General features: G+C 58.2%; 3 protein-coding genes across 6 annotated transcripts in view; 1 reads left to right on the forward strand and 2 right to left on the reverse strand.

Moving 5' to 3' along the window:
- Positions 1–2,120: 2,120 nt before the first annotated feature.
- Positions 2,121–2,613, reverse strand: KCNE1 (potassium voltage-gated channel subfamily E regulatory subunit 1). The gene has a single exon (XM_059685944.1). It carries the CDS (start codon positions 2,571–2,573, stop codon positions 2,184–2,186), a length of 390 nt encoding a protein of 129 aa, XP_059541927.1. The 5' UTR covers positions 2,574–2,613; the 3' UTR covers positions 2,121–2,183.
- Positions 2,614–28,675: 26,062 nt separating this feature from the next.
- RCAN1 (regulator of calcineurin 1) lies at positions 28,676–83,640 on the reverse strand. 4 transcript variants are annotated; one of them, XM_059686391.1, is made up of 5 exons: positions 37,112–37,386; positions 34,677–34,803; positions 34,412–34,585; positions 33,094–33,253; positions 28,676–30,101 (listed from the first exon to the last, which is right to left on the reverse strand). In XM_059686391.1, the coding sequence occupies exons 3-5, from the start codon at positions 34,430–34,432 to the stop codon at positions 29,932–29,934; spliced, it is 351 nt and encodes a 116-aa protein (XP_059542374.1). In that variant the 5' UTR covers positions 34,433–34,585; positions 34,677–34,803; positions 37,112–37,386; the 3' UTR covers positions 28,676–29,931. The 4 variants fall into 4 exon arrangements, with proteins under 4 accessions (XP_059542374.1, XP_059542371.1, XP_059542373.1 ...); XM_059686388.1 differs by lacking the exons at positions 34,677–34,803; positions 37,112–37,386 and adding an exon at positions 83,256–83,637; XM_059686390.1 differs by lacking the exon at positions 34,677–34,803 and having other exon boundaries at positions 37,112–37,389.
- Positions 83,641–103,855: 20,215 nt separating this feature from the next.
- Positions 103,856–133,356, forward strand: part of CLIC6 (chloride intracellular channel 6) — a 34,490-nt gene continuing 4,989 nt past the window's right edge. The window contains exons 1-4 of the mRNA XM_059685887.1: positions 103,856–105,142; positions 129,744–129,853; positions 130,923–131,048; positions 131,864–132,119. Of these exons, the coding sequence (XP_059541870.1) occupies positions 104,108–105,142; positions 129,744–129,853; positions 130,923–131,048; positions 131,864–132,119 (1,527 nt within the window). The 5' untranslated portion in view covers positions 103,856–104,107. The remainder of the gene's footprint in view (positions 105,143–129,743; positions 129,854–130,922; positions 131,049–131,863; positions 132,120–133,356) is intronic.

Below are 133,356 nucleotides of genomic sequence, written 5' to 3' on the forward strand. Positions count from 1 at the left end.
CCACGCCAGGACCCTGCCAGCGTCCCCGAGGCCTGGCTGTCTGTCCCAGGAAGCAGGACGCAGCCGGGGACGGAGCTGTCCGTTTGAGGACGGCCCACAATGCTGTGTGTTACTTTTACAGTCTGTGCGGGTCGTGAACAATTGTTTTATTAAGTACTAGTGGCCGGGTGATGAAATTCGTGCACATTAAAAGGGAATTAATTAGAGAAAATATTTTAATATTGCTATTGCTTTATCTATAATAGAAGTGTCAGAGATGAAAGAAAATTAGTAAAATGTATATGAGAATCTCCCTCCTGTCAGAGTCTGGGGTGCGCTGCGGGACCCAGAGTCAAGTTCCCGCCCACCCGCGTGAGCCTTGAAATCACTCGAGACCCGGACTCCGCCCCTCCCCCCACCCAATCAAGCCCCACAGGGCGGGGGGGGCGCAGCCTCAGGTCCCCCGGCCTCGGTGTGAGGGCGGGAGGGCATGAGGGCGCAATGACCATTTGCGTATTAGCTCTTTATTATATGGGATTTAGGAATGCCCAAGCAGGTGAGCATGCAAGGGGTCCCAGAGTGCTAGTGCTGCCCGTGGCCATCACTGCCTGTGACCAAGGCTGCCTGTGGCTAATGCTGCCCGTGGCCATGGCTGTCCATCTATATGCTGCCCGTGGCCAAGGCTGCCCGTAGCTAAAGCTGCCCGTGGCCATGGCTGCCCGTGGCCACAGCTGTCCATGTACACGCTGCCGTGCCACTGGAACAGGAGGCTGAAACCCACGGCACATGGCTCTGGACTCTTAGCTCGGGCTAAGGAGGCTTCCTTCTACTGCGGAAGAGAAGGGGGTATGTTCCCTGCACCCACTCAGCCCCTTCCCACCTCATCGGCAAGGGGAAGGAGGCGGGAGGAAAGCAGCTGTCGGGGAGGGAGTGGGGGAGAGGGGCGCTCTGTGATTCCTGCGTTTCCCGTGGCTGCTGTAACAGAGAAGCCACACCGTGCGGCCTGAAACCACAGAAACCCGTGGCCTCCCAGTTCTGGGGGCCAGAGGTCAGAGTCAAGGGGTCCTGGGCCACACTTCCTCGTGACCTGCAGCGGCCTCCTCCTCGCCTCCTCCAGCTTCGGTGGTGGCGTCACCCAGGCGACCGTGGCTGTGGCTGTGGCTGTGGCTGCGTCACTCCAGTCTCTGCTCCGTGGGCACACGGGGCTCTCCTGTGTGTCCGGGTCTAGACCTCCCTCTTCTTCAAGGATATCAGTCACCCAATGGCCTCATCTTCCTTGATGCCATCGGCAAAGACCTGTTTCCCAATAACCACCCCTGCAGGGACCGGGGGCGTGAACGAATGTCTTGGGAGGACACGAGTCAGCCACCGTGGGCGCACACCTCGCAAGGCCCTGCCACGTCGGCCCCAGGTGGTGCCACTGGCTCACACCCTCTCTGCCCCTGGCCCCGTGGGGGGGGAGGGCACCCTCCCTCCTGCCATGATCACCCAGCGCCTTCCTCCTGGTATGCGTTCTGAAGTGGGGTTCGTTTTCTTCTGCATCTTAGTCCATGTTACTTAGAATATTGGTTCTGCTGCTTTAACGTAAACCAAAAGCATCTTAGGGAAGATGGGAGCTGGTTTCCTTTTCCTGTGAAGTCTGAGCGGGCGGGCGTCCAGAAAGGATGGGAGAACCTCCCGTGGCACTGCCCAGAGACTCTGCATCTGTGAACACGCCCTCCGGTCCCGGAGCCGAGCTGCCTCCCCTCTCCCCAGGCCCCGCCCCTGGGAGGCAGGGAAGGGGAGCGGAGGGAGGACATGTCCTTCTCTTTTCAAGCGTCGCTCAGAAATTGCCCTCCTCAGTCCCACTTCTACCGGCCAGAACTTCATCACAGGATCTTGCTAGCTGCAAGGGAGTCTGGGAAATGCAGCTCTTCCCCCCAGAGGCCAGGTCCTGGGGGACAGCTGACAGTCTCCGAGAGAAGGAACGTGATTTTAGAGAAATAGTGCTACTCACCCACCCCTCGCCCTCATAACAGCAAAAAAAAAAAAAAAAAAAGTGTCCATACCATACAGAGTACGAGAGAGAAATGGGACTGTCCGGGGCTAGAGGAATCGGACTGTCCGGGGCTAGAGGAATCGGACTGTCCGGGGCTAGAGGAATCGGACTGTCCGGGGCTAGAGGAATCGGACTGTCCGGGGGGCCTGTCCAGTTCCCTGCCCGGTCACGACGGAGGCCTCGCCCCGGGCAGGTGCGCGTGGGGCCGCTCCACGGCCAGCGGGTTCGGGATGACGGAGCAGGCCCGGAAGCTCTCCAGGACGCGGGCCTGCAGGAGCGCCTTGTCCTGCGCCTGCCAGGAGTCGGACTCGATGTACACGTTGAAGGGGTCATGGGAGTGCTCCAGCTTCTTGGAGCGGATGTAGCTCAGCATGATGCCCAGCGTGAAGAAGCCGAAGAAACCCAGCACCATGAGGACGTAGAGCGCCTCCATCTCGCCGGCGCTGGCGCCAGGGGAGCTGCGGGCCGGGCCGGACGCGTTGCCGCCCGGGTGAGTGGTCTCCCGCCACAGCCTGGCCAGGAGCGGGGGCACCGCGGTGGCGTTCCGCAGGCTCATCCTGCACGTCAGGTGCCGCCGGGAGAGCGAGATCCCGGGAGACTCTGTAGAAGAAGAGGGCAACTTGAGATCAGAATGCACGTCGTGGCCCAAACCCATGCACCACGTACACGGAGGCGGGTGATTTTAAAAAATATATTTTACTGATTTTTTACAGAGAGGAAGGGAGAGGGACAGAGAGCTAGAAACATCGATGAGAGAGAAACATCGATCAGCTGCCTCCTGCACACCCCCTACTGGGGATGTGCCTGCAACCAAGGTACATGCCCTTGACCGGAATCGAGCCTGGGACCCTTTAGTCCGCAGGCCGACGCTCTATCCACTGAGCCAAACCGGTCAGGGCGACACGGGCAATTTTTAAAACCTCAGGTGCCGCCCAGCCGGCATGGCTCAGTGGTTGAGTGTTGACCTGGGAACCAAGAGATCTGGGTCTGATTCCCGGTCAGGGCACAGGCCCGGGTTGTGGGCTCCATCCCCAGTGAGGGGCATGCAGGAGGCAGCTGATCCATGATTCTCTCTCATCACTGATGTTTCCATCTCCCTCTCCCTTCCTCCCTGAAATCAATTAAAAAACACACACACAAAAAAGCTCAGGTGCCTTCCCACACGCCTGGGTCCATGCCACGTGCCACCTCCAGGTCAGCACAATGGCCTCTCTTGATTGGTCAGTTGGTAAATTGATTCCCTTTTATTTCCATCCACCAGTCCCACCTGCTACCTCCACAGGCGACCACCGGAATGAGGGCCTGTGATAGACACATTGTCTGTGTGCATTTTGGCTCACATGCTAAGGTCCAAATCGTGTCCCCTCCCCCAATTCCTAAGTAGCCCTCCCCCCCAAAGTGACTGTCCCTGGAGAGAGGGGCGCTAGGGGGTCGTTGAGGTTAAAGGGGGCGCTCAGGGTGGGGCCTCCTCCTTACAGGAAGAGGAAGAGTGCCTCACTCCCCTTGCCCGGCGAGGACACCGTGAGCAGGCGGCCACCCGCAAGCCCGACACCGAGCCCCACCGGGACCTTGATCTTGGACTTTCCAGCCTCAAAACCGTGAGAGAATAAACATCTGTGCAAGTCGCAGCCTGGTGTTCTGGGCAGCAGCCTGAGCAGATAACACATTATGTGCTGGTGTCGGGTTCCGTGCCCCCGGCTCCACTCGTGTTCTGTGCGCGCCCGCCTTCCTTCCCTTCCCACCGAGGCATGGCACCCGTGGCGTGTGCCGCTGCTCCTCCGTGCTCCTCCCTCCATCCTCCTCTCTCCTCCCCCTCCCTCCCCCCCTCCATCCTCCCCCTCCATCCCCCTCTCTCCTCCCCCTCCCTCCTCCCCCTCCCTGAGAGCTGCTGCACCCACATTTGCTGTCGCCTCCTCTCTCTCCCTCCAGCTCCCCCTGGTCCCTGCCCCTGCTCCTCCAGGCTCACGCCCTGGCCATGACCCCAGGCCCCTTTGAGCCCCAGAGCAGTGAGGCCAGTCACCTGCCAAGGACTCACTCCCCTGCCGCCATCCCGGCTCCTCAGACCCACGCCCCCTCCTGGGAGACAGAGCGGCTCTGCCTCAGCGAGCTGTTACCACCGCTAATCAGTCACCTCACCCAATGCCAGTCACACCAACCCCGCCTTCCTTATCCCTCCCCCGCCTCCCCCCCTCCCCCGTTAGGGAGAAGCGCCCCATTTTCAGCCTGGTGCCACCCCCAGTGAGGGGCCTTCCCCACCCCCCAACCCCGCTCCGCTGTTAGCTCTGCCCAGACCCCAGCCCTGCCGGCCGCCTCTGGGACCCTGGACCCGCCGTCCCGTCTCCAGCACCGGCTGCTCCTGCTTCCGGCCCATGAACTCCAAGTGGTGCCTCGTCAGGTTTCAAACTTCAGCTCAGCTGTCACCTCCTCCCTGAAGCCTTCCCTGATGCCTGGGCCGGGTCGGCACCACCCACACCTCACCTGGGAGGCCGCTGTGTCCCTCTGTCCCCGGCCCTGTCCCCTGGCCTCCCTGCACAGGCGCCGGCTGTGAGCTCTGACGGTGGGGCCTGGATCTCCCGATTTTCTAGTGAGCAGACGCCCGGCGCTGCCTCAGAGTGTAGCTAAGCCCCTCACAGGCGTGGGCCGCGAGGGGAGGGGCAGAGCGCGCCCCCATGTGGGAATGACACCTGCTCCTGGCGCCCTGGCCACGGGACCTGGGCAGGATCACCGGCCAACTCAGCCCTGGCTCTCTGGAGAGTGGGAGCAAGATCTCTGACATTGGGCTTGGGTCCAGACCAGGTGAGTGGCCGACCGCATGTGGCACCCAGTGGCTTTCCCACTCCGTCAGGAAGCCGCAGCCCGGGGTTGGGGTTGGGGTTGGGGTGGCTCTCCCACAGCGGACCCCGTGGCTCCCTCACCCGCAGAGAAGCGGGCAAACGCAGAAACACGTGTGTTTGCGGCCTTTCCTGCCGCCGGGGCCTGGGAGTCTGGGAGGGATTAAGCGGCAGGAGGCTCATGCCAACCAGCGCTTGCCCCTCTGACGCGGGCGGGCAGGGATGGCGGGTAGCCTTTCCCTTTTTCTCTAAAGCTCGGCCCAGGGCTGCGGGGCAGCTGAGCCACCCACACACAGCGTCCCCCATCCCCCCCAAACGACTGGCAGCCACTCATAGAGCCCTGCCCAGAGAACAGGCCTTGGGCTGATACTATAACTTTCCAAAAACCCAGAGCGGCCCCAATTGGCAAGGAGTCCTGCGGCCAACTACTGCCAGGGCGTTCTTGTCACTCCGTCCCCGCGTGAGACTAGGACTGTGGCCGGCGATCCCCCCAGGGGCGGGTTAGAGCCGCGGCGAGTTAGGGAACCTCTGCAACTGTTCATCCCGGGCCTTCGCCACGCCGAGCCCTGTCCCTCAACACCCACGGCTTCTCCACGGAGGAGAAGCGACCGGAAATGCGCGCTTTGAAAACCTGCCGGCCACGCGTTCCGGCCCGGCTGCAGCCAGTGCGCGCGACCTCAGCGCCTTCGCATCACCGGGAGGAGACGCAGCGCCGCTCCACCCGCATCGCTGACCCGGGAGGCCTGGGCCCTGAGCAGGTGCCTCTCTGACAGGTTCCGGTTGCTGCGAGGCTGCCGGCCTGGTAACCTCAATCCGGGACTTACCTGGCTCCGCAGGAGCTTCACAAACTACAGAGGCCCGATCCCACCTCCGAAGACTGCGCTGCCCTTGGGTTTCTGAAAGCCCCCGGGAACCACTGGGCTGCGGGGTGGGGCCTCAGGACATTGACCCGTCCATCTTCTGAGCGGCAGGGCACCGGGGAAATGTTATAAGAAGAGAAACGTGCCCACCTGGCGTGGCTCAGGGGTTGAGCGTTGACCTAGGAACCAGGAGGTCACGGTTCCATTCCTGGTCAGGGCACAGGCCCGGGTTGTGGGTTTGATTCCCAGAGTGGGGCGTGCAGGAGGCAGCCGACCCATGATTCTCTCTCATCATTGATGTTTCTCTCTCTCTCCCTCTCCCTTCCTCTCTGAAAAAAATATCTTTTCTTAAAAAAAAAAAAAAAAAGAGGAACATAATTTCATAGCAAAATTTTCCATAATTTTCTCATTTGTTTTTCAGGTTCTCTGCTCTGGGCTTGCATGTCCCGGTGGAATCTGAAGAGAAATTGCGAGAGAAATTCCCAAGTCCTAACTCACGTGGCATCCGAACCCACGGCCCGCCTGTCAGGGCTTCCCGCCGGCCCCGAGAAGTCAAGTTCATCAGCTGCCTTCAAGCAACGACTCCAAAATAGTAAAGAAAATCTGTTTCTTACTTTGCTCTTAATTTATTGTGCGGCGTTTGCTAAAGGCCCTCGGTGCCCCCAGGGCCTGCACGCTGGGTCACGTGGTGTTTTTGTGTAAGGAGCCTCAAAATGAGCCTGGCACCAGCCTGGCATCGCCAGCGCAGTTTTAATGACCCGGATCCAATCTGCATGCCAGTGGGGGCTGCGTGTCCATTCCCACGTTCCCTCCACGGGAGGGACACGCTGCCCAGGGCCAGCGTGGAGACGTGGACTCAGGTGAACCCGGAGAGCCACGGCCCCAACCACCTCGACGCACAGGCAACTGGGATCCACAGAGGGGAGCGGGCGCACCCAAGGCCACGCCTCTTCTCAAAAACGCACCTAGATGCTAAGACTCAGTGCAGGAGAGGTGGCTGTCTGGTCTTTACAGAGGAATGGGTGTCCTACTTGGGCTCAAAAAAGCTGAGGAACCGGCCTCCCAGATCGAGTAAAACTGGGTCTACCCACATGGGCCTGGCTCCGGCCCCAAATGTGCCACCAGGGTCCCCTGCCCACGGGGAGCCACCGCCGTTCGCACCTGAAGAGACTGGGGCGCAGGAGCAGCAGGAACCGGGGGCTCCGGCTCCAAACACAACCCTTGGATGCTCGGGCTGCACCGCACATTCTCAGAGCTCGGACCCAGAGCTGCCAGGATCCCTGGGGGCACGGGGCTCTGGCCGTTGTGCTGACTCACAGGTGCACGTGGAGACCGCTGGAGCCCAGGCCCTGGCTCTGTGAGGCCCCCACTGTGCCAGTGCGGGGCAGGGGGCGCCAGGCAGCCCTGGCTCACGTGAGCCCCTGCATCCCCCCGACATGCTCCTGCCCTGCGCCTATCAGCACCGATAGCAGCCGGGAGCTCTCAGAGCGACTTCCCAGCACCGCCTCTGCATGCTTCCTGAGCAGGGCCCGGCTGGGCCGGGCGCTGTGGGGCCCCACACTGTGTCCGCAGAGTGACAGGTCCTGGGGTGAGCAGGGGCGGGGGAGTCAGGCTTGGAGTCTGGGATCTTGAGGTCCAGCCCGGCTCGGTCCTAGATAGACCCTGTGCCCCTTGGGCCCCCCAGGCCTCCACGTACTTACTGGGGAGAGAGGGAGGGACATTCCTATCATAACAGCATTCCTCTAGCATTTTCTTGAAAGAGCATCAGGCCTGGAAACCATCAGTAGGCCTGGCCTGTTTCAGGAAGCAAACTCGGGGTAAAAGCAGTTCCGGAAAAGCCCAATGTGGGTGCATATGGTCTTCGTGGGTCAGGAATTCTATGAGTTGCCCAGCCGGCATGGCTCAGTGGTTGAGCATCGGCCCATGAACCAGGAGGTCAGGGTTCGATTCCCAGTCAGGGCACAGGCCCTGGTTTCAGGCTCAATCCCCAGTGTGGGGTGTGCAAGAGGCAGCCGATCAATGATGGTTCTCTCATCACTGATGGTTCTCTCTCTCTCTCTCTCTCTCTCTCTCTCTCTCTCTCTCTCTTTCCCTCTCCCTTCCTCTCTGAAATCAATAAAAGTATAGTTTTAAAACAAGAACTCCATGCACCAATTTTCCTTTGAAGCAGCTGTCAGCCTTGTGCATCCTCACCAGGACACCATGTCCGAATTCTGGGGACACACAGCCTCCTTGCAGGAATGAGCCCACAGGCCCGACCCTTCCCGGTGGTCGCCGGCTCCATCTGGGTCTCCCACGTGGCCTCCTGGGGGCAGCGATCCCGAGGGCGGTCAGGGTCTCAGGGAGGAGGACGCAGCCTGCACAGGGCTCCCTGCTCCCCCTGCAGGGCGTGGGCGGGGGGGGGGGGCGTCCCTCAGAGGACCAGGCGCTTCCCAGCCTCTCCGGGGGTGACGGGGAGGGGCTTCGGTGTGAGGGGCGGAAATGCGAACCTGGAGTGGGAGAGGGGCCGTCAAACCACACGGGACAGGAGGAGAAGTTGGTGGGGAGAGGGGGTGAAGCAGGTTCCCGGCCCCAGGGGCAGGGGAGGTCACAGGGAGGGAGGCAGCGGACTCTCCTTCAGCAGGTTAAATGCATTCGGGGAGCCCTGCTTCCCTCTGAACACGGGACCAGTGGGGTCTATCCTGGCCACCCCCAGGGCTTTGTGGGGCGCGAACACGCCCCACTTCCTGCCTCTCGATTTTGCCAGTTTCTCTGCGAGAAAGGCGTGGCCACCATATTGCCTGTCAGCCTTCTACTGGGCCCTCGCCTGTGAACCCCATCCTGACGCCTGCCCTCTTTGGCCCCCACAGCGCCCTGCCCATCGCTCCAGTCCTAACGGGCCCTGTTACCATTGGTCTGGGCATTTGCTGCCAGGACCGGCGAGGTGGGACTTGCTCACCCAGCCCCACTCCAACTCCAGATGCTGCCAGGCGGGTTTGCCCAACCAAATGGGAGGGCAGAGCGCTAGGGCTGAAGCAAGGCAACGTGAGGGCAGATAACAGGTAAAGACTAATGCACTCTGGGAGGAGATAGGGGGGCGGGGAGAACAAGTGAAAACCTCTCTCCACATGGCAGGTTTTCATATAGGAAAATTTAAACCAGCGGTTCTCAACCGGTGGGTCGCGACCCCTTTGGCGGTCGAACGACCCTTTCACAGCGGTCGCCTAAGACCATCCTGCATATCAGATATTTACATTACGATTCATAACGGAAGCCACATGACAGTTATGAAGTAGCAACAAAAATAATGTTATGGTTGGGTCACAACATGAGGAACTGTATTTAAAGGGCCAGGAGGTTGAGAACCACTGATTTAAACCATTTTTATTTATATGATGTATGTCTTCCATTAGTAGCATGTGTTTCGAGTATTGAAATGTGTGTGATGAATATCAGCCACCTTGCTCCCGAAGCTGTGATGCATGGGGACTGATAGCGCGATGTCCACTCCCCTCGCCCCCCCCCCCTCACTCCCGGGCGCCGCTTCCCCTCCCCCTGCGCTCACCCCTGCTCAGGTAACATTGTTTAGTGTTTGTCTCCCACCAAGACGTGAGCTTCGGAGGGGTCTTTGCCCGCCTTGCTCCCCATGGCAGCCTGGAGGCCGGAACAGTGTCTGGCCGCGGTAGGAGCACCATACATACTCCCAGGACGCAGGCATGTGGGTGTGTTCAACCCCCAGCACATACAGACGCCCGCACACACAGACACCCACACACACAGACGCCCCCACACACAGACCCGCACACACAGACCCACACACACAGACCCACACACACAGACGCCCCCACACACAGACCCGCACACACAGATGCCCGCACACACAGACCCACACACACAGACGCCCGCACACACAGACGCCCCCACACACAGACGCCCCCACACACAGACCCGCACACACAGATGCCCGCACACACAGACCCACACACACAGACGTCCGCACACACAGACGCCCCCACACACAGACGCCCCCACACACAGACCCGCACACACAGACGCCCGCACACACAGACCCGCACACACAGACCCACACACACAGACGCCCGCACACACAGACGCCCCCACACACAGACGCCCCCACACACAGACCCGCACACACAGATGCCCACACACACAGGCCCGCACACACAGACGCCCGCACACGCAGACACCCGCACACACAGACGCCCGCACACACAGACGCCCGCACACACAGACCCGCACACACAGACCCACACACACAGACGCCCCCACACACAGACCCGCACACACAGACGCCCTCACACACAGACACCCACACACACAGACGCCCGCACACACAGACACCCACACACACAGACGCCCGCACACACAGACACCCACACACACAGACGCCCGCACACACAGACACCCACACACACAGACGCCCGCACACACAGACCCGCACACACAGACGCCCGCACACGCAGAGCTCTCCCAGCTCCACCTGCAGGGGCGTGGAGGTGTGGGGGGGTGCGGGGGGACCACGGTGAGTCCAATGATGTCCGCCGAGGGCACTTGGGTTTCGGAACAGTTCTCGTCCTACTGACCCGCGGGAGGCAGGCACACCTGCCGCTCTAGGAACTCGGAGAGCCTTGCTGGACCCACCGGGACCCACCGGGACCCGCCGGGACCCACGGGGCCCCTCTGCGGAACAGCATGAGGCGGGAGGGTCTGTGCTGTGGGCGGAACCAGGCCGGAGCGCGGCGCCTCTGGCAGCTCATCCCGTGATGAAAGCAGCGGGGCCCACGGAGCTCCCACGCGGTGACCGTGACCGTGGCCACAGCGCGGGCATAGGCCCCTCGCCATGGAGCTGGACGCGCCTTCCTCACCCCAGTGCAGACTCGACCTAAACTCAGTCACACCCAGAGCCTGGAGACCAGCGGGGGCGCGCGGCCCGGGGCGGGGGGGGGGGGGGCCTTCTAGCTCAGAGGGGCGGAGGAGACGGAGGGAGGGGGCCTCCCCAGCACGTGGCTGCCTCCGCCAACTTTCTCTAGAAGCTGCCCCTGTGCCCGTCACCGAACTCCAGATCAGACACCGGCGTGCGCTCCTCCCCCTGCCTTTCCCGGGGACCCGCCGGGACCGCGCGCTCCTCGCCAAGGCAGCCAGCAGCCATCAGCACCCCAAGTCCCTTCGCGGCGCGCGGCCCCGGCACCGGCGGGCAGGTGGTGCGGGTTCCCTTCCTGTGGAAGCTTCTGGGTGTTTCCTAAACTCCCTGCAAGAGCGTCTGTGATCAGCAGCAGCGGCAGCGCTGTCCTCACCGAGGTGCCCGAGGTTCTGTGCCGGCTGCTGTCCGCGGGGAGACGGAGAGCAGGGAGCCTCCGCCGCGGGGTCGCGCGCCTCCTGTCTGGGGGCGCCCGGGGCGCCCTGGGCTCAGACCGGTCCCTGGAGTGCCCTCCAGGCCGCCCGACGGGGGCACAGTGAGCCCGCGAGGAGCCCTGGACTTACCGGGTCTGGACGCCGAGAGAGCCGGTGCGCGGTGGTGACGTGTGGGCAGGCCGAGCGCAGAGCACCAACAGCCCAGCCCGGACGGCGCCCTCCAGGCCCAGTGCTCGGCGGGCGGGGCCTCCCCACCAGCGGGCGCCCCGCCCCGCCCCCCGCGGTCCGGGACCCCAGGCCGCCTGCTGCCGCTCCGTCTCCTGCGCCTGCCCAAGCGCTTGGCTCCAGCGGCAGCAGGTCCCGTTACCGCTCCGCCAGCCAGGCCTCCCTGCCGGGAGTTGGGGGCTGGCAGGCGAGAAGCACTGTTGCCGGGGAACCCCCGCCTCGGAACCAGCGCCTGCAGACAGCTCTCCCCATGGCTCCAAGTCCGCTCCAACCCCGCTGACTTCTCTGAGCGGCGCCCGCACCTCAGCTGTGGCCGCACATGCTGGGCGTTTACTGAGCACCTGCGGGTGGGTGTCGGCCCTGCCTGGGCTGCAGCTGAGGACCAGGCTGGCGGGGTCCCCGTTCGGGAGTCAGGCCCTGGCACCTGCGCTCCAAAGTGCTTGGAGCCCTGGGAACTAACCTTCTCGCTCAGAGGGGCAAACCATGCAATGTCCCCCCCCCACCCCCCCCCACCCCCACACAGACCTGGGGCAAGTCCCACAACAGGCGGCCGGTGGCAAAGCTCCTGCCCTGCTCCTGCTCTGAGCCGAGACAAATTGTCCAGAGCCTGCGGTCTTCCCCGGCCCATCACTTCTCCTGGGGCTGGGCGAGGGGTCCATCCAGCGTTGCCCCTCTCAGACTCAGCCTGGCGGCACCCCTGCGTCCTGGGCGCTAGTAGCACCCACATGGCCACTCTGAAAGTCTGAAAGCGTCCACAGCCTTGCTGTGAAATTGTCCTGCGTGGAATCTGTTCTGTGGAGAGGACCTGAACCGTGGGAAAGCTCCACACATAGAAAAGGTTCTTCCTAGTTCTACTCACATACTAGAATCTAAACGTCTCAGCTAGGAAAACAGTTACCTTGTGGTTCCCCGGACAGAACATCACACTAGGTCGCGGGAGAGCGTATGCAGTCACTAGGACAATGCGTAGGAAATAACCTGTAACAGCACGAGGGCTCCCTGTTTTAATGTTAAGTGAAAAGACAAGGCCCCGGCCTGGTCTGAGTGACTTAGTGGTTGAGCATCGACCTATGAACCAGGAGGTCAGGGTTGGATTCCCGATCAGGGCACAGGCCCAGGTTGCAGGCTCCATCCCCAGTGTGCGGCGTGCAGGAGGCAGCCGATCAGTGATTCTCTCATTGTTGATGTTTCTCTCTCCCTCTTCCTTCCTCTCTGAAATCAATAAAAATATATTATTTTTTTAAAAGAAAAATGACTGCCCATTAAAATAGTCACTTTAGCTGCCTCTGCCCGAGTCTTGGGACGTTGGCACTAACCCTTGGCAGCGTTGCGTCACCCAGGGAACACACGCAGCTGGTCATGGGCTCACCCGTTCGGGCATCCCAGCTGCCCTTGCACCTGACAAATAACCACAACCTTCACCTTGTTATGAACAGAGCACAGATCCAATTAAGAAACATTTCCCAAAGAAATACCAGCACCCCCCAACCCCCCCGCTCTGTCCTGGAATAGGCTGTGCTGATGGGAACGTGGATACATGAATTACAGTCTGGAATGTGATCCATGGCAAAAGCTCACTATCCCCACGCGGACGGCGCTTGACGTCGCAATATAAACATTGTCCTTATGTGATGTTTAAACCCAGTGGGTCCGGGGCCCAGAGGGAGGCAGAGTCCCTTTATGCGCTGCGGGTTTCAAGGCACAAAGTCAGCCTGTGTTGGGGCTGAGCTGGGACGGAGCTGCCGGCCTGAGATTAGCATCTCTCCGGCTCCTTGCACGCTTGGTGTGCCTCCAGCTCCCGGTCACACAGGGCACGTGTGGCCAGGGTCCCTGCGTGGGAGGACTGGCCAGCCTGAGTCTAACCAGCGCGGGCAGCCGTTCTGGGAACGTGCACCACGGTCACTTTCTGGAAATGTGACTGTTGGTGGCCGTCGGCGTGGTTCCTGTGCCCAGGCAGGGCCCTCGCCTGATGAGTGGGTGTGGCGGCTGCAGGTCTCCCAGGAGGAACGGATGATGAGGGGAGAAGTCTGGGCGGTGCTGGGGTGACACGGAGGAGGGCGAGAGGAAACCTGCACAAGGGAAGCTTCAGAAAAGCAAACGCCAAATGCCCCTCAGTGCGCCATCTGTAACAGGGACAGGGTCTGGGTGACCCCCTGCCTCTCAGACGGAACCCTTACTCTACGTGTTGTCCTAACCTGAGCTTAGACTCCTTTCCTTAGGATTTTTCTCTGCCCGGCCCGCGTGGCTCAGTGGTTGAGCATCGACCTATGAACCAGGAGGTCACAGTTCAATTCCCGGTCAGGGCACATGCCCAGGTTGCGGGCTTGATCCCCAGGGTGGGGTGTGCAGGAGGCAGCCCATCAGTGACTCTCTTTCATCATTGATGTTTCTATCTCCCCCTCTCCCTTCCTCTCTGAAATCAACAAAAATCTTTTTTAAGAAAGAATTTTTCTCAATAAGTACATTTCCTCTTTGATGACTAGTCAGTCCAGTTCAATATTTACTGAGCTCCTACATGGGCAGGGTGTAGGCACCCAATCAGCTATGTCCAAACCCGCCCCCTGCAGAGTAGAGCTAAAACGCCCGCCCCCTTCTCTCCCCACCTGCCCCATCCCCTGCCACCAACACACGCGAGACTTTCCGGGAGAAGTGACCTTCTCTCCCCATTGGGGACAGCTGTGCTGGTTCCAATGGCACAGGCATTGCCTTTGACCGCAGCCCTCCCCATCCAGTGCTCCCAGGACCACTCTCCCCTTTCATTGCTGCAGCCCCCGCCCAAGGCAGCGCACAGCGGCGTCTCCCCAGAACCCGACAGGGGGTCCTGGGCTAATGTAACCCTCTCCATCTGTCCTCAGTGGTCCACTCACTAGCTTTCTTTTCTTTTTTAAAAAATATTTTTTTAATTGATTTCAGAGAGGAAGGGAGAGGGAGAGAGAGAGAGAAATACATCAATAATGAGAGAGAATCATTGATTGGCTGCCTCCTGCACACCCAACACTGGGGATGGAGCCTGCAACCCGGGCATGTGCCCTGACCGGGAATTGAACCGTGACCTCCTGGTTCATAGGTCGGCCCTCAACCCCTGAGCCACACCGGCCAGGCCATAGATAACTTCTTGATTGGATAATGGTTACTCATCTATCCGTGATCTGGGGGTGCCCCTTTCTGGCCCAGGCATAGAGCAGGCCAGGGGGTGCCTGAGCCAGACGGAGCCTCAGTGAATGTTTGCCGAGCCGAGTTGATTTAACGGGACGCTGGGCTGGGAGGGTAAGCAGGAGGCATGGGTGTGAGGGCGCGCGTCCGTCACGCCAGCGCAGTGATGGCAGAGCAGCCCTTCATCCTCCGCTGCTCTCAGGGTTTGCAGAAGCCCAAGGACTCGAGCACACCGCGTGTGTGGGGAGGGGCTTGTCCTCACAGATGCCAGGCTGTGCAGGCTCTACTTCTCTTGGCAGCAAAGCTGCCCTCAAAACCGACCTGGGACAGACTCGGGGCCTGCGGGGCCAGGCCTGCAGACGACCGTCCGTTCACCAACCGGAGCCGAGGCACGTGGCCTCTTCGGTTCTGTTTGCTCCTCTGCCACTCAGGTGACGAGATGGAGAACGCCTGCTCGCGGGACCCCCTGCATCCGTGTGGACCTGAAACAGCTTCGCCGAGTCCCGTGCCGCAGGCTGTGAGGGGGAGCGTGAGGACAGCAGGCTGTTCTGGACGCGACGGCTCAGTGCTCAGCTCTGATCCCTCCCTGGCCCGAGTGCACAGCCACGGCCGATAAGGCATAAAAATAGAAAGCGGACACAGAGCACGGAGCCTGGGAGCCTCCGACCCGCGGGCTCTCTGTCCGAAGTCAGCAGGGAGGTGGGCCCCGGGGCGCACCCAGCGTGCGACTGCGCAGATGGCAGCCAGGAGCCAGCCCTGGGCTTGAGGTCAGGGACCTGGGTGGGAGCCTGGAAAAGGAACCTGGCTTTTTGTTGCCTGAGGCCAAGATTCTAGAAGCACGAGGGTCTGGAACGTGGAGCTGGAGACCCATCACCAGCCGAACACCGAGCCTCAGTTGAGGAGACGGGATGTTGGAGCCACACTGGCCTCAGGTGGGCACCGGTGTCCTCGGGTTCACCGTGGGACAGGAACTCCCAAATACCACATCCGATCCAGTCCAGGGTGGAGCCCCATGTTCAGGGGAGCTGCCACGGTGCCCGCCAGGGGAGCCGCCACGGTGCCCGCCAGGGGAGCCGCCACGGTGCCCGCCAGGGGAGCCGCCACGGTGCCCGCCAGGGGAGCTGGCTGGTGGAGGGCACGCTCCTCTGCTTCTGCTCGGTGCCCAGTACCCGGGGGCCTAGCACGTGACCCCTAGGCGAGCAGCGCAGGACTGCCTGCCTGGCCCATGAACGCAGAGCTCCCTGGACACGCGCCGGCGTGTGGCTTGTGGCGGCAGTTCCATGGCTGGTTAGCAGCTTGGTTCTTCCATGTCGGCGCCAGCCCAGCCTGCGTGCGCACCTTCCCCGGGCTGTGGGAACAGAGGAGAGATGGGTTCTCGGAACCTGCAGCCAGCATCTCCCTGAGGGCGGTTCTCAGGGGGGGATCACCAGCAGGATCACCACCCTTTATGCTGTCAGACCAGAGGGATCACCACCCTTTATGCTCCTGGGACCAGCGGGATCACCACCCTTTATGCTCCTGGGACCAGCAGGATCACCACCCTTTATGCTCCTGGGACCAGCGGGATCACCACCCTTTATGCTCCTGGGACCAGCGGGATCACCACCCTTTATGCTCCTGGGACCAGAGGGATCACCACCCTTTATGCTCCTGGGACCAGAGGGATCACCACCCTTTATGCTCCTGGGGCCAGAGGGATCACCACCCTTTATGCTCCTGGGGCCAGAGGGATCACCACCCTTTATGCTGTCAGACCAGCGGGATCACCACCCAGCCTCTAGCCTGTGCCCAGCAAACAGCAGACACTCAGTCAAGGTTTGAAGAGTTCAGCGCGGATCTTTCCCGTTGTTCTTGGGGTGTAAGTGGGAGCCGTGCCTGGGCTGTCGGAGTACAGGGAGTGGGACTCAGCGCAGCTGCAGAACCGCCGTGGGTTCCTCTGTGCAGAAGCGAGAGCAGGAGGGGAACATGGACATGAAAGAAGGAGGCACAGGTCCATCCGCTATGTGGCTTCTTCACCTGCTCACAGCGTCTGGGGTCTTTCTGTTTTAATCCTCATGGAGGATATTTTCCCATTGACTTCTAGGGAGGGGAAGGGAAGGAGGGAGGGAGGCGGGGGAGAGAGAAATAGAAGCATCCATGTGAGAGAGACACAGTGATTGGTGGCCTCCCACATGGGCTGAGGCCAGGGATCGAACCCAAGACCCTTCAGTGCAGGGCCAACATCCTAACCACTGCCCCTACCCCTATCACTTCACCGAAAGCCTATTTACCAAGTTCCTTTAGCCATGTCCAGCTTTCAGCAAAAGATGCCAGGGCATTCCAAAAGCAAAGAACATAGAGTGATGAGATACAGCAAGCATTGGAAACAGACTAAGATATGACACAGATGTTGGAATGATCAGATTAGGAATTAGGAATTTAAAATAATTCTAACTAATATGCAAGGGGCTCTAATGGGAAAAGTAGATTAACATGCTAAAAAAGATGGGTAGTTTAGGTAGAGAGAGAAAAATTCTAAGAAATACTTTTTAAAATGCGAGGTCAAGCAAAAACCTGCAGCAGAAATAAAGAATGCATGGGACGAGATGGCTGAGGAAAGAATCACTGATGGTATATCAATGGAAACTTCCAGAAATTAAAGGTAAAGGAGGAAAAGACTTAAAAAAAAACAAACAGACCATAATGTCCAAGAACTACAAAAGGCGTAATATGTGCATAATGAGAATACCAGAAGGAGAAGAAAGAGATAAAGGAACAGAGGAAATATTTGGAACAAAAATGACTGGGAGTTCCCCATACTTATGTCAGACACCAAACCACAGACCCAGGAAGCTCAGAGAACACACACAGATAAATGCCAAAATAAATATATTTAGGTATATCATATTCAAACCGCAGAAAGTCAAAGATCAAGAAAAAAAATCTTCTAAGAAGCCAGGGATGGGGGAAGGGCTTACCAAAGAGGAATCAAAATGAGAATTAGATTTTACTTCTTAGAAACCACACAAGCAAGAAGAGCATGGAGTGACATAGCTAAAGTGTTGAGAGAGAGAAAAATCACCAACCTAGAATTCTGTATCCTGTGAAATTATCCTTCAAAAGTAAAGGAAAATAAAGACCATCTCAGACAAGCAAACAGTGAGGGAAATCGTCTCCAGTAGACCTGCCTTGCAAGAAATATTCCAAGAAGTTCTTCAGAAAGAAGGAAAATGATATATAGGTCAGAACCCTGAATCTATATTTTTTAAAAAAGGAAGAGTATTGGAGAGTGAATGAGTGAAAATAAAATAAAAACTTTTAATATTCATAACTGAGCTAACAGATAATAGTTTGTTTAAAATAATAGCAACATGCATTAGATGCTTATAGCTTATGTATAGGTGAAATGAATGGCCATTATGATACAAGGGGTGGAAGAAAGAAGTAGGAATGTTTTGTTATTGTATGGTACTTGTACTACTCGTGAACTAAGATAGTATTATTTGAAAGTGGACCTGGGTTAATTGTAAATATATACGGCAAACTCTAAGGAAGCCACTAAAAAAATCAGTTTAAAAAGAGTAGAACTGATATGCTAAGAAAGGAGAGAAAATGGAATCACAAGATGCTCAATTAAAACCAAGAATGCACAAAAAGAATGGAAGACAAAAACAGGAACAAATAACGAAGGCAATGGATAGCAAGCAGTACAAAAATACGGTAGATATTCATCCAACTGTATCAATAACCACTTTAAATGCCAATGCTCTAAACATAAATTAAAAGACAGAGATTGTTGCCCAGCTGGCATCGCTCAGTGGTTGAGCGCTGACCTAGGAACTGGGAGGCTATGGCTCAATTCCTGGTCAGGGAACATGCCCCAGTTGCTTTGCAGATTTGATCCCCAGTTGGGGGTGAGCAGGAGGCAGCCGATCAATGATTCTTTCTCCTCATTGATGTTTCTATCTTTCCCTCTCCCTTCCTCTCTGAAATAAATTTAAAAATATATATTTTTAAAAGATAGAGATTGTCAGAGTGTATAAAAAAACAAGACACAACCCCCCCCCCCAAAAAAAAAACAAGACACAACTATATGTTGTCTGTAAGAAATCACAGCAGTTATTAATCTCAGAAGAGCAGACTTCAGGGCAAGGAAAGTGATCAGAGACACAGAGGGGCATTACAGAATGATAAAGGAGTCAATTCTCCAAGAAGCCATAACAATCTCTAGCAGGTATGCGTCTAACATCCAAATACATAAGGCAAAACGGGTAGAACTGCAAAGAGAGAGAGATGAACCCGCTGTTACAGTTGGAGATGTCAACACTCCCCTTTCAGAAAATGGATAGATTCGACAGGCAGACAATTAGTAAGGGCATAGTTGAGTGTAATGGCACCATCAGCCAATGTAATTGAATCTACAGCACCTCATGATGTAGTTAAACCCTTCTATTCCTGCTCTGCCAGCGGAGAGGCCCACAGAAGTGACGCTCAGTGACCAGAGCAGCCTCATCACCAGGTCTTGGTTTCTGATACTGTTTGTTCTTCAGTCAAAGGGCCAGGGCTCGCTCCTTGGAGATATGGAAGTCTCAAGCAACAAAATAAAGCAGCACTGGATTATAGCTCAGTGTGTAAAGTCAACACCCACAGTCCAAGCTGATCTAGACGAATGACTGGCTGTAAATAAACGAGGAAGCAGAGGCCAATCTCCCCGCCGAGAGTTCCGACAGCTTCCGCAGATACTCTGCCTCCCCGAGAGGGAGCAGCCCCCCCCCCGCCCCCCGCCCCGTGTGGGCTGTGCATCCGACCCCCGTCCACGGCACCGTGTGGAAGGGAGAGAAAAGGTGACTCTAAGGGGGAAACCTGAGGACAGGACCTCAGGCGGGTGACCACGGCTGTCAGCTGTCATAAATCACTCCGACAGTTTGCAGCTGATAATAGTGTGATGAAAACAGCCTCACCTCTGTGGCCCCCAGCACCTGTGCCCCGGCCTGGCCATGAGAAACCACCAGACAAAGGCCACGTTCCCGGCAGCCCTCCTCAGGCACTCATCTGAGACACTGGCCCGGCCACGCGGAGCCTGGGGACCTGGCGGGGGAGTGCCATGGGGTCCCGGGCAGAGCAGGACACAGGCAAAGGCTAAGAAAACCAGACCAAACTGAGCTCTGTTCCTGAGGCACCAATACTGGTTCAGTAGCAGAGACCCGGGTACCATTCCAACAGGAGGCAAACCGGGTGTGAGGCAGGCGGGCACTCTCAGGACTATCATCTCATTTTTTCTGAAAAGTCTCACACTTTTCTAAAAAACAGAGTCTATTAAACAGAAGAGAATTCACTTATTCATTTATTTTATTTTTTTAAAAGACAGCTGCACCCATATGTTTCTTACAGCATTACTTATTTGTTTAAAATATATTTTTCTTGATTTCAGAGAGGAAGGGAGAGGGAGAGAGAGAGAGAGAGAAACATCAATGATGTGAATCATTGATCGGCTGCCTCCTGCATGCCCCACACTGGGGATTGAGCTGGAAACCCAGACATGTGCCCTGACTGGGAATCAAACCATGACCTCCTGGTTCATAGGTAGATGCTCAACAACTGAACCCACGCCGGCCGGCCAGGCAATAATTTATTTGTTTTTGTTAATCCTCACCTGAGGATATTTTTTCCATTGCTTTTCAGAGAGTTGAAGGAAGGGAGGGAGGGAGAAATAAGAGAGAGAGAGAGAGAGAGAGAAAGAGAGAGAGATTGAATGGTTGTCTCCCACATGTGCCCCTCCTGGGGGTGGGGAGGAAACCTGCAGTGGAGGTATGTGCCCTTGACCAGAAATCGAACCCAAGACCCTTCTGTGCACAGGCCAACGCTCTAACCACTGAGCAAACCAGCCAGGGCAAAAAGAGAAGAATTTAAAATGAACAAACTGCTGCTACACAAAAGCTCAGACACAGCTCTCCACCTGAACAAAGCAAACCAGGCACAAGTCTATGGACTCCACTTCCTGCCACACAGGGTTTAAACTGGGAACCATGAGAAGGTAGCAGGTGCCCTTGGAGAAGTGGGCAGGTGGTTATGGGATGAGGTCATGTGAGGGGCTTCTGCGATGCAAATATCATTCTAGTTCTTTATAAAATTTTGTTTAATATGTTTTTATTGATTTTTTAGAGAGAGAAGAAGGGAGAGGGAGAGAAGCACCATCGGCTGCCTCCTGTCCGCCTCCTGCTGGGGGTCGAGCCTGCACCTTGGGCCTGGGCCCTGACTGGGAATCGAACAGGTGACCCCTTGGCACGTGGGGGGCTGCTCAGCCGCTGAGCACACTGGCCAGGGCTCATTCTCCCTGGTGGCCCGGCTGGTGGTTAAGTGGATGGTTCCCTTTCTTTAATGCGATGAGCTGACTCTGTTCTCTGTGTGATTCAGTGACGCTCAGCGATGGGAAGAAGACAGGATGCACGAAGAGTGAATCAGGCTGTGCATCCACGTGGGCAGATGTAAAAACAATGTGGGGCCCTGGCCGGTGTTGCTCAGTGGATAGAGCGTCTGCCTGCGGACTCAAGGGTCCCAGGTTCGATTCCGGTCAAGGGCATGTACCTTGGTTGGGGGCACATCCCCAGTAGGGGGTGTGCAGGAGGCAGCTGATCGATGTCTCTCTCTCATTGATGTTTCTAACTCTATCCCTCTCCCTTCCTCTCTGTAAAAAAAAAAAAAAATCAATAAAATATATATTTAAAAAAAATAAAAAACAATGTTGGATTAAAAAAAGTAATTTTCCAAATTATACCTAAAATATACCAATTCTTAAAATTTACCATCAGTAAAGCAAACTGCGTCTTGCTTACAGACTTATAAACTGAGCCCAAGTATAAAGACACACGTGAGGTTGTAAGTAATGACCACAGCTCATGGTCACAGCTGGCGCTGCAGCGGGGGGAGGGGAGAGGGTCTCACTTGGACCTGGAATGATTGTGTGTGTGTGTGCATGTGCGTGTGTGTGTGCGTGCGTGTGTGTGTGTATGTACTGTCTGGTGGGCATATTGCAAAATATAAAGTAGAGATACTGTTAGATCATGATATTATTCTCAATTATTGTTCTAGTTTTGAAATATATATATAGTGTATACACACACACACACACACACACACACCTACGAGAACACGTGACATCCTTGGGGAAGGAATAGGACTTGGTGAGCCGGCCGTGCCCTGCGTGGCGGGGAGGAACGGGCCCACGGACTCTGCAGGAGGGAAAGCCCTGGCTCACAGACCAATGACCTTGGTGTTTCACCAGCCCCTCGTTAACAGCACGTCTGTCATGAAGGTAATCACCAGGTTCCTGGAGGTAAATTACTTCTGCTGACAAGACCTTAGGCCAGCGGTGCTCAGCCTCGGCTGCACATTAGAGTCACCTGGGGATCTTGTTAAAATCCTGACTTCGGGGCCTCATCCTCTGGAAATTCTGTTTCTTTGTTACTCATGTTGTGGCCCCACCCCATAACAAAGAAACAGAATTTCCAGGGGATGAGGCCCAGCCATCAGGATTTTAACAAGATTCCCAGGTGGCTCTAATGTGCAGCCAAGGCTGAGAACCGCTGCCTTAGACCCTGGGAACAGTCAGATGGCGGATCCCCAGAGGTGAAGGAATCAAGGTCAGCTGGAGTTCCCCTGAGCCGTGGTGGGTGGGGAGGCCGGGGACACAGAGGACTTTGTCTTTTGAACATGTGGCCTCTGGGTGCCTTTCAGAGTGCAGGTCCAGAAGTGGGCAGCCTGTTGCATCTGCATTTGCCTCACTTCTGGGCATGGATGCTGCCGCCTGGTCTTCTGGGAACTGACTGAAAGATGCCAGAGACCGAAGAGCAGAGAGAGGTGGAAAAGGACGACCTTGAGTGGCAGTGACAAGGTCAAAGCCCCTGTAATCCCTCTCAGACTGCTCCCCCTCCTGATCCTGTTGCCCAGAGAAGTACTGGCTAAACAGGAGACAGGGACTCAGTGTTAACAGAGCACAGCCAGAAGCACACAGCCAGGTGTGAGGGGAGCCCAGGTGGGCTGGGGGCTGCCGCTCACAGAGGCGCAGCCTGTGCGCTCAGCATCTCTCACCAGCTGAGGCCACCTTGAGCCGAGGTGTTGGCCTGGCCACAGGGCGGGCGGTCTCCTGAGGCCTGTAGGCCCCCTCTGGGCTCACGCCACTGTGGGCAGCATTTACCTCCTGGCAGTGGTGAGACGCTGCCCTCAGCTCCCTCCCCCGCGGCGCTCCCTCCCAGCGGCAGCTCACCTTCCCCGCCAGCTGGGGTCCTGCGGCGGCTCCTGTCTCCCAGGGGGCGCACCTGATAGGCGGGGCCCAGCCAGGATGCTCTTACCTCTCCCACGTGGCCCGCAAGCTCTGCCAGGTCTGCTCCCTGCCTCCCTCCAACCACCATGGAACTTCAGCCTCCACCAGAACCTCGTCCCCAAGCTCTGCGCTGCCTCCTGTGCGCTGGGTGTGCACAGCCCAATACCGGCGGCAGGGGGCGCCGCTGGCTTGGCTGGGGGCGGCCGCCTTCTGCTGCTCACTGCCTAGATTCCAGTCTCCAGGCCTTCAGGACTGAGCTCTCAGGAGGTAGGTGGTCACTGCAGGTGGGGGCCTGGGAGCAGAGGTGCACACACACCCCCCCTCCCCCGTTTGCGCCCTGGGGTCCGGGCTAGGATGCAGGGGGAAGGTGAGCGGTGCCTGACTACGAGGGGCTGGGACTGCCCCCTTCTCTACTCCTTTCTGGTCTCCCAGTGCCCCTCAGGCACCTGCAGCCTTCACATGGCCTCAGGGACATCTCAGGAGCCCGGCAGAACATTCTGGTCTCTTCCCTCCGAGTCCGGGACCACTCTGTCTCCTGCAGGACAGCGGGTGCTTGTCTGTCTGGTGGCCTTCAGTCAGCTTACCTGGCCTGCAGGTGAGGCCCGGCCCCGCCCAGCTGTTTCCGGGCAGCGTCCCACAGCTGGAGCGAGGGGTGTGTAATAAGACTGGAAAGGGTGCCGGGCCCTCCGTTCCTGATTTTTCACCGCGACGAGTTTAAGGAGCTTCTCCATGCCCACTCATGGGTACCTCTGCAAGACACCATTTTTCAAACTTCACAACCTGCCACAAAGATCTGAAACTGAAACTGGCACAATTTCTACCTTATAAAAATCATGAATTCAGACAAGTTCAGTTAAAAGAGGTTATTTGGCAACTGAGGCCATAAAACCATGTGAGAAGCATTAGATTTGGGAAGGCATAACCATGCCAATAGCATAGGAGCCACTCTTTAATGGTTGCTAATGATCCATGTAGCTTTAAAATGTACTTCCCTAAGGAAGAGAATGGGGCATTTTTGTGTGATTTGCAGGAAAAGTGTTTTTAGAAGCTTCAGAAATGAAATAGACCTCGTGGGAAGTAGGTCTTTTTCTTGTTTCTTCTCCAACAGCCCATTCATTTCAAAGGCATCGCTGAGATGTATGTTCCTGGTCCCGCTGCCCGAGGCCACAGGGCCATGTGGGCTGTCACGAACGGTGGTGCCAACATCCATCCATTTACACTGACCACATGTATGTTGTCCTGGAAGCAGCAGGGTGTTGGTTCTGAACATACATAAAAATTATTCATATATTAAACTTTATTTTTTTTAAAGTGAAAGGCTTTTTTTTAAAAAAAAAGTTTTTTATTGATTTCAGAGAGGAAGGGAGAGGAAGAGATAGAAACATCAATGATGAGAGAGAATCATGGATAGGCTGCCTCCTACTTGCCCCCCCCACTGAGGACTGAGCCCACAACCTGGGCATGTGCCCTTGACCAGAATCAAACCTGGGACCTTTCAGTCTGCAGGCTGACACTCTATCCACTGAGCCAAACTGGTTGGGGCCATATATTACACTTTAAAGAAATGTGACCCAAGTTGATTTTTAAAGTGCCGTGGACACATGAATTCTTCTAGGAAAGCTTTGTTGGAATCTCATGCTGACCAGGCTGTCTGGCTGGCTGTCCTCCTGGCTTAAGGCTCTGTACAGTGTCAGACACGAAAACCTTTCTACTGGGTGTGACCAAGAGCTAAGACCTTCTCCCGACTTCTGTCCGTTGTCCAAGATTTGAAGCTTTTTCCTTTTATTCTGATTTTTAAAACATTAAGGGGAGCGGCGGAAGGTGGAAGAGGGTAAAGGAATAAATGGTGATGGAAGGAGATTGGCTTGGGGTGGTGAACACGCAATACAACATACCGGTGATGTATGACAGAACTGAAACCTGTCCACCTGAAACCTGTGTAACCTTATTAACCAGTATCACCCCAATAAACTCAACAAAAAGGAAAAAAACCATTAAGTCAACTTTATTAAGGCATATTTGCATGTAACAAAATGCTACCCTTTAAGGTATGCAGTTTGATGCGATTTTTTCCACCCACTCACCCACCCATCCATCATCTATCCACTTACCCACCCACCCACCTAGCCATCCATCCACCCATCCATCACCTATCCACTTACTCACCCACCCACCTAGCCATCCATCCATCCATCCATCCATCCATCTATTCATCATCCATCCATCCATATATCAATTCACTCATTCATTCATTCATCCACTGCTGTGTTGTCACTGACACCATTATTGTGCTGCTCAGTCAAGGCACCGACCACTCCCATCACCTGAGAAGTTCTCTTATATTCTTCCCAGTCACATCTTCTAGTCAATCACTCTATTTTGAGAAGAAAATTTAAAAACATATATATATATTTTCTGTCCTCATCTATTGTCCACCCCAACACACTTACAACTATTTTCTCGTTCATTCTTATTGCTCCAGCTGCCTGGAAATTTGTTGGATTAAAACATTGAGATGCTTACGGCTCTACTCACTAGGAAGAGGAAAGCATTCCTCACGATTTGTACTCCTTCTCAGTGACCTCTAACGCCTCCGCCTCTAAAATCCCCATCCATTCATCCATCCATCCATCCACCTGCCCACCCATCTATCCATCCATCCATCATCCATCCATCCATCCATCCATCCATCCATCCAATAACTGTTGAATGTCTACTGTGAGCCACGGGCTACCAGGAATCTTGCCTCCACTTGACTTATATTCTAACAAGGAAGACAAACAATTTAAAAATTATAATTAAAAAAACATATCACAATGGGGAAATATGGGGTACAGTGGGAGGTGCAGGAGGAGCAGCTGGGATCCTCCTCAAGGGGAGAGGATTAGTGATGGGGCTTGTAGAGCAATGTCAGTAAGCCAGTTAACCACTCCGCTGTATTTACTGAGCACTGCAGGCGGGGCCTGGTGGAAGCTGCTGCTGACTCACAGACGGGAGGACTGACATGGGCATTAATCCGGGCTGGGCTGGGGCAGTGGGCGATGTTCTGGGCAGAGAAAACCTGGGCCAGGGTCCCTAGGGAAGAGACCCTGGTGAGCTAGGAACACTGAGAATTACACATCACCAGAACATGAATGTCAGCCAGAGCGGGGCCTGGTGGTGTTGAACCAGGGAGCTGTGAGCAGCCCTTAGAGCGACCGCTCGGCTCTTATTTGCTACGCAGAATGGTCATCGAATCTCTAATCAGGATCTTGTAAGAAAAAGAAATGCCGAATGTAGACACCACACCTTAATCCCTTACAAATCATTTCTTACTTTCACAAACAAAGCTGTGATGCCCAGCTGGCATGGCTCAGTGGTTGAGCGTCGACCTATGAACCAGGAGGTCACAGTTCAATTCACGGTCAGGGCACATGCCTGGGTTGTGGGCTCGATCCCCAGTATAGGGCATGCAGGAGGCAGCCGGTCAATGATTCTCTCTCATCATTGATGTTTCTTTCTTTCTTCCCCTTTCCCTTTCTCTTTGAAATCAATAAAAAAATATATAAAAAAACAAACCACCAAAAACCAAAGCCATGATTAAGGTGACCTTTCACCAGCAGAGGGAAGGGAGCACTGAAGAGGGGGTATGAGGGTCCGATCCCCCGCTGGGGTCACAGATGTGACTGGAGCCTGCCAGGAGGGGTGGCGGCAGAACAAACTCCCCGGCCTCCTGCTTCGGGAGCGGAAGGCCAGAGAACCGGGAAGAAAGGATGTCTTTCGCATTTATTATATTCTAAACTCCCCGGGGGGTTTGAAGGTAAAGTGCTGCTGTGTAGCTTCTATGCGGATTGTTGACCTTGCGATGAATGGTAGGCAGATGCTCCCCAGGCTCCACAACCCGTGAGGGCGACACGCCCGCTGCGACACGCTCACTTCTGTCCTCACACGTCCAGGGTGTTAACTCTTTGCTACGGATATTTGATACAATCGGTTTCCTCTGTAGTGAGCTCTGTGCATTACGCCTGAAATTAAAGCTCTCTGATGACCCAGGCCTCCCGTGGGCGCACTCACCCACGCCCTGGGTCTCCCATGGGCGCACTCACACACGCGCTGGGTCTCTCGTGGGCACACTCACACACACACGCACTGCATCTCCTGTGGGCTCACTCACACACTCGCTGCGTCTCCCGTGGGCGCACTCACCCACGCGCTGCGTCTCCCGTGGGCGCACTCACCCACGCGCTGCGTCTCCCGTGGGCGCACTCACCCACGCGCTGCGTCTCCCGTGGGCGCACTCACCCACGCGCTGCGTCTCCCGTGGGCGCACTCACCCACGCGCTGCGTCTCCCGTGGGCGCACTCACCCACGCGCTGCGTCTCCCGTGGGCGCACTCACCCACGCGCTGCGTCTCCCGTGGGCGCACTCACCCACGCGCTGCGTCTCCCGTGGGCGCACTCACCCACGCGCTGCGTCTCCCGTGGGCGCACTCACCCACGCGCTGCGTCTCCCGTGGGCGCACTCACCCACGCGCTGCGTCTCCCGTGGGCGCACTCACCCACGCGCTGGGTCTCCCGTGGGCGCACTCACACATGGTGCTCTCCCGTGGGCGCACTCACCCACGCGCTGCGTCTCCCGTGGGCGCACTCACCCACGCGCTGGAGACGTCAAGTCGCACACGCCTGCGGCTGCAGGTCAGGCTTTGCTGCCGAGGATTCACAGCTGCAGAGCTTGCACTTCACTCAGTCTCCTACCCTCCACGCTGACGGAGTGTCCGTTTCGGGGGCTCGTCTTTTTCGTGGATGGGTCTCCTCACCATCAGCCCAGAAATACACTCTGTGAGGATCTCCTGAGGAACACGCCAGTCCACGGCAGGGTGTGTTCTGCGTGATCCCGCCGGCGTGTGCCTGTCAGGTCTGCATTTGCTGAGCCCCTCACAGGCGGGGACTGAGAAACCCCGGAGGCCTGGGCACGCTCACGACTCCAGGCCTCACGCCCATCAGCCTGGTGACCAGCGACCGCGAGACCACGGGGGTGGAGTTTCAGCGGAGACGGCCCCATGTACCTGCCACAGGACAGCTTATGGGACACTGTCCGGGTGAGGGAGGTGAATGATTTGCATCAGGGTCTGCCCGCTTCACCGCAGTGGGACCAACCGCCTGGACGTCCCGTAGTGAGGGGACCTGCCGGGAGCCAGGGGTCAGGCCACACCTCGCCTCCTTCCAGATTAAGTATGAAACAGGGTCCCGGGCCCCCAACTGTGCCAGCGCCTCTGGCCACCCCTGGGCTCCGAGCCACTCTAAGGCACCATCAGTGACAGTCCCCCCCCCTCCCCCCGATGGCCACTTAGTGAATCTGCTCAAGCATCAGGCTCAGACGCGACCGAAGTGTGGATTTCCCAGCAAGGTTCAGCCTCACGCACTGCGGCCTTAAAACATGCATGTGCTGTTGGGACGAGGCTGCCGCCGAGGGAAGCATGTGGTTTTCATGGGAAAAGGATGAACGTGAACCTCGCTCAGGATGCCTGCCACTGGCTGGCGTCCAGCAACAGATCCTGGTGAGGTCGGCTGAACCCCTCCCCCCCGCCCCATCTGTAAGGAGAGTCCCGGCCGAGGCTGCCTGCCATGCGGACAGACTCTCGGACAGAAGCGGCCTCTGTGACTTCCCATCTCCCATGGGCGTCTTTTTCTAACAGAAAAGCCCACTTTTCGAGTGACGGTGGCAGCGCTGCTGTTTGGCGGAGGTGCCAGGAGAGGGTTCCCCTCCCGGTGGCGTCTGCTCCCTCTGCGTGCCCTCCGCTGTCCCCATCACTAGTGGCGTGTCAGGGTGGCGGACCCCCGTGAGCCACAGGCATGAGGCAGCAGTTTCTAAACTCAGCCTGACGAGGCACGGTCCTCCTGAGACTGGATGGACTCAGAGGGTCCACAGACGGACCGTCAGAAAGAACAGGACAGGCAGGTCACTTCCATGAGAGCACGCGGTGCGGTTTATTGAAGAAAGCAGTCAATCAGACACTCGGAGGCTGGCCGCCAGGTACGCACTCCGCTGGGAACCCCAAAGCCCAGCCCCCCGCCAAGCACTGTAAACAGGGTTTTGAGAACATTCAGTCAGTTTCTTACATGAACCACCAAACGTGCTCGCTTCCTTAAAGAGAACCAGCCCCAGCCCCAGAGCCGCGCTGTTCCTCGGCAGCGGGAGGAGTTTAAAATGACAGACGTCGTCATGGTGCTTTAAGGCCAGAACAGAACACCCGCTTACCAGACGTACAACTATGAGGAGAGTCAGAGTGAACCGCGTGAGCGAGGGGGAAGGCACTGTGTCCCGCTCACGTCCGGCGCCCACTGCCCAGCCACACCTCCGAGTCCTAACGCACACGCCCCGGGGGCCACCGCCACCAGCTGGGCTCCCTCTCCACCAGGTGCACAGCAGGTGTGAACAGATGCCACCGGCTTTATTTACAAGTTCACCTCGATGTTCCATGGGGCAAAACCCAGCTACCTCACCCAGCCATTCCCAGGAATCATAAACACCGTGTGAAAGAGACAGGCAGACCGACGCCAACCCCAGTCGCCTGCGCCGAGACGCCTCACCCACTGGAGGCCGGTGGGGAGCCTGCTGTTCTCTGACGCGGGAGGGGACGCCACCTCGACCCTCAGACGGACTGTCAGTGAGCACGGCGACAGGCTGCGCCGCAGGACGCCGAGCCATGGATCCGGTAGGAGCCGCGAGCCGGAAAGGTGGCAGTTCCCACGCTGATCTCCAGACATGCAGAAGAGGGGGAGCGGCACAGACAGTTAGTTCTGGGGCCGGTAACAGACATGCAGGACCGTCGGGCGGGAGGGAGGAGGGGGCGCCAAGCGTCCACATGGCACTGCGGTCCCCCAGCTCCCGCCTCAGATGCTTCATGGTCGCGGGCACTCACCCTAGAGGGTCTACCCCGAGGGCTGCTGGGGATCAGCCTGCCCTTGGCAGAACCAGAACCACTGGGAAAGGGACGAAATGGACCGCTGCTGGGTTTGCGTGAGACGCCCCCTGAGGTCCGTGTGCGATGACCCAGCTGCGTGACTGGCGGACATCCGGGGCCAGGAGACCAAGCCCGGTCCTCCGCTGACAACGAGAGCGGGACTGTCCGCACTGCGGCCCGGCAGCCGCTCCCAGGCCGAGGGCCGCCTCACAGTAAGATTCCTCCGGTGTGACCGGACCGCACGGCGCCGCTCAGCTGAGGTGGAGGGGCGTGTACTCCGGCCGCCTGGTCTGGATGATCTTGGGTTTGGGCCTCTTCGTCCTTTCCATCTCCTCCTCCTCGTCCTCCTGCTCGCTCTCGCACACGTGCACCACGACGCTGGGCGTGGTGGCGGTCGCCGCGTGCAGCTCGTACTTTTCCCCTGGAGAGAGAGCAGCGCGGGGTCACTCGGGCGAGAGCGGAAGGGCGAGCGCAGGGACAAGTGTCCGGGCGGCGCGGCCTCGCTTCTGCGCAGGCCGAGGGGACGGGGACACGCCCCGGACAGGCCTGGCTTCGGTGGCGCCTTCCAGACAGGAGGAGCCGTGGGCAGGGCCTCCGCCTCCCCGCGGGGCCTCCTGTCTGTGCGGAAGGCGCCTTCACCCACCACAGGCGGGCAGATGCCTTTGCTCAGCCGCACGGTGAGCCTGGGAGGCTGTAACTGTCCGAAAGGCGCCAGGGCCTCGGCTGGGGGAGAGCTGCCGGGAGGGTCCGACGGTCACGGGCAACCTTGGCCACGGTGCTCCTGACACACCCTCCAACCTACCCATCAGGTGCCACCCAGAGGTGCGGGGGTGGGACTACATGTGCAAAACCTCTGCCATCTTGTGGGCTGCAAGCACAGCCAGACTATGGCAAGTCACCAGGCTCCGTTAGGAAGCCCAGGGCACGCTGGTTTTAGGGAGTCTGTTTCTACCACAGCTTCTCCCTGAACCCCCGCGGGGAGGTGCTGGCAGAGGCGTCTCCCTCCCTCAGCAGCGCCCTCTCCAGCAGCCTGGCCCGACGTGGAGGGGCGTGTACTCCGGCCCCCCTGCAGGGGCCCGACCCCCCTGCTCTGCTCCTGGGAGACCCCATCCCCCTGCTCTGCTCCTGGGAGACCCCGTCCTCCTGCTCTGCTCCTGGGAGACCCCGTCCCCCTGCTCTGCCTGGGGAGACCCCGTCCCCCTGCTCTGCCTGGGGAGACCCCGTCCCCCTGCTCTGCCTGGGGAGACCCCGTCCCCCTGCTCTGCCCGGGGAGACCCCGTCCCCCTGCTCTGTCTGGGGAGACCCCGTCCCCCTGCTCTGCCCGGGGAGACCCCGTCCCCCTGCTCTGCCTGGGGAGACCCCATCCCCCTGCTCTGCTCCTGGGAGACCCTATCCTCCTGCTCTGCTCCTGGGAGACCCCATCCCCCTGCTCTGCTCCGGGGAGACCCCATCCTCCTGCTCTGCTCCGGGGAGACCCCATCCTCCTGCTCTGCTCCTGGGAGACCCCATCCCCCTGCTCTGCTCCGGGGAGACCCCATCCTCCTGCTCTGCTCCTGGGAGACCCCATCCCCCTGCTCTGCTCCTGGGAGACCCCATCCCCCTGCTCTGCTCCTGGGAGACTCCATCCCCCTGCTCTGCTCCTGGGAGACCCCATCCCCCTGCTCTGCTCCTGGGAGACCCCATCCTCCTGCTCTGCTCCTGGGAGACCCCATCCCCCTGCTCTGCTCCGGGGAGACCCCATCCCCCTGCTCTGCTCCTGGGAGACTCCATCCTCCTGCTCTGCTCCTGGGAGACCCCATCCCCCTGCTCTGCTCGGGGAGACCCCGTCCCCCTGCTCTGCTCCTGGGAGACTCCATCCTCCTGCTCTGCTCCTGGGAGACCCCATCCTCCTGCTCTGCTCCTGGGAGACCCCATCCTCCTGCTCTGCTCCTGGGAGACCCCATCCTCCTGCTCTGCTCCTGGGAGACCCCATCCCCCTGCTCTGCTCCTGGGAGACCCCATCCCCCTGCTCTGCTCCTGGGAGACCCCATCCTCCTGCTCTGCTCCTGGGAGACCCCATCCCCCTGCTCTGCTCGGGGAGACCCCGTCCCCCTGCTCTGCTCCTGGGAGACCCCATCCTCCTGCTCTGCCTGGGGAGACCCCATCCCCCTGCTCTGCTCCTGGGAGACCCTATCCTCCTGCTCTGCTCGGGGAGACCCCGTCCCCCTGCTCTGCTCCTGGGAGACCCCGTCCCCCTGCTCTGCCCGGGGCCTCCAGCCCTCAGCCTGATCGCCTTGGCAGGAGCTGTGGGAGCACATGCCGCCAGCCGGCCGCCCGCCTCGACCTTCACGCGCCACGGGCAGTCGGTAACCGATCCTGCCCTCCACCGCACAGGACATTTCAGAAATGTAACCTTTTCCATATGAAACTGCTGACGGCCGAGAAACTGAAACCCTCGGCCGAGGACATCTGATTGCGGCTCAAGGAGAAACGAGGGGCCGTGGCTCAGCACTTACTCCTCTGCTGCAGGGACCAGGCGGGGCCACGCCTCTTCACCCCCAGACCCCACACCCGCCTCCTCCCCAGACCCTCTACCGCACGGCCAGGCGCCCCCAACAGTTTACTGTTTCGGAAAACCATGAGCTGAGCGTGGCCAGGGCCAGGCGCCGTGGGAGCTCCCAGGCCCCACGGGGGTCAGAGCCCGTCTCACCAAGGAGCAGAGGCCAGGGAGCCGGTGCCCCCGAGGCTCACACCTTGTGCCCTCGGGGGCTGGAGCCTTCTATCTCTGGCCAGCTCCGCAGGGAGCAGCCCCTGGGGCAGGAGGGGTGCGGGGGGGCTCGGCCCTGCCTTCCTGTGACCAGTGGCTCTGCACCCCGACACTGGGCAGGGAGCTGAGAGTCAGGCAGTGACAGAGGACCCTCCCATAGGCAGCATCTCCAAGGGGGTCTGGTTTCCTTCCCACAGTCCACGCTCATCTCCACGCGGAGCCCACACAGGCTGTGGCAGTGGGTGCGGACGGGGTCACGGGATGCTGGCCAGGAGGGGCCCTGGCGTTCGGTCCCCACAACCACCTCCCTCCCTGTGTGCTCCTCCCTAAGGAGTGAGGCCAGAGGCAGCACGCCCGCCCCACGAGTTCCACTGAAGCTGAAGGTGCGGACGGGTGATTCTCGCTGGCACCAGTCACACGGGGTGGGAAGGACAGTGGAGAGGCCACGCCTTCCGACCCCTAGCACCTGCGTCTGGGCCCTCCGCACTGTCTCTCCTCGCCACTGCCCCCCTCCCCGGGGCCCACTCACTTACTTCCCCATCTGGGAGCCCGCTCACCTGGTCCTGGGACCCCGCTCACCTGGCCCGGGGACCCCGCTCACCTGGCCCGGGGACCCCGCTCACCTGGCCCGGGGATCCCGCTCACCTGGCCCGGGGACCCCGCTCACCTGGCCCTAGCTTGGAGATGGCATATAAGAGATCGTAATTTATGACGGGGGTGGCATCTTCCACTTGCTTCCAGCCGACAGGTGGCGAGGCGGGAGGAGAGATCAGAAACTGCTTGTCCGGGTTTGGGGGGGCCAGGTGGGGGCTCCCGATGTGCAGCGTCTGGGAGAGAAAGGGGGGGCGATGCAGCAGCCGCAAAGCCGCTCCCAACGCAGGTGCGAGGACAGGACCAGGTTGGCCACGTGGAAAGCGGCCCAAAGGGTGTCTGGGCTCGGGTTCGGGGGAGCCTGCCAGGACTGGGGCTCGCAGTGCTCAGGCTCAGAGGCGGAGGGAGAACGGACAGAGACGGTCTGTGTATAAATGGGTCCAGTCAGAATGAGCCTGGACGCCCTCCTCCAGGCTCCTCACACCGCAGGTGCGTCATTCTTCAGGACCAGGCAGGGCCGGGGACCAGCTCCCACCACCAAAGCACCTCTGATCCTATTGGAGCTTAGTTCTAGCAGCGCTTAGGGGGCTGAGCAGCAAATCTCACCACTGGGCGGTCCCTCCCCCCACAATCTGCACAGGCGTTTACTCGAACCATCAGAACACGTGGTGGAGGGACGAAGCCGTTATTTATAGGAAACCCACCAGGGCAGCCAGGAGCAGCTCACAGCCAGGCACCCTCAGAAAACCTGCGCCCACTCACCACTAGGGGGCGGGGCGGGGCAGGCGCCCGCTCCAAAGTCCAGGGAGTTGGCCTTTTCTACCCAGCAGCTTCCCTAGAGGGCCTGCTCCCTGCCTGGGGAACACAGCCCGCACCCCGCTCCCCGCTCCCCGCTCCCCGCGGGGCTCACGTTAACCGGGAGTGGCACCCCAGAAGCCATCGAATGGAACTTTGTGGGCTGCCTTGAAGCTGGTCACCTCCCATGGCGGCCCCGGCACTGGAAGGGTGGTGAGCAGGAGGCAAAGCCAGCGCGGCCCACAGCGCTGGCTGCTGCCGAGAGCCCCGGCGCGGGCCCCTGGGGGGGCGGCAGCCCCATCAAATTCTCAGAAACCTACTGCCAAGTCTTGGGGCCGGGGCCACGCCCACCCAGGGCAGGCTGCCACCTGCCCATCAACACTCCCCCAAGGCCACCTGTGAAGCCGCTGTCACAGAACCTGCGCTTTCTGGAGAGGGGAGGCCTGGAAACCTGGAGGATGGGTTCGCCTTTCCCAGGACGGAGTCTCGGGTTTAAATCGATGCAGGGCGTTATCACTGTCCAGGCTACTTTCTTGGGGGGGGGTGCAGGGGGGGGGGACGGGGACGGAGAAGCATGCACGCTGATGAGCTCCACGCACCTGCGCAAAATACAGCTTCATCTCCTTCCCGAGGAACTGGGTCTTGTGCAGGCGCAGCCGGGCGTCGGCGGCAGACAGGTGGCTGCTGAAGTTGATCCGGACGCGCTTGAAGCTCTTGAAGTACTGGAAGGTGATGTCCTGGTCGTAGGTCCTAAAGAGGGACTCGAACTTGGCCTGGGAAGCAAAGATAAAAGGAGTTAAATGCCTTCCCCGGGCCCTGGACAGCCGCTCCGTGACGGTTCTGTAGGAGGGAGCGGATTCTTACCCCGGAGCCTCGCTCAACCCCCGGAGAAGAGAGATGGCGTCAGAAGGAAGGACGAATCCAGGACGGACAAAGCTCACTCAATCGGCGGGACAATTACCACTCAGCACTTCTCAGCGTCACAGGAACGCTGTTTGTAACGGAGAGTGAGGTGTGCTCCGTCCCCTGCCCGGCCTGACAGGGCCCGAGCCAGCGACCGCCCCGCCTGGGACCCCGTCCCTGCCACCAGCGCAGGACCGGGCTGTGCCCACCGAGCCTCTTCAGGCCGAGACGCAGGCGGCTCACTCGAGAAAGCCGTGTTTGTTGACCTGGAAAACCAGGTAATAAGTCTTGCACTTTTTTTAAAAAAATATATTTTATTGATTTTTTACAGAGAGGAAGGGAGAGAGATAGAGTGAGTTAGAAACATCGATGAGAGAGAAACATCGATCAGCCGCCTCCTGCACACCTCCTATTGGGGATGTGCCCGCAACCCAGGTACATGCCCTTGACCGGAATCGAACCTGGGACCTTTCAGTCCGCAGGCCGACGCTCTATCCACTGAGCCAAACCGGTTTCAGCAAGTCTTGCACTTTTTAATGTAAAGGAAGAGGGTTAAACATTTCCCCCATTGTTTTCTCACTCAGTCTGCTGCTTCTGAACTAAAACAATTTCCCTAAAAGCCAAGGTCCTGCAGCGACCCACCTCCGCACGCGGGCTTCGCGCCCATCCGTGCGCATCTCCAGTGCCAGGGCCAGCGAAGATGACGGCACAGCAAAGAGCCAGCGGCCTCCGGGAGAGGCTGAGAAGACCACCCCCTCTCCCGCTGGAGGTGGCACTGGGGGTGTCCTTCGGGGGGAGCGCGGGGCAGCCACCGCAGCCCCTCAGGATTCCAGCCAGAGAGGGCGCGGGTGGACAGTCAGGCCTGGAAGAACTTGCAGTGTTTGGGCTGAGCAGTTGCTCTCTGCACAGGAGATGCAGGACAGAGCTGGCCCACAGGGACCTGAGACCTCTGGGAGGCGCCTGCTTCTGCAGAGGGCAGAGGGGATGCCTAATGCGAGAGAAAAGCATCTTCTAGAACAGGGGTCCTCAAACTACGGCCCGCGGGCCACATGCAAATACAAATATTGTATTTGTTCCCGTTTTGTTTTTTTACTTCAAAATAAGATATGTGCAGTGTGCATAGGAATTTGTTCATAGTTTTTTTTAAAACTATAGTCGGGCCCTCCAACCGTCTGAGGGACAGTGAACTGGCCCCCTGTTTCAAAAGTTTGAGGACCCCTGTTCTAGAACATTCGGGGCTGGGCACAGGGCAGGGATGGCCCCGGGCAAGTGCCCGCTCCACATGGCAGGACTAGGGCAGGTCCCCGTGCCAGCCACCGGGAGACTCCACCAGCAGCTGTGAAGCGGGAGTGGGAACTCACACACTTCCGCTCTTGGAACTGCCTGGCTTTCCTCTCGGTGATGGACACCTCTGTACTCTCCCCCGGGGTGGCTGCAGAGGCGAGGACTGAGAGAGACGAGCACGGAGCACGCGCGGTGCAGCCCACCCGACCTCACTGCGGCCAGGGCCTCTCCACCTCCCCGCCGGGCACTTCCGCGGGTGTCCTGACGCGGGCACGGGGAGTCCCGCACGGCCTCGTTAACAGGCACGGTGACTGACTGCAGGTCTGAAGTTATGATTCATAATTGAGCAGAGGTGACTTGGGCGAGTATTTTTAGAAGACAAGTCAGGGCTCAGGACCAGAGCACGCGCCATCTGTGAAGGCCTGCCGCTCCCAGCCCCTCCTGTAAGTGCCCTGTCCCTCAGCGCACGTCCGGCCGTCGCTGTCGGATGGCCCCTGTGCCGCACGGGAAAGCAGGTCTGTCTGATCACACGGAGAACAGCAGCACGTGCTGCAACAGAGCATTCCTCCGAGCACACAGGCGGAGCTGGAGGGGCGGCAGGTGCTGCCGGAGACCTCACATCTCCTCCGGGGAGGGTAGAGCCACGCCGCCAGCCCTGGGAGCTGCTTCGGAGGCACGGGAGTTATTTCCCAGCTTTACTGCTTGTGTGGCTGCAGACACGCAACCACCTCCGCAGCCTCACTTCCCAAGATAAAATCATTCTCCTGAACTCCAGGGGCCACAGCGAAGCGTGCCCTTCACTCAGCCCTCCCTCCAAACAGTCTGCCCAGAACGAGAGCCAGCGGTGCCCACGCCGCCTCCCGCGCTGGCAGGGCCCTGGCGTCACCGAGCTCTGGAAGTCCCTCCCCAGCCCATCCCGGGGGCGAACACTTGCTTTTTAAGGCTCAAAGCAGTTTGGATTTACTTCAAAAACCCCAAAGCCGCAGGAGAGCCACATCCCCCACCCCGCAAGTTCAGTTCACAGGCAGTGACGGGAAGTAGGAAAGAAGGAATAGTCCCAGCCAGCGTCAAGCTTTGAAAACTCAAAACTCGCTTTGCACCAGGAGCCTTACCCTCGCGTCACTGTCGCTGAAGATGTCACCGTTTGCCACACAGGCAACCAAGCAGCTAAAACTGTAGTTAAAGTTTCTGAAATGCATCTTGCTTCCTCCCGGGGAGGGCGAGGGACGCAGGGTGGCACCCGAGAGTGAGAGCGAGAGCGAGGTTCCTCTGAGAGGCTGGGCTTCTCCGTGGAGCCCGCGCTTATAAAGCCGGCGGTCCAGCCCCCGGGAAAAAGCTGGGCTCCGGGCGCATCCGGTTTGGGCAGCAGATTCCCGAGCCCCGAGGAGCCGCAGGCTGAGCCACAGGGACAGCGTGAGCCTCTCCTGGAAAGAGGTGACGTCAGCGCCTTAGTCACCGGCCCTGCCCTGCGCTGGGGAGCGGAGGATGGAAAATCTGCGCCTGTGCCTGCAGCTGCTCTCTCACCGCTCCCGGCAGCATACTTTCCACTGGTAGTAATTCCATTCACGCTCGGACACGCTCCTGCTGAATGGACGCCCCTCGAGATGGAAAATGTTACAGAGAAAAGGAGGAAGGCCTGCAGTAAACAGCAATTAGCCTCGTCCGGAGCGTCCGGCTTTGGGGAGCCTGGGAGCCAGCCTGGCCGGCTGCTGGGGCCGGCATTTCCTGAGGATGGTGGGGTGGGGGTGAGAAACACTGGAAATCTGTCGTGGTCAGTGAACTGCTTTTAAGAAAGAAGTGGAGTTCGTTTTGAAATACAGCTCCTCCCCCGCCCCCCCCTCCCCCCCAGCAGTTGAACTTTCTCGGCCAATGTCCCGATTCCCACTTGGATCCCACAGAGGGGATTGTGCAATGCAGGGTTTCCACTGGAAAACTCGATCGGTGCGATGTGAGGAGGAGGAACCCGCAACACTGATCATTTCTAACAGCTACTGAAGTCAGAGGAAGCTGTAAACACATTCACGGAACCGGTGTCTGATGTGAGGAAAGGAACATTAAGGGGATGTTGGACTTTGAGACTCAGAGACGGAAAGTTGTTATTTAATTAATTAATTTATAATCTTTATTGTTGAGAGTATTTACATGCCCCCCCATTGACCTCTTCTAACCTGCCTTCCCCCCATTGTCTGTCCCTGGGTCCGCACACATGCAGTGTTTTGGCTGATCTCTTCCCACCCGCCCCTCCTCCCCCTTCCCTCTGAGACTCCGCAGTCTGCTCCTTGCTTCTATGTCTCTGGATCTATTTTGTTTATTAGGTTCCACATATGAGTGAGATCATGTGATTGAAAGTTTTTGGGTGTTTTCCTAGGGAAGGGAGAAAGAGTGGAAGGAAAGGACCCCAGGCCGGAAGGCTAGCTCAGCTGGCCCTTTCAGGTCAGAGGTCAGGTCTGCAGAGCATCTGGGAGTTGGGGTCCCTCTGCCTGCGGGCCCTGTCCTCCCCACCCTCCCAGCTTCATTAGCACCCTCTGTGCTAGAGACACACCGGACCCACCCCTCACCTTTAGATTAACTTCAAAGAACCCACAGTCAGCCAATCAGAAAAGAACATCTGCAGCGGAAACGACTGGGAACGTGAGCTCCTCCAGCCAGGAAAGCCGCCCCGCGGATGGATGAGTGCCGCTGGGTTCAGTGCCAGTGCGGTTATGGAAGGACCCAGGCATGGCGCTCACTTTGCCAAATAGCCAGAGCTCTCAACCCAAAGGGTCCGCATGCAGGCATTCCAGAAAAGGGGGCCACACCGAGGACGGCACAGCACGCATCCAACACCCAGGGGACCCAGGGGACTGGCCCTGGGAAGGGAGCGCGCTGGGGCCTGAGTGGCAGCGTGTCCCGGAGGCGCAGGCACTCAGGTGGTGCTGGGTGTGGGCGTGGGAGGTGCTGGGGGGTGCAGGGGGAGGGAGGAGGAGAAGGATGCAAAGCTGCACCCGCTCCTCGCTCCTCTCCTCGGGGCTGGACCTTCTCTGAGAGCCCTCGCTCCTGGGCCCCTTGGCAAACAGGGGAGGCGATGGGAGGAGGGAGAAGAGGCAGCTCCGTCTTCTCTATAAACACCAGGCTCGCGCTCCAGAGCAGCTGCGGCCACGCTGGGCCTCTCTGTCCACCTCAGGCAAGTGTGCTCGCCCCGGATGCAGTGCCGGTCCCTGTGCGGGAGGGAGGCGAGCACGGAGGGATCTGAAGACTGGCCCACTCACTGTCTTTCTCCTAGAAACACGGATAAAGGACCCATCCTCACTGGGCTGCCCGACAGCTTAACAAACACGTGGTTCTCTGCACCTGCCTTCCGATGGAACCAACTTCAGTGGAACCTGAGGCTCCACTTTCACATCAGGGACAGGGGCTCAAATGGTGGTCACCCAGAGGGAGGTGGGAGAGGAGGGAGGGAGGCGGGAGAGCAGGGAGGGAGGGAGGGAGGATGGAGAGGAGGGAGGGAAAGGAGGGAGAGGAGGGAGGGAGGTGGGAGAGGAGGGAGGGAGGCGGGAGAGCAGGGAGGGAGGGAGGGAGGCGGGCACCTGTCCCTGTGCCGCAGGTAACACTGCTTTGAGCTCATTTCCGTGTCCTTTTATCTACTGACCTGACAGTTTTGTAGGAACGCCCGCGCTCTGACCGCATGTCTGTTGCACATGAGCTTGGATTTCTAAGTGTCTCATGCAAAAGAATTTACTATGTAAACAGTGATTTTCCCTACTGAGAATAAAAATCGACCCAAAGCACATATTAAAAATTTTGACTTTCAAAATAAACAAATAAGACTATATCAAACTCAAATGCTTCTGTGAAGCAAAGGAAACCATCATCAGCAACTTACTGGACGGGAGACAATATTTGCAAATGGTGCATCCGATCAGGGCTTAATGTCCAAAATATATAAAAAACTCATACAACTCAACAACAGAAAAACAAACAACCTGATTAAAAATGAGCAGAGCATTCCAAAGCCCTCAGATGGCGACAGCATGAACAGATGTTTAGAATTACTAATCATCAGGGGACGCAAGTTACAGCCACAATGAGACGTCCCCTCACGCCTGTTAACATGACTGTCATCAAAAAGACAAGAAAGAACAGGTGTTGGGGAGGATGTGGAGAAAAGGGAGCCTTCTCGTGGGAATGCAAGTCGGTGCAGCTGCCAGGGAAAACGGTGTGGAGGTTCCTGAAGAAGTTAAGAACAGAACTACCGTACGATCCAGCAGCTCCACGGCTGAGCATTGTCCAAAAAAGACAAAAACACTCATTTGAAATGCTACGTGGACGCCTATGTCCATTGCAGCACTATTCACAGAGCAAAGCCATGGAAGCAACTGAGTGTCCACCGATGGATGAATGGATAACGAGGTGGCACAGAGACACAATGGAATTCTACTCAATCACAGAAAAGGAATGAAATCTTCCCAGTGGTGATAACATGGATGGACCTCGAGCATATAATGTTAATGAAATAAAACAGAAGGAGAAAGACAAAATTGTGTGATTTCACTCACATGCAGAATCTAAAACAAACCAAACCAAACCAGGTTCCTAGACACCGAGAACAGATGGGCAGTTACCAGAGGGGAAGGGCTTGGGGGTGGGAGAAAGGGGTGAAGGGTCGATTGTAGGGTGATGGATCGTAATTAGGCTTTTGGGGTGAGCATTTTGTACTGAATACAGTTGTCAAATTATAATGTTTTGTACATAAAACTTTAATAACAACAATAAACAAAAAGCCCAACTAACCGACAGCAGCAGAAAGCGGGTCAGTACGTGCCCGGACCAGGGCAGCAGCAGGCCAGTAAGTGCCCGGACCAGGGCAGCAGCAGGCAGGTAAGTGCCCGGACCAGGGTAGCAGCAGGCCGGTAAGTGCCCGGACCAGGGCAGCAGCAGGCAGGTAAGTGCCCGGACCAGGGCAGCAGCAGGCAGGTAAGTGCCCGGACCAGGGCATCAGCAGGCAGGTAAGTGCCCGGACCAGGGCAGCAGCAGGCAGGTAAGTGCCCGGACCAGGGTAGCAGCAGGCAGGTAAGTGCCCGGACCAGGGCAGCAGCAGGCAGGTAAGTGCCCGGACCAGGGTAGCAGCAGGCCGGTAAGTGCCCGGACCAGGGTAGCAGCAGGCCGGTAAGTGCCCGGACCAGGGTAGCAGCAGGCAGGTAAGTGCCCGGACCAGGGCAGCAGCAGGCAGGTAAGTGCCCGGACCAGGGCAGCAGCAGGCAGGTAAGTGCCCGGACCAGGGCAGCAGCAGGCAGGTAAGTGCCCGGACCAGGGCAGCAGCAGGCAGGTAAGTGCCCGGACCAGGGTAGCAGCAGGCCGGTAAGTGCCCGGACCAGGGTAGCAGCAGGCCGGTAAGTGCCCGGACCAGGGTAGCAGCAGGCCAGTAAGTGCCCGGACCAGGGCAGCAGCAGGCCAGTAAGTGCCCGGACCAGGGTAGCAGCAGGCACGAGCTATGAGCAGCATGAACTCTCGAGGGGTGGACCCGTGTCCTGATTGCAGTGGGAAACTCAGTACACACTTCAAATCTAAGACACTGAACTCCCTCTAAGGTTGCCGAGAAGACGGTCAGTGAAAAGCTGGCTTCCTGCTTGCACACCCTGTGGCTCGGCCCCGATGCCGCCCCGCCGTGGGCCGCATGGAGGCGGGTGATGCGGAGAGAGCCGGGCTAGGCAGGGTCTCATCAGGCTCCTGAAAAGCACACTGAGAACGGCACTCGGAAGTGACACTGAAAACAGCACAAGGGAATGAGGGGGAATGAACGCCTCGGCCAGCGGAAAGCTTAGATGCTTTGCATTTCTTCCACTCTCACCAGAAAAGTCTCCAGTGAGTCTCCCAGCCGCACTGGCCGGCTCTGGCTCCAGCAGTGAGAGCATACGTTCATTAAGAAGTTGCTATTTCCGGGGGGAAAACTGAGGTGGCTGCTGCATTCCATCCCTGCCATCACAGCATTCCTGGCGCACTATGAGGGTGACCTCAGCGCGCCCACTGGAAACCCCAGGGAGTTACAATCTCACCAAGAATGCGGCACCCTGAAACCTGCCGAGGGACCACGGGGAAAGCGAGTTTTGACTTGGTTGTGCAAACCAAAGCAGAGCGAAGAACGAAGAAATTCGCAAAAGATCCCGTGGGCAGGGAGGTGACACGCCTGGTGGAGACGCTTTTGGCCGAGGTGATGGAATGGCTCCATTGTCCCGCGGCGTGTGCGGCCTCCTCTCCTGTGTGCGGCCTCCTCTCCTGTGTGCGGCCTCCTCTCCTGTGTGCGGCCTCCTCTCCTGTGTGCGGCCTCCTCTCCTGTGTGCGGCCTCCTCTCCTGTGCTCTACTGTTCCCACCTCAGCTGCCACCTGAACGCAGGGCTCTCTCCTCAGCTGCACCATTTCCTGTCTGAGGAGAGTGCCCTGCCCTCACCTTTCTACATGAACTGGGTTAATATGAAATTCAGTCCTGGTGAGAACTAAACAGTCAGACATCAGCAATGTGCCTAGCACAGCACCTGAAACACCAACCATGGCTGATGTTAGTTGCATTTTTATTCCCATTTTGCTGATAGAGATGCTGAGGTTCAGAGGGTGCACTGGGCTTTGCGACTGCAGATTCCACGCTTATAGGCCAGGGGTCCTCAAACTACGGCCCGCGGGCCACATGCAAGTACAAATATTGTATTTGTTCCTGTTTTGTTTTTTTACTGCAAAATAAGATATGTGCAGTGTGCATAGGAATTTGTTCATAGTTTTTTTTAAACTATAGTCCAGCTCTCCAACGGTCTGAGGGACAGTGAACTGGCCCCCTGTTTAAAAAGTTTGAGGACCCCTGCTATAGGCCATGCCCACCGCACATCAGCGCCCTTGGGACTGCAGCTCACTTCCCCACCCCCTCCCTCAGACCTCTGGCTGGACTTCCCAGAGGCCCTGTGCCAGGCGGGCCAGTGGGGAGGGAGGTGGGTGCTCTGTACCATCTCCACTTTGCACCTGGCACCCCGTTTAAGGCAGCCCTCCGCAACCACAACGCCTTCGTAACCAGCCGCGCTCTGGCAATTCCCTTTTGCTCCAAATAGTGTGTGATCCCACCTCTCACTTCCTAAGCCCAGCTTGATCACCGTCCTCTCCTACTGTCAGCACATCAGTGACTGCTCATTGCTCCTTCAGTTGAAGATGACTATACTCATCTGTTCATGCATCCATGATCCATCCATCCACCCATCCATCCATCATGTATTCGTCTATCCATCATCCATCCATGCACACATCCATCATCCATTCATCCATCCATGCACGCATCCATCATCCACCCATCCATTCACTCATCCATCATTTTAGCAGAATGGCAACTGTGTTCTATTAAGCCTCCTAGTGGAAAGAAAGGAAAAATTGCAATCATTAAGAAAAAGGAAGAAATGCAGTGAAATAAGAACCAATGGACTGGGGGAGTAAGACAGGAACAGTGTGTTCCTGCAGAGACGTCACAGTTCCTACAAGATTTCATCTCGTTTGTTAAATTCCCAGGGCGCTCGAAATCCCATCAACTCTTGTTTTTGATGACCTCAGTCCTTGCCTAGCACAGGAAGATGAGCCACCGCCGTACCTTCTCAGTGCACGGCCTGCCCCGCTGAGGCACAATGGGCAGAGGACGTGGAGCCCAGCAGCTGCGCATGAAATGATAGCTCCCCGCAGTCCGGTCCTCTCCGGACCCTCTTGCTCTAGTTCATGGTTTTTACTTGTGCTCTGGTGCTGGCTAGGCAGGGCACAGTCCCACAGGGACCACACCTGGGCCCGAACAGCTGTGCAGGAGGGCTGGTGCCAGCCTGTGTGTGCCTCACTCACGGCACCGGCTGGCTGTGGGCACCCGGCTGCTGTGGGCACCCGGCTGCTGTGGGCACCCGGCTGGCTGTAGGCACACGGCTGCTGTAGGCACCCGGATGGCTGTGGGCACCCGGATGGCTGTGGGCACCCGGATGGCTGTAGGCACACGGCTGCTATGGGCACCCGGATGGCTGTGGGCACCCGGCTGGCTGTGGGCACCCGGATGGCTGTAGGCACACGGCTGCTATTTGCTTCAACGGCACAAAAGAAAGTCTTTTTTGCATGGAATTGTGACTGGCGATGAAAAGTGGATTTATTTTGAGAATCCCAAATGCACAAAATCATGTGTTGATCCAGGTCAATCACCAACATCGACTGAAAGGCCAAATTGCTTCGGAAAGAAGACAGGGCTCTGTGTTTGGTGGGATCAGGAAGGTGTGGTGTATTATGAGCTTCTAAAACCAGGTGAAACTGTTAATACTGATAGCTACCGACAACAAATAATCAATTTGAACCACACTTTGATCGTGAAATGACCACTTCAAAACCAGTTAAAGACACGTTAAAAGATCTTGCCTGGGAAGTGTTAACCCACTCGCTGTATTCACCAGACCTTGCTCCCTCAGATGACCACTTGTTCTGATCGATGGCACACGCACTTTCTAAGCAGCACTTCAAAACGTACGAAGATGTGGAATTTGGATCTCTGAATAGTTTGCCTCGAAACAAGAAAAGTTCTATTGGGATGGTGCCCACAAATCACCTAAAAGATGGGGGAAATGTGTAGCTAGCGAAGGACATTACTTTGAATGAAGCACTTTTGACGTTTGTCTTGAAATTACCATGTTTTCTTTGATTACAAAATCTGTCATTATTAACTGGTACACCTGGTAACTTCAAGCTTTTAAGAAGTCTCATGAGCTGAGCTGCCCTGGGCTCCTCCGTCCTGAGGGAGGTCATGATGGCAGTGCTGCCCTCTCCAGAGGGGGAATTATGTGGCACCTACAGTGACCAACTGCTGGGGCTGTTGAGCCCACCCCCACTCCCTGTACCAGCAAACCCAACAGGCACAGGCTGCTTCCAGACTCTGGGTTAGAGATCCTTGTGCAGGGCTCCTGGGATAAGGCCCAGGGAAGGAGGGGGCAGGGGAGGGGAGGAGAGGAGAGAGAGAGGGAAAGGAGGGAGGAGAGGGGAGAGGGAAAGGGCAAAAGGGGGGAGAAAGGGAGGAGCAGAGGGGTGGGGGGAGGAGAGGGGAGAGGAAGGAAAGGGAGAGGGGATGAGCAGAGGGGACGGAAGGGGAGGAAGAATAAAATGAGACTGAGCAGAGGGAGAGTGGAACTACAATGTGGTCCCAGGGGAAGCCTCTCTGACCCCATGGGGAGTTCTGGAGATGGGATGACCCCAGTGGAGCATAAACATTGGGCCTTGATATACTCACGCAGGTCAGCTCTCGGGGAAGTGGCTACCTTGAGAAGGCAGGGCTTAGGAAGGTGGCTCTCCTGAGCTGAAGTGATCCCCAAAGGGGGTGACTGCCAAGGGCAGTTGGGAGACAAATCCTTTATTCCTGAAGGGACCTGGGGTGCGTTACAGTATCTACCAACCACCAATCAACCAACCAGCCAACTAAACAATTAACCAATCAACCAACCAACCAATTAAACAACCAACCAACCAACCAATCAACCAACCAATTAAACCACCAACCAACCAACCAACCAACCAATTAAACAATTAACCAACCAATTAAACAACCAACCAATCAACCAACCAACCAACCAACCAACCAATCAACCAACCAATTAAACAACCAACCAACCAATCAACCAACCAACCAACAAACCAACCAACCAATCAAACAACCAACCAATCAACCAACCAACCAACCAACCATTCAACTAGACCTAAATTCAAGGAACCAACCAGACCCAAATTCAAAGATTTGTACCCTAAGTTAAAATTTAAAATCTCTCACAAATATGGCAGACTTTAAAGTGGACACCATGAAAACACCACTGATTCTACTCCAGATCAGCTATCCGTGCAAGAAAATCAAAGGAATATGGTAAAATAAGTAGTAAACTCATCCATTTAAACTTCCAGCACAAACCAGGTCAACTCAAACCCTGAATCCTGACCCAACAGTTTCATTCCGAGAAATTTATTCCAAGGAAATCCTCCCGGCTGTGGGCAAAGACTGAAATGCCAACACATTCTCAAAGGGCCTTTCATGGTGCAATGCCCACTGACCAGGTGTGGAGAATGAGCATCCACTCCCTGTAGAGTCAGGCGGTCAGCCTGCCCGGAGAGCCGTGTGACTGTGCCCTGTTCCGCCAGCAGGTAGCAGGCAAGCTCTGCTTCCACGTGAGCTCTTCTCACAGCACACCAGGGGCCCGAGGGACCTGGCATGGAATCCCATGTCCTGTGGGAATCTCCCATCCAGGCCTTGCCCATGACCCTGGTGCGATGCCTTCTCTGAGCAAAACCATCATGTCCCTCCTGCCACTGCCACGTCCCCACACCTACTCCTCCCTCTCCCTGTCCTCCCCTTTCTCCTGGCTGGCCCAGGGTGACACCCGGGCCTGCTCCTTTCTCGCTGGGACGCCTTGCCCTCTGCGCCTCCCTTCCAACAACACTGGAATGTTAGTTACCTAACGAACTCTCCCCACCGCAGCGTTAGCAGCGGCAGCTGTGTAATGTACGGCTCCCGGCGAAGTTGTATTTAATCAGAAAGTCTGGACACCAAATCTCAGCTGCACAGGAATGCGCCCGTGGGGGGAATTCCAGGCAGCCATCGGTTCCACGGGGGCCGGGGGCCGCCCGTCTGGAGAGGAGACATATGTTCCGAGCACTTACATTGAGCAGATTCTTGTGTGGCTATCTGGGCCTAAGAACAGACTTCCAAGGAAAAGCACTCATTTGTTCATTCATTCAACCACCGTTTATGAAGGATCCGCTGTGCGCCTTCTTGAACTCTGACTGGGTCCAATGACAACTACCACCTCTTCTCACGGCGCTGGGAACCCTAGTTCTTAGCATGTATCCCATTTTCATGGATCGGTTTCCCCACGAGCCTCGGAGCCTGGGACACGGAAGACCTTCCGTAAAGACACGTGCAGATAAGTGCTGACTGCACGGAGACCCAGCGAATAGTGAGGAACGGAGTTCCTTCCAAAGGCTCATGGTCAAAGAAATCACCAAATACTGAGCCAGGGGCAGGTGCTCAGGAGCAAGATGGTTCGTCCAAGGCCACACACACAGATCCCTGCGAACAGCTCTCTGCCCCATCGTCTGCATGTTGTACTGTGCTCACCACCCCAAGCCAAGTCTCCTTCCCCCCATTATGCTCCCTCCCCCTCCTCTCTCTCCCCACCCCTCCCTCTGGTAGCCACCGTGCTGCTGTGTCTGTGAGGTTTTTGTTTGTTTGTTTTTGCTTAAACTCTTCACCTTTCTCCCCTGCCCTCCAGCACCCCAGCCCCCTAACGTCATCTCAGATTCTGGCCCTCCTGGGAGATCACAGTGGGACCCACACTTCCGAACCAGGAGGACAGTCTGCACCCCGGCATGACGTTCCCAAGCCAGATTGTGGCTGGAGGCCAGGAGCCTTGGTCCCACACAACCTGGCCTGAGCTGTGACTAAGAAGGTTGCCATGGACACCAGGAAGCGTGCCTTGGGCTCCTGCGGTTTCTGAGGAAAGTGCTGCACTGCGGGCCTGGCGGAGGGGACAGGGTCAGTGTGTGCCTTCGGAGCTCTCCCCCCCGGCAGCGAGCAGGCGGGAAGGCCCCCAGTCCTAGCCCCCGAGGAGCCCAGGCTCTCCCTCCCTGTTCGCCACAGCCACACTCATCGCGTCGGGGACATGGCAATTTGTCCTCGTGGGGCCCGGGCCTTGGCATGCAGCCCCGATAAGCAGCCTGCAGCCCAGAGAAACCAAACCGAGGCAGGAGCAGAGACAGCGCCCCCTCCGTCCCCTCTGTAAGGCCCGCAGCCCCGTCAGGGCCACCCAGTGGCTCCTCCTGGGATCTGAAGCCCTAAGAGTAGCCCCGGGCGCCACCCACATTCACGCCTCGTCCAGCAGGAAGCAAAGCCTTCCCCACGCAGTGGCCTCTGACACCGGTCACTTCCAAAGGGCCCAACGGACGGTGTCCGAGTCTCCACGGCTCCGTTCCAGCGCGTGCGGAGATGCAGGAAGATTCCCGTCTCGAACCACGTGCAGCCCCTTACACGTGAGATGCCACCACATACATGCTCTTTCCGCCGCTGAAGGACCAGAAGGAAAAAGTGACTTACAGATTAAACATTTCAGCGACTCAGGAAACGGCCAGGAATCACACCGGGCACCTGTTCACTGCTTTCTGTTAAACGCACACACTAACCACCTGCCTAAGCCGGGCCCCCCTCTCACGGGGCCAGCAGGCAGAGAACTTGTAAGTGCTGCTAAGAAATGATATAAAAATATCAGCTCTAAGTACTTGTTCTCTGTTTCTTATCATTAGCTTTTACATAACACATGTAGGTACCATTTTCTTTGTTTCAAAGTAAATAGGCTTTAACTGGAAATGATTTACTGGTAAAATTGAGCGTTATATGATTTGAAAAATCCCAATAATGATGCTACTACTAGTATATTGTCAACAGGCCTATAATTCCTGTTTACTGTAGAAGCTGATGTGAAGATATGGCAAGTGTGAGAGTGAAAGACATGCGTGCAGCTTAAACAGCGGCTCCTCTGCGTGTGGAGACACACGCAGCGCCCTCCATGCTGGCGAGCAGGAGGTGCAGCTCCCCGACTCAGCCGCCTCCCGGGACCAGGACGGAAGGCCAGGAGCAGCGGGTCCAGAACGGCGGCTCCCCCGAGAGGCGGATTTTACCAGAACCGCTCCGTTCCACTCGACATGGGAAAGACGGTGTGTTTTCCCACTAAGAGGGGAAACAGGAAAGGCATCAGCGGCTCACTCCGTCCTTTCTGGAAAGTCCAAAAGGCGGAACAACGATGAGTCAGCGGCGTGACTGGGGAGAATGGCTCTCGGGTTAACCAAGACGTCCCTGCATGGAGGACACTTCCCCAAACCTCTGAGCTTGGGGTCCGTACCTTTGAGAGGTCCATGTGGTGAGCAAGACCGTGGATTTGGGGGTGCTGTGATCACAGAAAGACTCAAGCCCCCCAGGACCAAGGAGCAGTGCAGTCAGGGAACGGCTGGGCCCCCAGTGCCCGAGGACTTGGGCAACTGAGCCCAGGCTTGGGGACGGTCCCGGCACCTGGAGAGAACGAGGGGTGCGGTGGGGGTGTCCCCAGTGGAGCCAAAGGAAGGGCTCGCACGCAGCCAGGTTGTCGCTTGGACCCACTGCTCTCTGCACACACGCAATGGACTCAATCGGGGTCGTCCCACACCCACCCCCCGCAACTCCCATGTGACGGTTTCGGGAAGGAGGGGCCTGGGATGGGATCAGGTTCCGGTGAAGCCATGCGGGGGGGGGGGGGGGGGGCCAAGATGGGATCAGTCCTTGACCGGAAAGGGAGGTGACACCAGGGCTCGCTCTCCCTCTGCCAGGTGAGGGCGCCAGGTGGGAGCGGAGACGGCACCCCCAGAGCCCGGGGGGGCCACGCGGGCACCTTGAACTCGGACTCCCCGGCCTCAGGCTGAGAAATAAGCACCTGTGCCCAGACCACAGGGTTTTGTTACAGCAGCCGAGCGAGGACCCACTGTCACTCAGCTTGGGTGCCGGGTCTTTGAGCCAGAGTCCAGGGACCCCCCTTTCTGAGCAGCCCTAAATTACGACAGTCGAAGTGTTCTGCCGCCAGCGCACTGCCTGCCTCCTAGGCTGCCCGCGGGGTTTGTTTCGCGTGGTTAGATGTGCGCTGCATGACTGAGAATTTTGAAATTAACATACCCACGATCATATCGGTTCTCTTAATCAAATGCCATTTCTCTGATTTCTGTAAAAGCTCTTTAACAGCCAGGAAGGCTAGGTTTTCAGGTTTAAACTGGGAAAGTAGCTTTCTAAAGGGTAAAAATGATCAAAAAGGTTACATCAGTACATGTTAGGATTTAAATTCTCTTCAATATTGAAAATTTTGAAATATGAACACAGTACTTGTTAAACAGCTTCACTGAGATATAATTTAAGTACCATTATGGTACTTTAGAAGTCTGTCTTTTTATTGTAATAAAAGTTGAAAGTTTGCTTGACATCATGAGAAATATTGTTTTAACTGAAAAACATTATTCATGAAAATTTAAAAAACTGCTATGAATTCTACATCTATCAGTAAACCTATTTTTTTAAAATATATTTTATTGATTTTTTACAGAGGAAGGGAGAGGGATAGAGAGTTAGAAACATCGACGAGCGAGAAACATCAATCGGCTGCCTCCTGCACACCCCCCACTGGGGATGTGCCCGCAGCCAAGGGACATGCCCTTGACCAGAATCGAACCTGGGACCCTTGAGTCCGCAGGCCGATGCTCTAGCCACTGAGCCAAACCGGTTAAGGCTATCAGTAAACCTATTAATGTTTAGTGCAAAGTGTGCTGGCTAAAGAATGTTAATTTCTATCCGAGTGCCATCTGAGTAAAAACTTCATTTCTTCTAAGTTTATATTGTAAACCCAAGCAAAGAGTTATCACAGAGTATAAAGCAGTTACAAAGAATACATGCTTGCCTGGCCGGTGTGGCTCAGTGGTTGAGTGTCGACCTATGAACCAGGAGGTCAGGGTTCCATTTCCAGTCAGGGCACATGCCGGGTTGCGGGCTCGATCCCAGTAGGGGGCGAGCAGGAGGCAGCCAATCGATGATTCCCTCTCATCACTGATATTTCTCTCTCTCCCCCTCTCCCTGCCTCTCTGACATCAACAAAAAGGAACGCCTGCTTTTCCTCTGTGCGTGCTTCTTGTGTGTGGGTTTGGCAACTTTGCTAAATCGAACTGCTGACCAAGGGGCTGTGGTCACACACAGGGAGCAGCAAGATCCGGTTTGCCAGCTGCTCCCTCAATGGCCTCCAGTCGCTCAGTCTCTTCTCTGTCTCCATCCTGCACGATGGCGAGGGCAGTGTCTGTGCCAGTGACGCAGGCGCTGTGCCCGTGCCTGCTCTGCTGTGTGCTGGTGCCTCCTGACTCACTTGTCCGTGGACCTCGAAGGTGCTGGGCCAAAGGAGGGAGTCACTTTCTAAGAGAGCCCCTGGCCTTCTATAATTACCGTGTTCATCCCTTTAGAGCGATGTTCACGTCCTAACCTGGGGCGGGGCGGGTGATGCTGCTCTGCTTCTGAGTCTGCACGTGACTCTTCAGACGACGCCCTGTGGTTGCTCAAAACCAGGATTAGTGGTGGGGCCCCTCCCACAGCCAGGGCGGCGCTGTGCCCTCCAGCCGAGGGGACAACACTGCTCAGGTCTGCCTGGCTTCCAATCTACACAGAGCAGATGAGGTTTAACCCCACTGGTGGCTTCTACAACTGCAGTCCCTAGAGTGCGGCACAGGGTGGAGGACAATGACCGAGGGCTAGGAGGAGGTCGTAGCCTTGATGGCTAACATTGTTCTGAAATACTTCTGAGCAGAAGTAGGTGTGAAGTGGTTTGCCATTTTTATCAATTCATCCATCCATCCATCCATGCATCCATCATCCATCTAACCATCCATTCATCATCTACCCAACCATCCATTCCCCCCTCCATCCATCCATTATCCATCTAACCATCGATCCATCCAACCAACCATTCATCCATCCATCCATCCATTATCCATCTAACCATCCATCCAACCATCCATCCATCCAACCATCCAACCATCCATCCATCTATCCATAATCCATCCAGCCAGCCAGCCACCCAATATCTACACCACGGGCTAGGCACTGACTACGCCAGGGACTGCGCCACGAACAGATCCATCATAACCATGAGGAGCTGACAGTCCCTCAGGGACACCTGGCCACTCTGGCGGTGGCCTCTGCAGACAGTGAGGAGGAGCAAGTGGGGACGGGGGACCTACAGCCAGGACTCCTAAGTGGCAAAGGTCCGTTCTGTTCTGTAGAACACCCCGGATGCATTTCTAAAGACTTCCTCTCACAAAGTAAGACCCTCCAAACACCTCAAATAACATTTAGAGAATTAGGTTATGTTGTTGCAATTCTTCCACAAAATAAAAAGCCAGAAGCGCCATCCCCCATTAGGAGGAAGACAGAACCCTTCTAGAAAAGAAACAGAATTGCGAAATAACCTGAGTCTAAGAAAGCGTTCCACAATTCCAAAGGGGTTCCTAAGACTCTGTCATGGCCAAACTGTGTCCCCCACCCTAAAATCGTACTGAAGCCCTAACCCCCAGCACTCAGAGGCGACTGCATATGGAGACGGGGCCTTCCGCGGGTAAACAGACGCTTTGTGAGGTGGGCCGCATCCCGCAGACGTGTGCCCTCGGGAGAGGAGACGTGAGCACAGGGGCCCCAGGGGCGCGCGCAGGGGAAGGCCGGAGTGAGACCGGGGAGAAGGCGGCCCTCTGCAAGCCCGGCAGAGGTTTCAGGAACAATCCACCCTCGGACGCCTGCCCCCGGACTCCCAGCCTCCCGGCCCTGAGACCCCCTGAGACCGGGACTCCTGCCCCAGGCTGGGTGCCTTGTTGCAGCAGCCCCAGGACACTAACACAGCCGCCGACTCGAGCCCGTGTAACACTGTAAAGGGTGCCTGACTGAACGACCACTCTTACCAACCACCCCACAGAGGTGTGCGGGGGCCGAGTCCTGTCTACGTCTGCCTTCCTGTTTGCAGGGAAAAGTCTCCGGGAGAAAACGGTGAGCAGGACTGTGAGGACAGCTCCCATCCCCTCCCACACACCCAGACACCCAGACGCGGCCAGGGGTGCGCACGGCGCTTTAACACACACGTGGGGGCGGGGGGGGGAGGGCAGGGGGGGTTGTACCTGCCTCCCCGCCCCACACACACACCCAGCCACCCAGACGCGGCCAGGGGTGTGCACGGCACTTTAACACACACGCGGGGGGGGGGGTAGGGGAGGGGAGGTTGTACCTGCCCCCCCCCACACACACACCCAGCCACCCAGACGCGGCCAGGGGTGTGCACGGCACTTTAACACACACGCGGGGGGGGGGGTAGGGGAGGGGAGGTTGTACCTGCCCCCCCCCACACACACACCCAGCCACCCAGACGCGGCCAGGGGTGTGCACGGCACTTTAACACACACGCGGGGGGGGGGGGGGGGTAGGGCAGGGGGGGTTGTACCTGCCCCCCACACACACACACACCCAGCCACCCAGACGTGGCCAGGGGTGTGAACAGCTTTACCACACACGCGGGGGGAGTGGTACCTGACCCCCACACCAAGCTGGAAGGCGCTCACTCCTATTTGCACGCCCGCTAACGGATGCTGACCACGCCGGACAAGCTACTCCCCGCCAGGACCCCCTTGCTCCTCAGATGCCGCGCCTGGCGGTGGGCTGGGGGGAGCTTCCTTTCTAAACCAGCAGTTCTCAGCCTGTGGGTCGCGACCCCTTGGGGGTCGAACGACCCTTTCACAGGGGTCGCCTAAGACCATCGGAAAACACATATATCATTACATATTGTTTTTGTGATTCATCACTATGCTTTAATGATGTTCAATTTGTAACAGTGAAATTGGGGGTCACCACACCATGAGGAACTGTATTAAAGGGTCTCGGCATCAGGAAGGTTGAGAACCACTGTGACTCTAAAACCAAGACCCCAGGGAGCAGGACAGGCTTTCCCAGGCCCCTGGCACGGGCACGGGCACTGCTGAGGGAGCAGACGTGCCAATTGCTATTTTTGCTCCCACCTTGCGAACACTGTTTCTTTTCAAGCCGCCGGCGTCGGGGAGGCCTGCGGGCGGGCGGGCGCTGGGAAGCGCAGATCTCCTCTTGCAGAAAATAGCTGCCACCGTTTCTTCCTCGGAAAAATAGTGACAAGCCCTGAGTCACATTTCCTAGGACCTTAAAATAATGATTTGCTGGTTTATTTGAAAATTCCATGGTCATAAAGTAGCCACTAGGATGTCACCTCTTTCCACGGGACAATCAGGGGAAAGGAGGTTGTCACTGGGCTCAACAATTCGGCTGGGACAGCCCCGGGCGAACCTTCTTTCTCGATTCTTCATCTTATTTACTAGCATTTCTGCTAATCCTCACCCGAGGATATTTTCCATTGATTTTTAGAGAGAGTGGGAGGGGAGAGACAGAGAGAAACCAATGTGAGAGAGCTACGCACACGCCCTGACCAGGCCAGGGATTGAGGCTGCAACCGAGGTACGTGCCCTTGACCGAGATTGAACCCAGGACACTTCCGTTCACAGGCCCAACCCTGCTAGGGCTCGATTCTTTCCTCACCTCCCCCTGAAGGAATCCGAAGCCTCCCCCACCTCTGTCTGCAGAACTCGCAATGTCGCCTGGTCACTGTAGTTGACCCCCTCTTGTCCTCTGACCTTTCTGGCCCTTCCCTGCAGGCTGGCGGGGAGGCCAGTGGGCTGGGGGAACCTCAGAAGGGAGACCTGAGGTCAGTCCGTGGGTCCCCGAGAGGAGAGGACCCAGAGCGGTAGTGAGTCTTCACGCTGAGAAGGCGCAGCCCCCAGGGAAGGGGAGGGACGAGGCTGTGGCCGTTGCGTGGCAGCCACACACTCAGAGGAGAAGGAGGGTTCAGGCTGCGAGGTGGGGAGCCAGCAGGGCACTCACGCCACCGGCCGGTTCAGTCCTCCGTGCTGCGTGCTCCCCAGGCCCGCCGAGGGGTGTGTGTGATGAGAGACGAGGCGGTAGACACAGAAGGGCTGGAAGTGTCAGGATCAGGAGGGCACCTTCGGACTGGCTGCTTGCCGCCCTGCATCGCGTTTCACGGACCAGGTGACTGCTCAGGTCAGGGGTGACTCAGGGGAGGGCCAGAGACAGAGCCAGCCCGGCACGGGGAGAGCCCGCACGCACTGCACTAACACCTGCCCGTCACACGTGCCGTCCGCCTGGGAAGACGCTGAGCTGCCGGCCCGGGGAGTGCCTATGGGCGAGGATCAGCTGGTGGGATTTAAATTTCCAGACAGTGATTAAAAGAATAAACCCTGGACACGTCCACACTGAGTGTGCGTCAGCAGCGGTTCTCAGCCTGTGGGTCGCGACCATCAGAAAACACATACAGCAGATCAGATATTTACATGACGATTCCTAACAGCAGCAGCATGACAGTGACGAAGTAGCCACGAAAATAATGTTATGGCTGGGGGTCGCCACATGAGGAACTGTATTAAAGGGTCGCGGCGCTAGGAAGGTTGAGAGCCGCTGGCTTAGAGATGCGGAGAGGCAGCATATGTTCTCACAGAGGATGACGTCATGCCTGACCCCTGATGTTCGACTCAGAATCAGAGTCTGGAGCAAAGCGACAGTGACGCGTTCCCGGCCTGAGACAAAGTCTTACAATAGTGACGAATGATCCCCCGCGGCCCTCGCCAGGCCGTGCCCACAGTCCAGGCGGCAGGAGGGGCCTGTGGCCCACGAGCTGCTGCTGGAAAAGGCGCAGTTCTTCCCACGCACGGACAATTCTCGAAACGTCGGGGCTCCGGGGAGGCTGTCCCCGCGCTGCCCGCACTGACCCCGGAGGAGCGGCCGGAGAAAGGCGAGGGCCAGGGGCTGCGCGAGGTCGCACCTTCTTAAGGAAGCAGCCTCAGGCCCGGGCGTCTTGAACCTGTGGGCCTGCGCCTACTCCACGCCCGGTGACTGAGGCGCAGGGGCCGGGGAGCTGGACGGCCCAGAAAAGGCTTATTGATCTAGAGAAAGCTCGTCCGTATTTAAGAAGTCCGGCCGTCCACTGTAGGCACCAATCCCCACACAGTTCACTGAACTGACCTTCTGATCACGGTTGTGCTGCTCCGCTCCAGGGAGGCCTGTGAAGGGCTTCGAGCAGCAGGACCAGGGCCCCTGGGAAAGGACGCTGTCCAGAGTCAGGGCCCCGGCTCCCGGCCCCAGCTCAGGCAGGAGCAATGCTGGGGCCCTGGCTGGTGTGCTCAGTGGTGAGAGCACCGGCCGTGCACCAAAGGGTCATGGGTTTGATTCTCTGTCAAGTGCACGCACCTGGGTTATAGATTTGCTCCCCACTCCTGGTTGGGGCGCGTGCAGGAGGCTACCCATCGATGTCTCTCTCTGCCCCCTCCCTCCCTCTGAAAAGCAATGGGGGGAAATGTCCTCGGTGAGGATTAACAACAACAAAAAGCGACGCTGGGCACAACGTCCCACCTCTGGTCTCGCCCATCTGCTGCCAAATCAAGGCTTTCAGCTCCGAGGGTCTGAACCCCGAGAGCCCAGGCAGTGAGGGCCGGGCCGGGAGGGAGTGAGCCTAGTCACACAGGGTACCGTCCAGCCGCCAGGAGGACACAGGGTGGGAGCAGGAGGCCTCAGTCCTCAGGCACAGTCACCCTCTGCTCACAGCACCATCGGAGCACGGCACACACACACTGACTGGACAGGCCTCCAGGAGCCATCACAGCGAGAAGATGGAAACGCTGCCATCCCCTTGGAGACCCTGGAAACGCCGGGAAGCTGGGGCGGGGCCAGGATTGGGGAAAGGAAGCTTTGCCCCAAAGTCAGAGGCCTCGGGAAGCTGAACACCATCTGCCCACTGCATGGCACCGGCTCCCGTGTCAGGGGCTCCCTCAGACCCTGCTGTTCTGTCACCTTCACAGGTGAGGAGGAGGGGGAGGGGGAGGAGGAAAAGAGGGGAGAGGAGGAGGGGAAAGGGGTGGAGGGGAAGGAGAAAGGGAAGGGAGGAGGAGGGAAGGGGAAGGGGAGGAGGAGGAGGGGGAGGAGGCGAGGGGAGGAAGAGGAGGAGAAAGGGGTGGAGGGGAAGGAGAAAGGGAGAAGAGGGGGGAGGAGGAGGGGAAGGGGGAGGAGGGGAGAAGAGGGGGGAGGAGGAGGGGAAGGGGGAGGAGGAGGGGAAAGGGATGGAGGGGAAGGAGAAAGGAAAGGGGGAGGAGGGGAGAAGAGGGGGGAGGAGGAGGGGAGGGGAAGGGGAGGAGGAGGGGAAAGGGGTGGAGGGGAAGGAGAAAGGGAAGGGGGAGGAGGGGAGAAGAGGGGGGAGAAGGAGGGGAGGTGGAGGAGGAGAAAAGGGGGAGGGGGAGGAGGCGGAGGAGGAGATAAAGAAGATTGTGGGGTGCATGGACGTCCTGCTGGGTGGCGCTCTGAAGCAGCCCTTGTTCCAGGGAGTGAGGCAGTCACAGCCCTGGAGCTGGGTCCCCCGAGGGTCCGGCCCTCCTGAGAGGGGCCCACTCTCCAGGTCACTGTGCGGCTCTGATGACCGACTGAGCTGCCTGCAGCCCACCTGTGTGGCTGGCAGGTCTCTCCACAGGCCTGGCGCCGTGCGAGGACTCAGGCAGGCGGCTTGGTGAGCTTGGACCCGTCGTGTCCAAGGTGGTGCGCCTGGGCACGGGCAGCATGGACAGGCCCCCTCACGCCTCTGACGGCTCCCGGTGGCTGGGCCCAAACATGTCTTCCCTGAGTCCTGAGACAAACACCGGGCTCAGCACACGCGTGCCCCGATGTCTATGACGAGTCAGTGAACATGTCTTAAAGGGAACACGGTGAGCTCGTTGGTCTCAGCCTCCGAACTAATAAAAGGGTTGAGATCGCTAAAACATTTCCCCAAATTCATCTTTTATTCCAAGAAGTCAGGTCCTAGGCACTTTCAGCTCCACTACAACCCCCACCTGCCGGAGTCCCAGACACTGCAGCTCATGACTCTACGGAGACCCTTCATTCCGAAGGTGTGGCTCCCACATGAGAAGGGCTGGGGTGCGGGTGAGGGCACCCACAGGAGAAGGGCTGGGGTGCGAGTGAGGGCACCCATGGGGGAAGGGCTGGGGGTGCGGGTGAGGGCACCCACAGGAGAAGGGCTGGGGTGCGAGTGAGGGCACCCATGGGGGAAGGGCTGGGGGTGTGGGTGAGGGCACCCATGGGGGAAGGCCTGGGGGTGCGGGTGAGGGCTCCCACACGAGAAGGGCTGGGGTGCGGGTGAGGGCACCCATGCGGGGAGGGCTGGGGTGCGGGTGAGGGCACCCATGCGGGGAGGGCTGGGGTGCGGGTGAGGGCACCCACAGGAGAAGGGCTGGGGTGCGGGTGAGGGCACCCAAGGGGAAGGGCTGGGGTGCGGGTGAGGGCACCCAAGGGGAAGGGCTGGGGTGCGGGTGAGGGCACACAAGGGGAAGGGCTGGGGTGCAGGTGAGGGCTCCCACAGGAGAAGGGCTGGGGTGCGGGTGAGGGCACCCAAGGGGAAGGGCTGGGGTGCGGGTGAGGGCACCCACAGGAGAAGGGCTGGGGTGCGGGTGAGGGCACCCACGGGGGAAGGGCTGGGGTGCGGGTGAGGGCACCCACAGGAGAAGGGCTGGGGTGCGGGTGAGGGCACCCACGGGGGAAGGGCTGGGGGAGTGAGGGCACCCACGGGGGAAGGGCTGGGGTGCGGGTGAGGGCACCCAAGGGGAAGGGCTGGGCACCACGTGAGGAGGCCAATTCTGGGAAACTGCTCCGATTCTGTGACATGTAAAAGCCCGACCCTCCTCCCCACTTCCCACCTTCACCCTCAGAACCGACAGGCAGTCCAGAGTGAGAACAAAACCCAGACGCGCAGGAGGGACCGTGGACACTGTCCCGCAGCCTCCAGCTCCAGGGGCCGATCTGGGGGCCTCGCCTCCGGGACGCTTCCTCCCGAAGGGGATGCTGGGAGTTCTGCACGACGCACACAGCGTGTCTTCTGGCAACGGCTCTGCAGGTCTTTAACCATTTCCCTGACAAAACAGAAACTGATGTGCGAGGCACTGGGACACCGACAAGACGTCCGACGCAGAGGAATCGCACAGGAAGCACACGAGAGCCGGGCGAGTTTGAGAAACAGAGACACAGACAGGCCAGGCCAGGCAGCGCTCTGACTCTGAGTCACGGGAGAAAAGTCCCCAAGCCCTGCCCGGAACGCGGCTGTTCGCAGTACAAAGCGGGGCTCTGTGAGGTCAGAGGGCGCAGCGCCCACAGCCGCTGAGCTGAGCTGAGCTGATGCACGTGCGCACACGGACGCCTGTGGACGGTTTCGCCTTCCTCCTCCATTAAAAAGTTGTGCTGGTTTGACTTGGGGGTGCTAAAAAGCAGAACTGCAAGAACTTTCTGGAAAAGGCTTGCTTCTTTCTGGGTGACTTTACAGTTAGTTGGCTGAGTAACCGGTTGTGAAAAGAGGAGAAGCTGCACAGTGTGACACCGATGAAACCGGGATTTTAACTCAGAAGTGTCACTCTGGCCCCTGCCCGGGCCACCCTGCCCCACGGTCGGCAGCGGAAGCCACAGCGTCCGGCCTGGCCGACTGCACGCCCCACGGACACGGGTCCCCTGGAGCCCCGGGCTTTCCCAGCTCCGGGATCCACCGGAAACCCCGGCGCCCGTCACGCCAGGCCCCGCGGGCCGGCCGGGAAGCTGACCCAAGCGCCGAGCTCTCAGGGTGGAGGCAGAAGTCACCCCGCGCTCGGCTCCGGGCACTCAGGGTCAGCGCTCGGGCTCGCGCTCCTGCTGAAGGCCATGGGCGCCTCCTGGAGCAGCATGTACTGAGGTCTTGGGAACCTCCTTATGCTCCCGGAAACCAACGACTCTGCACCCCATGTTTCTCTCACACGCTCTGCTTCCTCGGTCATCACTGCCTGGGCTCCCACCGCGGGCCAGGCGCCCCCAAGGAACTGTCGCACGGTCACGTGAGGAGAGGGGACAGTGGGTCTGGTCTATGGGACGTCCTGATTACAAGACAAACACGGCAGGGACCCCATTCCACTCCCCGAAAGAACACGGCTCCTCCGTCCTCGTTCCTCAGTGGCTGATCCAACGCCCCGTGCTTCCTCCTCCTGCTCCCCCCGACCTCCCTCCTCAGCAGCGCACTCCCCGCGGGCAGACACCGCACAAGTGTGCATCCGTGTGCACAGAGCGCAAGTGCACACGGGGACGACCCATCCCTGTCCCTGGGCGGGGCAGGAGGCACCAGGACCAGCCACACGCAAACCTCACTGAGGGCGAGGGGCTGCTGCTGTGGAAGGAGGTGGCGACTCTGGAGGAAAAGAGGGAGCAGCCACGCTTCTCCTTGGCCGTGTCCATTGGACTTCCGGCTGCTGCGGGACAAAGAACCGAGGGACATGGGTCTTGTCCGTGTCTCTTGTGCATCTGGCTGGTCCTTCTCACAGTCAGGACCAAACTGGACTCGACGGGCAATGGCAGGGAGGGGCTCAGCTCTGAGACTGGGGAGCTGGGCAGGTCCGTGTGGCAATGCACGGAACAGCTCTTACCGGGCCTGAGCCTCCCGCCAGGGCCGAGCTCAGCTCTGAAGCCCCGCGGCTGCAGGAGGAGGAGGCCTGACCTGCACACAGCGCTGGCCTCCTGCTTCAGCTCTGCGGCTGCCTCGGGCGAGGGCCTGCTGGTGCCTCACCTGCCCTCCAACCTCAGAGCCCACCCTGATCTACACACGCCTGTGCCCTCACCTGCCCTCCAACCCCAGAGCCCTCCCTGTTCTAGACACGCCTGTGCCCTCACCTGCCCTCCAACCCCAGAGCCCTCCCTGTTCTAGACACGCCTGTGCCCTCACCTACCTCCAACCTCAGAGCCCACCCTGATCTAGACAGGCCTGTGCCCTCACCTGCCCTCCAACCCCAGAGCCCTCCCTGATCTAGACATGCCTGTGCCCTCACCTGCCTCCAACCCCAGAACCCGCCTGACACCTAGTCACGTCTGCGCACACCTGGCAGGAGAGAGGTGCTCTCTGTGATGTAACCGCTTCTCCCCCGCCCCCCCCCCCCCCCCCCCCCCCCCCCCGCCGTCAGAGGACCTCGCTCTACCATCAGACGGGCTGGTAGAATCCAGTTTCCCAACCGCACAGGGACGTGAAGCTGTAACTGGGTCTGAGTGAAGCTGTAACTGGGTCTGAGAAGTGCCTCTGCTGTGAGGGCAGCAGTGATGCCAGGCAGAGGCGGGTTGGTGCCGTGGCAGTGACAGCAGACTGGCACCCTGGGTGGTGCTGGAACATGCTTTTGTTCAGAGACTGGCATGACATTGCAGGAGATATGTTTAAAAGTCCTTCCCCATCACAGACTCAAGCGGTACGGAACTTTAAAAAAACCCACAAAGTCACCGCGATCATGACGAGGTCTCGCTCGGGAAGCTGCTTCATGAGCGGACGTTCAAATCGGGCGGAGCGCAGGCTGGTTCCTAATGAAGTTACACTGGAAACATACAGCTCACCACTGAAGAACTGACTAAACGCAGCCTATAAAACTAAGCTTAATCCACCTCTTTAAATAAGTATCGTGTCAGAGCATGAATGCACTTTTAATTAAAGAAACCAAACTGCCCTAATAATGCCAATCAATTCATTTTAAATTAAAACCAGGCAGAGACTACAGAGAAAAATATTACACGACTACAATGAATCATGAAGACAACTTATTTAATTTGGTAAATTACGGCAAACTGCTGCTTCTCGCACGCCTAGCAAAGCCCTGACGTAATGACCACTAGCGGAATGGGTGCCGGCGGAGGCAGAGGCGATCGCCTGCTGCAGGCGTCCTCTCCAGCACCGGGCGCGGTGGCCGAGGGCCGGACCGGCGGCAGCTGGGAGACGCGCAGAGGACTGCGCTCTGGCGGGAGGGCAGGTTGCATCTGGGACAGACACAGATTTCCCAGGAACCACGATGAGGAAGCCGGGGTGACCCTCTCTGGCGATGGCTCCTCCCGTCCCCTGGGGGCTCGGGTCCCCGAGGTTGATGCCCATCCGTGACTTTGGCCCAGGGCGCGCTGCCTCTCAGGTGGCGGGGAGAACACAGTGCACCGAGCAGGGGGTGGGTGGGGGGGGAGACAGGGTGCAGGTGTGACCTGCCTGCGCTCTTTGGGGCTGGGTGCCATCATGGTGAAGTGGGAGCATCCTTGGAGTGTGTGTGGGGGCGCCGGGGTGCAGGGAACTTGGGGGCGGGGGCTGCAGGACCGGGAGGCAATGGGCAGCACCACTGCTGTTTATGTCTGGGTTCAGGGAAAGCTCATTTTAAAGGCTCCTCATTACCAATGACCACAAACAAAAGCAAGACCGTTTCTCAACCCCGAGCTCATCGCTCAGGTTTCTCAGCTCCGCTCCGAGGCCTCGCCAGCAGCAGCGGGAACGGCGTGCATCACGCGCTCGGGGCCAGGCTTTGCTTCCACGGGTCCCCACGGCTGCTGCTCGGAGATGGACGTGATGGGGACGGGAAGATTTTGGCAGAGACCCTCAAACTTGGGGACCAAATGCTCCCAAGTTCTTCTCTGTCTCAGTCCTTCCTGGGACCCACGTTGGCATGGCGACGGTGACGGTGATGGGGACGGTGACGGTGAAGGTGATGGTGATGGGGACGGTGACGGTGATGGTGATGGGGACGGTGATGGTGATGGGGACGGTGACGGTGATGGTGATGGGGACGGTGATGGTGATGGGGATGGTGACGGTGATGGTGACGGTGACGGTGATGGGGATGGGGATGGTGATGGGGATGGTGACGGTGATGGTGATGGGGATGGGGATGGTGATGGTGACGGTGACGGTGACGGTGATGGGGATGGTGACGGTGATGGTGATGGGGATGGTGACGGTGATGGTGACGGTGATGGTGACGGTGACGGTGACGGTGATGGTGATGGGGATGGGGATGGTGATGGTGACGGTGACGGTGACGGTGATGGGGATGGTGACGGTGATGGTGATGGGGATGGTGACGGTGATGGTGACGGTGATGGTGACGGTGATGGGGATGGTGACGGTGACGGTGATGGGGATGGTGACGGTGACGGTGATGGGGATGGTGACGGTGACGGTGACGGTGATGGGGACGGTGACGGTGATGGTGATGGGGACGGTGATGGTGATGGGGATGGTGACGGTGACGGTGATGGTGATGGTGATGGGGACGGTGACGGTGAAGGTGATGGTGATGGGGACGGTGACGGTGACGGTGATGGTGACGGTGACGGTGATGGTGATGGGGACGGTGACGGTGAAGGTGATGGTGATGGGGACGGTGACGGTGAAGGTGATGGTGATGGGGACGGTGACGGTGACGGTGATGGGGACAGTGACAGTGAGGGTGATGGGGATGGTGACAGTGATGGGGACAGTGACGGTGACGGTGATGGTGACGGGGACGGTGACGGTGAAGGTGATGGTGATGGGGACGGTGACGGTGACGGTGATGGGGACAGTGACAGTGAGGGTGATGGTGATGGGGACGGTGACGGTGAGGGTGATGGTGATGGGGACGGTGACCTGGGGGAGGGGGGCTGCGCAGAGGACATTCAGTCATGGCCCTGGATGGAGGCAGGATTATGGATCTGATCTCAGCACTGACCATCACTGATGAAACCTTGTGCCCATTGGTTAGGTCCCTCATGCACGTCCTGTCACCGTGTTTGCTTTGCCCAATTCCCATGCCCCGCCTGTCACAGGTTCTAATCCCCGGAGGTTACAAAGCCAGGCGGCCGGTCCCACCCGTCCGTCCTGAGCAGCTCCGGTGCCTGCCGCTCACTGGCTGCCTCGGCAGGTGGCCCAGACCTTCTCATGCCCCAGAGTCTTCGGTGAAGCCAGCGACTCCCCTTCTCCTTCCTAAGCGTCGGGCCCAGACGCCGGAGCGGGTCCCCGTCTCCCCACCACACCTTCCACATCTCGACTCCCTCTCGATCGCACCGTCCTCCCTCCTTCCCAAGACGTCGCCTCATTTGTTCCCTCAGCTGTTCCCTCCCGCCTCCTCCCAGTCTGACTCCGACTTACAATTACTCCTACTTTAATTTATCACTGCGGTGCCTGTGTTCACCGCTTCCCTAATTAAGAGAACACGGCAAAATTATCGTGTCATGAAAACACTCGGCGATAGAACACACAAGACACAGACCCATTTAGAAACCCCCACAGCCACTGCCCGGGTTCCCCAAGGAAGAGGAGTGAGTGACGGGAGGAGATGAAGAAACGCTCAGCACCATCCCTCGGGCCCACGGCCGCGTCTTCAGACGGGAAGGGCTCAGAGCACCCAGATGAAGGGAGGTGCTCTCAGAGGAACAAAGCACCCGCCACCCCCGGGTGTGCGAGGCCACGGCAGCCTCCCACGGCCACCCTGGCCAAGCTGTGCTGCCCACGGCATCTGCGAGCCAGGTTCCCTGGGGACACAGGCGGAAACCAGCCAGGAGTTGCGGGCGGCGGGCGCGCGCTCTAAGACGGGCACGCGCTCTAAGGCGGGCACGCGCTCTAAGGCGGGCACGTGTTCTAAGGCGGGCGCGCGCTCTAAGACGGGCACGTGTTCTAAGGCGGGCACGCGCTCTAAGGCGGGCACGTGTTCTAAGGCGGGCACGCGCTCTAAGGCGGGCAGGCACTCTAAGGCGGGCATGCGCTCTAAGGAGGGCAGGCAGGCAGGCACTCTAAGGCGGGCACGCGCTCTCAGAAACGCTCAGGAAGACAGCTCGCTGCGCATCGTCTCTGGGGGGGAGGCGGTCCGTGGATGTGGCCCAGTGAAAAGAAAGCCTGAACCCACGAGAGCGTGAGCTGGGTCGGGAACCCGGAGGAGCTCTGGAGGAGAGGGAAGCCCCTCAGGGGACGGGGTCTGAGAGCCGTGCGCGGGGACGCAGAGACACAGCGCCCGTCATGGAGATGCCAGGACTCGCGTCTGTGGTGAAGCGCACAGCGCACGGAAACAAACACGATAGAGACTGGGAACAGGGCACACGCTGCTCGCTGCTCGGGAGTCGGGTCCCAGGCCGAGGCTCAGCACGGAGGGCGGACTGGGGCGACGGCGGGAGGATGAGGCGGCCCTGCGGCTCCGGGGCCGCGCCCGCCGGGCACCTGCTGGCGGAGCTGGGCCTGTGCGGGCGGAACCTGGCCCGCCTGGCTCGGCACCGCGGGTCCTGCTGGGCCGGAACAGCCTCAACCCCCCGCGCTGGGTTTTAGGGTTTAGAACCAATGTGTGAGTAAAACAGGGACAAGGGTTCCAGCACAGAAGAGAAACATCCGCCACCAAGGGACACACGCGGCTGCTGGCAGGTGGAACGGGACAGGCGGGCGGACAGAGGAACGAGCGGAGGGAAGGGGACACCCCATCCGACTTGGAGGGCACCTGCTGAAACTGTCCTTGCACCTCAGAGGAGTTTTTGGACAGTGTCATGGTCACTGCTCCCCAGCTGGTCCTGGGGCCTCTGGGACCCGCGGTCAGAGTGAGCCCCTCTCTGCGACGGCCCCCTGGCCCCTCGCTGCCGTCCACACCTGGGGCCCCATGGCCCAGGCCGCCCCACGCAAGGACAAACATGGACGGAACGCAGTTCTTCCTTCACCTTGGTGCCCGCCTGCGCACCCCCCTCCCCCAGCCCCCGCCCCACCACACTCAGCTGGCTGGTGACATCATCCCCTCCTCTCACCCCCTCCCCCTCCCCCTCCCCCTCTCCCTCACCCCGGTTATAACAAGCGATGCTCTTGCTCTCAAGGTGAGTCCGTGCAGACCAGCTCACACGGAGAGGGAGAGCCGGAACCGGGCTGGAGGTGAGGGGGGCAGGTGAGGGAGGCGCCTGAGGCGCTCACACAGAGAGGTGGCCAGCAGGAGGGACAGGTGGCGCCCTCACTGGCACAGGCCACCGACACGCGCGTTTGCGGAGGGACGGCTCTGTGACCTCACATGTCCCTGCCCTGGCCCCAGGACGCCCCTCTGAGGTGGCGTCGTATCACCGATGAGGACACAAACGCAAAGGAACCTGAGCAGGCCCACCGCCCCGGCCTGGGTGGACTTGCACCTGGTGTGTGTGCGTGTGCGTGTGTGCGTGTGCGTGTGCGTGTGCGTGTGGTGGGGGCAGTCTTGTAGGACTGAGCCCTTACCTGCTTGGGCTCTGGTGTTATCTCCAGGTGGACAGTGTGAGAATTGAGATGAACTGTAGGACCAGCTGGTGTCCGAGAATTGATGGTGTGGGGACCCCCTGCCCCACCCACACACGTTGGAATCTGGCCGAGTCGTCGTATGAAAGAGAGAACAACCCGCTGCTTGTTTCAGGAACCACCGTGCTAATAAAGTCTTGTAGGTAACCCCCCCTCCCCCCAGCTGTATTGGGGTCTGACTGACGAATAAAATATATTTAAGATGGACATGATGAGTTATATGCAGTGAAATAATTACTATGATCAAGTTCATCAATATATCACCTCACACCCTTACCCCCTTTGTGTGTGTGTGTGGTGAGAACACTTAAATCTACTCTCAGCAAATGTCAAGTACAGCCCAGTTGTGTGGCTCAGTGGTTGAGTGTTGACCTATGAACCAGGAGGTCACGGTCCGATTCCCGGTCAGGGCACATGCCTGGGTTGTGGGCTTGATCCTTGGTAGGGGGCGTGCAAGAGGCAGCCAATCAATGATTCTCTCTCATCACTGATGTTTCTGTCTCTCTCTCCCTCTCCCTTCCTCTTAGGAATCAATACAAAAATATTATTTTAAATGTCAAGCACGTGATACAGTATCACTAACTCCAGTTGCCATGCTGTGCACTGCAGTCATCTCGCGAAGTAACTCATCTCATAACTGAAAGTGCACCCGTCTGACCAGCACTTCCCCATTCTGCCCACAGCCCGGCCCCGTAACCGCCACCCGCCTGTTTCCACTGGGGCTAAAATTACCCGACAGTGTGGCAGGCTGCACTGGGCCCCAGGGCATGAGGAGGAAGTCCTGGCCCGTTCTTCACAAGGTGACTATTGTGGAGATGGGGCCTTTAGAGGGTATTAACTTAAAAAGAGCCTTTCAGGGGGGCCCAATTCATCAGAGAGATTAGGACAAAAATGGGAATTCAGAGGCGTGCACACGGAGGGAAGACCACACGAGGACACGGCAAGAGGGTGGCCGTCTGCAAGCCCTGGAGAGAGGCTGCAGAGAAACCACGCCGGGCACCCTGGCCTCCTTCGCCTTCAGGGCTGTGGGAGAGTAAGGGCGCTGTTTCCGCCGCCCGGTCTGTGGTGTGTTGGTGTCGTTCGCAGCCCCAGTAAACCCAGACATGGAGCCGCCGCTTCGCTCTGAATCTCCATTGGCTGATAAATTTCACCAGCGTCTACCCATTCCATGACCAGGTCAGCCACTGCAGAGGCCCGAAGGCTGGCCACTGAAAACAAACCGCACACACATGTACACACGCACACATACACACTTGCCGGGAGCCGGTCCATCCCTGCTGTTTCAAGGGACCTGGCATATATGGCATACGGTTCTTAATATGTTTGCTCACCTTCTTGGCGCTGTGTTTTAACCAAGGTCACCTCTCCGAGAAAGGTTGAATCCCCAGGTAGGGATTTTCCCCTGAAGTTAGGGAGGGAATAAAACCCCTCAACTAAGTGCCAGGCAGGTAATTAATCACTTTAACTACGAACAATCATGCTTAAGCTACATAATCTTTACTCCCTGGAATGGAGATAAGAAACGCCCTAACCTTTGTAATAGAGATTGATAGGAGTGAATCAACTGGTATAAATACAGATGTAACTAGACAGCAAGACACAGAACTCAGGAGACAGAACTGAGAAGAGAGAACCTACAGACAGAACCTACACAGAACCTACAGACAGAAGAACTTCGCTGGAGAGAACATGGCAAAAGATCCTGGACTGAACCTGACTACAGAAATTGGCAAGAGAACCTGACTAGAACCTGGTGACTGAACCTGCCTGGAGAACCTGAGCAGAACCTCTCTGGAGATCGAGACCCGAACCTGGCTGGAGATCCTGGCTAGGCTGCTGATCAACTGAACGCTGTCTCCGTGTCCTTCCTTCTTCGCCGACTCCGTCCACACCTTTGGGGACCCCTGGACCCGCTGGGGTTGGACCCCGGCACACACTCATACACACGGGCATACCAAGCACACGCATGCATGCATGCATGCACACGTTTGTGCCCACACACGCATACACAACTTCTCCCAGAGCTCCCACTGAGGAGGGACAGCCAGGGACAGTGTGCAAGCGCCATCTGGGGTGCTTTGCTGACTTTAACTGTTGCCCATATTCTAGAGGCAGAAAAATCTCATACCTTATTTCAAATAATCCCTATTAATATCCCTTCCTAGCCCTCAGACGATCTTAAGAAACAAAAATGAAATCAGAAACTCAGTGAGCTAGAAATATCCGAATGTCTCATTCAGAATGGATTTATCGGAGCAAATAACGCGGGAAAGAAGCCGTCCATCACCGGAGATTCCTCCCAAGGCTCCTCCCAAACCAAGAAAGCAGGAGCCACGCAGGTTAAAAACCTGCACTTTGTCGGATGAATCTTCCTGATTATAGTCTGTTCCTGTGGATGAGTCCTCAGTACAGCCCCTTGTGAAAGGCTTTTACCAAGCGCCCCCTACTGACGGCAGCGGGAATGCCAGGCCCACGGAACAGGATCTGCTGACGGGAACACCTATGAAGGCTTCCATCACATGGCGGGGTGAGGGGGGAAGTGGGGGCAGGCAGGGAAAGGTGAAGGACGTCAGTCCAAAGGGGTGAAGACAGAGGAGCTCGTACCCTGCTTGTAGCTCAGGACCATGCGCCTACAGGTGGACAGGAGTCACAGCCCCCCCCCCCCCCCCCCCCCCCCCCCGGCAGCAGCATGGACCGCCCGCCCGCCCGCCCGCGGTGTTTCTGAAAATAACCCGGCCCTGTCTCAGCCTGACTTCCATCACAAGGTTCAGAAGAGCATCATGAACCCACGACCAGATGCACACTGACCCCCGACCCCAGGGAGCGTGCGGCCTCAGCAATGAAAGCGGAGGCGGCCGGGTGTCTGCGGGCCGTGCCTGACAGGCAGTTACCGGCCGCGCCTGTGTGTGCTGAGAGGGCAAGGCTTTCAGTTTTTACAGGCACTGTGCTCTCTGGTTCTGGTGAAAATAATTATACGTTATTGTTCAAAACATTTTTTTTTCTTTTTCTAGGAAAATTAGTAACAGAATTTCAAAAAAGATTAAGAAATTTCTAAAGGTTATGGAAGATTCCAACCTCACCCTTTTCAGCCACTTGGGTGACTCACATTAACAGCCCTCGGTCTTCAGTGCCTGATGGACAGACACTTGGCCAGACAGACAGCTGCAGACCATAGGCGTTTGCAGAATGGTAACGCACGCGCTCCAGAAGCAGCGTGTGCTGAGATATTACTTCTGCTCGGTGGTTTCTATGAGACCTTAGTGGGCCCAGGTGACACTGCGGTCCCTAGAATGGCCCTCACAGAGCAGCCAAGGCACGTGCAGCAAGCACGCTAGCAGAGGGGAACAATGAAACAATGAGAAAGTGATAATTGCCTCAAAAGAAGTCAAGAAAGGACGAAAAAGGAATATAAAATTAGTGGGACAAATAGGAAAACACTGAGATGACAAAAAGCAGAACAGAACAAGCTACACCACATGAATACTCATCAGACGGAAGCTGAACGCTGTCTCACACCGCGCAGACAGACGCTGAGACGAGAGGCATTCCTCGCAGAAAAGCAGGGCATTTAGTAATGACGGAAGCTCCACTTGGCCTGAGAGGTATTCTGAAACTGCATGTACCTAACAATATGGTGTAGGCGGTGACAGGTCAGAAAGGAGAAATCCATCCGTCACAGCTGAACTGTTAACACTTCTCTCAGCAAGAGCCAGACAAGACGTAACTTGGGAAGGCGACGATGACACGAACAATGCAATCACCAGCGAACCCGGCTGACTGGAAATACAGGACGGGCTGCGCCCAACCACCGAGCCTGCCCCTCTCCTCCAGGCAATCGACACTGGCTCTCTGTGGTGCCATGAAGCAAATCTGAAAGAGTGTCAAGGGGCTGAGATAGAGTGTTTTCTGATCACACGCTGGAATTACACTAGGAATCAATAACATAAAAGGTGACTAGAATACCCCCCAATGTTTGCAAGAAAGCAATGCATTTATAAAGAATTCAAAGAAGAAATTATAATGGAAATCAGAAAATATCTTGAAGTGAAAGAAAATGAAGATATGACACATCAAAGCTGTAAGATGCAGCAAAAGCCATACTTAGAGGAAAATTTATAGCATTATATGCATACATTGGGGGAAAAGACTGAAAATCAATAATTTACGTATTAATCTCAAAAAACAAGAAAACAGAACAACAAATGTAACCCAAAGAAAATAGAAGGAAAAAAATGAGTAGAAAACAAACATCGATGGATTGCCTCCCATACGTACCCGACCGGATATTGAACCCACAACACGAGCATGTGCCCTGACCGGGAATTGAACCCGTGACCGTTTGGTGCAAGGACAACGCCCAACCAACGGAGCCACCGGCCAGGCAGGTTTAGGTGTTTTGACATCATGCTAATCAGCCCCACCCACAACCACAGGCGGGCAGAGAGTCAGGGCTGCCAGGCGAGGCACGGTCACCCTGACCATACGCACGCACAGCTCACCTCGCTGCCGACTCTAATGCCTCGTCACGGATTATGAAACAATGGAATCGCTATGAAGACGATTTGGCTTAAGATATGGGTGGTTCCTCCCAGGACACTGACCAAGTAGCATTTCTGCATCTTCTGCCGTAACAAAGAGCCGAGCCTCTCATCATGTGTGACCACGAGCCTGCTTTGCAGACGGTGACAGGAAGCCTGGTTACATGTGTCCATGCACAGGCTGGAGGCTGGTTACATGTGTCCATGCACAGGCTGGAGGCTGGTTACATGTGTCCATGCGCAGGCTGGAGGCTGGTTACATGTGTCCATGCGCAGGCTGGAGGCTGGTTACATATCTCCATGCGCAGACTGGAGGCTGGTTACGTGTCCATGCGCAGGCTGAAGGCTGGTTACATGTGTCCATGCGCAGGCTGAAGGCTGCGGGTCGGGGTCACCTGCATCCCACCCTCCTCGGCATCGGGGACAAGTGACCGTTTCCCAGCTGTTGCAGAATGGAAAGGACCACAGTGCTCCGTGTGCGTGGGCGAGCATAGAGGACGTCGCCTGACCTGAGTGGAGCGCGGATCTGCCGACCAACAGCCCAGCAGCCAGAGTGGCAACGGCCGAGAGCCCAGGGGCAGCGACCAGAGGCGGCAGAACCCCAGCCCGGAGGCGCGCCCTCGGGAGCATGGGCTGCGGCACGGGCACAGGCAGGGGAGTTCACCGTCCCCGGAACTGGGCTATTAATGGGCGGGACCAGAGGGCCCACACTTCCTGCCACTGGCATCTCCTGAGGGTGCTGGGCCCAAGCCCAGTGCCCACGGGGCCAGAGCAGACCTTGCACGCACAGCGGGCACTGACCTCCGGGCCCAGGCACTGCCCGTCACAGGAGAGCCTGGAGCCACCCTGGGTCAGCCACTCGGGAGGTCGGGGGCGAGGCTGCGTGTGGGTCTGTGCGGGAGACTTGGGGCCCCTGAAAGGAGGGAAGGGCAGAGGAGGGAGGGCAGGGGGGAGGGGAGAGAGGAAGGGGAGAGGCGTGGAGGGGAGCGCAGGCGGCTCCTCCTTGCACTGTGGCCATGAACTGGCTGCGTGGCCTGGAGCCGATCCCACGCCTCCGGTGCACAAGCGGCCTCGAGGCCCTGCCCAGTGCTCGCAGCCTCCCCTTCACGACATGATTGAGGAACCCAGGCTACCGCCTCCTGTGGCTATTTCAGTGAAAATAAATTAAATTTAAACAAAACGAAAACTTCAGTTCCTGCCTCATCAACCACATTTCAGACTGTCAGAGGCCAATGCCCTGGCGGTGCGGACACCGACCGTGCCCACCAGCACGGGGGGCGTCACGGGCACCATGGAGACCGTGCCTACCAGCACGGGGGGCGTCATGGGCACCATGGAGACCGCGCCCACAGCACGGGGGCTTCACGGGCACCATGGAGACCGCGCCCACAGCACGGGGGGCGTCACGGGCACCATGGAGACCGTGCACGTGGGGACATGCGGCTCACACAACATTCTGGAAGTCACTTCTGAAAATATGTATATTCTTATTGATTGAGAGGCAGGGAGAGGGAGAGAGATAAACATCAATGATGAGAGAGAATGACGGATCAGCTGCCTCCTGCACGCCCCTCACTGAGGATGGAGCCCACAACCTGGGCCTGTGTCCTGACCGGGAATCGAACGGTGACCTCCTGGTTCATAGGTCGATGCTCAACCACTGAGCAACACGGGCTGGGCTGGAAGTCACATTTTTAAAAGGAGAACTGAATGCAAGGTCAGAGCCTACGTGAAGCAATGAGAGAAAGCTGGGTATGTGTGTTGTGTGTAGCCACGTGTGGAACAGGAAAGGATTCGTCAAGGACACCTGTAGGTAAGCCACACCCACGCACACCGAGCTGTGGCCCAGGGTAGACGCCATCGCTTTTCCCCTAAAGGGTCTGCGTGAGACCAGGAGCCGTCTGCAGCCACTGCCGTTCCAGGCGGCAGTGCCACGTGGGTAGCGCATAAAGCGCAGGGCTGCACCCAGCCACACGCTAAGGAATAGGGTCTGTATGAAGACGCCAAACCTGTACTGATGGCATAGAAGATGGCTTCACAGCGCAGAACAGCAACAGGGACATGACATCCAACGGCATCGGTTCTCCCTAAGGGCCTCCGCCTCCAAGAAGCCCCCGCCATCTCCAACAGGCTGGTGGTGCGTCTTTGTTTTCCCTCTTTGAGGGGGTGGGAGATAGCTTGAACGTGACAGAATAAGCTTAAAGTTCACAAGTGAGAATACGAATAAGCAAAGGAAACTGGCCAGGAAAATAAATCCGGAGGAGACAAAGAATGGGGAGAATCAGTCCTATTCACTGTTAAATAGGCTACAGCAGCATGGAATTGGTTCGGAGACGGGCAAAGGTCAGCAGAAGAGCCTGGCTGGAGCACAGCTGACCGTCCAGGTGCCATCTCCAATCTGCAGGGACAGAAGCGCCTCGGAGCAATGCTGAAGCCGCGTGTAACGTGCCAAACAGAACCCGGAACCGCACTCACTCCGTATACCAAACCCCAACGGAGGAGAGGCACGCGTCAAAGTGAAAATACAGAAGCTCCAGAAGGAAACACGCTCCCCTACATTCTGGCCCAGAAAGGACTCTCTAGGGATGCGCAGAAGATGGGAAGGTGAAGTTTCTCCATCTGAACTGCAAACAAAAAGAATGAAAACTTCTGGGGCACAACAACAAAACCCACACAACAAACATGAAATCAAGTGGCCAACCTGAGGACACACGGCAATTTATGAGTTAAAGTGTCAATTTCCTTAATTTATATAAAAATCTCAAAATTCAGGTAAGTACAGACCAAAACCTTACCAGACAAGTAGCAAAAAGATATAAGCAATCAATTTACAGAAAAAATCAACAACAAATGACCAATAAGCACTAAAGGTAATCAACCTTGTTCCTGATTAAGGAAAAAATCAACAACAAATGACCAGTAAGCATTAAAGGTGATCAACCTTGTTCCTAATCAAGGAAAAAATCAACAACAAATGACCAATAAGCATTAAAGGTGATCAACCTTGTTCCTAATCAAGGACAAGCAAATTAAAACAGAGAGATCGTCTTTCCACCTGAGATCCGGCGGGACCGAGAACAATCCTGGGACTGGGGAGAAGGCGGGGAGGACTCCGTGCACGCAGGTGACGGGAGCTGGAGTGGAAACCACAGACAGCCGATTGGCAGCGTCTATCAAAATGCAAGATAACCACACCCCTGCTCAAAAATTTCACTCCTAGAGACGCATCTCACAGCCCTGGCCAGTGTGGCCCCGTGGATAGAGTGTCGGCCTGCAGGCCTAAGGGTCCTGGGTTCAATGCCGGTCAAGGGCAGGTACCTTGGTGGCAGGCTCCTCCCCGGCCCGGGCCCTGGTCGGGGCACATGCGGGAGGCAACCAATCGATGTGTTTCTCTCACATCGATGTTTCTCTATCTTTCCTTCTCTCTTCCACTCTCCCTAAAATCAATGGAAAAATATCCTCAGGTGAGGATTAACAGCAACAACAAAAGCATCTCATAAACACGCATATAACACGGATTTATTTTTAAGGATGCTGCTTGCAACACTGTTTATACAGGAGAAAAAACTAGAAACAACCTAAATGTCTCTGCTTAAATCACGTCTATTTTGGTCATGGAAGGCCAGCCAGTCATCAAAGCAATGCACTGAGCTCACTGGAAGGATGTCCACAGCGACTTTCAAGGCAAGTGGTGAAGGAGTGCATCCAGCACACTGTGAGAGCTTGTGTCTGTACAGACATTGCATGTTACACGTGTGTAGAGCATACATGAAAGGCACACATGGGAAACTGGCGGAAGCCGGTCCGTCCTTGCTGCTTGACATAGTCGCTGCAGGGAAGAAACATCTGCACAGCATATGTCTCGGGGGACCCGGCGTATATGGCATACTGTTCTTGATGTGTTTGCTCCCCTTCTTGGCGCTATGTGTTTTAACCAAGGTCACCTCTCCGAGGAAGGTTGTTTCCCCAGGTAGGGATTTTTCCCTGAAGTTAGGGAGGGAATAAAACCCCTTAACTAAGTGCCAGTCGGGTAATTAATCACTTTAACTAGGAACAATTACCCTTAAGCTACATAATCTTTACTCCCTGGAATGGAGATAAAAAGCGCCCTAACCTTTGGAATAGAAATTGACAAGATTAAAATCAACTGGTATAAATACAGATGTAACAAGACAATAAAAGACAGAACCTGGCAACCGAACCTGGCTGGAGAACCTGGAGAACCTGGCTGGAGATCCTGGCTAGGCTGCTGATCAACTGAACGCTGTCTCCGTGTCATTCCTTCTTTGCCGACTCCGTCCACACCTTTGGGGACCCCTGGACGTGCTGGGGCTGGACCCTAACAGGAAACCTCACAGAGGCCGCCTCTAGGAAACGGGCGGAGAGCAGAGGATGGGGTTGTCAATGTCCGTCTTTATCTTTATGACCAAACGTTACTTTCATAACTGCCCTTCGCTCCCGCAGCACAGACGACAGGGCCCAGCTGGCCCTCAGCAGGCAGCGCTTATTCCCAGGGTGCACCCCAGGAGGGCTCCCCGTGGCCCCGCGGACCCCACAGACAGCCCCACAGACCCTACGGTCAGCCCCGCGGACCCCATGGCCAGCCCCGCGGACCCCATGGCCAGCCCCGCGGACCCTACAGCCAGCCCCACGGACCCCACGGCCAGCCCCGCGGACCCCACGGCCTGCCCCGCGGACCCCACGGCCAGCCCCGCGGACCCCACGGCCTGCCCCGCGGACCCCACGGCCAGCCCCGCGGACCCCAGAGGTCCGCGGACCCCACGGCCAGCTCCGCGGACCCCACGGCCAGCCCCGCGGACCCCACAGGTCCACGGACCCCACAGCCAGCCCCGCGGACCCCACAGCCAGCCCAGCGGACCCCACGGCCAGCCCCGCGGACCCCCCGGCCAGCCCCATGGACCCCCGGCCAGCCCAGTGGGGAACCAACACAACGGGTGGGTAATTTTTGCCTAAGTTGGCGGTTAGGCTGGAGAGGGGCGTGTCATCCTGGCCCTGTGGCGCAGAGAACTGGTCCCCAGCACCCGAGCTGTCCCCAGTGCTGAAGCCCTCGCTCCCTTCGTCCCCACTGGGGCGGCGGATGCGCAGCACCTCGGATTAGGGCTCCGGGGCCAGACTGCTGGGCGCTGCGCTGCGTCTGTAAGAACCAAGTTTGTAAAGACGGTTCATTCACTATAACTGAGAGCACAGCTGGCTGCCCAGCCTGAGCCCGCGCAGCTCACAGGGGAAGGCCGCTGGTGCCGCTCCGGCCGATGGCTGCAAACAGCGCGGAGATGAGGAGGTCGGCTGAGGGGCCCTCTCGGATGGGATGTGCCAAAGAGGGACAGCACCTTCGCTCCACGGCTGGCAGGTGCGGCGGAGATTTAGCAGATGACAAGCACGTTCTGAAAGGAGCTGTGTGGGCCCTAAAAGGCATTTGAAGAGCAATGAGAGCGAGGCGGGAGGGGGAAAGAGAGAGAGGAAAGGGGGGGGAGACCGCCAGCAAACATGGTGTGTATTTTCCGATTCCAGTATTTATCTTAATGCACCAGGCAGCTAGGACTTCTCATCAGCAAGAATGATGTCATGCCTTCGAGTTTATGAGGTTCTTATATTCATTATCTTATCAGAGATTTTTTTTTTAAGTGTTTCATTTCTTAAGTAGTTTTCAACTTTGTAGCAAAAACATCCTTTTCAGTCCAACAGACTCCGCGGATATCACAGCCGTTCTGAGTACTGACAAGTGTAACGGACGTACACCAGTGCGGTGACCTTAGAGCCACGGGCTCTGCTGGCCTAGAGCAGCTCACGCCACCTCTAGAGGTGCCTCAAGTGCTTTTGGAAAAATAAGGCTCAATGTCTAATGGACTTAAAAGAGCAGCGCCTTCACTGTACGCTGCTTTTACTTCCGTCGCTGCACAGCTGTTCACGAAGCTCCCAGCACACGGCCCAGCAGGCGCCATCCTGGGCACAAGACGGGAGCAGTGAGCAGCACAGACACGGCCCTCTGCGCGTAATGATCTAACGAAAGGGCGAAGGCACTCAACACTGACCGCGGGCCGGCACCACGCTTTGCCAGGCACGTATGTGGTAGCCTGTCCCCCTCACGCCCCACTTCACAAGCGAAGGGAGTAAAGCACAGAGTGGGGAGCTACCTGCCCAAGGCCACACAGCCACGCTGCCGGCAGAGCTGGCGTTTGTTGGGCTGACTTGGCTCTGGGCCCACCCTCTTTACACGGTATCACCCAGCTTTTAAAACGCACCACTCCACACCAAGGCAGGGATCTGGCCATGACGGGCAGGTATCGTGGGAAACATGTACACACCCCAGGGAATGACACAGCCACCTCCCCGAGGGTCCCTTCGGGGAAAGGAAACCCGGGCGGGCGCTGTGTGGGGTGCCTTCTGCTTCCATGGTTCAAACTTTGTAACCGCTCCTGGCGGCCCCAGGCCTGGCTTCTCCCTTCTGAAAAGGCGCTCAGGGCTTGGATGCCTGAAATAGTCAGCCACCAGGCTCCATGCACAATGTACGTGACGACCGCCCCCTGGTGGCCAGCGCTGGCTGGTGCTAGAACAGAGCTGCTAGGATTCTTTTTGCCTCGTTGGTTGAAGGGAGAACAAATACAGTATTTATCTGACAGATAAACATGCTGGTTTAACACGTTTCCCTCCAGGTTTAAGGGGAATTTTGTGCATAATTTAGTCTGAGAAACTACAAGCCGGTGGCACCTGGACGGAAAGTGGAAATGGTGTAAGGACGCCTGGATTTCACAGGAACCAGAACCCCACGGTCACTCCGGCCAGACGTCACAGCTCGCCGCCCGCTGCCCCAGACGCACTGGCAGTGGGACACAGCCCAGCACATCCAACCCCGTGAGCAGGAGCCCGTCCAGCTGCGCGGCCTGGCCTCTCGTCCCGATCGTGAAATTACTCCCAGGACCGGCCGGGTCTGACGGGTGGAGGGCGGCAGCGGGGCGGACGGGACAAGGCCCGGGGCGGACCCCTGTGGAAGGCAGATCTTACCTCACGTGTCCCCTGCCCAAGGGGGGCTCAGGCTGACCCCATCACTCTGCCTCTGGCTGCAGGTCCAAACCCACGCGGGGGCAGGGAGGCGCCAGCCAGGAGCCTCACACACATTGCGGACGGTGGGGGCGGGAGGAGCCGGCACAGGCCTGGCCGCAGTGGCGCCAGCGACCCACTGCTCAGTCACCCGCTCACGACACGAGACTCTGGTCGGGCAAACCCTCCCGGCCAGGACCAGGGTCTCCCGCCCCAGACAGAGCCCTGAGACGCCCAGGTCTCCCCGGCACGAAGAACCTGAGGCACCACTCGAGCTCCTTTACGCCCATGTGCCCTTCCTGTGGCTTCAGGCAGTCACGGGGCCGCAGGGCCGGGGCCTGGGGAGCGCTGTCTGCCGTGGCCTTCGGGCCACACGCTCTCGGTCAAGTACACGTTCGTGCTTCAGAGAACGCAGCACAGCAGCCACGTCTATTCCTGCAGGAGCTGCACGCTCGGCCGGAAACTACAGAACAGCAGCTGAGAACTCGAACTCCTGGCTGGCCAGGTGCTGGCCGGGTGCCCCTCATCTCCGGCACCGGGGACCACGGCCCACGGTCCACAGCCCACAGCCCACGGCCCACGGCCCACGACCCCACAGCACACGGCCCACGGCACATGGCCCGCGGCCCACAGCCCACAGCCCACGGCCCACAGCACACAGCCCACGACCCACAGCCCACGGCACACAGCCCACGACCCACAGCACACAGCCCACGACCCGCGACCCGCGGCCCACAGCACACAGCCCACAGCCCATGACCCACGGCCCACTGCCCACTGCCCACAGCCCACGACCCACGACCCGCAGCCCACAGCACACAGCCCACAGCCCACAGCTCACAACCCACAGCCCACGGCCCACGGCACTGGCTCACCCACTGCTCTGCTTTCTCAGCAACAAGCCAACAGAACAGAACAACGCTCACAGGGCACAGCGGTGGGTGGGCTCAGCGAACACTCGCACAACACAGACATCTCATCGCAGGCCTCGTTCACGGGTCCGTGTGCCCTGGAATCCATGGCCGACACTACTATTATTTTCTAGGTAAACTCGATGAACATATTCAATAACAGTGACTTACGGCTAATGAGGACCCGCTAACAAAAGCCCATCCTACGGACAGGCCCCACCTGTCGGAGGAAGCAGCTCTGGTGCGCGCCCCGTGAGCTGGTCGTTCGGGTCTATTTCCTCCTTTCGTCTGTGACAAGGGCCAGAGGAACATGAGTGCATGTAAGATGCCCTCTGCCACAGCCTGAATGCTCGGGTTCCCCAAATCCACATGCAAACACCCTAATCCCCAAAGACAGTATCTGCAGGCGGGCCTTCGGGTGATTAGGTCATGGCGTGGAGCCCTCCTGCTGGGACCCGCGCCTCATAAAAGGCCACCCCACGGCTCACAGAGCCCCTCCCCCGCCTCCCACCAGTGAGGGCGCCGCAGAGGTGAGACGTCTGCCTGGGAAGCAGGCCCTCCCGCCTCCCTGCTCAGCATCCAGGCCAAGTCAGGGTGTCCCTCCCGCCCCTCCCTGCCCAGCATCTCATGCTAAACCTTCATGTCTCAGCTCCTGCGGTTTCAGCAACACCCTGTGGACTCCTGAGTCCTGCCCCAGGACCAGCTGCTTATGAAAACCTCCTGAACCCACGCAGGTCCCTGTAGGGCCTGACGCCGCCCGCCCAGCCGGTCCCGGCCGCCTGCCCGCCCAGCCGGTCCCGGCCACCCTCCTCACAGGGCCCTCCTGCTCGCTCGGCTGCACTCGCTGCCTGGGAGCGCCGTGTCCACTCTCTCCTCCTCCAGCCCAGAACCTACACCAGCAGGAAGCCCTCATGTCCGCCATCCTACCCACAGGCCGAGCGCAGTGCCTGGAACATGGTGAGCGGTGAATGAAGAGCAAAGGAATAAAGGCCTGGAAGGAAGCTAGCCAGTCTCTGCCCAGCATCCCTCCCGGGTCCTCTCACCTGCGACAGCAGCCCCCGCCCTCCCAGACCTCGCTCCCGCCCCGCCTCTGAGTCTTGCCTTCTTCCCCCGTCACCTCCTGTTTCCCCAAGGAAACCGCCAGCCCTGAAGGAGGTGCTGTCTTACACACTGCTGCGCCCCGAGCCTAGAGCTGTGCGCCCGCCCACAGCAGAGCCTCGGTAAACGCCTGTTGAAATGAGTCGCTAGCATCGCGGGCTCCATCTCACACAGCATTTCCAGGCTGCGCAGCGTTCCTGGGGAGAACGTGAGACTGCGACTTGCTAGACCCCCAGGCAAACACACAGTCCCGCGTGACCTGACCTTGCTCCACTGGACACACCGCCTGGGACCCCCCGAGAGAGGCGGGAAGGCTAGCTAGACGCTGGCCGGGGAGAAAGAAGGCTTTGGAGTGAGGAAGGCCCTGTATTTGTGACCACTGTCGCTTTAGATTGCGTGCATGGAAGCTTACCTACACTCACAGTCAGTGTAAATCCTTCCTGAAAAGTATAGGGCATATCCTATCCTCCTATCTAATAAAAGAGAAACATGGTAATTGGCGTACGACCGCTACCCTTCCCATTGGCTAATCAGGGCGATATGCAAATTAACTGCCAGCCAAGATGGCGGCCGGCAGCCAGGCAGCTTGAAACTAACATGAGGCTTGCTTGCTTCAGTGACGGAGGACTCCAACATTCCCGCCTGCCGCTGCAGGCCTCTGAGCTGCAACTCTAAGCAACTATGTAACAAATATAGAAGCTAAACAAAACCCCAGAAACCTGCTTTAGTCTGCTCGCCGGGCTTCAGCCAGCAGGATCGCAACATTGTAAGCAAAGGCCAGAAACCTACTTTCAGCAGCGGAGGCCTAAGAGCTGGAGCCAAGCCTCAAAGCGAAAGCTGGCCCAGAATAAAAAGAAAAAAAAGAAAAAAGGAGCGGTTGGGAGCTTCAGTCACCCCCAGCCTGAAAACAGCCCTCAGCCCCTCACCCAGATTGGCCAGGCACCCCAGTGGGGACCCCCACCCTGAAGGGTATGTGACCAGCTGCAAACAGCCATCATCCCCTCACCCAGGCTGGCCAGGCACCCCAGTGGGTACCCCCACCCTGAAGGATGTGTGACCAGCTGCAAACAGCCATCATCCCCTCACCCAGGCGGGCCAGGCACCCCAGTGGGGACCCCCACCCTGATCCAGGACATCCTTCAGGGCAAACCAGCTGGCCCCCACCCATGCACCAGGCCTCTACCCTATATATTAAAAGGGTAATATGCCTCCCAGCACCGGGATCAGCGGAGCTGCGAGGCCTCCCGGCACCGGGATCAGCGTGACAGGGGGCAGCGCCCAAACCCCCTGATCGCCCTGCGGCTCTGTGTGTGACAGGGGGTGGGGCCACAACCTCCCTATCCGCCCTGCTCTGTTCATGACAGGGGAAGGCGCCCCAACCCCCTGATCAGCCCTGCTCTGTGCCTGATAGGGGGGAGCTCCCCAACCCCTGATCGCCCTGCGGCTCTGTGTGTGACAGGGTGCAGCGCCCCAACCCCCCCACCCCCACGGGCCCTGCTCTGTGTGTGACGGGGTAGAGCCATAACCTCCCCATCAGCCCTGCCCTGAGTGTGAGAGTGGCGGCGCCCCAACCCCCGATCAGCCCTGCTCTGTGGGTGATAGAGGGTGGTGCCCCAACCCCCTGATTGGCCCTGCTCTGTGCGTGACAGGGTACAGAGCCCCAACCCCCCTGATGGGCCCTGTTCTGTGAGTGACAGGGGGAAGTGCCCCAACCCTGATTGGCTCTGCTCTGTGCGTGACAGGGGGTGGCGCCGCAACCTCCCCATCGACCCTGCTCTGAGCCCGACCAGGGGCTGCACCTAGGGATTGGGCCTGCCCTCTGCCACCCGGGAGCAGGCCTAAGCCAGCAGGTCGTTATCTCCCGAGGGGTCCCAGACTGCGAGAGGGCAGAGGCCGGGCTGAGAGACCCGCCCTCCCCCCCCCCCCCCCGAGTGCACAAATGTTTGTGCACCGGGCCTCTAGTCCTATATAATAAAAGGGTAACATACAAATTGACCGAACAGCCGAACAACCGGTCGCTATGATGAGCACTGACCACCAGGGGGCAGACCCTCAATGCAGGAGCTGCCCCCTGGTGGTCAGTGCACTCCCAGAAGCCGGGCTCACAGCTGCCAGGCTCAAGGGTGCTGAGAGCAGCAGCAGTGGCAGGAGCCTCTCCCACCTCCACGGCAGCACTAAGGATTTTGGACTGATGGCCTAGGCCTGCTCCCCACAGGGACATCCCCTGAGGGCTCCAGGACTATGAGAGGGCACAAACCAGGCTGGGGGACCCCCCACCCCCGATGCAGGAATTTTGTGCACCAGGCCTCTAGTCAATTATAATCAAATGGGGCTTAAGTACACACTCCCCACTCCACAGTGGCTCCCCTAGAAAAGCCTCCAACACAGCTCAGCGGCAGCGTGTGCAGCATGTGTAGTGTGTACAGAGTGTATAGTGTGCACTGCATGTGCAGCATGTACAGCAGTGTGTACAGTGTGTGTGTGCAATGTGTACAGCATGTACAATGTGCACAGTATGTACAGCATGTACAGCAGTATGTGCAACCATGTGTATAGGGTGTGCAGTGTATAGTGTGTACAGTGTGTACAGTGAACACAGTGTGTGCAGTGTGCGGTGTGTACAGTGTGTGCAGCATGTACAGTGTGTATATTGTGTGCAGCATGTGCAGGTGCAGCATGTATAGTGTGCAGCGTGTACAGTGGGTATATTGTGTGCAGGGGCAACGTGTGCAGCATGTACAGTGTGTATAGTGTGTGCAGCATGTACAGTGTGTATAGTGTGTGCAGCATGCGCAGGTGCAGTGTGCAGTGTGTTCAGCATGTGCAGTGTGTGCAGCGTGGACAGTGTGTATAGTGTGTGCAGCGTATACAGTGTGTGCAGCATGTGCAGGTGTAGTGTGCATAGTGTGCAGTGTGTGCAGCGTGTACAGTGTGTATAGTGTGTGCAGCATGTGCAGCGTGGACAGTGTGCAGTGTGTGCAGCGTGTACAGTGTGTATAGTGTGTGCAGCATGTGCAGCGTGGACAGTGTGCAGTGTGTGCAGCGTGTACGGTGTGTATAGTGTGTGCAGCATGTGCAGCGTGGACAGTGTGCAGTGTGTGAAGCATGGACAGTGTGCAGTGTGTGCAGCGTGTACGGTGTGTATAGTGTGTGCAGCATGTGCAGCGTGGACAGTGTGCAGTGTGTGCAGCGTGGACAGTGTGCAGTGTGTGCAGCGTGCAGCGTGCAGCCCGGAGCCAGGAGGGGACGCCCTACGGCCTGGCAGCTGCCTCTGCCTGGGCATCTCTCTCTGGAAGACAGGCTTCATTCCACACCTCCGGTCCACATTTTACTCTGATGCTAACTGCAGATTTGAAATTAACTCCTCCTCGCACCTGGTTACTCATACCTGCCCCCTCCGCGTCCCAGGTGTCTACACTGTGTGGACGGGCGGGGCTCCCTGTACCCAGTGTCCCTGTGGGCGGGCGGCATGTCCCTCCTCCAGCAGCGAGATTCCCCAGTAAATGCCCCTCAGGCCCAGAAGGGGAGCCCCTTCCGGGCGCCGTTCCACCCCAACCGGCCAACCGCTGGGCGATTAGCAACGCGCTCACCCAGCCGCTCACCCAAACACGGCCGGTCCTCCCTCCCGCGGCGGACGGCGGTGAGTCAGTCCGTGGGGAGTCCCCGGCCGCCCGCTCCCCAGGTCCGGCCACTCGGTGCTCATTCCGCCCCAGCCGCCCGGCAGGGGCCTCGCGGGGAGGCGCCTGCAGGTGCTGGGGACCCGGCCCTCGGGGAGCGCGACCCACCCCAGCGGCACCGGGAAGCCGGGCAGGGCGCCCATGGGGTCGCCGCGTCCCGGGGTCCCCGCCCCGCCCGACGCCTCCCGCAACAGGCGTCGGCCCGCCCTCCGACGGCGCGCTCCCCGCTCACCCGGCACAGGCCGTCCGCGAACACGCGTGGGTCCAGGTGGCAGGCGATGGTGGCGCAGGGCAGGCCGCGCAGGTCCACCTCCTCCATCTCGCAGTCGATGAAGCTCCAGTCGCCGCCGCCTTCGCCCACGCCGGCCGCCCCCGCGAAGGGCGCGAAGGGCCGCGGCGTCACCCCCGGCCGCCCTCGAGCCTCGGCCGCCTCCCCGAGCGGGGGCCCGGCCCCGCCGTCCTCCATCCCGGCGTCCGTGCTCCCCGCCGCCGGCCTCGGTGAACCCGCTCGCAATCGCGGCGCGGCGGGGCGTCCACCCGGGTCGGGGAGACTCGGCCTCCGCGCCAGCCCCGTCCGCCGCCTTCCCTTGGCGCCCCGCCCGCCAGGCCTCGGGGGCGGAGCTCCGGCGGAGTCGGCGGCGGGCCCTTTAAGGCCGGACCCGCTGGACTCTTGTGCCCCGCCCTTCCAGGAGAGACAACCAATCAGAGAGCGAGCTTTCTCACGTGACCCTCAGACCGCTTCAGCCTGAAGCCTCGGCAGCCATGTTGGTTAAGGGCAGAGACCTCTCGGGGCCAGTCCTGCTTTGTCCTGGGCCCCGGCTGGTGGCGGGGCTAGCGGCGGGGCCCCGGGCGGTGACGTTGGAAGCACGTGGGCCAACCGTTGGAGACCTGAGTGTGACCCAGCTCTGGCTGCGGCCCGTGGCCTGGGCCGGCGGTTGGCTGCTTAGCTGCATTATTACAGGAGCCGCCAATGAGGAGGGAGCGGGACCATGACGTCAGCGCTAGTCATGACGTCACTGTTCACCGTTGACGTGATCGGTGAGGCTTTGACTTGCCACTGTAGGACAGAGAAGACCTGAAACGCCTGCTGTGCCCTCGGGGGCTGACGGGGAGCACAGGTCCCCGTCTCTCCCTCCAAGAAACGCACTCTTCCTCCCCCGCCGCGGACAGTGCGGGGCCTGGAAAACGGCCGCACCGCCGCTTTGCCCTTCCCTCCTCGGCCAAGGACCCAGGGCCTGTCCTCGCTGCAGAGGGAGGTCAGTGGGCCAAGACCCCGGGAGGGCCCAGCAGAGGCCGCGCCGTCCATGTGCTCCGTGTCCTGGCAGGCGGGCGCCGAGACCTGGTTTCTCCTGGAGGCCGACCCTCCGCTGGGGCTGGACCGATGATGACACACGCACGTCCCACGAGCAGCTGCGATGTACCCGTGTCCTGTGCTTCCTAGAAGGCTGTGGCCCCTGGAAGCTGATACCCATGGGGGTGATGTGCAGGCAGAGATGGTGCAGGACCTAGAAGTGCTGTGAGGACCTGGACACGGGGACCCCCTGCCCGGCTGGTGGGGTGTCACTCGGCAGGTCCTCCAACAGGTCAGCAAAAAGCCAGCAGGCCAGCAATTCCTCTCCCGGGTGGAGACCCGAGAGAACAGAGAGGAGGGAAAACTCGTGTCCACACAAACGCCCCTACGCGGAGGTGCATGGCTCCTTCTGCACAAGAGCTGGAGTGGGCACTGCCCGGTTCCGATCCGATGCCGGGTCAGCCGGATGCACGCACACACGGGCCTGTTACCACCCTCAGAGGCAGTGAAGCGCTCACACAGGTCACATGGGGGAGACTTGAAACATGCCGAGTTCAAGAAGCCAGTCACACAGACCATGCGGTTCCATTCACAGGAAATGCCCAGGAAAGGCAAACCCCAGGAGATGGGAAGTGGGCGAGGGATGCCGGGGGCTGGAAGGGGGGCAGGAATGCCTTCCAAGGACACCGGGCTTCTTTCTGAGCAGAGAAATGCTCTGGAGTCGGAGTGGGGATGTTTGCACAGCTCCATGGAAATAGCGCGAACCCTCAGACTGACTGTGCTTGAAAGGGTGGATTTTATACTATCGCAGGTGAACTCCATCTCAGTACGGCTGGTATTTTAAATTAACAGAATGGGGTCCGGCTGGCGGGGCTCAGGGGTTGAACATCGACCTGTGAACCAGGAGGCCACGGTTCGATTCCCGGTCAGGGCCCGTGCCGGGTCGTGGGCTCCATCCCCAGGGTGGGGCATGCAGGAGGCAGCCGATCAATGATCCTCTCGTCATTGATGTTTCTCTCTCTCTCCCTCTCCCTTCCTCTCTGAAATCTTATAAATAATAAAATATATTTAAAAAGAAAATGAGAGAGTGTGGGGATGGGTGGCAGGGGTTCGGTGACGTGCTCAGAGTGGAGGACGTCCCAGAGCTGGAAGCTCGAAGCCCCGCCAGACGCCAGACGCTCTGAGGGGAACAAAGGGGAACAAAGGGGAACAGGCAGCAGCTTTGGAAAAACAACTCGGGCCAACCCGCTGCCAGGCGGGTCCCTGTTGTGTCCTCCCCTGAGGACCGGAGGCCCTTTCCATCTGGCTCACCCTAAGCCCTTCCAGCACAGACAAAGGTGGGAGAGGAAGGCGCCCAGAAACCCAAATGCCACGCAGTAGGCTGGCGCCGCTGGCAGCGCGGAGCTGAGAGGCGAGGGCCAGCTCAGCCCCAGGTGAGGGGTGAGGACAGGTTCCTGTGCTGACTTCACACCACGGCCATCATTACCAGGAAGTAAGTGGAGCTCATGGAGCCCGGCGGTGGTTGAGCGCTGACCTATGAACCAGGAGGTCAGGGTTCGAGTCCCGGTCAGGGCACAGGCCCGGGTTGCAGGCTCCATCCCCAGTGCGGGGCGTGCAGGAGGCCGATCAATGAATCTCTCATCACTGGTGCTTCTATCTCTCTCTTCCTTTCTCTCTGAAATCAGTAAAATATATATTTTTTAAAGAAGAAGATGGAGACGCACATTCAGTGACTTGGATTCCCTCCTCTGTTGCCCCCATCTCCCCCCCTCCCCCGCCCCCCGCAGCACAATCAAGAGCAGGTAGTTCTTAGTGTCTGTGTGGCTCCAATGATACTGCCGGCTGCACGCGGGCAGCTCTGAAATGGTGTGTGGGCGTGCACGACTCGCTCAGACTCGCTCAGCTCACCCCATGGGCAGGTGCCAGTCATCTCTCCAGAGCCTTAGGACTGAGCCTCAAAGAAATGGAATGATTTTCCCACGAGCAAAGGCAGCTCGTGGCCAGGCAGAGCACCAGCTCATCTCAGTGGGGAGCAGGGGGATGGCCCTGAGGAGGAGCGACGCCCCCAGGCAGCGGCCCTGCAGGCCATGCTCTCGGCCAGCCCGGCCACGGGGCACGGTCTCCAGTGACAGAGCCCAGCGTGTCAGAGCGCGTCAGGCTCTCAGTACACGGTTAGCATCACGCCTTCCGGTCTGGGTACCGAGGGGTCCTGCCCTAGTGCACGCAGCCTGTTGAGTAATAAAAGGTCAGATTCTTCTTTAGAAAAGAAAACTGTACAGCGACTGCCATCTCTGTCACACCTATGAGCTTAGGAGGGGCAGGCGCTGTGCCCACTGCCTTGGCTGCCACCAGCAATGAACACCAATTGACGGGGGAGGGGGGGCGGGGGAGAGGGGCGGAAAGGGGTGAGAAGTAGGCTGTCAACATCTCGGTAGAAGCCACGCGAAACATGCCCGAAGTAATGCCTGCGGGCATCTCTAAGGGTGAAATCAATCAGAAAGGGGGGGGGGTGTAATCCCAGAGCTGTGCGCCCTAAACACGGACACACCCTCAGGCTCCCCGGGAGCGGTCAGCTGCCCCTGTGCCCGCCTTGGCGATGGAACCTAAGCGCCTGCTTCCTGCTTCGGCACCTGGGGCACAGAGCCCCCCTTCTCCTCGGCTCTCAGAGCCGGGCTGGTCTGACTCCCCACATCTGAGGGAAGGGAAGGGCAGGGGCCAGAGCGCCCTCAGCCCCCCCCCCCGCCCCTCCCCCCCGCCTGTTCACCACAGCATCACTGACACCCGGCGACGGGGAAGCAGCCAGGTGCCCACCGCGGGCGAGCGCTTCCGATGTGGAGCGTGCACACCTGGAATGTTACTCAGCCGTGAAGAGGGATGAAACCTGACCGTTCGTGACGACATCGATGGGCCGAGGGGGTATTGTGGGGAGCGGCCACAGCGTTTGCACAGGTTCAAGCCTCGGACTGAGGAGAGGGCAGGTCCTCCCGTGGCAAAGCCCTCCCAGCACAACGACAGCCAAAGGCTACGGTTGTGAGCTTGACCTCAAGGCCCGAACCTGTGGCCCCGCGTGGCTGAGTGATGTGGGCTTGATAGGGTTCAGGTGCATGTAACTGACTAGGTCCGAAACCCAGGAGAATGTTGTGAACATCTTGAGCCCGCTTGCTTTGCCTCGTGGAATCTGCTATAAAACAAAGACTCAGCTTGCAGGCCGTGGGGCTGTCTCTCCATCAGAGACAGCTTTCTTCGCTCTTCTTCATCCTTCACCGCCCCCTCAGGCTCACCCCTGGCCGTGCTGGACACGGTTCAGGGTATGATGTTGAGTGAACTAAGTCAGGCGGAGAAAGACAACTATGGTATGATTTCGCTGATGTGGCATCGAAGAAAATAAAACAAATGAATAAACACAAGAGAATAGAAACAGGCCCATAGGTATACAGAACAAGCTGGTGGTTGGCAAAGGTGGAGGGTGGGAGGAAGGGTGAAGTGAGAAAATAACAAAATAAAATAATAATGGGCCACACGAACCGTCAGCATAAACAGCAACAAAAACCCTGCTCTCAGGGGCTCAGGTCTGAGGCAACGAGTCCCATCACCGCCATTCCTGCTCCTCCCCTCACGCCGGCGCCAGCCCGCGGTCACCGCATGGAATGCAGTCAGGGCTCCCGAGGCCGCCCTCGCTGTCCCGGGCCGGCACCTGCCTCCTCCAGCCTGGCAGCCGGTTATGCCAGCGGCTCGGGCCAGGACCCAGCCCATTCCTTCGCCGGGAGGGAGAGGTCACTGGGACTCTCACTGGCTTCCTGGCTGCTCTGGAATGGAAGGGGCCGAGCCGTAGGCCCTGCTGGACGCCTATTAGAGGAACCGAAGGCATTTCCGCACATTCTGGCAAATTATAGCCGTTTGAACATTTTATCTAAGCGGGGAGGCAAGTAGCTGGCTCTCCGGGCGCTGCTTGCACGGGAATGAACTGTTCCGAAGCCGCCTCCAGCCCACGGACCCCGAACCGCTCGACCCAGGGCTCCCATTGGGCGGCCTCCCCCGGGAAATGAATAGAAAGGTGCGCCATTTTTGTTGCGATTTCAGGGACAGGAACTTTCTTCCTTACTCCAGCTTCAGTCTTAAATTTCCTCTTAGAAAAGAAGCCCTGCTGTTTTCACGGCCTCCGAGGGCTTTAACACAGAACGCTGGAGCTCCGCATGGGCGGGGGGAGATGCTGGGAACTGGGTTACTCTCCCTTCCCAAGCCTAGAAAGGGGGCTCACTGAGGGCTGTCTTTCAAGGCGGCTGACTCGTGTGGCTTCTGTGTGAGTTAGCGCAGCACAGTTTCAAGGAGAGCATTTACAGGCTCCTTCATCAGCTGAACGGGCAGAATTCACAGTGAGGCTGTAGGGCGTCTCCTGGTGGCCAGAGGCCAGAACGCGCAGCCCCGGGGGTCCCGGCAGCTGGACTCAGGGGCTGTCCAGCACCGGGCTGTCCGTCGGGCCATCCGAGGCCACGGAGGAAGGGGTGGCACCTGGCAAAGGCTCGGCCATCCGCGCCCGCCCTCAGGGGACCTCTCCCGACTCAGATGGCCCCGTGCGCTGGTGTTCATCCCTCTTCACGTTGAACTCAGTGATGAGACCAGCACTCCACGGAGGACTGTCCGCCTCCAGCTCCCGGGGCGGCCGTCCCGTCTACACCCCAGCCCTGTCCTCCGGCGCCTCTGTGGAGGGGCTGGCCCGAGCGTGGGGGGAGGAAAAGGAATGGGCGGTGGTGGGACACGCCCCCGACCTGTGCCCCTTCCGCGTGGGAAGGCCTTCGCCGCCGGAGCCTCCGCATCCTGGTGAGGAGCCAGGGGATGTGAGGCGCTTCCTTCAGGGCGCGGGAGGGGCTGGCCACGGCAGGAGGGGGCAGGCAGGGGGTGGGCGCCTCGGGGCACAGCTCAGCAGGAGGGAGCAGCTTCCACTCCTGGTCCTGGAATTACTACAAATGGTTCACACTCCAGGCGATTCACCAAGAAACTGCCATGAGCAGCTATTCATTTGCACGTTTATAAAAGCGGGAGGCTGGGTGCTGTGTGTGTGTGTGGGGGGGGGGGGGGCGGGGGCCGGGGGGAGGGGGGATGCTGAAGGATACATGGGAACTCTGCACTTTGTCTTATTTTTCTGTAAACCCCAAACTTCTCTAAAAATATATATTAAGTTGTTTTTTTTAAAATATTTTATTGATTTTTTTAGAGAGGAAGGGAGAGGGATAGAGTTAGAAACATCGATGAGAGAGAAACATCGATCGGCTGCCTCCTGCATGCCCCCTACTGGGGATGTGCTCGCAACCAAGGTACATGCTCTTGACCGGAATCGAACCTGGGACCCTTGAGTCCACAGGCCGATGCTCTATCCACTGAGCCAAACCAGTTAGGGCTTAAGGTTTTTTTTTTTTTTTAATTGCCTAATAACATGGCCACAAGACATGTGATTTAAAAGCAAGAAAGTCAAACTTGCTGCAGGTTGCATCTCTCCAGGACAATATTGGAGAACACAAGTCAAAAGAATCATTTGGGCCCGGCTGGTGTGGCTCAGTGGTTGAGCATTGACCCCGGAACCAGGAGGTCACTGGTTCAGTTCCTGGTCAGGGCACATGCCTGGTTTCTATCTCTCTCTCCCTCTCCCTGCCTGTTTCTCTAAAAATCAATGAAAAAACATATTTTGTCGAAACCGGTTTGGCTCAGTGGATAGAACGTCAGCCTGCGGACTGAGAGGTCCCGGGTTCAATTCCGGTCAAGGGCATGTACCTGGGTTGCGGGCACATCCCTCGGTGGGGGATGTGCAGGAGGCAGCTGTTCGATGTTTCTCTCTCATCGATGTTTCTGACTCTCTCTATCTCTCTCCCTTCCTCTCTGTGAAAAATCAATAAAATATATTTTAAAAAAAGAAAAAAAAAGAAAAAACATATTTTGTTAAAAAGAATCCTTTGGTTTTCGAGTAGCTCATTGTGGCGGGTTCTCCCCCTTCAATACTGAGAGAACCCCTTCCTCTGTGAGACCACCCCTCGCAGATGGCAGGTGACGGAGAGCAAGCCAGGGCAACACTGCCCCCTCGTGGTGGGAGACAGACTTTCAAAAAACGTGGGTTGCTGCTTGGCACTGGCCATTTTTTGTAATATTGTCACCAGCGCTGGGGAAGGGTGCAGATCCCTTTGTAAAAGCCGGAAGAAAGGAGGAGCAGGGGGAGGAGGGAGGTGAGTGGGAAGGGGAAAGAGAATCGGGTGCCCAAGTGGTCAGGTACCTAACGTTTTCCGACAGACGTGGGCAGAGGATCGGAGCTGGGAGCCCAGAGGCTGGGGCAGGATCCGTTGGCTTAAACATCTCAGGATGGAGGGCTTGGAATGGAGCTCAGGTTCTCTTTTAACAAATGTTTCTATTGCTTTCAGAGAGGAAGGGAGAGGGAGAGAGAGAGAAACATGCATGATGAGAGAGAATCATGGATCGGCTGCCTCCTGTGCGTCCCCTACCCTGGGGATCGAGCCCACAACCCCGGCATGTGCCCTGATAGGGAATCGAGCCGTGACCTCCTGGTTCAGAGGTCGACGCTCAACCCCTGAGCCCTGCTGGCTGCCCTTTCCATGAACACTACTGCCTGCTAGTCTAGGGAATGACTCCTCGTCCCCTTCTACGTCCCATGGTGCCTGTGTCCTAACTGACTCACCCCGGCTCTGGCCGATTCCTGCAGTTCGATGGGGTGTCTCTGGCCTGTGCTGCTGGAAGAGGGGCTCCACGAAGGGCCTGTGCCTTTGTCTCCCGCGCCCCCCGCGCTGTGTCCTGGGGAAGATTACCGGAAGCGGGCCTGCTGGGTCAAAGGGCACGTGCGCGTACAGCTCCCTAGACAGTGTTGTTGACGTGAGAAACAGTCACCCCTGTGAAGAATTTTTGTTTTTTTATTTTATTTGAGCCAATCTGCCGGCAATGGTAGGGAAGCAGACTCCCTGCGGGTTGAGGCCAGGCTCCGGGGAAGGACAGCTTTGCACCTGTTTGTGCATCACAGTCAGGAGAGGAGCGTGGGGGGTGGTGACACCCCCTGGTGATGGGCGAGGGAGGCGGGAGAAGCGCAGCGGGAGCCTCTGGGATTGGATACAGGTTCGGGGACGGACACGTGCTTTTCCTGCGGTGGGTGCGGGCCAGCGGCCAGTGGGCAGTGAGCTCAGCGACCAGGAGCCTGTGCTGCGAGGGGCCAGGAAAGGGAGACGACTCTCATGTCCCAACGATCCGCCATTGTAGCTGCAAAAAGACAAGAGACAGGCTCCGTTGGTGGACCTCTGTCAGGGAAGGTGCTGGCCTGGGACACGACAGCCCGCCACAAACTGCTTTTTAGTTTAAAACGTTTTAATTCCGGGCCGTCCCTGTGGTGACTGAGGCCTGTGAGTTTGCAGGGCCGCCACGCAGGCCGCCCCTGAGCTGTCGGGTGAGCGTGTGGCCCCGGCGGCCCCCGTGTCAGTCCTCTGGCAGGTGCCACTGGGTCGCGCGTTGTCCGTCTCCTGCTGTGCTGAGCTGGAAGCGCCACGTGGAACTCCCTGGCACAGCCTCCCACGCAGGAGGGAGATCGCACTGACAGACCGCGACGGGTTCCCACGGCAGGCTCCATCCCCGGGCCCCTGACGTGGAGCGGTGTGCGCTCCCAGAACAAGCCGTTTGGCTGCTCAGTTATTGGACACGCGTGGGGTGCCCCGCTGCCGTATTTCCCGTGGGAACGGCGGGCTACTGCAGCAGCATTAAAAAGACGGGGCACTGGAGTTACTTCGGGGAAAACATCCTCGCTGCGTCCGGGAGGACCCTGGCGCCGTGGCCCGATGGCCTCACATGGCCCTCAGTCCCCTGGAAAAGGCCCTCCAGCTCGGGACCTGGGTCTCCAGCTGCCTCAGGTCCCCTCTCGCTCACTCCCGGGGTCCAGCCTGGACTCTGGATCCTCTTTGCCTGGAAAAGCCGGCCGCGTGGAGGGGCGCGAGGGGCTGCCCCTGGAAGGATGTTGATTCCACTTATCGGGGCCTCACGGAGGCACGCCAGCCGGACTGACGATGATGGACGTGTCATCAACTCCGCGGGCTGTCCATCGACTCCGCGGGCTGTCCACCGACTCCGCGGGCTGCCCATCAACTCCGCGGGCTGTCCACCGACTCCGCGGGCTGCCCATCAACTCCGCGGGCTGTCCACCGACTCCGCGGGCTGTCCGTCAACTCCGCGGGCTGTCCATCAACTCCGCGGGCTGTCCCCCCCGACTCTGGGGCTTCTGGGCCCCACGATCTACGGCAGCCGTGGGCAAACTACAGCCCGCGGGCCGGATCCGGCCCGTTTGAAATGAATAAAACTAAAAAAAAAAAAAAGACCGTACCCTTTTATGTCATGATGTTTACTTTGAATTTATATTAGTTCACACAAACACTCCATCCATGCTTTTGTTCCGGCCCTCCGGTCCAGTTTAAGAACCCATTGTGGCCCTCGAGTCAGAAAGTTTGCCCACCCCTGGCTAGGGCTTCTGGTAGCAAATCAAGGCTTTGAACTCCTGGAGGTTGATCACCTGCCAAAAACCCCTTCCAGGTGAACGTGCCTGGAACAGGCTCACCCGCTGGGATACGCGATCCGAGGTCCTAATGAGACAGAGGCCGGGATTGAGGAGGCCTGTGAAGGGCGGGGAGGGGGGAGGGGGGTTGGGAGGGAAACAGGAGCCGGGAGCCGGGAGGGCAGGTGGCCACTCATTCAGACGCTTCCTGGAGAATGAATGCGCTTCAGGGTCAGGCCTGGGAGAAAAAACGGCTCCTGAAACCAGACCTGCGGGGAAGGGAGATGAAGACAAGGGCGAGCCTTTTAAAGGAGCAGCGCGCGTCCTCAGTAAGTTTCCCAGACGGTGTGCCAGCCAGCACGGCGTCTGTTTGTTTTGTATTTTTAAACATGTTTTTATTGATTTCAGAGAGGAAGGGAGAGGGAGAGAGAGAGAAACATCAATGATGAGAGAGAATCATGGGTCGGCTGCCTTCTACACACCCTACCCTGGGGATGGAGCCTGCAACCGGGCCTGTGCCCTGACCAGGAATCGAGCCCTGACCTCCTGGTTCATAGGTCGACACTCAGCCCCGGAGCCACGCCGGCGGGCGGTTCAGCATTTTGAGGAAGTCACCATGGATTTAATAAGAACAGAGGTCAGCAGACAGACCCGGGGCTGACCAAGAAAGTTCAGGGGGGCCCTAACCGGTTTGGCTCAGTGGATAGAGCGTCGGCCTGGGGACTGAAGGGTCCCAGGTTCGATTCCGGTCAAGGGCATGTACCTTGGTTGCGGGCACATCCCCAGTGGGAGATGTGCAGGAGGCAGCTGGTCGATGTTTCTCTCTCATCAATGTTTCTAACTCTCTATCCCTCTCCCTTCCTCTCTGTAAAAAATCAATAAAATATATTTTAAAAAAGAAAGAAAGTTCAAGGGGCAGACATGGGGAAATCTGAATTGCCAGCCTCTTTTTAAAAATTATTGGAAATTCTTTCTGAATGGGCAGAAATAACTTCATATTTACTATTAAACGTTTTTAATATAATAAAATGGGTGCATACGATGCAGAAGGCAAAGGCGGACTAAGGCACTCACAGGTGTCTCACTCCCACCTGGCCCCGCCCCCTCGCTGTGTGTGTGTGTGTGTGTGTGTGTGTGTGTGCTGAGTTCTGTGATGAGCCACGCTGGGCAGGGCCTGCTGCCTTTCCTGGGATGTGGGAAGGGAGAGGGAGCGAGGGAGGGAGGGAGGGAGGGAGCCAGGCCTGAGGCAAAGAGCTCTCTTCCCAGCCTGGCCAGGAGGGGGCACCTCTCATGGGGCTCCTTCCCACCCAGGGGCAGGGGTGGGGGCGCATAGAGCCTTGGCAAAGGGCAAAGGGGGTGTGGTCACGTCTGGGTTTTAATGTCCGGAGTGGGAATGACTTCAAACCTGTGGACAAGGTTATCAGGCTGGAGGCGAAGCGGGAATGGGACCTTTCCTGGTGCTGGGGCGCGTTCCCAGCTCACACTGACCTTGGCTGGTTACTGGAGCGCGTGCCCTCCCGCTAGCTTCCCTGTCGGCGGGGAGTTCGTGTGGTTGTTCAAACAATTAAATCAGGCAGGCGGTGGCAGGCCGACAGCAAACATTTGCAGGACACCTGTGCTAGGTGCCCGGGACAAGCAAGGACAGCGGCGGCCTGATGGCCGGGGTCCCCCGTGCCGTCCGAGAGTCCTGGCTTGGACTCCCGGCTCTGCTGCTTTCCAGGGCGATTTGATGCCTCTGGGCCTCAGTCTGCTCGTCTTTAAAATGGGGAGAGAATTTCAGTTACCTCCCAGGGGCCTGAAAGGGCGGGACGCGACCCCCCACGCTAATTCGCCATGATGTGCCGTTCATGTCAGGCCTCTGTCTGGGAGTTGGTGTCCAGGGAGGGACCGGTCAGTGCGGGAAGCTGCCCGTTGTCTTCACTAGCAGAGAGGTGTGGACAAGGAACCCGGAAGGCTGGTGACCCTTGAGCCCTGGCAAAGGTCAGGGCTAGGCACCCACTGTTTAGTCGAGACAATGGTAGCTGAAGCAACTTCCCCACCAGAGAGTCATGTAAATCCTCACTGATAAGATAGTCTGCCTGTTACTGGAACTTGCCCGCCTAAGGGCTGTAGGTGGATCCCAAACTGAATAAAAGGATGGCAAGGCCTGGGCACAGGCGGAGTCCATCTTCTTGCGTTGGGCTCTTGCCTGGCCCCCCAACTTCCAAATTATCATTTCTTGTCTCATCTCTGTCATTTGCATGCGGCCCCTCTTCCCGAGCCCGAACCCTGAACCACGCGGACGTAGGTCAAAACAGGTCAGCAGAGCCTGTAGCTGAGCCTGTTTTGCCTCTGAATGATGTTTCTGATGAGGAAAAGAACATGCACAAGTCCCCAAGAAAGCCAGTTGTATCGAGATGCAATTAATACCGAATGTGAAGAGGAAATGTGTGATTAAAAGGAGCTACACAAGTGCCTGGCCCGGTGGCTCAGCTGGTTGGAGCGGCGTCCGGTACCCCCAAAAGTTGTGAGTTTGATACCCGGTTGCGGTGCGTCTGGGAGGCAACCTATCGATGTTTCTCTTTCTCCCTTCCTCTCTCTCTCAATATCAGTGAACATATCCTTGGGTGAGAATTAAAGAGGAAAAAGAACCTCAAGAAGAAGTCTGGTGATCTATGTACGTCTTGGTCGCACGTGCAACGGAACCCAGAGGCAGGTCGAGTAACCTGAGGTTCTGAAGTACTGGGAGAGTGACGCCAGGCAACTTCTGTCCGGAATGAGATACTGAAAGGGCGAGGACTACGCCCTCCACCTTGGCCATGTGCTCAGCAAGCTTCTTCCCGGAAGATAGTCAAGGGAAGTGCACGCCATCACTATGACCACATCCTGTGTAATGAGACACGGACTCGTGCCTGGCCAATCGGCAGGGCCCACAGTCCTTTCTCCTCCCCTTACCCCAACCCCCTATAAAACCTCTCTCCACACAGAGTTCTCTCTCTTGGCCACTGGAGCTTACCGTTGCATCAGTGAGTGTGGCAGGGGAGCCAAACCTAGGTTTGAAATGAATGACTCTTTGCTTTTGCATCGGACTCGCTGGCTCCCTGTGGGTTCTTGGGAATCTTGAAATCTGGGCACAACAATACAAAGTATCTGCACTTGCAGTTGGAGGCAACATCACAGATACAGTTACTGCTGTCTCCCCCCCCGCCCCCCCCCCTCAATCAAAGGAAATGCTAAACTTCACGTTGAGGTTCAAGGATATAAAACTCTGATTTCCACCCTAACTGGTGTGGCTCAGTGGATAGAGCATCGGTCTCTGGACTGAAGGGTCCTGGGTTCGATTCTGATCAAGGGCACATGCCCTGTTTTCGGGCTCAATCCCCTGCAGGGGCTGTGCAGGAAGCAGCTGATCGATGTTTCTCTCTCATCACCGATGTTTCTCTCTCTCTCTCTCTCTCTCTCTCTCTCTCTCCCTTCCTCTCTGAAATCAATAAAATATATATTTTTTAAAAACACAAAACTATAATCTCCCCCCAGGAGCCGGCTGAGCCTATCCCTGTGTGTCCCGGGGACCTTGGTCGTGGCGCCCAGCTGTACTCAGGTCGCCCAGCTCATCCCGCTGCCAAAGCCTTGGAAAGGGGCGGGGAGGGGACCACGGCTTTGTGCGGACTCCCGTCGCCTTGGAGACGAGTGGTTCCTTCCTGGGCTGACTCACAGCCTTGCCGAGGGCCTCACCCCCCATTTCCAAGCAGGTACACGATCCTGGTGGATTGTGACCTCAGAAACCGCTCCGCTTACAGCCGTCGAACCAGTCCCCGTGGCCGAGAACGTGAACGGAGGCCTCCGTGCTGGGGGAGGCCAAGCCAGCACCTGCACTGCAGCGGTGCACGCTCTTAAGGTGAAAGCGACAGAAAAAAAACAAAAGCAAGAACGGAGAAGCCGGGGCGGAGCTCCGAGTTCCTCCTGAAACGTGAGCCTGTGCCGTGGCGGGAAAGCTCGGCTTCCTGGTTCGAGGAGGGGCTGCTCAGGGTGCCCCTGTACCACACGCTCCACTCGCCCGGCAGGATCCTTCCAGATGTGACGCCCACGAGTGCGCCCGGGACGCACAGTCAGGCCTGCAAACCCCTGAGGCGTGTCAGGAGGCATAGGCCTCTCCAGCGGTTAGGCCTCTGGGTCCTGATGGCTCCTGCGCGAGGACACCCTGGTGGTCAAAAGACCCCTCACTCCGATCGATTCTTTATCAACCGCCCCCCCCCCCCCCGGGGCGGGGGGAGAGAGTAACTTCAGGGAACCAACAGCCCAAGCTTTCCTACCTGAAAACCAGGCTTCCCGCTGGGTCCTCGGGGCCTTAACATTTTAACGGGAACCAAGTTTTTATTCTCAAACACAGGCGGGGCCTGGCGTGCACACGCTCTTTGGGGTGGGAGCTCCCTGAGCCAGGCTCACCCGAAGGGCAGTCTTCCCAGGCCAGAGGGAGACATCCAGGACCCACGGGCCCGCACGGGGCCTGGAGCCTGGCGCACCGGCAGCATCGTTTCTGGAGATGGGACCCAGGGATCTTTCCGGCGGCCACACTGCTCGCCCTCTGCGGCCCGGCCGGCGCGGACAGGGCCTTCGCGCCTGCGATGGAGGATGCCCTCCCCCCAACCCCCCTCGGTGCAGGCACAGCCCAGTTCTGTCCGCAGGACTTCTTGTTTGGTCCCAGATACCTTTGCGGAGGAGCAGGGACCACTGCCCGGGGCTGGGAGGGAAGGGCGGGAGGTTGTAGAGGACACCCCCAAGGACACCAGACCCCAAGTGCAGGGATGCAGGGTGGGGGCTGGGGGGGCTGGGCCTGCCCTGGGATCGTTTTGAAATCGGGGTTCAAGGCAATCTGCATGTTAATAAACGTCGAGCGGCACCAGGAAACCCAGGGACCTGAACGGAACCGGTGTTTTTAAAAGCTCTTTCCTCTCTGGAGTGGCCAGGAGCCTTCCAGGGGGCCAGCTGGGCGTTCGGCATTACTGTCTCCTCCTTTGCCAGTTCTCACCTGAGGCTATTTTTCCATGGACTTCTAGAAAGAGCGGAAGGCAGGGGAGACAGAGAGAGAAACATCATGTGAGGGAGACACACGAGTGGTTGCCTCCCGCACACGCCCCAATCAGGGCCGGGCATTGGAATCAAACCCAGCCCTTCAGTCCACAGGCGGGCGCTCTACCCACTGAGCTGCCGGCCAGGGCGCTTCCCTTGGTGAGAGAAGCTGCACCTACGTCTGGGCAGAGGGGCGCCGCTCTGTCACCCAGACCTTGCCCACAGGGCGGGTGGTTGCCCCAGGCTCCAGGGAGGGCCTAGCAGGGGTGTTTTTGTTTTGGGGGGGAAGAAAAAGCTGGCCTCCGCGGGGTGGGGGGCAGGGGGTGCCGTGGGTCTGGATGCATCCCCACCTCAGGCGCTGGCTCGGGGACAGTGTGGGCCCCAGAACGGGCTGAGCGAACCCCGCGGGGGACATGAGAGCGGCGATGTGGATCACGCCCTGGGAACTGGGAGCCAAGGGACCCAGGGACGGTCCGTGGCCCCTCCAGGCGCTAAGCCTGTGGCTCCGTGGGGACTGGGGCCGTCCCGGGTGGAGCTGGGGACCAGAGCCGCCGCTCACCCCTTCGGCAGGGCAACGCCTGGGTTCCCGTGCATATCAAGTGGGGGCAGGAGGAAGGCACCGACCTCCTCCTCGGGGTCCAGGATCCTGGGTGGGGGGTGAGCGCGGCTGTGGGTCTTGCCTTGAGGACAGTTCACAGCTGCTGTCACTCCACCTGCGCGTGGACTCGCCAGCGGGAGCAGGTGTGGGGCTGAGTCCGGGAGGGTGAGAGGACATGGGCTCCCTCAGGGCCAACATGGGCTGTGCAGACGGTCCTGACACGCCTGGTCAGCTCAGACAGCGTGGAGGATCCTGGTACCCGCATCGCCATGCCTGTTGCTAGGCGATGAGCGCCTGCAGGCGGCGCTGTTCCAGGTGCTGGTGGGGCCAGAGACCAGGAGGCTCCCTGCGCCTGGAGCTTCCTGTGGGGCCAGGAGCCACAGAGACAACAGCTGAGCAGGGGGTGGGGTGGGGTGGGGTGGGGATGAGGAGAGACTGTGCACAGGCTGGTCAGGGAGGGCGGCCTCAAGGAGGTGAGGCCGGCAGGGACCTGCCAGAAGCCAGAATGAGCTCCGTGGAGAGGGCGCGAGGGCTTGGGCAGGGCCCGGGTTAGCTGAGTGCGGGGCAGCGAGCGGGCAGTGAGGCGGGGCCAGGGGTCTGAAGGGACCAGGATGCGAGGACAGGCACCCTCCACACCTCTGGGTGACAGACCAAGGAGGGGAGGCGAGAGGTACAGCGGAGCCTCGGAGGGAACAGCAGGGAGTGACGTTATCCAGTTTACATTAAAAAATAGTTCTATTGATTCCAGAGAGGAAGGGAGAGGGGGAGAGAGAAACATCGATGATGAGAAGGAATCATGGATCGGCTGCCTCCTGCTCACCCCCGACTGGGGATTGAGCCCGAAGCCTGGGCCTGTGCCCCGACCGGGAATCGAACCGTGACCTCCTGGTTCATAGGTCGACGCTCAACCCCTGAGCCAAGCCGGCCGGGCCCCATGGCACCTTCACGTGGGCTGCTGTCCTGTCCTTAGGAACGTGTGTGGTGCTAACCCTGTGCTCCGGTCCCTGCCTCCTCACTCAGGCCGGTTCTGCAGCGAGAGCCCCCTTCCCAGGGCCGGTACCCCGGGACCGCTGTCCTGGTGAGCACCCCAGGCTGGGCCGAGGGGGGCAGGTTTGAGGAGGCAGACCCGCTGGAAGAGGAAGCAGGGTGGTGGGGAGGGTGGCGGGGGGGGGGGGGGTCCATAAGCTCTGGTCTGAATGTCATAGATTGGTCATAAGCCCAAGGGCACGGCTGGGAGGCCTGCGGGGGAGGGGCCCTGTGGGCTGAGCCCATTCGTCCTGGAAAAGCAGCCAGAACGACGACTTGAAACTGTAAGTTCCCAGGGGCCCCGCTTCACGGCTCCTCCGTGGCATCAGGTGGGAACACTCTGCAGTTACAGGGGCCACTTGGTCACCAGCACGTGGCCTCTCGCCGCCCCTCCGCGGTCTGTCACCTCTGGGTCACCTCCTTGGCATTGAAATAGCTAATCTGGTGCTGGCCGCCCAGCTCCCAACGTGCAGAAAATCTCTCCGACTCCACGGTGACCTTCACGATTCTATGTATTTGGTTATTTCCTTTGTGTTCCTTTCTATGAACTGACTTGGCCTTTGCTAATAATTAAAAGTGTTTGCTGAAGGAGTCACCAAAGGCAGCAGATAAAAACTTCCCTGAACAGCGTGTCTTGTGACATTAGCTTGTTCCACAGCGAATAAAACCGACGGAGAAAAGCATTTTTTGAAAATGGGCTCAGGGGGATCCTCGTAGGGAAGCCTGCGTGTATTCATTCACTCAGCGCATGTTTCTCGAGCTCCCACCTGTTCCCAGCGTGACCAACACACCCCAGGCTTCTCAGAACCGCGTTCTAGGGGGTGAATGAGGGAGACAGGCCATGAGTAGGCACCGTATAGTCCGTGTCATACGCCGATAACTACTGCGGGGAAATACCAGGCAGAAAGGGTGACAGAGTGTAGGAGTCGTGTTTTAACGTAGGTGTGTATCCGTGTTCATTGCAGCATTGTTGCTCGTCAAGATATGGAAACAAGCATCCTTCGGTGGATGAATGGATAAAGAAAATTGGATATATATTCATATATATTCCACTATATATCTCTGTAGATCTGTATAAATTGTAAAGAGCTCTGTTATTTTCTGTTTTCCCTATTTTCAGCTTTGAGCCTAAAATCATTAAAAAATAATGCATTAATTTTTTTTAATTAATTGATTTCAGGGAGAGAGGCGAAGGGGGGAGAGAGAGAGATTGATTTGTTGTCCCACTTTATGTATACACTCAGTGGTTGATTCTTCTAGTGCAGTGGTTGGCAAACTGCGGCTCACGAGCCACATGCGGCTCTTTGGCCCCTTGAGTGTGGCCATGAAGTTTCAATCGCACTGTATGTGCGCGCCCGCACGTGGTATTCTGTGGAAGAGCCACACTCAAGGGGCCGCAGTTTGCTGACCGTTGTTCTAGTGCCTTGACTGGGGATCAAACTTGCAACCTTTGCGTATCAGGTCAATGCTCTCATCAACAAAGCTACCGGCCAGGGCTAGACAAATACATTTGTTTAATTACAGGAAATCAAACGGAAATTTGCAGAATTATGTAACATCAGAATGAAAACTGCTTCCTAAGACACTCACTGAAAGTAGCAGATGCTGCTTTCCATGTTCCAGATGGGACGATGTTGTGTTGAGAGCCAGTGCTGACTGAGTAACTGCCCCAGACAGCACAAAAGGGTGAGTCCAAAGGGCCTCCTGTGGCATGCGGACCAGTGGCCAGGACCGGTGCCAGGACCTATGGCCAGGACTGGTGGCCAGGACACGTGGCTAGGATTGGTGGCCAGGACCCGTGTCCAGGACCTGTGGCTAGGACCAGTGGCCAGGATAGAATAGGCCTTCTCAGTGCTGTTTTCTACAAGGACACGCCCCAGCCAGCTCTCAGCCAGCGGCCGCCTGTCGCAGGCCTGCACTCACCAGTTAACTGTCTAATTAAGATGATGAGTGAATCACCTCGTGGCTGATTCAGTTGGAGGTGTTTCCAGAGATGCCAGCCTTCCTCTGGCAGGACGTGTCTGTCCACGCGGCCTGAGGAAAAGTTGATGGGACACTATTGCTCATCTAGGCAGGTGCCTTGAACTCGTTTCTTTGTGGAAGCAGAGCCTTGGGGGCCGTCGGTTGGCTGTTAAGAATAAGCTGACAGATGTGGGGAATCTCGGGGGGTTCCGAGCAGCGCCAGTAAACCCGGAGCCTGTCCACGGGCCACGGGAGCAATCCTTATACGCACTCGGAAACCCCAAAGGCTGGAAAACGGACCTCACCTGGAAGCAACACCAGGCTGACCAGAACTCGTTTGGTGGTGACCTTGACCTGGGGACCCTGAAGCGAGTCGGGTTCAGACCTGTGCCCCTGAGGGAGCCTGTCCCTGTGGAATATGAAGGTGTTTCAGGCACTAATAGCACCCAGTCGTCTTCCTCGGGGTTCCTTCTTCTGAAACACCCGTCCTCAGGGCGTGCCTGAATCTGGGGGACAGTGGGCTCTGCCTTGTCGCCATCGATGATGAGCCATGGGAATGAGAAGGCGGCATCCGGCGATTCGCCAAATGTGTCCACCTCTCGAGACGCCCTGATCATTTCGGTAACGGAACCCTCCGTGGACAGGGCATGGACAGGGAGCGCTGCTGGGTCTCAGGGCAGCACCAAAGCCATCAAGAGCCTGGCTCCTCACCTCAGTCCTCAGGGGGACCCCCTCCTCCGCCACCTTCAGACTGGGCCACCCTGGGCCACCCGTCCCTGCAGAGACCCAAGAGTCCGGCCTGGCTCATCAACTTTCTTCGTGATTTTCAGCATCACTTCCCTGTTTAGGGACACAATGTCCCGTCTGTGTTCCCGCGAGATTCCTAACCTGGTGATTTCCACAGCCCACCCCCCCTTCAAATCCTGTATTTCACCTCCCACCCCCCCATCGCCATCTCCCCAAACTCCCAGCACACAGCTCGGAGGTGGGAGCACGGGTGCGGGTTTTAGACCTCGGGGAGCCTTCCCCCAGGGTAGCCCCCCGCCCCGTGGGCTCTTCACATGGAAGAGGGGCCCCCATCCACAGGGACCCCATCAGAGCAGCTCAGCTGGCTCCTCTTGCTTCTGTTAACAGAAGAAACATTCAAACCTGTAACAAATTTTTGTGAGTTTATTGAGCCAAACTGACAATTGCCAGGAAGCGGAATCTCAGAGGATGGAGATGTGCTCCCGGGAAGGGGGGTTTCACCTGTTTTTACAAATTACCATCCAAGGAGGAGGTGCTGAGTGGGTACATGACGTCCACTGGTACTAGAGGAGGGAGGTGGGAGAAAGCAAAGCGGGGGACCTCTGGGATTGGATAAAAGTGAAATGATGGACAGCTTCTACGTGGGCGGGTCCAGGGTAGTTAACGGTCAACAATTAACAGGATAACAAGGACAAGGGGGGAGTTTGTGGTTTCCGCCCTGGGCCTGGCCACGGTTGTGCCATGAAGGGTCTGTTAAAAGGGAAGTTACACGTCCCGCCGCCCCCGCCCCTTACCCCGACCTCCCAAAGGTGTGTTACCTGGATGCAAAGAGACAGGAGGCTAAGGTCCAAGTTGACCTTTGTCAGGGAAGGGAGCGGCCTAGGACTGACTACCCGCCATAGACTGTTTTTAATGGAAAAGCTTTAACTTCAGACCATCATTTGTGGCTACTTCGGGTCTGAGTTTCCAAGGCCGCCACGCAGGCCTCCCCTGAGCTTGTCAGGTTCTTTCGCTGCCCCTTTCCGCCCCTCCCACCCCCACTCTGTGCGGGGGGGAGGGGGGCTCTGGGACCCCCCAGGGTCTGCCAGACGGAGGGGGGCGTGGCCGCTCCCTTTTCCTCCCGGGACCTCCCTCCTTGCCCTCGGACCCGGGCTTCGCAGTGGGGTGAGCGCCTGGCTCTGGGGGCCCAGTGGGGCCTAGGGATTCGGATGGGGGTGCGTTGGGGTGACTTAAATGTCTCTGGCACTGAAAGCGGTTCCAGGACACACCGAGGGGCCGGTAGAGCCAGCTGTGGGCAACCTAAGGCCGGCGGGCCGGATCCGGCCCGTTTGAAATGAATAAAACTAAAAAAAAAAAAAAAAAAAGACCGTACCCTTTTATGTAATGATGTTTACTTTGAATTTATATTAGTTCACACTAACACTCCATCCATGCTTTTGTTCCGGCCCTCCGGTCCAGTTTGAGAACCCATTGTGGCCCTCCAGTCAGAAAGTTTGCCCACCAGGCTCTTGGCGCTGAAATCCGCGGGACCGAGAGCAAGGCCGCCATTGGCCGGGCTCCGGGGGGCAGGGGCGTGGGGAGCAAACCCCGCCCCGCCCCTGGACGGCGCCGCGGGAGGACTTGGGTCAGACCCGGCGGCCGGCGCTCACAGGTGCGGCGGCAGCGCGTGCGGGACCCGCGGCGGGAGTCAGGGCCCGGGCAGGCGGGCGGGCGCGGAGCGGGCAGGGGCCGGAGGAGGAGCTGAGACCCGGAGGGCGCAGCGTCCCGGGCCCCGCGGGTTCTCCCCGCGCCCGGCGCACCCGGGGGCCGCCGTCCGCAGCGGATTGCGCCCCCGGCCCCGCAGCAGCCGCAGGAAGGGTCGTCCGCCAAGGACAGGGATCCGCGCCCATGGCCGAGGCCACGGAGCCAGCGCGGGGCGCCCCAGGTGCCCTGGGGCCGCTGGAGGGCCTGGCCCCTGCGGCGGAGGGAGCGGGCGATCCGAGCGCTGCGGACCCGGAGGCGACGGGGGAGGGCACAGCCGCGACGGCCGGGCTGAAGGCGGGCGAAGGCGCGGGGCCCGACGGAGGGCGTGCGGGTGACTCGGGGGCTGAGACGCGGGCAGCGAGCGGAGCGCAGGGCGAGGCAGAGGCCCCGGAGGGCGCCCGGGAGGGCGAGGAGGCCGCCGGGCGCGGGGAGGAGGCGAGCGGCCCGGAGCCGGTGGAGGAGCCGGTGGAGGAGCCGGTGGAGGAGGCGAGCCCGGGGCGCGGTGCGCAGGGCGAGGCGCGGGGGGAGGCGCAGGGGGCGCCCCGAGACCCCGAGGCCCCCGGAGCAGAGGCGGCGGCGGAGCGCGGCCCCGAGGGGCTGGGGAGCAGCGGGCCCGCACCGGGGTCGGGCGTGGAGGCCGGGGGGCCGGAGGGAGGGGCACCCGGGGAGGAGGGCGAGCCCGGGGGCGGAGGGCACCGCGGTCCTCAGCCCCTGATGGAGGCGGCGGAGATCGCGGCGGCGGAGAGTGGGGGCTGCAGCTGCGGGGGGCTGGTCGGGGCGCTTCGGGGTGCGGAGGCGGGAGCTGCGGAGGAGGGCGCGGCCCCGGGGACCGAGGCGTCGGAGGCAGCGGCCCCCGGGGATGCCGGGGCAGAGGCTGGCGGCGACGGGGACCAGGGGGGGCCCCAGGAGGAGCTGGAGGAGGCGGCGGCGGAGAGTCCAGTGCGCGGCCCGGGTGGGGCCGGTGAGGAGGCCGCGGGCGGGGGCGAGGAGGGGGCCGCCGACAGCAGCGAGGACGGGGAGGCGCCCGCGCAGCCCGGGGCCACCGAGCTCAGCAACCACCTGGCAGAGGAGGGCGCCCTGGAGGAGGAGACGGCGCCGGTGAATGGCCGCGGGGAGGACGGCGAGGCGTCCGAGGAGGGGACCCCGGGCCGGGAGCACGACATCACCCTCTTCGTGAAGGTAAGCTCGCCGCCCCCCTCCCACGGCCCCGCCCAGCTGGGCCTGGTCTGCCGGGCGCGGAGGGAGGCGCAGGGACCCGGCCTGGGCGCTCGTATCCGCGGGCGGGAGGGGCCCCCCAGGCGCCTGGAGGAGCTAAAGGGGCGGGTTTGGAAGGACTGGCTGGTTTGGGAGCAGAGGCGGGTGGAGGTTATTGAAGAATTAACTTCGTTTTAAAAAAAATGCGACAAGCCCTGTTGGCATTCAGAGCGGTTTCTGCAAAGGAAGCGCTGAAAATGACGGGGGACAATGCAACCTGGTGGGTGGAGGCGTGAGCGGCGCCAGGGCCTCTGGCCATGTCACAGCCCGCGAGGGGCCCCCTTGGAGGGATCCATGAGGTCTGCTTGGAGGGAACACGGGCTTTTACTTAAATGATAATATTGACCGACCGTTTAAACACTTGTCTGGGGAGAGTAGAGGGAGCCGTGACTCCCTGGCGCCCGCCTCGCTGTCCCGCTCTCACCCTCACCTCAAATGGGAAGAGAGCGCTGACCTGTCTGAACGCCTGTAAGAGACCGGCTGAGGGCATTGAGTTCAATAGGCGTCCTGAGTCCGGCCCTGGAGCTCACAGGAGGGTCTTTGTTTATAAAGCCGCTTGCGAAAGCCTTTGGGCCAGGAATGCGCGTTGCACGGAGAATCCTAATCCTTCCCAAATACTCCCGGGCTCAGGGGCAGGCAAGGCCTAACCTCCCTGCGGAAAAGTAAGCGAACTCTAATGAGCAGAAAGAGGGACGTTCCCAAGGTGATGAAGGTGAGAATTTCCGCGGGCAGGGGCGAGGCGGGCAGGGAGGAAAGGGCGGGCATTCGCTTCTTCCTGGTGAGCAGGTGCTGCTCTGAGCATTTTTAACTGGGAGATTCTGTATCGGGATGTAACCTGCGGGCACAGCCCCCAGGAAGGCCTGGGGAGCTCCGGGGAGGGGCAGCTGGGTCAGGTGCTGCCCACACCTGCTCGCTGGGTTAAGAAACGGGGGCTACACAGGGCTACACGGTTCCAGCCTCTGGTACAGTTTAGAAACAGGAACAGCTTCCAACTAGTCTCCCAGCCAGTCTCCTGGCGATAGGCAGTGGGCCAGGGGAAACAGATCTGATCGTTTCGTTTCTCGGTGTAAAGTTCCTCAGTTGTTTATTGTAGAATTTCCCATAAGCCCACACTCCTTAGCCAGGCCACAGGCCCTTCATGATGTGATTCCTGCCCCCTAGGCATCGCCTGGGTGTCCCCACCCTTTGCCACCTGTGGTACCGCTGTGCCAACTTCCTTTGAGAGGACACATTTTTCCTGCCCTTACATTTTGACCTCCCCCCCTCTCCATGCCCCCTGCCTGCTTGCCTGTGTGTCCAAGATCCAGAGCAGGTATCGCCCCCAACCCCACTCTGGGCTGGGCATCGCTCTGTGGGAGCCCCACTCACACAGGACCCTACCCTCTGCGTGTCCCGCCTTTTCCGTGGGCCGTGTGAGGCTCACCTCGCATCTCGGCGTGGAGCACAGTCCAGGAGCGATGCAGGTGTGAATGGGCGGCTGCCTGCATGAGGGCGTAGACTGGTAACCCAAAGCATGGACCTGAGAGCTGGTGGGTGTCCGGGATCACATCCTGGCTCTGCTGCTTTCTCACTGTGTGACCTTGGGCAGGTGACTTAACCTTTCTGTGCCTTCGTTGCTGATGGATAAAAGGGGGCGCTAATCGTACCTGCCCAGTGGGGTTGTTGTGGGGATCCAAGGACTAAGGGAAGCGCTTAGAACAGTTCCTGGCTTGAAATAAGCGTAGTACCAGCGGGGGTTGTCACTGCTCGTCTGCTAGCGCTCACACACTTTCACTGCTTTTGCTCAGAAACAGCCCCCTTCTGCCAGGCCAGCGTGGCTCACTGGTTGAGTGTCAACCTATGAACCAGGAGGTCACGGTTCGATTCCCGGTCAGGGCACATAACCAGGTTGTGGGCTGGATCCCCAGTGGGGGGCGTGCAGGAGGCAGCCAATCCATGATTCTCTCTCATCATTGATGTTTCTATCTCTCTCTCCCTCTACTTTCCTCTCTGAACTCAATAAAAATATATTTAAAAAAATATATAAAAAACAAATAAAACAAAACAGCCCCTTCCTACTTCATCCCTGCTGTTGTACCTTTTTGTGGGGAGGTGGGGGGCAAACCCCTGTGGGTACCTAATCCCCTCGATTCCCTGGAGATCAGAATGTGAGGAAAAGTAAAAAGTTGTTTTCCCAGCTCCTGAGTGGTTAGTGCTGGCAGACGCAGGGCCATATCATGGCAGCTTAGCCAGAAGTTTTTGCTTTGATGATTGGCCCGTGATCGGTTCATCAGTCTTTTTTTTCCTCCCCCTTTAAGGAAACAAACAGATTCCAAACAGTGAGATTGATTTTCAAGCCACTACTGCCTGATCCGACTTCTGAGGGCCACTTAAGATGGTCTCACAGAACGGCTGAGGCGTCTCCCTTTCTTCTTATCCGGCAAATCATTCTCTTCCAGAGCAACAAAAGGCCCCAGAGTGAAAAACAAGCGGCAACCCCCGAGACTGCGCCTTCTGAGCTCGTGGTACTTGGTTTGAAGTCCTGAGAGCAGTTCCGAATGGGGTTTCTTTGCCCGGTTAGCCGTTCCTAGGTCCTCCTTTGGGCTCCCTTGTATTTGGACCCTCGAGTCCAGAGCTGACGCTGCCCTCCTGGGTTTCGTAGGCAGGTGCCGGCAGGGTGTCATGGGGGCTCTCTGCCATCGCTGGAGTGTGAATTCACAGCTGCTCTGTAGGGCGAGGGCCACAGTGTCTTCCGGACGATGCCCTGCCCTCACATGGCAGCCTGGCAAACGCGGTGTGAGATGACTTTGCCCACATCCTATTTGTGAACGTTTACCTTTTACATGTTTTCCTATTTTTAAAAATAAATGTATCGGTTCCAAATATACCAGCAAGTAATGACACATGGGCCCAGGAATACGTAATAATGAAATCTGCTCCCAGTTTTAGCCACCTGCTGGTTGATGTTGCCCATCGGAGTGAGAATTGTCACCTTATTAATATGTTGTCTTATCCTATAAATGTGTGAGAATGTATTCTTGGATGTAAAAGAACCAGAAACGTGTAGAACCGGCCGAGGAAAGCTCCCTTGAAGTTTGGATGGTAAATTAATTGCTGATCGGGCTGGTTTTCAGTTTTGTTTTCTCAAAGTGGTGTTAATTTGTCACCAAATTATAGGGCAGCCTTGCGATATTTAGTAAGAAAGGTTCTTTCCTTCTTTACTCAAAACAACAAAGAGCGAGTATAATAACATACCGGCGTAATAGCAACTGCCGACAGCATGCCAACCACAGAGCAGGGGGGGAGGACGTGCATAGCTGCGGGGATTTGGTCACCAAGGAAGTCTCACCTCCAGGTGTGGTTCTCCTGATCCGCTGTGTATACTTGGAGGCAGGGTCTAGGGGTGCGTTCCTCTGAGGTACGGATTTCCTGGCAGATTTCTCATGACTTACAAAATCTCAGTGTGGCCGGTGAACAGCCCTGGGCCAGAGTCTAATAATTTGTGAAGTTAGGTTTTGGACACCATACATTGGACTGTTCATGTAGAGCTACTGCTGAGCTTGGAGACTTGCCATCACACTTGGCTCTCCAGGGAGGGGAAGCTGAGGCTGGCATAAGGGAGACTCGAGAAAGACATGGCCTTTGGATATTTGTCACCCAGAAATGCCTCCCTCCCTCCCTCAATCAATCAATCAATCAATCAGTCAGTCAATCAGTCAATCAAGCCATCCAAGCTTCCTCTCACCACCCAACCTTTGTCAGGATGGGAGTGGGTCGGGAGTCTGTTGGGAGCAGCATCTGATTGACCTCTGGTAGACCAGTAGGCTCTGGCTCTCAGCGCCTGTCACCGGGAGAGAGCATGTTGAGACCTGCTCTGTGGGGCTTGGTCTCCCAGGAGCTTGAAATGGGGGAGTTATTTTCATAACTATGTGTGGACTATGGATTCTGAAGGGAAATGAGCAAAAATGCACTTCTGTGAGTGTCTTGTACAACTTGCTTACAAATCACATGTATGAAGTTTGTGAGGGTTAGTTGGGGTGGGAGCTGAGGTAGGACATCATGTGTGCTCGGCTCTTACACACATGTGCACGCACAGCATGTGCACACGGAGAGACCCACACAGCATCCTCACCCTGGCGGGGCCGTGGGCTTCTGGGAGGCACTCAGTCAGGGCTTCCGGGTACGACTGGGTCAAGTGAGGCAAGACGCGAGACCTGTCCCCTCCTGTCCCGGCCCAGTGTCCCTTGTGGAGGGCCAGAGCCATGCTTCTCCATGAACACATCTGGGCAGCAGGCGACAGACGTTGGAACCCACAGGGCTGTGGGGGCGGGTGATCCTCTTACCGGCTCCCTGTCAGGGCTGAGGGGTCGTGTGCTCTGGACAGAGGGGTAAGTGAGCCTCTGTGCTCGCCCTCAGTGTGAGCTCCTCGAAGGTGAGCTCCCTCCCCCGCTTCCTCCTCACAGCAGGTCCTTTAGATCCTTGGTTTCCCAGGGCCTGCTCGGCTCCATCCCGTCCACTCAGAGACCCGCCTCCCCGAGTGTCCGCACCTTCAGACACTCCACACAGGGTCCTGTAAGCATCAATTTCCCTTTGTTTCAGACACACAGAGAGAGGAAACCTAGAACAAGAAGGAATGTGTGAAATGCGAAGCTCTGCTCCATGCATAGTCTCAAGGGGTCACAGCGGCGGAGATTAACCTGCTGACTCAGCGCGCAGGGGCTTATCCCCTCCGAGCGCTGGGTGCTGTGGGGACACACTGTCCTTCGAGACTGGCTGGGCCCTGCCCTCCCAGAGCGCACCGTGCAGCTCAGTGGACAGACCCTGAGCACGTGTTCTGTCCTGCGGCTGGAGCAGGACCGCTGGGCTGGACCACACAGTTTGGTCCCCACTGTTCTCCGCCCCCACCTCAGGGGGTGGCTCCGAGCAGACACCAGGTAAGGCCGATAGGAAGGCAGGCAGGAGCAGGGGAGTGGGAGGCTGTGCGAGTACATAGCGGGGGGACCTGCAGACACAGCGGTTGTCACTAAATGCAGTAGATACGGATTCAGTTGTGTTGGGGAGAGACAGAGAGGGGGGCCTATGGGAACCCCTATGTCCATTGAGCCTCGCTGGGGCGGAGGGCAGGGAAGACAGGAGCGCTCTTTAAAGTAAAGAGACAGGCCCAGCCACGGCAGCTCAGTGGTTGAGCATCGACCCATGAACCAGGAGGTCACAGTTCGATTCCTGGTCAGGGCACAGGCCCCAGTTGGGGGCTCGATCCCCAGTAGGGGGCAGACAGGAGGCAGCCAATCAATGATTCTCTCTCATCACTGATGCTTCCATCTCTCTCTCACTCACCCTTTTTCTCTGAAATCAATAAAAAATAAAAACAAACATTTAAATGTCTTTAACCTCAGCTCCTGTTGATTTTCTCTGCTTCTTTTTGACGTGTGGCGATTCCTAAAGCGGCTCTGTGCCTGGCATGGCTGGGGGAGGGGGCGATTTTCCTCACAACAGAAGGAGCTAGGAGACGGTGTCCAATCCCGCCTTCAGGTAACACACTTCCTATCAGGCTCCTTTGGAAACGTTTGCGGCCTCTCTGAGCTGCTCTGACTCATTATCCGGGGGTGGGTGCATGGCCTTGAGCATGGAGATGGAGCTTTATTTCGCCAAGTAACAGAGGAATGCGGACCAGAGGGGCTGCTGAGTAAAGAATCAGTGTCGGTCACAGGAAGAGAGATTTGAGGCTCGAAACATCTTATATATATACTAGGGGCCCGGTGCATGAAATTCGTGCACTGGGTGTGTGTGTGGGGGAGTGTCCCTCAGCCCAGCCTGCCCCCTCTCACATACTGGGAGCCCTCAGGCGTTGACCCCCATCACCCTCCAATCGCAGGATCGGCCCCTTGCCCAGGCCTGACGCCTCTGGCGTAGGCGTCTGGCCCAGGCAGCGGGGACCTGCAGTGGCAGCGGGGGGTGCCGCGATCGCGCGGGCTCCGCCCCTGCCCCTGCAGGACGCCTCTGGCTGAGGCGTCCAGCCCGGGCAGCGGGGACCCGCAGCTGCAGCGACCCCACGATCGTGGGCTTCGCTTTAGGCCCAGGCAAGGGACCCCTAGCTCCTGGGACTGCCAGCTTTGACCGTGCCCAGCTCCCATCACTGGCTCCACCCCTACTTCCTGCTATCACTGGCCAGGGCGGCAAAGGCACCTGATTCTCCGATCATGGCTGGGGGGCAGGGCAAAGGCGGCCCCAGGGCCGCCTTTGCCCTGCCCCCCAGCTCTTAGCTCCCCCCTGGGTTTCCAATCACTGTCAGTGGCAGGGGGCTTCTTCCTGCTTTCCCTTTCGCCTCCCTGCATTGTGCCTACATATGCAAATTAACCGCCATCTTGTTGGCAGTTAACTGCCAATCTTAGTTGGCAGTTAATTTGCATATAGCCCTGATTAGCCAATGAAAAGGGTAGCTCGTACGCCAATTACCATTTTTCTCTTTTATTAGTGTTGATTGTTAGAATTTGTTTTTTTTTTGTTTTTTTGCCTGCCAAGTCCATAATCTTGACTTAAGTAAAGTAAAAATAGAGATTAAACATATTTATACACAGTTTGGTCATTCATGTAGTCCATGGCATTCTTTTGTAAAATGTACTTACTGATCTTTTTAAAAAAGGTGATACATTAGGATAATAAGACATTTATTAATATAAAAACATACAATACATTGAACAGCAAGCCTGCTCCCGCCCCAGCCTGTCTTTGTTTCTCCTGAGAGAGAACCATTCACCGCCTGCCCAGAGGGTTCTGTGCGTGTCCCAGCAGACATGTGCATTTCCTCACTGTTAGTTACCTGTTGCCCTGCGACAAATACTCTGATTAGCATTTTGAAACAAACATTGTTGATTCGCAGTTTTCCTGCATCAGGAATTTCCAGGAATCCGTCAGGAATTTCCAGGAATCCGGGAGCAAGTTCGTTGGGTTGTTCTGACTCATGAGGTTGCCATGGGGATGGTGGCAGGGCTGTGGCCTCATCTGAAGGGTTGACTGGGGCTGGAGGACCCACTTCCAAGTTCGCCGACTCACGTCTGTTGGCAGGAGGCTCAGTTCCTCGCCACGCGTACTTTCTCCTAAATTCTTGGAACTGGGATTGCTGGGAGAAAGGCTATGCACAGTTAAGGATTTGATGACCTTTATTCAACTTCCTCTTCAAAGAGGTTATGCTACACTGTGCTCCCCTATCACGGTATGGTGCTCCGTCTGCTCCCCCAACTTCCTGAATCTAAGGTGAAAAAGGACGCCCTTTGTCATTTCACTCACGTCTTTCTTGGTGTGCGTGAGGTACCCCGTATCCTGCCCTAGAAGTAGAAGCCGGTGTCTGTAAAAGCCATCTGGCTGAGAGGGAGAGAGCTTAGGGGGTTATAAAACCTACATTCTGCAACATGTACATCGTCAACACGGACCCCCCAGTTCTTGGCGCCTGCTCTCGTGCTTGTACACTGTCCTCATTCACTTATCCGCCCACGTGCACTCTTCCAGATAGCGGGGCCCGGGGGGGGGGGGGTGGTGGGGTGGCGAGCAGAGCCCGCGCTCAGAGAAGCCACACGGAATAGAAGGACCCGCTAGTCCACCCTGGTCCGAATTCCTGGCCCGGACCAGGGGGCAGGAGCTGTCCCACAGCAGACGGTGCCTCCCCCCTTTCGGGTGGTTTGTTTGAGGCCACAGGTAGGTGGGACACTTGGCTTATGTTTGTTCAAGCTGCTGAAATCCGGTGAGCGAAGAGACAGTCAAGGCGAGAGGCTCCGGGCGGCTCGCAGAGTGCAGGGAGGGAGTGGTGGGGGGAGGGGGGAGGGAGGGGAAGGAGGACTCCCTGTGGCCAGGCCTCCCCTTCTGCCCGAGTTTTTCCCGGTGACTCACTGCGCAGCCACTCAGGAACCTAAACCTCCGGGTCCGTAAGCCCGGCTGCGTTCTGAACAGGCTTCCGGAACAAGGCGGCCCTTTGTTGTAATAATTCCTTGTGAGAATTTTACAGGGAAGTAGCTTTTCATCTCTGCGTAAAAGCTTCTGTTGGTATCGGGCCATATTATTAAATAAGGATTAAAAATAGCCCTGGAGTTTCTAAAGCCTAATTCGTACATGAGGATAAATAGCGAGTTCCACGTGGTCGTGCGTGTACGTCTTGTGGCTCGGTTCCACCCACGGTGACATGAACTCTCACATCACGAACCCAGGGCCAGAGTTTAGAGCGAAGAGCGGTTTGGTTCAGGGGTTAAGCTGCCTGGGTCCAGGGTGACCGCCCCCCAATCCTCTGATAACACATGGTTGTTAGGACAGGCGGAAGGAGGAGGACTGCCCGTCGTGGGGGACGTAGTTAGGGCGAAGAGGCTTTTCGGAAAGGCCAGAGCTATGCTCCCAGGAAGCCGTCAGCTCTGAAATATGCTGCGAGGCCGCGCCGCAAGGATGGTGAAGTGATGCTGAGGTTCTGGGCAGCGTGCTCCCATGGGGACTCGGCGCGATCCCCTTTGCGGTCTGGCGTGAGGGACCCCTGGGCCCGGCTGGTGGTGGCAGGTGGACAGGGCGCCGGGCGGGGAGGGGAGCGGAGCGCGCCCACAGCACTCGGACGGGACAGACACCTGAACCGTTGGCTGGCTCTGCAAGCGAAGTCGAGCTAGCAGGCGCTCCAGGTGTGGGAGCTTTTATTCATTTAAGAAAAAACGCTCCGCTGTCCTTTCTGCCGGGGGCCTCGCTGCCCTATGAGCGCTTTCCTCCGTGGGCTCACGGGGGGGGGGGGGGGGGGTTGCGTAACGTGTGTGCCACAGGGTGCGCTGCAGGGTGTCAGGAAACAACACCCGCAAAGGCGTGGGGAGGGCGGTGGGGAAGGGGGGCGTGACCCCTTTCCTGGGGGAGCTGGATGGGTCTGACCCCTCTGCTCTGAGCCTGTTCCTGGGCCTGGCTCTGTGGTTGCTGCCGTCCTCACTGGCTCCACTCCGGGGCGGACGAGGGAAGGCAAGAGGGCGGGGCAGTGGCAGGCTGGTGGTTTCCTGTCCAGGCAGCATCCCTCTGCCTTGCAGAAAAGTTAAGGACGCGGAGGAGCCTTACAGGTGATCCCTGAGCCACACTGCTCAGTGGAGGGCACAGCGGGGAGCGCTGGCCTTTGGCCTGCAGGCAGCCCCCACAGCCTTCCCTCTTGACCTTGGCAGTTGCCTCTGCACTGATAACCAGGGTCCCACATGCAGGGCGCCCTCTGCCTTCAGCTCTCAGCTCTCTCCCGGGGGCCTCCTCCCTCCCAGGTGCGGGGTGGCCTGTCCTCACCGCCCTTGTGCCCATGTCTGCTCCTCGCCGAGGTGCGGGCAGGCCCACTGAGGATTCCTGCCTCCTGGGCACAAGGTTGAGGAAGCAGAGGGCGCTGAGCGGGGAGGAGCCAGCAGGAGGGGGAGAAGGACAGTCAGACCGGTAGGTGGCCTCTCAGGACGGAGATGCCAGGCCACAGGGTCCCCACCGCGCTGAGGGGACTCAGAGTCGGAATTCCGGGACTCTGCAGGCGTGTCAGATGCCGGCATCGATGGCAGCCTCTCCCCAAAGGCGGTGGCGTGCCTGCACCCCGTCCCCCAAGAGTGCGTGAGGGACCGGCCCTCCCTGTCGCACTGGTGCTGGTGTCTCCTCGTGTCATCTCTGCCGTCCACTCAGGGGTGACGGTGGTGCCTGCGGATGGGCTGGGCCAGCTCAGGCGGGTAGCCCCTTAGGGTCAAAATGCCCCTGTACACCCGCGAACTCCCTCTTTTCCTTTAGATCCGTGGCAGGTCCACGAGAGCGCTCACCGACCCACGGCCACGCTCCTCCGAGGTGGACTGGCTCCCCGTGCAGGCCCCCCCCCCGGCGCCTACCCGGTGACCGTGGTCACGCTGTTCTGCGCGAAGAGCGGTGCTTTGCCACCTCAGCTTTGAACCCCAGTTTCCGAGCCTTCCTTTCCCCCAAACGGAAAGCTGAATGATGGGGTTCCGGCTTGGATTGGGAGCTGTGAGTGGGCGTGTTCGTCTCCTGCCGCTGGGGTGGCGTGGCCGCAGCAGGACTGTGACACGTTAGGGACACGCAGGTGGTTTCTGTTAGGCTGTTGTACGTAGTGCTGCGGCAGGCATGGGCGTGCGCACGTGTTTTTGAGTGAGTGTTTCTGTGTTTCGGATAAATACCAGAAGGGGAGTTGCTGGATCATGTGGTGGTTCTGCTTTTAGTTTCGTAGAGGAAACGTCATCCTGTTCCGCACAGTGGCCGTCCCGGTTCACATTCCCATCCACATGCACGGGCTTCCGCTTCTCCGCGTCCTCGCCAGCACTTGCTATTTCTTGTTTTTGAAAATCAGCGTCCTCACCGGTGTGAAGGGAGGCCTCGCTGTGGTCTCGATTTGCACCCCCTGATGATCCGTGGCATGGAGCATGTTTTCATGCACGTTCAGCCGTCTGACATCTCTGGGAAATATTCAGAGCCTTTGTCCATTTCTTAATTGGATTTTATATTCTTTTTGCTACGACGTTGTATGAGTTCTTTATGTATTTTGGATTTTACCCCTTTATCGGGTATTTGATTTGCAGATATCTTCTTCCATTCAGTAGGTGGCCTTTTCATTTTGTTGATGGTGTCCTTGGCTGTGCAGAAGCTTTTTAGTTGGATGTAGTCCCACGGGTTTAGTTTTGCTTTGGTTGCCTTAACTTTTGATGTCAAATCCAAAAAAGTCATCGCCATGACTGATGTCCGGGAACTTACCGCCTATATTTTTCTTCTGGGATTTTTATGGCTTGAGGTTTTACATTCAAGTCTCATCGTTTTGGGTTAATTTCTGTGTGTAGTGTAGACAGTGGTCCAGTTTCGTTCTTTTGCGCGTGGCCGTCCAGTTTTCCCGACAGCATTTATTAAAGACACTGTCCGTCCGCATTGCTCTTCTTTGTTCTTTTGTTGTAAGTTAATTGCCCACGTATTCGTGTGCTTAATTCTGGGCTCTCTCTTCTGTTCAATTGAGCGATGTCCCTGTTCTTAGGCCAGTACTGTACTGTTTTGAGCACTATAGCTTTGTAACATAGTTTCAAATCAAGGGGCGTGATGCCTTCAGCTGTGTTCTTCTTAAGATTGCTTAAACTACTTTGGGTCCTCTGGAATTTATTTTAGAGTTTTTAATCTTCCGTAGCCATAGCAACCAGCTGTAGTCATTAATACAGCTTCTCACGCATGCTGGGACTTTTTGGAAAGAGACCTGACAAGCACACATTTACAAAGTGAACGTTCATAAAGTGAGGCACGAGCGTTCTTCCGGCTTTGCCACGTCCTCCAACACCTGCCGGAAGCTGCGGAGGGAGCCACCACCATGGACCCTTCCCTGCTGTGTCAGGGGGACGGACACTGTGGGGAGGGGAGAGGTCGCCGGCGCGGGGGCTCTGTCCCAGGATGGCCCTGGGGAAGGCAAGAGTGACCACCGCCACTGACGCACCGGCTGCGGCTTTCCCCGACAGCCCTCCGAGTCCAGGCCTGCACGGAAGGCTGGTGAAGGCGTTTCCTGACAGGTGGATTCTTCCAGATCTTTCCTCTCACACCACCCCGGCGATCCCTGCCTTCTTCCTGAAAACTTAACGCAAAGCTCGGACTTCACCTCCTTCAGTCTGAAAAGGAAAGCTCTCCACCCTCTCATAAGACTTCCCTCAATGACCTTACGATGTTTCTGATTAACTGACTAGTTTCAGTCTGAACAAGAAGTATTATAGACAGACCAGCCCCCCGGCCCCCAGCCCACAGAACTTTCTTAAGTTGGTCACTGAGACCAACCTCATTGTCTTTAAGGTAGTAGATTTTCTTCTTTGTCAAATAGACAGTTCCAGGCCTCTGGCCTCCTTAAAACTTATAAATATTTCAAAGAAAAATAGAGAGAAAAAGATACTTTTTTATTTTTTCAGGAAGCTACATATTTCTTTTTTAAATCCTCACCCGAGGATATTTTTCCATTGATTTTTTTAAAAAAATACACTTTTATTGATTTTTTTACAGAGAGGAAGGGAGAGGGATAGAGAGTTAGAAACATCAATGAGAGAGAAACATCGATCAGCTGCCTCCTGCACATCCCCCACTGGGGATGTGCCAGCAACCAAGGTACATGCCCTTGACCAGAATCGAACCTGGGGCCTTTCAGTCCGCAGGCCGACGCTCTATCCACTGAGCCAAACTGGTAGGGCTTTTCCATTGATTTTCAGAGAGAGAGTGGAAGGGAGAGGGAGCGATGGAGAGAAACATCGATGTGAAAGACATTGATTGGTTGCCTCCCACATGCGCCTGACCAGGGCTGGCGATCAAGCCTGCACCGAGGTACGTGCCCTTGATGGGAATTGAACTCCAACCCTTCAGTCCACAGGCCGATGCTCTATTCACTGAGCCAAACCAGCCAGGGCAGGAAACTACATGTTTTTCTAAAGAATTTTGCGAAAGAGCTAGAGAATTCCAAACAAATAGAGAAAGTTGAATGTGAACACTTTGAGAGGAAACGAGAATTTCTTGTCTATGGTTTCTCTGTCCCACCCACCGCACCCCGCCTCCTCCCTCCTCCCTCCTCTCTCCACTGCTCCGAGAGGGGAGAAGTAATTCACAAACCTTCCATCGTCAACTCCCTGCCAGGAGCAAAGTGCCCACGTCCGCTGCTGATCCCAAATCAAGGCGCGGTCCCACAGGCTTGCTGTCCGGGTCCCTGTGGCTGGGGATGGAGACCACACACCCTAGTCTTTCCAGGACTTTCCCTGTTTTAAAACGGAAAATCCTAGGGTCCAGGAACCCTAAGTCCTGGGCCAGTTGGGAAGGTTTAGCCTCTGATAGGGGCTAAAATGGAACTGGTGACATTTCCCAACAGGACCTAATTGGGGATGGACGCGGTAAAAGTGCTGGTGAGTCTGAACGTGCATCTCCAGACCACGAGGGGGCGCCCACAGCAAAAGGGTTAGAATCACCCCACTTACAGCTCCATTGGTCAGAAGACGTGGGTCTCTCGGCTAAACTTAAGGCCTCGGCGGCCCCCATCTCTTCTCGGGGGCCGTGGGGGGAATCTGTGCCTTTGTCTTCCCTGCTTCTGGAGGCCGCCTGATCCTTGGCTCACGCCCCCCCTCCACACTCAGAGCCCATCTCTGAGCGCTGTTCCCTCGCCAAGTCCTCCCGCCCGACCGCAGCTGGGGACGCTCTCACTTTTAAGGCTGGCGGGATCCGACTGCCCCCCTGCACGTCCAGGCTAGCCCCCCGCCTCAGGTCTGCAGCCTTGGCGCACGGCAAAGGCCCGAGTGCCACGGAAGGCGACATGTTCACGGGCTCTGCGTGTTAGCACGTGGCCACCTCTGGGGGTCATTCCTGGGCCTGCTGCACCAGAAGGCGGTCTCAGAGCTGGTTCTCACTGTGCCAGCGCCGCCCCGGCCATGACCAGAATGAGCTGTGGTCAGGGTGGACCTGCCTGGAAAGTCAGCTGGTGGCATTGCCCGCAGCGGCTCCTGAGCTTGTCCCACCGGATCCTGAGCTCGCCGTGACCTTCGCCGTGACCTCTCCGAGCCTGGAATGAGAGGGCAAGCCTGACCGTCCTTCCACCGCAGGACGCGTCCTTGCTGAGGGCGCAGTGCTCTCTGGGTGCTTTTACGGAAAGTCCTTCACGGCCAAGGTCAGGCATCTGCATCCACCTGCCTGGAAGAACATTCCAGACCCAACTCTTGGCCCTGTGACGCGGCGCGTGCTCCGTGGCTGTGAGGCCTGCACGGTGCCGGTCCCACGGGCTCCTCCTCTGCCGGAAGCCGGTCCATCCTTGCTGCCTGACACAGTCGCTGCAGGAAAGAAACATCTGCACAGCATATGTTTCAAGGGACCTGGCGTATATAGCATACTGTTCTTAATATGTTTGCTCCCCTTAGCGCTGTGTGTTTTAACCAAGGTCACCTCTCCGAGAAAGGTTGTTTCCCCAGGTAGGAATTTTTCCCTGAAGTCAGGGAGGGGATGAAACTCCTTAACTAAGTGCCAGGCGGGTAGTTAATCACTACAAACAATCATGCTTAAGCTACATAATCTTTACTCCCTGGAATGGAGATAAGAAACACCCTAACCTTTGTAATAGAAATTGACAGGATTAAAATCAACTGGTATAAATACGGATGTAACAAGACAATAAACAGCAGAGCCTCTCTGGAGATCAAGACCAGAACTTGGCTGGAGATCCTGGCTAGGCTGCTGATCAACTGAACGCTGTCTCCGTGTCATTCCTTCTTCGCCGACTCCGTCCACACCTTTGGGGACCCCTGGACCTGCTGGGGCTGGACCCCGGCACTCCTCCGAGTACCCCGGCCCGCTCTGCTGGAGGACGCGGCGGGTGCCTGCGGGGGCGTGTGGCTTTGCAGGGTGCCCTGGTTTCTGCGGGCGGGTGCCAGGCCCGCATGGCGGTGGGGGCTCCACGTGCTGCGAGTCGGGCAGAAAGACGGTCTGCGCCCCAGTGTGGGGTGAGCAATGCGCTGTCACCCTCACCGTCCCCTTCAGGCCCAGCAGGAGTTCCCTCCAGAGGGAGCAAACAGGCGCGGACGCATGTGCAGAGGACAGAGCGGCGATGGTTCCGGGGACAACTGGGGACCCTGTGGGCTGGGGGCCTCTGGGGCTCCGTTCTCCGTGGGGAGGGAGGGGCCTGGCTTCTTTGGGAAAGGAATGCCATTTGCTCCCTGGTGAGTTGTGACAGAGGGACTTCCGTGGGCCGGGCCGGGCCGTGGGCGCTGTCAGAGTGGGACGAAGTGAGCAGTGGCAGGCTCTCCGGGGACGGTGGGTCACTGGTTCTGGGCAGAGGCCACCCCAGGAATGTGACCAACAGGAAGTAATTAGTAAACAACTCGCTGCTGAACTGGCAGCTCCCTGCAGAGAAGGGGGTAGGAAGCTGCCCAGAGTCAGAGGGAGCAGGGGACTCGGAGGGGAGGACTCAGCCACCGGCCGACGTGGGAGCTCGTGGCGGGGGGTGTGGGGGGTGTGGGGGGACACGGGTGTCCCGGGAAGGTGACATGGGAAGGTGGAGGGCACAGCAGGGCCTGAGAGGGGGTCGTGTTTGAAGAAAGTAACTGGCTTGACTGGCATCTATTGGGAAGTGGAAAGGCAGGAAGGAGGGAAGGAAAGACAGAATAAGGAGCGATGGACAGGTGAGGGAGGGAGGGCTGAGGAGGGGAAGGAAGGAGGGGGAGGGGGATTATTGGTTTCCGCGTGTCCGGCATGATTCTGTGTGTCTTCCACATCATGTCACAGTCACAGCCGCCCACCCTGAGGGCAGCACTGTGACCCCCCATCGTGCAGGAGGACGGCCTGCACTGGAGGGGTCCCTGCCCTGGGCACCTGCCTGGGAGCAGGGTCGTTCCAGCTGGTGCCTGAATAGCATCCAGCAGAGCGGTCTTAGGAAATGGCGTCTTATCAGGATGCAGCCAGCAGGATTCAGGCCCAGAAATGCCAGACAAAGACCCAGCGGGAGGCGGGGTGGAGGCTGGAGACCAGGGCGGAGAGATTTCAAAGGAGGAGACACCGCGGGGGGACAGACTGCTGGTCAGTGAAGGCTGGGAAAGGCCTGGCTTCCACCTCGAGGCCTGGAAAGGAGCTGGGCCGGTGCCTGCGTCCAGTCTGGGAGACAAGGGGGACCTCTGTTCGTCGGATCCTGCTTGTGTCTTCGGGTGGGTTACGGTGTCTCTCTGAGCCTCAGTTTCCTCATCTGTAAAATGGGACTAGGAACAGGACATCCTGCAAGAGTCTGCGAGGATTGAACCCAGGATGCCCGCGAGGTGTGGGACCCTCTGTGGAATCGGAGCGGTACGCGTTTGCAGTTACTGGTTTTGAAAAGTCGCCTTAGGAATCACGGAGTTGGGAGGACATTTCCTTCCAAAACGCTGTCGCTGGACAGGGAAGGGTGAGCGAGGCTGTGGGTCCTCCCTGTGTGACGCCAACCTTCCTTCATGCTGAACCTCAGACCCCAACGGGCGTGTTGCCTACACCCCATCTCGTGGACTTCCCTCCCCAGGCGACAGTGGGCAGCCGGCAGCGGTCCGCTCAGGCTCCCTCAGGGCAACTGCAAAAGTCAGACGGAGCCCCGCCCTCTAACCTCCGCCAGCAGAGGCCTTTGCTGCCATTTCTTGCAAAGAAAGTGTCCCCTGGCAGTGTCTGCCCTGCGGGGGGCCAGGAGGGCCAGGCGCCCCCAGCTCCCTGGATGCCCTGTCCCCTGGGCCTTTGCCCGCAGACTGGGGGGACTCCCAGGCCCCAGGGCCAGGCAGGGCCCTGCTCTCTTGCCTCCTGGCGGAAGACCTGTTTGCTTTTGCGATTAAGAAAATGACTTCAGTTGTTAATCCCCCTTGGGATAGTATCGGAGGCGTTGCTCTTTTTTGGGGGAAAAAAATCACCGGTTCTTCCAGGATTCTACGGGTTGGCATGAAAATCAGACGGATTGAGCCTTGTTAAAAGGACCCTAAATTCCATAATTGCCTGTTCTGTGCTCACGGGTTTGGAAGAGTGACGACGACGATGATGATGATGATGATGATGACAATAATCACTGCTTTTATATGGGTGCCCGGAGACCTGGCATCTCACACAGAGTCCTGTGCAGCGGGCGGGCGGCGGCGTTTTCCTGCTTTAAATGCAGAAGCCGAGGCTCAGGGAGAGCAAAGGAACTGCTCAAGGCCACACATTCCTAGGAAGGTGGGCTCCTGCCACTCCGTCCCCCTCCCCCGCCCCTCCTGGTCTGGTCTGACTGCAGCAGCACCTTCCCCGTGACCACGACCTTGACCATGACCTTGACCATGTTGCCTCCCAGACAAGGGATGCTACGTCCAAATGCAAACTTCAGCTTGCCAGGCAAATGGAAAGGATTACACACGTCTTTGAACTTACAGAATTTCTCAAAGGCAGGAAGCTCCCCTCTATTTAAAGACTGCGTTTTCAGTCAAACCATGAGGCGAGCGGCTCGGGGAGGACAGTGCTGCCCTGGACTCAGGGCCTTGCACTCTGTCCGTACCTCTCCCTCTCTCCTCCGCCCTCCCTTCCGCTCACCTCCCCTGCTCCCTCTCCCTTCCCCTTTTCCCTCTCCCCCCTCCCCCACCATCTATTCTCTTCCCTCACGGTGGATGTCACTCATGGGGTGATCTCTTCCTACTGGAAGCCAGGAGCCTCTGGAAGGGGAAGGTTCGTAGACCTGTGCCCCGAAAAGGAGGAGCGGGGGGCGCTCTCTGGAATGACCAGCTCCAGGTGCTTAGGAGCCATGGGAGCCGAGCCCTGTCGCAGTCCCAGTGCTTGCGGGGTGCCAGGCCCGCGGCCTGGGCCTGTGGGAGCCACCGGGTGAGCGTCAGGGTCAGAGATCCCAGCTCTCCCTGCGCGTGCTTCCATGTGGGAGCAAAGGGAAGTCCAGGGAGTGTCCCCCACCCACCCGCCAGGCTGCTCGCTGGGGTGGCACATTTCCCCAGCCCGACCTCCAAATGGCAGGTGTGGTGCGTGCTGGGCGCAGAGGCCCCGGTCCACGTGGGGGCGTGGGGCGTGGGGCGTGCATTTCTAAGCACAGCCGTTCCACACGCCGCGTGCTGGTGGCTGGTGACCCTCAGGTCCTCTCGTGCCAGGAAGGGTGGTCCTCAAACTCGAGAGTCAGTTGTTGGTGCCGTGGACTTGTCTGCGAGGGAAGGGACCCGGCTCCGGGGACACGTCCCGGGAAGACCCGAGGGGCCTGGGGGGGTGACTGCTCAGATGACAGGCCGAGGTCGCTGTGCGGCCGGAGGTGTGTGTCCGTGGCCAGTCCCCCTGGCGTGGGAGGCACCCGCCTGCAGCCGGGGACAGGCAGAGGCGGGGACACCGCGGGCGGGTCGGAGTGAGCCGCCTCCCACGGGTTGGCTCGGACCCGTCCCCTGGCAGCGCTGCGTCCAGCCTTCCGCTGGGCGGGCGGCCAGCAGAGCGGGGTCTGGCCCGCCCTTTGGCCACTTTGTTCTTGTCCCAGGAGAGCGGATTCGGTGGCTGCCCACGCCTCCCGCAGCCCTGGCCGGCCGCTGCGTTTACTCAGCTCCGTCCCTCCGAACAGTGGACCGGCACGGGCCACCAGCACTCACCGTTTCCTCCACGTCCCTGGGACGGGCCAAGCAGACAGCGGCCCGGAGGCCTGCGGGCCCAGAGCGCCCCCCACGGCAGAGGGCCGGGCCTCAGGGAGGGGACTAGGGCATCGCCAGGGACCTGCCTCCATTTCCTCTCCGCCAGCTTGCTTTCCACCACACTTGGGTAAAGTGCTGACTTTGCAGAACGTGTTTACCACGTAGGCCCACGAAGAATTTTCTAGAAAGAAGGTCGAGCCAAGAAAGTGGAGAAGCAAGGTGGAGAGTGCTGGCGTGGCTGCTCGGGGGGGCGGGGGGGCCGCGAGCTGCCCTCGTTACCCCCTCGTGTCCCATAACGTAACCCCCTCGTGTCCCGGAACCCCCTCCTGCCCCGGAACCCCTCCTGTCCCAGAACCCCTCGTGTCCCGGAACCCCCTCCTGCCCCGGAACCCCCTCCTGTCCCGGAACCCCCTCCTGTCCTGTAACCCCCTCCTGTCCCGGAACCCCCTCGTGTCCCGGAACCCCCTCCTGCCCCGGAACCCCTCCTGTCCCGGAACCCCCTCCTGCCCCGGAACCCCCTCCTGCCCCGGAACCCCCTCCTGTCCCGGAACCCCTCCTGTCCCGGAACCCCCTCCTGTCCCGGAACCCCTCCTGTCCCGGAACCCCCTCCTGTCCCGGAACCCCCTCCTGTCCCGGAACCTCTCCTGTCCCGGAACCCCCTCGTGTCCCGGAACCCCTCCTGTCCCGGAACCCCCTCATTACAACAGGCCAGACAGAAAGCAATTTTAGAGCAACCAAGATGAGGCAACCCAGGTAATGTGAATGTGGTTGTATTGTAGCTCTGGCAGCTGGCTGATTCTTCTAGAATCTTCTAAAGGGTGTCCCAAAATTCACGCAAGAAGTAATTTTGATAGAAAACACAGGTTTATAATTAAAATTGTAATTTTTTTTATTGATTCCTAAAGTATACAGTCTAGGGTTATGTATGGAATAGCACATCGGGTAAATGCCTCCACGACTTTGCTGGCACATACTCAAAGCCGTGGTCTTCATTGGTCTTCATTGTCCCTGCTCCTGGGCCATCTTTGGTACTTGGTCATGCTTATCAAATTGAAGGGATTGACATCAAAGGGCAGCAGATATTAGAATCTGATTCAATAAACCAAGTAAAATTAGGCTTTTATTTATTTTTGTTGTTGTTAATGCTCATGCAAAATTCAAATCTTGCGTGAATTTTGGGACACCCTTTAGAACCGCGGTGGCTGGCCTTTCGGACCTCATGGCCCACCGGTGGCGCCCGCTGTTCTGGAACGTGTGACGGCCTCAGGCCGCCGGCCGTGCTGGGTCGCCACAGCCCGTTGTACGGCCACAGGGGAACGTGTTCAGGGAAAACACCCCCAGAGCTTCACCTCGTCTCTAAGCTGTGGGCGCTGAGGCCACGGTCGGTCCCCGCTGGGTTCTGGGAAGGAGCCTAGAAAGGACTCTAAGGCTTTAGAGAGGCCGGTGACAAAGGCAGTTTCTATTTATTTTATTTTATTTTATTATTATATTTTTAAACCCTCACTGAGGATATTTTTTCAGTTGATTTTCAGAGAATGGAAGGGAAGTGGGGGAGACATGGGTGTGGAGAGAGACGCACTGAAGGGCTGCTTCCCACACACGCCGATTGGGGCTGGGGAACCAGCCTGCAGCCAGGTCCTGCCTGGACCAGACCGAGCCCCAGGCCCGCCCGTCTGACACTGAGCACACGCCAGGGCCCTTCTTACTGTTTAAAGACGGTATTGCACCTCCCGCTCTATTTGTCCAACGGTGAGAGCACTTTCCTGGCGTGGGCTTGAGGCCTTAGGGATGGAAGGTGGTGAGGCCTGTGGAGCCCCCTGTGGACTCCCCGGGGAAGGTGCACGCCCCGGGGGAAGGCTGCTGGCTGCAGGGGCCCATCCCGCCCTGCCGGGGGCCAGCCCCAGCGGGTCCAGGGGTCCCCAAAGGTGTGGACGGAGTCGGCGAAGAAGGAATGACACGGAGGCAGTGTTCAGGTGATCATCATAGCCGGGTTCTCTTGTCAGGATCTCCAGCCAGGTTCTGTAGCCAGTTCTCCAGCCAAGTTCTGTCTAGGTTCTCCAGCCAGGTTCAGTCACCAGGTTCTAGTCAGGTTCTCTTGCCAATTTCTGTAGTCAGGTTCAGTCCAGGATCTTTTGCCATGTTCTCTCGCTAGGTTCTGTCTCTAGGTTCTGAGGCCAGTTTCTGTCCAGGATCTTTTGCCATGTTCTCTCCAGCGAAGTTCTTCTGTCTCTAGAGAACGTTCTGTGTAGGTTCTGTGCCTAGGTTCTGTCTCCTAAATTCTGTGTTCTAAGTTCTGTCTCTGCTGTCTTGTTACAACTGTATTTATACCAGTTGATTCAATCCTATCAATCTCTATTCCAAAGGTTAGGGCGTTTCTTATCTCCATTCCAGGGAGAAAAGATTATGTAGTTTAAGCATGATTGTTCGTAGTTAAAGTGATTAATTACCCGCCTGGCACATAGTTAAGAGGTTTTATTCCCTCCCTAACTTCAGGGGAAAATCCCTACCTGGGGATTCAACCTTTCTCGGAGAGGTGACCTTGGTTAAAACACAGCGCCAGGAAGGTGAGCAAACATATTAAGAACCGTATGCCATATATGCCAGGTCCCTTGAAACAGCAAGGATGGACCGGCTCCCGGCACCGCCCCGGCCCGGAGCCGCATCCAGCCCCACAGGCAGGGCTGGCAGGGTGCATGGCCCCACATTACGATGCGTTACACCAGGACCCAGGGCTCAGGAGACGAGGGAGAGAGAAAAGGAGCCCCGCACCGCAGGCTGAGCTCAGGCCTCCCTGCGGCCCGGGAACTGCTGGGAAGCTGCGGAGCAAGTCAGGGCCGGTCCAGGCATGTGGCTCTGTCCTGGCCGCCATCGCCCCCTCCCCCTGCTGGGCCTGCAGCCGTGGGGACGTGGCCTGATCTGGGGGGACCCCAAGCCCGGCCCTGGGACTTCACAGGCTCAGTGCAGAGCAGACAGCGGGACACAGCCGCCTGCACAGTAGCCACGAGGGTGGGCATGGCCGGGGTGGCCCAGAGGGCGCTACTTGAGGGCCTGTCTGCGGAGGATTTGTAAGGACGCTCCCAAGCCCCCAGGCTTCCAGCCACTGCCCAGACTCCCGCTGGGAATTCTCAGCCCCACCCCTCCACAGGTGGACTGGCCAATGGGAGCTCTCAGCCCCTCCCTCCACCAGGTGGACCGGCCAATGGGAATTCTCAGCCCTGCCCCTCCACAGGTGGACTGGCCAATGGGAGCTCTCAGCCCCGCCCCTCCACAGGTGGACTGGCCAATGGGAAGTGTCAGCCCCTCCCTCCACCAGGTGGACCAGCCAATGGGAACTCTCAGTCCTGCCCCTCTACCAGGTGGACTGGCCAATGGGAATTCTCAGCCCCGCCCCTCCACAGGTGGACTGGCCAATGGGAGCTCTCAGCCCCACCCCTCCACAGGTGGGCTGGCCAATGGGAGCTCTCAGCCCCACCCCTCCACAGGTGGACTGGCCAATGGGAGCTCTCAGCCCCGCCCCTCCACCAGGTGGACTGGCCAATGGGAATTCTCAGTCCCGCCCCTCCACCAGGTGGACCGGCCAATAAATGCTGGGGAGGAAGGGGGAGTGGAGGGGTGGGGAAGGGTTAGGGGGCTCGGAGCTCTGTTATCTGGGTGTCTGGGTGCCTTTTCATGTGCGTACAGCCCACCCATTAGGCTCATGGGCCCCTGGCATTCCACCACTTGTGGGGGGGAGCTTGTTAACCATTCAGATTCCTGGGCCCGTGGCAGACCTGGATCCAATGTTTACTCTTTTATTTAAGGGAGAGGGAGAGAGAAATAGCAACATCAACGGTGAGAGAGTCATTGATCGGCTGCCTCCTGCACGCCCCACACTGGGACCAGCTGGCAACTCGGGCCTGTGCCCTGACCGGACTCGAACCCTGACCTCCTGAGCCACACCCGCTGGGCTGTGCTCTTTTGAATTAATCTCTCTCTGTCTCTTTCTCTTTCTCTCTCTCTCTCTCTCTCTCTCTCTCTCTCTCTCTCTCTCTCCCTCCCTCTCATATTGAAGTAAGACAGGCACCCAAGTACCCAAACCTTAAGACTTTGTTCATATACGTGTGTAGCCACCACCCAGCTCAGGACCCGGGACGGGCTGCCACCAGAAAGGGCCCTCCATCCCCGGACACACCAGCTCCCAGGCGCCCGCTGCTCTGGCTTCCCTGGCACAGAGACGTTTGCCGGGTGCCGTGCGCTTTCCTCGGAGCCCGGCTTCTCTCCCAGCATCGGCCTGGGAGACCCTCCGCCCCGCGGCCGTGTGACAGCCGTTCTCTTCCTTCCCGGGCTGTGTCCCGCGTGCAACTATCCTGCAAATTCATTCATTCCGTCGGCTCTGGATGGTACCGGCTGCCTCCAGGTTTGGCTGTGACACTCAATCTAAGAAGGTTCCTGTGGTGTCTTTTGTGCCCGTTTGCGCTCCTCTCTGGTGGCCGTGGGTCGCTGGTTGCTGGGTCGCTGGGTCGCTGGGTCGCTGGGTCGCTGGGTCGCTGGGTCGCTGGGCCAATGCTCCTTGGCTCTGGTAGGTGACTGTGAGCAGGGCCCAGCGCTCCGCCTTCCCGTCCCCTCGTGGTGTGGTGCTGCCGGCCTCTCCGCTGTAGCCGCCTGGCAGCTGTGCAGCGGGTCCCTCTGTGGTTCCCGCTTGCCCGGCCGGCTGGCTGATGACGGCGAGACCTTCCTGTGTGCTCAGTGGACACTGGCGTTTCACCTTTGGTGAAGAGGCTGGTCAAGGCTTTAAAGTTGGGTTGTGGGTCTTTCATTCTTGTTGACTGACGTGTATGGGTATCTTGTTACCAACAGCCGCTCCTGGTGACTTAACACCGAAGTCAGGGACCCACCTCGCTAAGCCCCCCGAAATGGCCCAGTTTTCCTGAGGCCCCTCCCTTCCTCCCTCCCTCCCTTCTTTTGTTTCTTTTGTTTTAGACAGAGAGGAAGGGAGAGGGAGAGAGAGATAGAAACATCAGTGATGAGAAAGAATCATGGATCGGCTGCCTCCTGCATGGGATCGAGCCCGCGACCCGGGCCTGTGCCCTGACCGGGAATCGAACCGTGACCTCCTGGTTCCTAGGTCCACACGACACTCCATTACTGAGCCACGCCGGCTCCACTATCATCTTACCAGCACCACAAACTCGCCAGAGACCTGTGGTGTGAGGAAGGTGGATGAGAAGGGCGAGGCTCAGGACCGCTGTTTTTAGTCTGGATTCCGCCACCTCGTTTCCCGCGTCCCCCTCTCTTCTCCACCAGCCTTTCTCCTCCGCGGGGCGCATGCTCAGTACGCGCTGTGCCTGCGTTTGGGGGTGTGGGTGGATGTGACCGGCTTCGGGTCACCAGAGGAATGGTCTCATTACCTTCCGCCCTGGGCGCCCCCTGTGTCATAATCTACCGTGTGCGCAAATGGCTCCCATCTCTCTGCTCCCGGGAATCGGAGGCGGGTGTGGAAGCTGTGCAGGCCCCAGGGAGCTCAGAAAGTTGCATTGTGTCCAGGGCGCTCAGGGCACAGGTGGTCCCAGTCCCCCTTCCCAGCCAAGTACAGCCCAGAGGGCGGGCCGGTGTCTCAGTGGGACAGGCTGATGGTCTGTTCTCAGCACGGTCACCCCAGAGGGCGGAGGGCGAGGTGTGTGCAGGAGAAGATGGAGAGCCACGGGGGGCAGGGGGCGGGGGGGAGGTGTGTGCAGGAGAGGATGGAGGGCCACTGGGGGTGGGGGTGGGGGAGGTGTGTGCAGGAGAGGATGGAGGGCCACTGGGGGTGGGGGTGGGGGAGGTGTTTGCAGGAGAGGATGGAGGGCCACTGGGGGTGGGGGTGGGGGAGGTGTGTGCAGGAGAGGATGGAGGGCCACTGGGGGGGGTGGGAGGTGTGTGCAGGAGAGGATGGAGAGCCACTGGGGGGGGTGGGAGGTGTGTGCATGAGAGGATGGAGAGCCATGGGGGGCGGGGGGGGCGGGAGGAGGTGTGTGCAGGAGAGGATGGAGGGCCACGGGGGGCGGGGGGGGGCCACCGGGAGGTGTGTGCAGGAGAGGATGGAGAGCCACTGGGGGGGGTGGGAGGTGTGTGCAGGAGAGGATGGAGAGCCACCGGGTGGGGTGGGGTGGGGGAGGTGTGTGATGGAGAGGCGAGCAGGGACAGAGCACCTTCTGCTTTGCCTTTGGTGACAAAGGGAGTTCCCTCTCACCGCCTACACTCTGCACGGCTACTGGAGGCCCAGCGAGGCGGCTAGTCGTGGCGGGGGGGTGGGGGGGGCGGGGTGCGGGTGTCCTCGCCCTTCCCTGCCCTCCCCCTTGGCCCAGAGGCCTAGAGAGGTGTATTCACAGCACCGTGACCACTCACACACGTGCAGTGGTTTGGGTGCGCACTGCGGCCTCCATCGGTGGCTGTGAGGCTGGCTCCCACGTGGTCTCTCCTTGCAGGCCGGCTGTGACGGGGAGAGCATCGGCAACTGCCCCTTCTCTCAGCGCCTCTTCATGATTCTCTGGCTAAAGGGCGTCATATTTAATGTGACAACAGTGGACCTGAAAAGGTAAGACAAGGTTCCTGCATTATCGAAATAACAGCTTAATCACACACACACACACACACACACACACACACACACACACACACACGGCGTTATCACGGGCATGTCCATCCTCAGCCAGGACCCCACATTGGCCCGACTGTGGGTGAGCAGCAGTCACACACACACACACACACACACACACACACACACACACACACACGGCATTATCCGGGCATGTCCATCCTCAGCCAGGACCCCGCGTTGGCCCGACTGTGGGTGAGCAGCAGTCACACACACACACACACACACACACACACACACACACACACAGCGTTATCCGGGCATGTCCATCCTCAGCCAGGACCCCACATTGGCCCGACTGTGGGTGAGCAGCAGTTACACACACACACACACACACACACACACACACACACACACACACGGCGTTATCACGGGCATGTCCATCCTCAGCCAGGACCCCACGTTGGCCCGACTGTGGGTGAGCAGCAGTTACACACACACACACACACACACACACACACACACACACACACACACAGCGTTATCCGGGCATGTCCATCCTCAGCCAGGACCCCACATTGGCCCGACTGTGGGTGAGCAGCAGTTACACACACACACACACACACACACACACACACACACACATGCACGCACAGACACACGGCGTTATCCGGGCATGTCCATCCTCAGCCAGGACCCCGTGTTGGCCCGACTGTGGGTGAGCAGCAGTCACAGTCCCAGGTCAGAGGGAATCGGGAAGGAGTAGGAGTTGGGGCGCCAGAAGGAACCTGCTCCCCAGTTCCTGGTCAGCCATAGCTTCCCACAGGCCCGTGAGCTCCACTCCTGGCCGGGCCTGGGGAGAGCCCACTCTCACCTCCGTGTCCAGAGCGGGCCACACGGTCACTGCCCTGAGACACACTCCAAGGCCCCGTCTCCTCTACGTTCTCAACGGTGGGTTCTCTTTAATGGGGGGACACGCTACGCCTTGGAAACGGAGCTCGGCCCTGGCGGCTACTGACCAAGGCTGCTGTCTGCCCCCCCCCTCCCCCCGCCACCCCACTCCCCTTAGGAAGCCCGCCGACCTGCAGAACCTCGCTCCGGGGACCAACCCGCCTTTCATGACGTTCGATGGGGAAGTCAAGACGGACGTGAATAAGATCGAGGAGTTCTTGGAGGAGCGCCTGGCTCCCCCGAGGTAGGCCTTAGGGGGCAGCCTCACGGCCGGTCCCCACTGTCCCCGCTTCCCAGGCAGCTCGAAAGCCTTGGCCGTGGGAGTCACTCCTCGCTGCCCGCCCCCTCACTCTCCCCCACCTGGGGTGCACCACAGCCAACAGGGTGGGACTAGAACCCCCCCACCCCACCCCCCAGTGAAGGCGGCCCGGGCTTTGCTCTGAGCCTGCAGCTTGGCAGGTCTGGTTCGAAGGCAGGAAGTGGGGGGTGGTCGGTGCCGTGTGGGTGGGCCACGCCCTAGGCACTTGGCTGGAAGGGTGGGAGAGCACGCTGGCATACCATGCCCTGGAGCCTGGACCCGGAATGGAACCTTCTAGGCCCGCACCTTCCTTGGAGTAGGGAGGGAGCAAAGACCAGTGCTCAGGCCGAGAGCAATCAGTCTAGACCCGTGGTCGGCAAACTGCGGCTCGCGAGCCACATGTGGCTCTTTGGCCCCTTGAGCGCGGCTCTTCCTAAGCCTTAGGAGGGCCCTAATTAAGTTAATAACAGTGTACCTCCCTATATAGTTTAAGTTTAAAAAATTTGGCTCTCAAAAGAAATTTCAATCGTTGTACTGTTGAAATTTGGCTCTGTTGACCAATGAGTTTGCCGACCACTGGGTTAGACCTTTCTCCCGGCCCTGGTGGCTCCAGGCCTTGGAGACGAAACGCTTAGGACAGCACTCAGGGAAAGTTTTCGCTTTTGTATCCACTCATAGAAAGACATACCCCCACCGTGTCATCCCTGCTCAAGCATCGCTCCTCTGTGACATCCCCATGTCCCCATGTTGAATTTTTCAAGGTACCCGAAGCTGGGGACCCAGCACCCCGAGTCTAACTCCGCCGGGGATGACGTGTTTGCCAAGTTCTCAGCGTTTATAAAGAACACCAAGAAGGATGCACACGAGAGTGAGTGTCTGCCGCCTTCCGGGGCTCTGCCTCCAGCGGGGCCGCCCCTCGGCCTCTGTGTGGTTCGGGGTCCCGGGAACCGCGCCTCCTGGCACAGCGGGAGGCCTGTGCCTAGCGATGAGGGAAACGTGCCTCCACCTGGACCTGCAGTGGGTTTCAGAGACACCGCGCTTCTAGGCTTGGAAGCCGGAAAGCACCATGTTTTAGGGCAGCGGTCGCCAACCTTTCGGCCCTCACGGACCATCAGTGGCCCACGGACCAGCGGTTGGTGACGCTGTTTTAGGGCGAACCACTCGGCCCGCGCGCCGTGCCCAGCTGCACCCGGAGTCAGTTTAAGGGATGCTGCCGCCAGGGCCTGCTCCACGATAGGGTTTGCTGGGGTCCAACCCCAGCAGGTCCAGGGGTCCCCAAAGGTGTGGACGGAGTCGGCGAAGAAGGAATGACACGGAGACAGCGTTCAGTTGATCAGCAGCCTAGCCAGGATCTCTAGCCAGGATCTCCAGTGAAGTTCTGCTTAGGATCTCCAGCCAGGTTCTGTGTCCATGTTCTCTTGCTAGGTTCTCCAGCCAGGTTCTCCAGGTTCTCCAGCCAGGTTCTGTAGCCATGTTCCCTCGCTAGGTTCTCCAGCCAGGTTCTGTCCAGGTTCTCCAGCCAGGTTCAGTCACCAGGTTCTAGTCAGGTTCTCTTGCCATGTTCTATCCAGGTTCTGTAGCCAGGTTCTGTCTCTAGGTTCTTCAGCCAGGTTCTCTCTCTAGGTTCTGTCTCTAGGTTCTGAGGCCTGTTTCTGTCCAGGATCTTTTGCCATGTTCTCTCCAGCGAAGGTCTTCTGTCTCTAGGTTCTGTGTAGGTTCTGTGTCTAGGTTCTGTGTCTAGGTTCTGTGTCTGTTGGTTCTGTCCTCTAAGTTCTGTCTTGTTACATCTGTATTTATATCAGTTGATTCCAATCCTATCAATCTCTATTCCAAAGGTTAGGGCGTTTCTTATCTCCATTCCAGGGAGTAAAGATTATGTAGCTTAAGCATGATTGTTCGTAGTTAAAGTGATTAATTACCCGCCTGGCACTTAGTTAAGGGTTTTATTCCCTCCCTAACTTCAGGGGAAAATCCCTACCTGGGGAAACAACCTTTCTCAGAGAGGTGACCTTGGTTAAAACACATAGTGCCAAGAAGGTAAGCAAACATATTAAGAACAGTATGCCATATGTGCCAGGTCCCTTGAAACAGCAAGGATGGACCGGCTCCCGGCAAGGGTTTCCATAAAGACTTGGGAAGAAATGAGTGAGTTCTAGACACAGCTGTGGGGGTAGGCGGCAGCGGGGGGTAGGTGGCAGCACAGGGCAGGCGGCAGAATTGTTTTCCAGGAGGAGTGAGGCCACGCCAGCGTCCT

Source organism: Myotis daubentonii, chromosome 3, assembly GCF_963259705.1.
Source record: "Myotis daubentonii chromosome 3, mMyoDau2.1, whole genome shotgun sequence".
Taxonomy (NCBI): domain Eukaryota; kingdom Metazoa; phylum Chordata; class Mammalia; order Chiroptera; family Vespertilionidae; genus Myotis; species Myotis daubentonii.

Excerpts from the sequence above, each read along its gene's own strand:
- RCAN1 (XM_059686388.1), bottom strand. The coding sequence starts at position 83,489 with ATGGAGGACGGCGGGGCCGGGCCCCCGCTCGGGGAGGCGGCCGAGGCT. Across the intron at positions 33,254-34,411 it reads TGAAGCTGTATTTTGCGCAG|ACGCTGCACATCGGGAGCCC; the intron begins GTGCGTGGAGCT and ends TTTCTCTCCCAG. Across the intron at positions 30,102-33,093 it reads CATCTCCAAGCTAGGGCCAG|GGGAAAAGTACGAGCTGCAC; the intron begins GTGAGCGGGGTC and ends CTCTCTCTCCAG.
- KCNE1 (XM_059685944.1), bottom strand. The coding sequence starts at position 2,573 with ATGAGCCTGCGGAACGCCACCGCGGTGCCCCCGCTCCTGGCCAGGCTG.